Source organism: Camelus dromedarius, chromosome 14 (genome assembly GCF_036321535.1).
Source record: "Camelus dromedarius isolate mCamDro1 chromosome 14, mCamDro1.pat, whole genome shotgun sequence".
In the NCBI taxonomy this organism is placed as follows: domain Eukaryota; kingdom Metazoa; phylum Chordata; class Mammalia; order Artiodactyla; family Camelidae; genus Camelus; species Camelus dromedarius.
The window spans coordinates 37300986-37418576 of NC_087449.1; the positions used below are offsets into that span (position 1 = coordinate 37300986).

At 44.8% G+C, this 117591-nt stretch overlaps 3 protein-coding genes and 1 long non-coding RNA gene across 8 annotated transcripts; 2 read left to right on the forward strand and 2 right to left on the reverse strand.

Annotated features, from left to right (window-relative positions):
- Positions 1–748: 748 nt before the first annotated feature.
- Positions 749–42583, reverse strand: LOC105092931 (cytochrome P450 4X1). 4 transcript variants are annotated; one of them, XM_010984709.3, is made up of 13 exons: positions 42446–42583; positions 42254–42297; positions 19396–19537; positions 18191–18235; positions 16726–16853; positions 15390–15517; positions 15138–15292; positions 9801–9907; positions 8878–9068; positions 5180–5313; positions 3780–3844; positions 2290–2372; positions 749–1497 (listed from the first exon to the last, which is right to left on the reverse strand). In XM_010984709.3, exons 2-13 carry the CDS (start codon positions 42281–42283, stop codon positions 1329–1331), a joined length of 1377 nt encoding a protein of 458 aa, XP_010983011.1. In that variant the 5' UTR covers positions 42284–42297; positions 42446–42583; the 3' UTR covers positions 749–1328. The 4 variants fall into 4 exon arrangements, with proteins under 4 accessions (XP_010983011.1, XP_031320929.1, XP_010983012.1 ...); XM_031465069.2 differs by having other exon boundaries at positions 42460–42536; XM_010984710.3 differs by lacking the exons at positions 42254–42297; positions 42446–42583 and adding an exon at positions 27398–27924.
- On the forward strand, positions 27441–45376 carry LOC116156862 (uncharacterized). The gene is made up of 2 exons (XR_004140755.2): positions 27441–27529; positions 44377–45376. It is a non-coding gene; the product is annotated as an uncharacterized LOC116156862 (long non-coding RNA).
- Positions 45377–47923: 2547 nt separating this feature from the next.
- Positions 47924–58546, forward strand: LOC105092933 (cytochrome P450 4A6). Its single transcript, XM_010984711.3, has 12 exons — positions 47924–48170; positions 49966–50107; positions 50749–50793; positions 51275–51402; positions 52372–52496; positions 52871–53025; positions 53367–53473; positions 53558–53748; positions 53845–53978; positions 54856–54920; positions 55057–55133; positions 57547–58546. The coding sequence occupies exons 1-12, from the start codon at positions 47976–47978 to the stop codon at positions 57713–57715; spliced, it is 1533 nt and encodes a 510-aa protein (XP_010983013.2). The 5' UTR covers positions 47924–47975; the 3' UTR covers positions 57716–58546.
- Positions 58547–61023: 2477 nt separating this feature from the next.
- Positions 61024–79595, reverse strand: LOC105092930 (cytochrome P450 4B1). 2 transcript variants are annotated; one of them, XM_010984707.3, is made up of 12 exons: positions 79385–79595; positions 68496–68637; positions 68286–68330; positions 67590–67717; positions 66698–66822; positions 66264–66415; positions 66019–66125; positions 65035–65225; positions 62876–63009; positions 62017–62081; positions 61830–61912; positions 61024–61426 (listed from the first exon to the last, which is right to left on the reverse strand). In XM_010984707.3, exons 1-12 carry the CDS (start codon positions 79562–79564, stop codon positions 61243–61245), a joined length of 1536 nt encoding a protein of 511 aa, XP_010983009.1. In that variant the 5' UTR covers positions 79565–79595; the 3' UTR covers positions 61024–61242. The 2 variants fall into 2 exon arrangements, with proteins under 2 accessions (XP_010983009.1, XP_031320928.1); XM_031465068.2 differs by lacking the exons at positions 68286–68330; positions 68496–68637; positions 79385–79595 and adding an exon at positions 67916–68012.
- Between the last annotated feature and the right edge of the window lie 37996 nt (positions 79596–117591).

The window sequence follows — 117591 nt, forward strand, 5'->3', positions numbered from 1 at the left end:
TGTTGCATCATCAAGTGACGGTGGCTCCTGGGGCTCATGCACGTCCCTTCCCTTCCATGTTTGACTGTTCAAGCATTCTGTAGACTACATAAGCTGATAAGTTCTCTTTTTGTCTAGTTTGGTTTTCTCACTTATAATTGAAATAGTCATGGTTAAAATAAAATTTATGAGAGTTGCACTTTTAAAGATCACTGTGCAGACTCCCCTTCTGTGTCCTTTCAGCTCCAGCCTCCACTGTGATGATGAACTCTGTGTGAGCCAGCGCCACTTAGGCACAACTACACAGCCCTCACCAGGCTTCACAAGAATTGTCAGTACCAGGAAAGTATGTAGAATATCTTGATAATGTTCCAAATGAAGGCTTTCTTATCGAAGACTCAAAACCCAGAGATCACAAAGAAAAGTTTATATATTTTACTTCATGAAAGTTTATAAGTTCCATAAGGTAGCAGACACCATAAATACAGTTTTAAAAGAGTAAATGAATGGGGGAAAATTACAAAGAAAAGTTATAATCAAGGTTTGTTATCCACTCTCTATAAAGAACTCATATGAATCAATAATAAAAAGAGAAACAACTTCATAGAAAAATAAACATAGATGACATACAAATCACAGAGAACAACACAAAGATAAACATAAATGGCCAGTAAGCATGTTTTTAAAACTGAAAATAACTTAAGTACCCAATAATCGGAAAATAGTTAACTAAATCACACCCACATTACAGAATAGCATGAAGCCATGCTGAGGAGTGAGATATATTTTTATTAAGAGAAAAAAAGAATAACAATATGGGTATGATCACATGGATAAGAACATACACATCCATATGAAATGTACAGAAACAAGTCCAAAAGCATGCACACAAAACTGTTCTATTTTAGGAGAAGCAATAGGATTGGGCAGGGAGGTGTGCGCTGTGTGACATGGGACTTCACTGCTTCCTCTATATGCGTCTCTAGGCTTACAAATCTTTTTCAGTGAGCATACATTCATCCATTACTATGAAATTCTAAAAAAAAATTTAAAACAGAAAATCTGTGGAAGTCATCTAGCAAAATTCTTGATATTCGGCATTAGTGGTAGCCAGAATCGAACAGAAAAGATCTGCACATCTCCCAGTCATACAGAAACTGATCTAGGCGACAGATACCCTCTGGTACCTTGAGATGTTTTTGAATACTGGACAGCTCTCCAGAGACCCTCATCCCATCTACCCTTAACCCTACAACCATACTTTGATTCTTCTTCATTTTCTTGAACAATTAGTTGTGATTTAACTTTAAAACAAGAAGTATGTAATCATCATACTGTGGGCTCTAACATTAGGGGAGTTTCTTCAGGTGCAAGTAGACTCCATTCTTGGGTTTGAGGAAGCAATGAGGCATGGTGACAAGAGGCCTGGTGGGGTCTGGAGTCACCTTGAAGCTGAGCAGAATTAAAGCAATGGCCACCTTTATCTCAGCCATGGCAAAATTCTGCCCGATGCAATTCCTGCAGACACCAAGGGAAAGGAAGAAATACTTGAAGAAATGGTGTTTCTCTGACTCTTTAATAAGATACTGGAATAACATGTCTGATTTCACAGTAAGGAAACGTTCTCATACTAAGTGTCATACCAACCTTTGGACTTTGGACTTACATTGTTCTCTGCAAGAATATAAGCTGGAGGTTCAAGGTGGCGCCCTCCCTAAACAAAGCAGCACTTGGGGCTACTCACAGAACTGCTTCTCCTGTGAAGTTCTGATGGAAAGTGTGGCGACTATAGTTAATAACGCTGTATTATTGTAGAATCAAAATTTGCTAAGAAATCGGAACTGAAATGTTCTCACACACAAAAAAGGTAAATATGTGAGGTGAAGGATGTTAATTAACTCGATGGGGAGGAGTCTTTTCACAATGTATATATCAAATTATCATGGTGCACACATCAAATATCTTACAATTTAAGATTTTAATATGAAGATGAAATAGAAGATAAATTTTAAAAAAAGAATTGTTCCTTCTTTGTTGGGAGTGGACTTGCATCGAGCCCATGAGTAACAGCTTGTGTCACTGGATAACCTTTTGAGGCATGGCTGTGTGGGATGCCAAAGAGAAGGGTGTTGTCCTTCATGAAAGTAACTGGCCCTTTCAGGGGCTCAAACAAGCACCCAGATCTACCTCATAGTCAGGTGAGAAGATGAGGTTCCACAGAAAAATGTATAGACTTGAGAAGCTAAAGAGGGGAGGCTATTCCCAAGTAAACATTTTTGTGTCTTTTCAACAACTTCAGACTGTCCTCACCTTGGTCCAGCTGAGAATGGTAAGAAGGAGTAGGGGTGTCTCTGATCATTATTCTCTGGAGAGAACCTCAAGGGGTCAAAGACCTGAAATGAGAGGGCAACCCCATCACCATCTTCACGACACCATTAACATATTTCTGAAGCTACTTCTTAGCACTGATCAACAGAAATACAGTGGGAGCCACATATGTCATTTCAATGCTCTGGTAGCCACATTTTTAAAAGGTGGAATGAATTTCAGCGATAGAATTTATTTACTAGAGAATGTGATTATTCCAACATAGATTCCATATAAATAATTATTTAGAAAATAGCTCACATTTTTTTGTACTACAGCTTCAAAATTTTACATTTCCAGCACATCTCCGTTCTGACTAGCCACATTTCAAGTGCTCCACAGCCACACGTGCCTGAGGGCTGCCACACTGGACAGCACAACTCTGGACCCGCAGACCTCATCTGGCCCCCCAGCTGGTTTGTAAGGGGAAGTCAGAAACACGATGGCCAGTGGTGGTGTTTTCACTCGGGAGGTGCGAGTGCACCTACTTACAAGTCAAGCCAAAGTGATTATAGGATCACTTGTCCAACTGCCCATCACATGTTTGAAACTAGCGGCTTATGTAAAAGGAAGTATCTGTACACTTGTGTTTCAGTGTCAGTGTTTCTGTATACAGTGTGTGAGTTTCAAGGACATTTGGAGTTTCAAGAAATTCAGGTGGGCTACATGTCTTCTTTTTGCCTTTCCAGATCCTCTCTCCTCTTTTCCACCCTGCTCTGGGCTCCAAACTGGCCCATGTGGTTTCCTGTTGGGTCTGGCCAATAAAAGGCATTGATAGGAAGTCTGGAGGGTGGCGGAGAGAGTATTCAGGGTATTTATTCCTGGGCCCCTCCCAGCTGGGCTGCCTTAGGTTAACTGCTTGCTCTACTGATGGCCATGACTCCTGTCTGATGGCCTTTCCCAGAAGCAATCTTTCTTCAGGTTTTGTAATCTTCTCTCCCGTGTCCCTCAGGCCTAGAAGTGGGAAGCACTTCGGCAGTTATTTGCTCCATTTTGCTTCTCCTAAACCCTACTTAGAGAGTTCCTTATAAAACTCTCCTCAAGTAGCCCAACTTGACTGTGTCACTGATTTCCTGCCAGAATCCTGATGGCTACACCCGGCAAAGGGGAGTGTGAGTTACCTGAGTGACTGTGGGTAGTCCAAGTCTTGCAGGTGTCTAGGGAAGTGCTTGGGAGGGCTCGAGAAGTAAATGACTGAAACACAGACTGCGGCAATTTGCAGCAGATTTTGTGGGATTCTGCCAACCTGCTCTTTCAAACCCAGATGAAGTAGGGATAGAGGAAGAGGACTTCTTCTTTGAGTGGAAGTTTTACATTTTTGGTCATGTTTATTTTTGCTTAGTTGTGTTATTTGCTACTTCCATGCAGAGTTAACAAAAAGTAAATTGCACAGCATAAGTTCTTGGAACTATTTATGTGTAAGACAATCATACCTTTGGGTTTTCCCAGATGGCAGGATTGTGGTGGAGACCCCAAATACTGAGAACTAGGGTCATTCCTGAAAAAGGAAGGAAATAAAGGAGATTGCAGGAAAAAGAGCAAGTCATGAGCTCCTGTTATACTGTCCTTCAGTAAGACTTTTCTTCTTGAAGAGAAAGAGCTAGCTCCTGGCAGAGCCCTGTGGGCTGTAGCAGATGCCAGCAGTGAGGGACCCACGGGAAGATGGGGCTTGGTGGCACCTTAGTTTTCAAATCAATGACCTGTTTAATACTTGATTCTATCTTAAGGAGCTATTGGTGTCATGCCAAAATGATAACCTATGCTTATGTTTTCTACTACCTCTGGTAACTACTTATACACCTACTAACGGACTATAAAGTACCCAGAGGCAACAGTTTGGATATGTAAGAACAGAACCGTACTTCCATCTTGCAGATCCAATGATAAGTTTCTGTTGCTGCTGTTCATACATGAAAGGGAGGGAATTTTGGCAACTATCCGTGTGGTTTGGGGATTTTAAAAAAGACAGAGGAGAGAGAACTTGAGGATTATTTGGTCACCGGAAATAACTTTGGTAAATTAATTCTGGATCTGTCAACAAAGTGACAGTAAGCGACAGGCTGTTGGCATTGGTACAAGAAATCCTGTTGGCTTGTTTCTAAGGGCAAGAGCTCATAAAACACTGCAGCAGGCAAGTGAAGGGTGTCTGGCATGCCCTTTGGCTTTCACTCGCCCTGCTCAGAGACTTGCGCTGTTTGGAAGAGCACTGGGCTCTGGGCACGGGACCTCCCAGCATGTTCTAGCTCTGCTCATCCGTGCATTGGGGTCCCTCAGTGAGTTTTTGGCTGCACCAAAAGTACCTGAAAGTGCTTTGTAAACTGCAAAGCACATATAAGTGTCTGATGAGATCATGTTCCAAGGAAGAAAAATGAGATAATAATGTTTGAAGACTTTATGTAAACTATTAAGTGCTGCATCTTTATTAGAGAAATATTATGATGATGATGAAGACAAAGACCCTCCTTGGTCTTCAACTTAAAGATCACGGTGCACATCTCCCAGACGTCTTACCTGGGTCTCAGACTCAGCCAAACAAGGATTATTTTAGAAACAATGTCTCACAATGGAAGAAACCCTGGGTTGGGATCCTGGGTGACACAGATTCTAGGCACAGCTTTGCTGCAAATGGCTAGGTGCCGTTGGGAAAGCCTGTGAAACCCACATCTGGTCAAGGCATTACCACTGAGCAGTTAATAGGTGCCCAGCTCTAAACCAGCTGTCCTTAGGATTGTCTTTTGACTCTTCCAAGAGTTGAGAATCCCTCTGGTGTTTTCACTGTGGCCCCCAAGATCCCATGGTCTCTAGAAACTGCTTAGGAAAAGAATGCAAAGACCTGCAGGCAAGGAGCGTCCATCTGGGAAGGTAATGGGCTTGCTGAGCTCTCTGGATAGGGACAGGACTGGAGGCGCCAAGCGCAGTGACTCCTTAATGCACATTGTGGTGTAGGACATCTCACCCAGCTGGTCCCTGTGAGAACAAGAGAGGGAGGGAGGGGAACTCAAGACTCTATGTCCAGTTTGTAAATATCGGTATCTTTTTATAGTTGATGTTAGTTCCTGGTAAATATCATCCTCAGGCTAAAGCTATTTTGCCCATTGGCTTATGTAACAGAATGTTAACATGGGACTCTTTCTGCCTCAGGATCAGCTGAGGTCCCAGACGAAGAGGACCCAAACGGGTGCCAAATATCCTCATCATAAAGTGCGGCGCTAAACCATGGGTAAGGGATTTGCTAAGGAGATTTCTGAAAGCCAGTTTTGCAATTCTTAGCTTCTCATATAAATCAAGAATGTATAAGGAATGGCAAAGGAGTGAAGAAGACAGGCAACTTAAGAGTTTTGAGAGGGGGAAAAAAATAAATCCTTTCAAGGAATTGTTGGAATGCAGAGTGCCACGGAGAATGGAGAAAGGGCTCCCCCATGTTAAGCAAAGGAGAATTTCAAGAGGATCAGTTAGATCAACTGACACGTGCTCCTTGGAGTTTGGGGAGCATGGGACTGATAGGAAGGGTGGTGACTCAGAACATACAGAGAGGCAGGAGAGCAACAGGGACAAAGCGAGAATGCTCCAGTGTGTCCTACGGGCCAAGGAAACGGCAAGAGAGAGAGAGCTCTGGAACCAGCTTGAAAGGAACCCTGACAAAGGACAAGTTCTCTTGCCCCATGAGTCCCTATTGCAAAGTGCCAACGAGGGAATCTCCAAAAACCCACAGATGCACACTAGGAGTATAAGGGAACACTGAGTAGCCACCAAGTTCAGAGGACCAAGATTGCAGAAATACCAGCTGTTGTCTCCTCATTCTCTCCCCAACCCGGGACCATTTCTGGAATGGTCAGTAACAGCAGCTACTGGGCAGGGAAGGAGCTGGTCGGTGAGCAGACGCCAACCACAAGCCCCTCGCCCCGCTAGCCTCCAGACCCAGAGAGGTACTGAGCTGCAATGGATGGAGACGCTCTAAGTGGAAAAGAAGGTGAACTTTTTATGATTACACTGGACTAGATTAATTGTTGAAACAAGACTGCTCTTGTGATTTAAATGGATGGGAACTCTGTGAAATTCACTCAAGTTTTATCCTAGAGATGAAAAGTACTTGCCCCACACAGCAAGTTTGAAGTGTCAGTGGGAGAAGGACAAATTATTAATTTGCATCCGAGCTAGTAAGTTTGGTTCAATAAAACGACAGCATACATTTAGTCAGTTTGCTTTATTATATTTCTACTTGCTTTTTTGATGACTTCTTCTGAGTGCAGGCCCTGGCCATTCTGTAATGTGAAATTTTAATTTTGAACTCTTTTTTCCTCCAGCCCAAAATAAAAAGAGTAATTCCGCTTAGCCTAGCACTTTTCACACTTAAGAAAAACCAAGTTGCCCATCTCACCCCTGGTGCAAAAGGAAGAGAGGCATTTTAACCCAATGCAGGAATGGGTTTACAAGTAGCCAAATGGAGATGTCAAACAACTTTCCCGATTTCCCAGAAACTGTTCTTTGCAGTATGGTTTTATTATCTGTCTAAAAGAATTACAAATTTTCAGAAAGCTCTGTATGAATTTCATTAAATGTAACTATAAGGGCATATTATTGAATAAAAACATATTTTATTCACTATAATACTGTTACCATTTCTCTCATGAAAACCAATGGTAGTTAACAGATCCTCTGGACTTTGTTTTCTTACCTGACAAAGATTTCTTTATTGTTTTTCATTTCACATAGGTCAAACAAGAATAAGAAAGGTCACTATTTGAGTTTGTGAATAACAGATACTGCTGCCATATCAGTGAACAAAGGATGCTGCAGCCGTCAGCCATCAGCCACTCCCGCCGCCTCCCCCCGCTGACGGTGAGCTGGAGGCAAGTCAGGGTGGAGACAAGCAGGTGCCCGCTGGCAACTCCTGAGCCTCTGCAACCACCCCCAGTGGTGTCCCCGGAGCAGACTCAGGAGGAGAAGCCCAGGACACTGGCCCTAGATAGCTAAGCACATATCAAAGGAATGCTTTCAGTGAGCCCAGACTTTCGCATCTTCCCATACATAGAAAAGTGCTAAATTCCTTAACTCAAAATATCCGGCTTTCTTTAGTTACTGGTAATCTTTTGATGTTCCAACTACCTGGTCTTTGTTGCACAAACTCCTATATATCCTGTCTCCTCCCTCGCCTTTTCAGAGCAGCCTCTTAGAGCAATCTGAGAGGCCACATTTTGCGCTCAGAAATGTTTGCCGAATAAAACTAACTCTCAGCTTTTAGGTTGTACATTTTTTTTCAGTTGACAAGTTGTATATATCCATCCTAGTCAACCTTAAATTATCTAATCAATGTTGGGAGTATTTCCAAACTCAATGTATAACTTACTAAAACTTAACTAATCAACACTGCATTTTGTGCAATATAGATTAGACCTTTAAACTATGGTAGGAAATGACTAGTATTTCCCTACAAAAAGTGTGATCTCTACTATACCTATATAAATTCAGGTTTTCCTTTACACACATTTTAACTGTGCTAGCCTTTGCATTTGAAATATGACGTTTTCCCCCTAGTCGCTAGGCTTGGTTCCATTAGCATGTCTATTTTTCATGGAAAAGTTATCACATGAAATGGAGTGAAAAGAAAGACAAGCAATGACATGTGAAATATCTTGCTAGGGGAAAGAGCATGGCTTGTATGAGGGACATGTGTTTTCCTTGCAAATAGCATGTCCAAGGGGCAAATCTATAATCCGGGCTTCACTAACAGCAAGATATGCTTAAAGTCTAGCCAAATGGAGTTGAAGTTTTCCACCTCGCTGCTCTTACCCAACCTATAAGAGGCAGGTTAAGTGTCAGATCTCCCAGGAAGTCTCCTTGAGCCCCCACGCCAGGTTAGGTGCTGGTCTTCTAAATCTCTGTGGTACCTAACATGTATCTTTCTCATCACCCTTACCATATTTTATTGCAGTCATCTGTATGGGGGCTTGTCTCTTGTGCTAGAGTGTGAGCTTGTTGAGCGCAGGACCCTCACCAAATCTTGCATGGTTTTTAAGTGTCTTAGTACTGAAAATATACTCAGTCCACATTGGCTAAACTCAATTACAGTGTGTACCATTTAGTAATAGATTCAAAGTCGAAAGCCAATCCCGAAGTGTGAACAAGGGGATGGGAGAGAACGTCGACAATGAGGTTAAATGACCCAGGTGCTCACTCAGGTCTCTCAGAAGAGAAGATCCACTTGAACCCCAACATTCAAGCTCTAAATGCAAGTCTAGGGATCAAGTCCCCATTTCCAATGCACCAGGGCCTGGGTGAAAGAAAGAAATAGGACATTTTGCACACCATTGACTAGAAAAACAATGAAATAAGTAAGCTATGGATGAGTGAGTAGAAAAGACAATGGAATAATTTGGTGCCCTCTAGAAAAAGAGAAGAGTAGTAACCTGCCTCTCCTGCTTTCACATATACATATTTTAAGGAACTGTGGTCATCAAGTTACCAGAAGAAAGAATAAAGCAAAGCCAGGAGGAAAACTAGGATGAAATGTTTAGAAGATGCAGATCTTACCAGTTGATGGAAGACCCATCCCCCAGGATGCTCCTGATCTCCTCCCGGCATCTCTCCTGATGCTCAGGGTACAGAGCCAGGTGGTAGAGGAGCCAGGAAATGCCTCCTGCCACGGTTTCATGCCCTGCCAACATGAATGTGTTCACCTCGGACCATAGGTCAGTATCTGAGAAGCTGTTGGCAATTTCAGCCTAAAAAGGACAGTAGTAATATATTTATGCAATGTCAGTTTATAGATGTTTGGAACCCCAATCAAATTAATGGTTTTAGGGAAAAAATTGAGTTTCTCTCTCTCTCTTGCTTTCTTTCTTTCTTTCTTTCTTTCTTTCTTTCTTTCTTTCTTTCTTTCTCTTTCTCTCTTTCTTTCTCTCTCTCTTTCTCTCTCTCTTTTTTTCTTTCTCTCTTTCTTTTTTATTAAAGTATAGTCAGTTTACAATGTTGTATCAATTTCCGGTGTACAAATGACAGTTTTAATTTTAATTCAGTTCAACAAATATATACTATGAGCCACACTTTGCCCAGAGGGTAAAGGAGAACCAAATTTAGATAAGAAAAGTAAGCCTTGCAGAGTTCCTGCAATCATTCTGCCAGATTTATCCAGATTTTCCAGCGCCTCCTCCTCATCATTTTATCAGCTAACCCTGTGACTCATTTTCCTGTATTTTCCTGAACTACCTTGTATCTCTATGTTAATTACCAAATCTATTCAATGGGTAAAAAATTTAGTCTTATCTGCCTCCCTCTAGTGACAGAGTTGCAGAATTCAGTCCTTACCTCAAATGGTAGGGCATCAAACATCAATTTAAACATAATGTTAAATTTAGTTGATCAATTTTTCTTTTGTTTCCCCTCCTCTCTACTCATCCAACTACCCACACAATTAACTAGATCTATGAGCAGGCTCAGAAATTTGAAAGATTTACCTGGGCAGAAAAGACAGTATCCAGAAAATCCTGGTACCTCCTCTTCTGAACGTTCTCCTGCTTCTTCTCGTCCCTGAGGGAGTTCTTTCTCTCCTGGATTACCTTTTCTGGGGTAGAGTAATAATTCCTCAACACCAAAGTGACAACAAAGTCAACCAAAGTAGAATAAATTATAGAGCAAGCCAGGACCCATGAATAGTTTCAAATCCTGCCTCATTTCTTGAGGTCAGAATGGGTACATTACATTTAAATAGATTTAATTTTTGCTGCTGTTTATTTTCCCATCAAATGACCACCTTTGATCAAAGTTCCAAAGACACACAACAGACCAAAAATATACTTTATATAAACTAGGTAGGCAATAAAGATGATTTCAAATTTAGGTGCAAGTGACCAACATTCCTTTTTTCCTCAGTCTAATCTCTCATTTTCATGGGAAAGTTACCACGTGAAATGGAGTGAAAAGAAAGACAAGCAAAGAAGTGCCAAAATATGTATAACTGAAGGGGCTAAAAGAAAAAAAATATGGAACAGAATATTTAAAACCATAATCCAAGAAAACTTTCTGTACATAAGAGAAAAATTAAATCCACATATTAAAAGGCCCATGCTACACCTGGAAAAATTGGAACAGAACAACCAATTCCAATATATATCCTAGTAAAACAATTTGACATTAAAGACAGAGAAAACAAAATCCTCAGAGACTTAAGACAAAAAGACTAAATGACTTTTAAGGATGACAAATTAAGTTAGCATCATACTTCCCAAGAACAATAAAGAAATCAAGCAAGACTAGAGCATTTTCAAAAAACTCAAAGATATAAAGTGAGAGGCAAATCTTTTATAGCCAGCAAAATTGTCCTTCAGGTATCAAGTCTACCAAAAAAAAGTTATAAACTTGCATGCTATTTTCACCAACATGAATGACCTTGAAGCTATTATGCTAAGTGAAATAAGTCAAATGGAGAAAGACAAATACTATATGATTTCACTCACACGTGGACTATAAAAATAATGCACAATCAAACAAACCAAACAAAAACAAGCACATAGATATAGAGAACAGAGTAGTGGCGGGAAGGGGAGGAGGGGGAAGGGAGAAAAAAGTAAAGGGGATCAACTGTATGGTGATGAATGGAAACTAAACTTTTGGCGGTGAGCCACACTATAGTGTATACAGCAGTTGAAATATAATGTTGTTTACATGAAACTTACATAATATTATAAATGACTGTTACCTCAATTCAGAAAAAAGACAATGAATAGTAAGCAGTAACAATATGGTAGCTATTAATCCAACTATGTCAACAATCACTTTAAACATCAATGATTTAAATACACCAATTAAAAGACAGAGAATGGGTTAGGAAAACAAGACCCAGCTGTATGTTGTCTACAAGAAACCCACTTAAAATATATAAAGATGCATATAGATTAAAAGTATAGGGATAGAGAAAGATACACAAGGCTAACCAACCAAAAGAAAACTAGAATAGCTATATTAGTTTCAGACAGAAAAGATTTCAGAGAAAGAAAAATCAATAGGGATAAACAAGGGCATTACATAGTGATAAAGGGGTCAATTCTCCAAAAAGACAATGATCTTTCATGTGAATGTGTCTCACAACAGTCTCAAAATGCATGAGGCAAAAACTAACAGGAGAACAGGAAGAAATAGATAAATCTAACATTCAATATCTTGTAGTAACCTATAATGAAAAAGAATATGGAAAGGAATATATGTATGTATATATATGACTGAAACATTATGCTGTACACCAGAAATGGACCCAACATTGTAAACGGACTATACTTCAATAAAAAAAAGAAAGAAAGAAATCTACTATTACAGCTGGAGTACACCTTCAACACCCCTCTATCACTAATGGACAGATCCAACAGACAGAAAACCAGCAAGGACACAGCTGAACTGAACAACATCGTCAATCACTTGGATCTTTTTGACATTTATAGAATACCTCATCCACCAACAGCAGAATACTTACCTTCTCAAGCTCATACAGAACATTCACCAAAATAGACCATATTCTGGGCCATAAAACACACCCTAAATGCAAAATGTAAAATTATAAAACTCTTAGAAAATAACAAAGAGGAAAATCTACACGACCTTGAGTTTGGCAATGACTTTTTAGATACGATACCAAAAGCATGATCCATGAGAGAAAAAAATTGATAAGATGGATTTCATTAAAATTAAAAACTGCTGTTCAGGAAAATAAACAGGATAATATAAAGATGAAACACATACTGGGAGAAAATAGTTGCAAATGACTCTTCTGGTGAAGGACTGTTATCCAAAATATACAAAGAACTCTTAAAACTCAACAATAAGGGAAAAAACAACCTGATTTAAAAGTGGGCCAACGACCTTAACAGACACCTTACCAAAGACTATATGCAAATAGCAAACAAGCATATGAAAATGTGCTTCACGTTATATGCCATCAGGAAAATGCAAATTAAAACAGCAATAAGATACCACTATGCTATCAGAATGGCCAAAATCCAGAACACTGACAATATCAAATTCTGGCAAGGATGTGAGCAATAGAAACTCTCACTCATGGCAGGTGGGAATGCAAAATGTTACAGCCATTTTGGAAGAAAATTTGGCAGATTCTTACAAATAAACATTTTCTTGCCATACCATTCCCAATCACCCTCCTTGGTATTTACCCAAAGGAGTTGAAAACTTACGTCCACACAAAAACCTGCACACAAATGTTTATAGCAGCTTTATTCAAAACTGCCAAAACTTGGAAGCAATCAAGATGTCCTTCAATAGGTGAATGGGTAAACAAACTGTAGTATACTCATGCAATAGAGTATTATTTAACAATAAGAAGAAATGAGCTATCAAGCCATGAAAATACATGGAAGCACTTTAAATGCACATTGCTAAGTGAAAGAACGCAATCTGAAAAGGCTACATACAGTATTATTCCAACTAATAACATGGAAGAGGCAAAACTATAGAGACAGTAAGAAAAAAAAAAAATCAGTGGTTGCCAGAGGGAAAGAGGAACAATTAATGGAGCACAGGGGAGTTTTTAGGACAGTGAAACTATGCTGTATGATATTGTAATAGTGGATACATATCATTATATATTTGTCAAAACCCACAGAGTATGTAACATAAAGAGTGCACCCTAAACTACGGACTTCAGTTAATAATAATGTCTCATCAATTATAACCAACGTACCACACTCATGCAAGATGTTAATAAGAGAAACTGTGTATCTGTGTGTCTCTGTGTCAGGGACAGAGGTGAAGAAGTACAGGGGAACACTGTGCTTTCTGCTCAATTTTTCTGTAAACTTAAAACTCTCTGAAAAATACCTTATTAATTTTAAAATACCACAAAAAACTCTTTAAATAAGTCAGTGTGAGTATAGCACATGAATAGATAGACAGACCAACGGAATAGAAAAGAAAATTGAGAAATAGGTCCAAGTACATATGCCAATTTAGAAAATGAGAAAAGTGGTTGTCTCAAATCACTAGAAATGCTAAAGCTTTTAAATAAATGGTAATGGGATAACTGGATAACCGTTTGGAAAAATGAGATCAACTCTTCATATTATACATAAGAGTAAACTTTAAATGGATCAGAGGTCTAAATGCAAAAACAAACAAACAAACAAAAAAAAACAAAACCATACTAGAAACACTAGAAGAAAGCATGGATGAATTTCTTTACAATCTGGAAGGGCAGCTGTTCTCAACCAGAGACAATCTGGATCCCAAGGAATATTCAGCAATGTCTGGAGATGTTTTGATTGCCACAACTGTCAGAGTTCCAATAGTATCAAGTGTGTAGAAGTCAGGGATGCAGCTGAATGTCCTACCATGCACAGGGCAGCTCCTCACAGCAAAGATTTATCCAGACCCAAATATCATTAGTGCCACAGTTGAGATACCCTGGAATAGGGGAAGGCTTTTGACTATCACTCAAAATCCAGATGCAGTAAAAGAAAATGTTGATAAATTTAACTAAGTAAAAATTTGAAAATTTGAAAAGGTTTTATTTTGAACAAATTTGACATTTAATCTTTAACTAATACTCTGCATTTTGTTTTTCATCATAATTCTGTAATAGAAAGAAAATGTGAAGAATTTTTTTTACCAAGTCTTATGTAGATGCCCTCCAAATCCACTCCTGTTTACTCTAATGACCTGTACAAATATTAATATTTTCTATGTGACCATGATGCAAACAGGTTTGAGAACTACTGTTTTATATATATATATATATATATATATATATCCATTTGCGTCTTAAATTGTTTCTAACCTGCTTATCTGAGTGTCCTCCTATAATATCTATGTTCATGTGTGTATGGATGTGTGTGATCATGCATGTGCAGTGTGCCTTGCAAGTTTCCTGGGGTGCAAATATATTTTATATTTAACTTTTATTCGGTTCCAGGCACTGTCTCCAGTGCTTTACATACATTAACATATTTAATCATCACCACAAACCTACGAGATAGATCCTTTTTTATCTGCATTTTACAGATTGCTCTGAGACAAAGCAGTAACTCGCCCAAAGTCATACTGCTAGTTAGTGGCGGAGCTGAGGAAGGATTAATTAACTGCCTGATAAATATTCTCGATCATGGTGTTCACGGTGTTCACGAAAAGTAATGTTGAATTGCTTAAACAGCTTAATCGATTTCAACTTTTATGTTTTGCTAAAACTATTTATTTTTGAACCAAGCTTCTTTTCTTTTCTTTTTTTTAATGAACTAAGAACACTTAACCTGAGATCTACACACTTAAATTTTTAAGTGCACAATACGGTATTGTTAACCCTAAGCACTATGCTGTGCAACAGATCTCTAGAACTTTTTCATTATTCATCTATCGCAGCATACCAGAAACATTATACCCATTGAACAGCCCCCACTTCCCCTTTCTTTTGAGTGTATGCCCAAGTTTGCTCTGTTCCTCTATTCATTCCTATGTTGCATGAATGTTTGTAACTTATTACTGCAGTCACTGTGCAAAAAGCCATACGCCATGTATGCTTCGAAATATTAAATGCCCACTTGTTATGTTATATTCATAGTAATAAAAAATTCACATAATAAAAATAGTGCAATATATAGAAAACTTCTGATACGACTACTACTATGGATGTAGCAAACTCTGCTAAAGGACTTGTATTTCCTTTGAGCATTGTCCATATAAAAGCTCCATTAAGAACAAGAGTTCTCTCTCTTTTCACATTGAGACCTGTTCCCCTAGAGAGACACACTACAGGTACGACAGTCTGTGGACTTGGACAACCCAAACCCCCAAAATACCTGTGTGCTGATGCAGTATCTTGCTTATCTCCCACAGGCGGTGGCCCTGAGAGCTGAACTTGAAAATCATGTCATGGTGATACAAGAAATTGTACACACGGTAAAAGATGATAGTGGTGCCTTCCCTTATTGCTTTTATATAGTAATCAAAGTTGCTAGAAGAGAAAGTGGGGATAATATGTCAATAAATGACTTAGATAATGGCAAACAAATGTCTTTTTTTTTTTTTTTTTTGGCCCTCCTACAACTGACCTGTTTATCTGGCAGTTGGTTTCCTTGCTGAAAATACATTTCATAAGAACATCCAGGGTCATCAAGTCGATGTGCTCAGAGATATCCAGAAGTGTGTTCTGAGTGCCGCAAATCCTCTCCCACTTACCCTGGCACAAGAGGCCAAGATCAACAACATCACCATCATCAAACTGCCTTTATTTGGAAGTCCTCCTTGACACTGCCCTCAGGAAACGTCCACCAGGAAGCGCCCTCTGCGAGGTTGTCTATCCCCCTCTATGGGGACTCACAGAGCTTGTGAACAATGGGGACTTTGTAGCCAGGGGTTGCCCTGTAAGCTTGGGGTGAAGGCAGTTGCTAAACAGCATTGCTCTCCTCCCTTTGGAAAAGGGTGTCCATGGAGAGTTAATGGCTGAGTCACATTCTGTAGGAAGCCCTGTGCCCCTCCATTATTGCTTGCCAACAAGGCTTGGAGCCTTCTATGGTGGACCCAGGCTCTTTTGCACACACTCCCAATATCAGCCTGTCCCACACTCCAGCCCCCTGAGTCTGCCTCTGTGCAGTCAACCCTGGTCCCCTCCCTGGGTCTGTCCTCGGAAGCCTGAGCTCCAGCTCCCAGTCCTGGCATACACCAGCTAGCTTGCATCTCAGGCTAGGAATGGCACAGACCCTCTGTGCTGCTTTCTCCTCTGAACCTCTGAAGCTCCCCTTCCGTCCCTGCTACGCTCTCCTCTGGAGAGGGGGCTTTGCAGGGTGAGGGCACTTTCCCTCTTTCACTGCTCCCTCCCTGGCATTAAGTCCCATCCCGATTTCCTTTTTCTCTTTCTCCTACTCAGTTTCATGATGATATTCCTTGTAGTTCCACTTGTACGAGATCTTCTGCCAGAGCTCAGTAGGTACCTGTGACAATTGTTGCACGTGTAGACGTATTTTTGATGTTTTGTGGGAGAGGGTGAGCTCCGTGTCCTTCTATTTTGCCATCTTGAAGCCCCTTCCTCTCATATTTCATGGTAAATTTGAGTCTCCTCTGAATCTGAAGCTATTATAGCTGCTCCTGGTTTCCTTATTTGTCACCACAGCACTTTCTGTCTGAGTCTTATTACTTAATACTTAGTTTACTGTCATAGGATCTCAAAATATACCTATGACAGGCAATCAGATCTTCACCTTCTTTAATCACCTGAAGAGCCATAGCAAAGGCTTACATGAACACTCACTGCTCAGTGAGTACTTGCACATGGTTAATTTCTAGAAATCACCCTCTTTTGACTTTCACCATCCACTAAACAGATGTCTAATACATTCCCTCTTGGAAGCATTTTGCAACACACCAGAGCACCTTTGTCCCTTCACTTACCAGCATCGTGTTCACAGAATGGGCCATCATCTCGACATATGATTTCAAGGTATTCAAATGGAATCCAGGAGTTAGTAGGCGACGGTGCTGGAACCACTTGGGTCCATTCAGATTCACTAGTCCTTCTCCTTGAGAAACAAAAGGCACAAAATGTCCTGTCATTTTTACTAGATGAGGTGGGGAAGGAGAGGTGAGAAACACTAACAGAGAGTGACCGTGACGCACAGGTGGCCAGGACACAGCACAATAGCAAAGCAGTGAGTCTCGATGCTTACACCTTGGTGCACGTATGTGGCATTATGACAAAGACCCACGTTTTGAAGCCTGATGAGAGTGCTAATCCTGAACTCACCAGTTGCTACTTGTGTAGTAATTAAGACACTTAACCTTCCTGAGACTTGGCTTTCTTGGTGACAAAGTACAGTAATAAATATCTGCTTTACTGTGTTGCTGTGCAGCGGTATACATAAGGCACCTAGCCTGGTCTCTAGCTCACAGCGGCACAACAAATATTCACAACAAATACTCATCTCCTCTCCATTCCAAACCAATCCATAGACCGTACTGTGAAAAAATTCGCACGGAGTTAGATAAGCGTGTCCACTCTGTCCCAGATACCCTCTCCTTGAGTGCTAGTCTGTGAATGAGACAAAGTGAAAACACTCATCAAACCTAATGCCTCACAATCTTCTGTCACCAGGGAGGTCATTGAAAGATTTGGCTTTAAAAGGACCTTAAAGTTTATTAATATATAACTGCCATCATTTACCGAGTGCTTGCAACATGCCAGCCATTACATGAAGTGCTGAAAATAAGTGTTTCATTTAATCTTCACAACAGCCCGGAGGTGTAACTCATTCTTACTTTCAAAGATGAAGAAACAGAGGCTTACAGAAATTAGATGACTTCCACAAGATCACTCAACTAGTTAGTGGGGTTCAGGGAGCAGGACTCAAATCCAAGTAGCTCTGAATCCAAAACCTATAGTCTTTCATTTAATTCCTTCCTTGTCTGACATAAATGCCAATTATATGACTAAAAAGTTTAATTTATCTGCTCACAGAATATTTCCAAACTGTACTTTGAGGCAAAACTTTACTGATTTGCATATGGAAATAGAGGAACTCCAAAAAGAAAGGGAAGGATCCAAGAAAACAAGAAAGGAAAGCTAAAATAAAGAATAGCGATGGTAAGGCTGCAGTTTTAAAGACGCAGATGGGATAAATTTACACATATGCCATCTTGCAGATGAGACTTGGGGGAGAGAAAGGAACCCCCCAGGAGGGCTTCTAGGAGGTTGTGCTGCATTGACCTTAGCTCCCTCTTGACCTTCCTCCTAGAAAACCTGCAGTATAGATCTTACTCTCAAGGCCTCTGAATTCCGATTTGAGTTTCCTTGGAATGCTTGCCTATAGAAAGGAGACAGTGAGTGAGAGCGAGATCCTCTTTCATTCCACGTACGTACCAATGACTGGAGTCGTGAACTTGCACAGATACTTGGACTTGGGATCTGCAGAGTCAAGCAGAGGAAACAAAAGACAACATTAGAGGGATATTACTAAAGCTGATGAAGGTTCTCATCATTTGCCTACAACAACCACAAATAGTGAGCAAAAAGGGAGCCCGGCCTCATTCCCCGCAGCCCTTGGCCGACCCAGGAATGGTAAGTTTTGGTTCAGGAGGCAGACAACAGCAGCCCAAGGAGGCAGGCAGGTACACAAACCCAGAATCTCTCTTTGTTTGCACTTCTTCCAACAGAAGGAGATTGCCCGAGGTTTACCAAGTTTTCAGAACAGGAGTGGGGATAACATATCACATCCTTCTGGGAAAGCAAATTACCTATCCAAGCAGGGCAGCAGACCCAGAGAGTGAGAGCCCTCTTGGGGTTCTCGTGAACTTGAACATGAGAGTATTTTACAGCTCTTGTCCTTTACAAAGTGAACACGAGGTGAATCAGAGCTGGAGGACTGGGAGACACGGAGACTTTCAGGAAAAGGCTGCTCTGTCTCGCCAGGTTTTACTAAGAGTAATGGGGGTAACAGTACAGAGAAGGAAGACAAGCATGTCAGACCCTAGTTTTACAAAGTTGAGGGGGGAAAGCTGGGCATGTTAATTTTGTGCTATGAGATAATCTACCTTGGAAGCCTTGAGGAAGGACTGAATGGGGGAGCCAGATGCCTCATGGCCCCAAAGGGAACACAACAGACAAATATGCAGAAAACAAAAACAATTTGGATCACAATCAAGACGACAGAGTGGTAAGTGGGTGATGTACACTCAGGCTTATGGACCAAACCAGCAGAGGCAGTCCCACTTCTGAATTTCTCTGTAGACACTGTGCTCAAGCCAGGGGCTAAGGATGACAGGGATTGGTGATGCTGAAGTCACAAAACCAAAAGAGGCAAAGGAAGACGCTGGAGATGGTGCCAGGTGGGCTTTGCGATACAGTGACCTAAAAGGGCCCGCAGGAATCTGAGCTGGAGAAGGAACTGGGCGACCCAACCCAGGAATCTCCTCCAGGACTGATGGGAAACCTCTCCTCACTTTCCCCGGCGTCTCTTGAAGGCCCAGTGCTAATCTTTGCTTCAGAATTCCTTTAGACTCCTACCTGTGGGTTGTGCAGATCACTCCTAGGAGGGTTAGGATCCTGAGGTTCATCCCTTTTCTTACCTGTTCTGCTCAGAAATGTCTTTGCATACTCTGGGTCATAGATGTAGAAAAATGCCTGAAAGGGCCCAATCCAGAAAGGAAAGGCACAAGGGTACTTTTCTACAATCTCCTCAAGCTTTTTAATGTCACTCTGCCGAAATATCTGCAGCGAAAAAAGTGAAGCACATTAGAGAAGCTAGGCAATCTGGACTCATCCCTGCTACAGCCACAATTTGTGCTCGGGGCCTGGAGGGTCACACAGGTAGAAGGGCCTGGAAGTGACTGAACATGCTCTCGCAGGGATTCCTATGCTTGGGGTATAACTTTCTAAACAAAGTTACTATATTTGTCTCTTCAATATAAATAATATATGTTGTCCCCCAGACCAAGTCACCATCAAATGACATACTGTGAGCTGTTTTCCCAACTGAGATGGTGAAGGGAGCGGAGTCACATACTCTGCCTCACCTGCCAACATCACACATTCAGGTTAGGAGTTGAGTCTGGGAGATGAAAAAAATGGTTTTTACATGGGAAGCTAACTGTTAGTAGACGGAATAGGGCCCACCATTCCAACTCACCATTCCCTTTCCCCTCTCCTCTCTCTAATTACTGATGAGCGAGTCTCTCTCATGATGTAATAGTAACTTCTTTAAAAATCCACAGAAACTGATACATTGTAACTGACTAGACTTCAGTAAAAAATAAATTAAAGAAAAACCAACTCCATCTACAACGAAAACCCAATTCTTTTCCTTTACAATAGTAGGACGCTCATTTATACAGGCGTGTGAAGTTTGGAGCAAACTCAAATACAACACTTCCAACTCTAACATTTATAAATTAGAGTACAAATACCACTATCAGAGATAAACTTTCTGCCTTGATAAGCAGATTACTATGGCTCATTTAAATAGTTCTTCGAAATCACTGGCAATAAGACCCATTTACATCTGTTTCTGCGTAAAGTGGTAGGGTGGAGAGGCTGTGTGTGTCTGGATAGAAATAATTCTAAAACTGATGGTGGTTATGGTTGCATAACTCTGTGAATATACTTAAAACTATTTAATTCTACACTTTAAGTGAGTGAATTGTAAAGTATGTGACTTAACATCTCAGTAAAGCTTTCAAAAGCTACAATGAAGTAATTCATTTACCAGAAGACAAAATATAGTAATGGTGTCAGTGAAGAACGGGATTTGCTTTAACTATGGGCTTGTGCATATGTAATGGACAAGCCAAACCAAACAGCACAGAGAGAATAGGAGCAAGGAAGATGCAAGGTTCCAAGTGCTAAAGACACGGAGATCAGACAGGTTCCTGCCTGACCCTATAGCGGTCACAGCTGGTGGTGGATTTATGTTTCATTTAACACTCACATAGCATTTACTACATGCCAGGCACGATCTTAGTTCTTTTCAAATATCAAATAAGCTTATCCTTTGAACAAGTCAATAATATAATAGTAATTATATTCAATGTAAATAGGCTAATTATTTCAAGTAAAAGGCAAAAGGTATCAGGTTGTATCTTTAAAAAGCCTAACTATATACGACTGACAAAAGACACAAGGTTAACAGTCCAAAAGGTTAACAATAAAGGATTAAAAAAACCATTTAGACACTAACAAAAAAGCTTATGTAGTTACTAATATCGGATAAAGTAGAATTTAAGGCAAGAAGTCTTACTAGAGATAATAAGGAACGTTTCATATATAAAAAGGATTAGTCTACAAGGAAGATATAGTAATTCAAAATCTGTATGCATACTATACTATAGCTTGAAAATTGATAAAACAAAAGTGGACATTAGAGCTAAAAAAAAAAAAAAAGAAAGAAAGAAAGTAATTCAAGAGTGGAAAACTTTAACACAGTGCTACTCAAAGCATGGGCCACAGACCAGTCCAGGATGAGATACTTACAGAAACCAAGCATGATATTTAGAAATTTTTATAGTAACTTGACATTGCTGCAATTTCTTACTTTTTTTAAAAAATGAAAGTAAAAGTCTACAATAGATTGGGGAAAAACTGGTTTTCACCAGATAGTTTGAGAAGCACTGTGTTACATCATTCTCAATAGTTGGTAGAATGGATCTCTTGGGCCATTTTCAGTTTTCCCAACTTCTGATTGATGGCTCCTTTTCAATTCTAGTTTCTGGAAGGTGTGGAGGTGAAAATCAAACTCTAATGAGAAACAGAGTAAATGGAAGTTGAGGAGTGAGAAATTTAGAAAAGGTTAACCAGCTTAAATTAAAATTAAAATTAAAAAATAAAATATTAAATATAGAGCAGTAACTTAAAGGAGAAATATATTAAAGGAAGGGCTGGTTCAACTCCAGGTCTCTGCTCTCTCCCCACACAACACCCTCTTAGGTTCCACAACAGATCAGATGTTTTATTTTCTAGAAAAACTCAACCAGAGAGGCTCTAAGACCTGAAGGAATCAGGCATTGTGGAGGGCAGGGGTGAGTCACTAGACTGAAAATAGAGGGGTTAAGTGAAAGGCTTCATAACAAATGATTAGATACCTAACTCCCTTCCTTTCTTGCTCCCACAATGCCAGAAGTCATCTGGCAACCTCCTAAATAAAAGAAAGGCAGATTCATCTCTAAGAAACTGAAAAAAAAAAAAATACAGATACTGACAGTTTGCATCTCCAACAGGTTTGTGCTCAGGGAAAGTTCTCGCTGTGGACACAAGACTTCCAAACATCTTTAGTGCCTCACTTGAGAAAACGAAATGACAGCTGAAGACCACCTGACATTTGAGGACAGCCTCCAACATGAAAGACATAAAGCAAAACAAACAAACTGTGGTGTAGCCAGCCTCCAAAAAGACCTCCAATCACCCCCACCTTTTTATACGGTCGCCTCCCATACTGGTCAAGGATTTGTCAGTGTGACTAACTGCATACAGCAGAGTGATGGTATAAATGTTTCAAGATCAGGTTATGAAAGACTGCAGCTTCCATCTTAGGTTCTCTCCCACTCTCACTCTTGCTCTCTCATATCTGACTTGGAGGGGAACAAGCTGCCATGTTGAGGGTAGAGTGACTAACTCTTCCAGCTGGCCTGGACAGAAGGGGTTGCCAGGATACAAAACTTTCAGAACTAAAATCGGGAGACAATCAGGCAACCTGGGATGATGTGAGCAGGCCTATGGAAAGGTCCATGTGGGGGAAGAACGTAAGCCTCTGGCCAATAGCCAGTGAGGGCCTAAGTCCTGTCAAAATCCATGTAAGTGAACTCGAAAGTGGATTCCCCAGCCCCAGAGGAGCTGTGAGCTGACTGCAGCCCCAGTCAACCACAAGCAACCTTCTGAGAGACCCTGAGTCTCTCACAGAGATTCATCCAGCTAATTAATACCCCTTTCCCAAACTCTTGACCTTCACAAACTGTGTAAGACCTTCCCCTTGACCTTCACAAACAAACTGTTGTCTTAAATTGCTAAGTGCGGGGTTAATCTGTTAGATAGCAACAGATAACTAATACACAAACAGAAAAAAAAATGAAAAAGTTATTAATACTTCAGAAAAGATACAGCATTTCATGAAACAAAGTCAGGATTCTATAACAAAGAGGAATATGTTAAACTGACTGCAGTCATGGCCTTAATTTGTTAATGTCTCCCTGTATTCATACACTTCGATAGTGTGCTTCCACACAGACTTGGACTTGGCTATGTGTCTTGCTTTGGGATAGTAGTAAACATGACTCAGAGACTTAAAAAGCACTTGTACATTGAGGCTTGCCCTCTTGCTATTCGTAGGACCCTGATACCATGTGAGCAAGGCCAGGCTAACCAGCTGAAGGATAATAAACCAGATGGAAGAGAACCAAGGCACCCAAGCTGACAGCCAGCTTTTACCTGACCCAGTAGCTGACTGCAGATACATCAGTGAGCCAAACTAAAGTCAACTGAGCCTGGTACATGCGAGCAAGAATCTCATAGCCTAGACCAGCTCAGATTGTTGACCCACAGAATCATGAGCTAAATAGGTAACAGTTGTCTTAAGCCACTAAGTTTTAGGGTGTGTTTTTTTTAATGCATCATAAGGTAAATGATGCAAGAATAAATGAAGACTAAGACAGAGTTCTTGGAAATAAAAATTATGATAGCCAAAAAATTTTAAATGTTTTAGTAGAAATTCTAAGAAGATAAAGTCAAGAAGAAAAGATTTAAAAAAAAAATCCAGAAGGCCCATATCCAACCATTAGGAATTCCAGAAAGAGAGAAAAGAGAAATTGAGAGAGCTAGGGGAAGTATCAAAGAAATTGTAACATTCACTGTTAATGTCCTGTACCTAAATCTTTATCCTTACCACCTTAATGTATACCATAATCAGCACCTGCATTTATTAACTTAAGGGTTTTTTTTCTGGCCACTGGAGTCTGTTCTGCTGCTTACATATCAAAAAATAAATAAAACACGTAGGAGATGAGACCAAGCATTGGAAAACTACGTATTTTTAAACAACAAGGTGAAAGACTTGTTAAGTGAAAATTTAAAGACATTGCTGAAAAAAATTTAAAAAGACATAAGTAGGTGGAAACACATCCCATGTTTATGCACTTGTATTGTTAAGATGTGACTACTACCCAAAGTAGCCTACAGATTCAGTGTAATTCCTATCAGAACCCCAATGATGTTTTTTGCAGAAATAGAAAAATCCATTCTAAAATTAATGTGGAAAAGCAAAGGACCTTGAAGAGCCAAAACAATCTTCACTAAGAATAAATCTGGACGACTCACATTTCCTGATTTCAAAATTTACTATAAAACTACAGTTACCAAAACAGTATGGTTCTTCTAGAGAAAATTCCAATTTGAAAAGATACATGCACCCCAATGTCCATAGCAGCACTGTTTTCAATAGCCAAGACATGGAAGCAACCTAAATGTCCATCAACAGATGACTGGATAAAGAAGCTGTGGGGGGTGTGTGTGTGTGTGTGTGTGTGTGTGTGTGTGTGTAGGCCTATACAATTCTTAATAGAAAACATAGGACAAAAGCTTCACGACATTAGTTCTGGCAACAATTTCTTGGATATTGGCACAGGCAACAAAAGGAAAAAATAGACAAATTGGACTTCATGAAATTAAAAATTTTTTGTACATGAAAAGACAGTATCAACAAAGTAAAAAGACAACCCACAGACTGAAAGAAAATATTAGCAAATCATACACCGGGGATTAATATCCAGAATATACAGAGAACTCTTAAAACTCAACAACAAAAAACAAACAACCTGATTCAAAATGAAGGACTTAAACAAATATTTCTCCAAGTAAGATATACAAATGGCACTGAGTGCATAAAAAGATGCTCAACATCATTGATCATTAGGAAAATGCAAATCAGAATGATGAGCTACTACCTCACACCCATTAAGATGGCTATAATTAAAAAAAAAACAGGGAAAGACAAGTTTTGGCAAGGATGTAGAGAAATTGGAATTCCTGTGCACTTCTGGTGGAAATGAAAAATGGTATAGCCACTGTGGGAAAAAGTATCGTAGTTTCTTAAAAAATTAAAAATAGAATTAACATATGATCCAGCAATTCCATTTCTGGGTATATACCCAAAATAATTGAAAGCAGGATCTCAGAGATATTTGTACACCCATATTCACAACAGCTAAAATGTCGAAATAACTCAAGTCTCCATCAACAGATGAACAGATAAACAAAATGTGGTATGTACATATATGGCAGAATATTACCCAGCCTTAAAAAGGAAGGAAATTCTGATACATGCTACAATATGGATCAACGTTGAGGACACTATGCTAAGTGAAATAAACTAGTCACAAAAAGGTAAATACTAAATGATTCCACTTATGTGAGATACCTAGAGTAGTCAACATCATAGAGACAAAAATGGAATGGTGGTGGACAGGCACTGGGGAAATGCAGAAATGGGAGTTATTGCTGTTTTGTTTGCTTTTTGTTTTCATGGGAGTTATTGTTTAATGGGCACAGAGTTTCAGTTTTACAAGGTGAAAAGTGTTACAGAGATGGATGGTTTGATAGTTGCACAACATTATGAATGTTTTTAAAATCAATGAACTGTACACTTTAAAAATGGTTAGGATGGGGGGAGGGTATATCTTAGCGGTAGAGTGCCTGCTTAGCATGCAGAGGTCCTGGGTTCAATCTCCAGCACCTCCATTAGAAATAAATAAATACATAAACCTAATTACCTATCTCCCTTAAAATAAAATAAAAACATTAAAAAAATTTTAATGCTTAAGATGGTAAGTTTTATGTTAGGTATATCTGACCACAATAAAAAAGTTGGAAAAAATAAGAAATTTTCAAGTCATCCTGAATGCTAGAAGACAATGGAGTGATGTCTTCAAAATTCTGAGAGGAATTTATTTCCAAAGTACCATTCTATAACCAGCTAAACTATCACTCAAGTTCAAAATTATAATACAGACATTCACAGAGATTCAAGAGCCCCCCAAAATTCACCTGACATTCTTTCACTCACCCTCAAGAAGCAACCCATAAACATGATTAAATTAATCAGGAACAAAAAGATACAGTGTCCAGGAGACAGGAGATAAGACACAGGACACCACGATATCCACGTACAAGGCCTAGAGAGCCATCAGTCCAGGTTGGAACAGGAGAAGTCTGTGGGAGAAATGCCTCCAGAAAAGCATATGGACTGATAGATTGTTTGGTATGTTTCAAAATTTGGCAATATTATTGAGATGTGTTTGACATCTATAAATAGCATTTGCAGAAAAAAGTAGCAATCGGTATTGAAAAACTAAGCATATGAGAGAAGGAGGAAGTTAACACCCTAAGGGAAAAAAAGCTCTATGAGAAAAGGAACAAAATCAACCATTAGGTCAGTGGTAAATGTATATAATCGAAATAATATAAATGCTAATTTTTCTATTTAATCTAAAAATACAATATAACTCAACTGGGATAGTCAAAGTGAGGTGTAAGAGCTAAGGTAGTTAATAGACGGATATTTAAAATTATTAAATTAAGAAATGCAACATAGTAATATTATTTCACAAATAAGGATTTAAATGAACAGATAAAATAACTGAAAATGGCTGCTTTCAGGAAGAGGGACTAGCAGCTGGGGAGCCAAGAGATCACGCAGTAGCTCTGTTGGGAACACCCTCCCTACCCACTCATCTTTTAAGATTCTGCTTAGCCTTTCACAGACTCTTTCCTCCCGTAGGTAGAGATAGGTACTTCCCTCCAAGATTCCCTGGTCCCTATGCCTCTGTCCAAGCACTCGTTACTCTGTATTTTCATTTTCCACCTGCCGTCTAAGTATGCATCTGACTTGGGGCCCTTGAGGACAGCCCCTCCCCGCCTCGTGTCTTCTCTTTGTAATCCTAGTACCTATCACACAACTGCCACTCAAAGTTGGTTGCAGGAATAAAACAAGGAATGGTGTGGGGAGTGGATTTAAAGAACAGGAGAGACCAAAAGGTAACGGGTCTCCCTCTATTTCACAAATTCCAATTAGTCATTATTTTCTATGTGATTGGCTGGAGCTGTTCCTACTTCACAAGAATCTCCGTTGGAAAGGCTAAGGATGGCAACTACTGTGTCTAATTTTGCCTATCTTCTGCACTTAATAAGTGTTACTTAGGATAACAGTCTATTTTTTAGCAATGTATGTGGAAGGCTTTTTAAAACACAGTACAAAAACGCAAGAGATTGGTGAAGCAATTAGAGACAGACCTGAGTTATACCACAGCTTTCTTTTGCTATATTCAGTCTCTTTGAATAGACCACTCCCAGCCCCCCAAACTTCCTTTCTAGTGGCTCTAGGGTGTTTCCATTCCCCTGGAGGGCAGTGAGGGAACATGTTTAGAATAAAGAAAGCACCGAGAGCCACAGGCTGGGTAGGAGAGCTCTGTGGAGGACGAGGGATGGGAGGGATGGGAGGAAGTAAAGGAAGCAGCTGCTTCTCCGCCCGCCGGGTTTCCAGGTTTCCAGGTTTCCAGCATCCTCCGCCACCCCTCCCTTCCGTCTCTCTACCTTCTGGTGCCCGTAGAGCCAGTGGGTGGGAGGCGTGGGGAAGGGGCGCAGGTCTCGAAGCAGCCGGTGCCTCTGCAGCAAAAGCCTGATGACCTGCAGCAGCCCCAAGGCCAAGCAGAACGCCAACGCCAGGTAAAAGGGCCTTGCCCAGTGCCTCTCGAGCCAGGAGGACTCCATCGCTCTGCGCCGCGCGGATTGCTGGCAGTCTCCGGGCCGCGGAGAGGGTGCGCTTTCTAGAGCCCCGCTCTTGGGAGGATCCACCCGCCCCCTCTTTGGGAGAGCCAGCCCACCTCGTCTCCGTGCCCTTCGGCAAGATAATCGCTTCCCCGGAAAGAGAAGGAGCGGTGGGAGGGGCAGCTGAGGCTTGGCGGGAGGAGGCAGGCTCGAGTGGCCAGAGGATTTCCAGCCCTTTAGCAATTGATGCAAACCTGCGTTCAGGGCAACTTCTTATCATGGAGCGTCATAATTCAAGTGTGACAGTTTTCAGTCACAGAAGGTCTGAACTTAGGTTTTGAAATTATGCCAAGGCTGAGGTCATTGTTTTTGTTCTTTGCCACAAATCAATAGTAAACTGCTATACAAAAAGACCTTTCTTTCCCACTCTGAAACTGTACCAAATCCCACAAGGATCTGGGGGCTGATGGTGGGTGTGTATGATCATTAGACGGTATATGGTGTGGCCTCAGTAGTGTGCTGGTAAATATTTTACAACTGGTCCTTACTCTGATTTCTTGTGCTTGCCAACGGCCATCATGTCCTATGTCAAGCTGCCAGCAGAGGACCCTGACTGAACATGGAATTGGGAAAAGATGCAGAGCAGATGCCATCTTATAGTATTTCCACCACACAGATACAAACAGGGCCTGCTGCATGATTTGTGGATCCTAGGGAAACATGAAAATGTGGGACTCCTTGTTAAAATTTTATTAACAATGTCAAGATGATGGCCGAAGAGCATTAAACTAGGCATGCACCCTTCCAAGTGCCCATGAAGCCAGCCCTGGATGCAAGAGATGCTCTTAATCTCAAGATCATAGAAAATAGTAAAATATTTAGAAAGTAATGGTTTGTATTATTTATTACTTATCAGGCGGTGAACTGCTGTCCCCCACACCCAGCCTTCTTTTTACACATTACCCACTATTCTTTAATTTGTTCATTTATTTATGCTAAAACAGGCACATGTTAGTTGTTGGATTTGCAGCCCTAAACAATAAACCCAATCTCTGCTGCAACTCCCTATTCTCCTCCCATCATGCCTCCCACTCCACAGGTCCCCTCCGCAGTCTCTGGAACCAAATTCTACTTGGCAGGTTAATGGTTAAGACAGACTCCAGTGAAGATTTCTTCATGTGGACCAAGTACTGGCCCCTCGAATGTTCCAGTATGCACCACACATGAAGTGTTTCAGCTCCCTCTTCCCCAAACCTTCCCACCTCCCACCTACCTCCATCCCTCAACTAGAAGTTGTTATTTGAATATTCTGATGTATACAGTCTCTTCTGGAGAACTCATGGCATTTTAATTTTTCAGATTCTTCTTCTGTGCCCTGCTCCTTCCCCAAATTGTGATGAGTGTATGGTGGCCCTCTTAGGGCTGCATCATAGTGAGCAGACTGAAGACATCAGGTCCGTGCCTTAGGGTCCTGGCTAGTCTCAGCTTCGTGAGAGGTAGTCCGCCAGTCTGGTCCCTGGGTCCTTTGTGCTGGCTGACAAGGAGTAGGGTGTAGTTGGTGAACTTCTAGTTAGTTCTCCCCACAGGGTCAGGGCCTGGGCACACCTCAGCTGACACACTCCAACCCAGGCTCTTGCTGGAGGAGTTAATCCCTCCAAGACCTGGCCAGGCCATCAGCTGCATCCCATGTCCTTCCTTGGAAAACAAAGGAAATTTGAGGCTTTTTGCAATAGACCCAGGAGCCTAAGAGAGGCTCAAGGCTGCTTGCTCAGGCTCCTTCTCTGCTTCACTGCCATTTTCACTCTGGTTCTTCCCCAAAAGACGACTCTCAAATTTACCTCAATCTGTGCAAACCCCCCTTCCAGGATTGTAGCCTAGACTGGAGGAAATCAGTTACTGTCCTGACTGCTGGCTTCCCAACCTCTGCCAGTACTTGCCCCAGCCTACCAGGCTGGAAAAGGTGGGGTTTTTCCCCAACGTCTCTTTCATGTAATAGAAACTTTCCTTGTGATATTGCCTGTGTTCCCTCCAGCCCTGATTGAGAGTGAAGATCTATAACCCAACAAGACATGCGAAGGGGAGATACAGGAACTTTGAAAATTATTTATTCTGGCCAGAGACTGGCTTTCAATGTTTATTGAGACTCAAAAGTCCCATTTTGGAGACCAAAAGCAGAGCAGCAATCCCTTCCTTCTCTCAGCATTCCTGTGCAATGGCCATTGAATTGAAGTTCCTTGGCTGCAGTACAGGAGATAGAGGACACCCTCCAGCAACACAGATAATGATGCTTGGCAGGCCCAGGTAAGGATTTCAGACTTTACTTAGGCTATGAGGATCCACTGAAGGGATTTAAGATGGAAAGTTCCATGGTTAGTTAGTAGAGCATTCTGATGCTTATTTGGATAATCATACCTTGTAAACATCTATTGCATGCTTACAGTGCCAAGTACTATCCTAAAGTGATTTACATGTAGTGACTTATTTAATTCTCATAGTACAAATCTGAGGTTGGTATTACCATTATCCCTATTTTACATACAGGGAAGCTGAGACACAGAGAGATTGTGCAATTTGCCCATGGACATCAGAGGGTAAGAAGTGAGTTCAGGACTTGAATCCAGACAGTTTCAGGAGTCCAGGACCCAGGATCTTAACATTTATTGGAGCAAATTTTGTGTGTATAGAGAGTGCAAGACTGGACCAAGGAGACTAGTTCTAATACTGCTGTCATATTCAGATAAGACTTGGTGATGGCCTGGACTCGGGGAGCACCATGGGACAGAGAGGCAGGATGAGTGGGAGAAATACTGGAGTGTATTTTTGATGGAAATCGGTAACTGACTAGATTTGGGCACAGTAGGGAAGAAATCTAGGATGAGCCCTGTGTTTTTATTCATTGAGGTAGAAAACGTGAGAAGAATCAATATTCTCTAATCCGTTCCTTGGCACCTGCAGTTCTTGGCCTGTGTATCTTGTGCTCCTCTCAAACCCATTTTGAAGACTTACCTCCTCTATGAATGTTTCTCTAACCACCCTCAGCCCATGGGAATCTGTCCTGTGAACAACTAAAAATACTCATTTTTATGGCTCTCATTTGATACTTTGTTCATGTTTTCACTTATTTTTCACGCCACAATCAGCAATCCTATGCAGCCTCATTATGTACCTCTTTGTACATAGAGCTTGTCTTCCTAATTAGGTCTTAAAACTCTATGATGGTTTAAACATTTTTTTTCATCTTTTGGACTGCCTTGGAGCCCAGCTTTAGGCTAGACACACAGTAGATGTTTTATAAATAGTTATTGTTGTGGTACACAATGGTGGCTGGTCGGTGACATGGTGACACATGGGTTGGTAAAACAATTTAAGACAGATAAAGTATAGGAATAGAAAAGGAATTTATTAGAGGTACAATACCATAGACAACAGAGGGCCGCAGACGAGAGGTGCCTGTGTGAGCACTGAGGGCCGGTTGTTGAGGGTCTTTTATACAGTAGGGTCACAAAGTACCTGATCAGCTTGTGCACAATTCTCTGGTTGTAGGTGAGGTCAGAGGTTAAGGGTCTGTGAAGGGGTGATGGGGTTTATAACTCTGATAAGGCGGGCTGAAACAGGCCAGCCTGAGCATTACCTAGGGCTATTTGTTAGGGGAAATATGCCCAGTAAAGAATCTACTTTAACCCAGGAATGAGGGTCATTGGACTTTGACGTCAGTTGGCCCAACAAGATGTGGTCCCTCAGCCACAAAAAACAATAAGATAATGCCATTTGCAGCAACGTGGATAGATCTGGAGAGCATCATACTAAGTGAAGTAAGCCAGAAAGAGAAAGAAAAATACCATATGATATCACTTACATGTGCAATCTTAAGAAAGGGCACAAATGAAGTTATTTACAAAACAGAAACAGACTCAAAGACATAGAAAACTAACTTGTGATACCAGGGGTGGGGGTGGGGAAGGAGGTAGGAAGGGGTAAATTGGGAATTTAAGATTTGCAGATACTAAACTCCTTTTCTATTCTATACTTTATCTCTGGTAAATTCTTTTACCAACCTGCGTGTCACTGGCTCACTGACTAGCCGCCCCAATGTGTCCCACAACACATCTTCTTTATCCAGTCATCTGTCAGTGGACATTTATGTTGTTTCGACATCTTGACTATTGTAAATAGTGCTGCTGTAAACATTGGGGTACATGTATCTCAACAAACTTCCACGACATTTTTATGAAAGTATTGAGACTGGGTATAAATCACTTTGTTCTACTCTTAATTTAACACAGTAGTTAAAGTTTTTGAAGGGGTTCGACTGGGAAGACCAACATGTTTGAAGTATAAGAGGCAGGATAGGGGGAGGGAGTGGGCAGATTAGATCTCTGATGCCAAATAACCTCAATTTTCTTAGAGGAGTCTGAGGCATCTTCTGCCCTGGCAGGGACAAGGACGACTGAGTGCCTGAGCAGAGTGGGGACTTGGACAAGCTGCTGTGGTTAATACCTGGGGACATTGGCAAGCAAGTTGTTCAAAGACAGTGGGATTTACATAGCAGTTCCATGCTGAGGGCCAAGGACACATAGTTGCTTTATTTCCTCCTGCAACAGCCTGGAGGTTAAGAGCATGGAAATGTTCAGGAAGGAGGCATAGAGCCAGACCCCACACTTGCTGCAGCCTCCTGTATAGCAGCCAGTGCCAGGCAATGTCAGGATACAAAGATTTCCCCGGGGCATCTCCGCATTTGGTGGAGGGGACAGGTTGATAAGCAAAGAGCTGTAGTACAATGGATAAGTGTTACAACTAGAAGGGCCCATATGGATTATCTAGACCTCGTCCTGTTTTACAAATAAAGAAATTAAATCCAAAAAAAGGAAAGGGGCTTGCCCTAAGACCCTTCTTTCCAGATTGAGAATTCCAAGTCCTTTCTCCTTTCTTCCTTGTCACCTGTGTGACACAGCAGTTGCACTGGTCTCCCCAGTTCCTCTGGATGACACAACAAGTGAATCAGGGAAAACTTTGAATGTGTTGAATCGCGTGGCTCTGTTACTTTGAAAATCATTCCAATATTTTAAAAACTGGGTAGAGAAGTGTGAGTCTCCAGAGGAGGAAAAGGATCTAGCAGAGATGTATGAGGGAAACCAGGAGCACCAAGTGTTGTGGAATACAAGGAGAGATTCTTTTTTTTTTAAATTTTTTGATTGAAATATAGTCAGTTTACAATGTTGTGTAAATTTCTGGTGTATAGCATAATGCTTTAGTCATACATGTACATACATATATTCATTTTCATCATCTTTTTCATTATAGATTACTACAAGATATTGAATATAGTTCCCTGTGCTATACAGTATGAACTTGTTATTTATCTATTTTATATACCATGGTTAGTATCTGCAAATCTCAAACTTCCAATTTATCCCTTCCCACTCCTTCCTCCAGGTAACCATGAGTTTGTTTTCTATGTCTGTGAGTTCATTTCTGTTTTGTTTTGTTTTGTTTTGTTTTTTCAGATTCCACATGTAAGTGATATCATATGGTATTTTTCTTTCTCTTTCTGGCTTACTTAGAATGACAATCTCCAGGTCCATCCATGTTGCTGCAAATGGCATTTTTCTTTTTTATGGCTGAGTAGTATTGCATTGTATAAATATACCACAACTTCTTTATCCAGTCATCTCTCGATGGACATTAGGGTTGCTTCCATGTCTTGGTTATTGTAAATAGTGCTGCTATGAACATTGGGGTGCATGTATCTTTTTGAATTAAAATTCTCTCTGGATATATACCCAGGAGTGGAATTGCTGGATCATATGGCAATTTTTAGTCAAGGAGAGATTCTTGAAACACTTGAAATGCAAGATGGATGCCCAGTACTCCTGAGACAACAAGGACCAAGTGTAAAATGTGTTTATTGGAATTAGTGTCATGGAAGTCAGTTGTAACCGTAGGAAGAGTTGTTGAAATGATAGATGTAGAAACCCAAAGACAGTGGGTTGAGAATTGAATATGATGGCAATTAATGGAGACTGGAGAAAGTATTAACCACTCTGAAAAAGTTTGGCTCTGAGAGAGAATTAAGATGTTAGCCAGATGGGGATTTGAGAGTGGAAGTTAAGGTCTCCCTCCCAACCCTGATTCCTAGAAGAGAGAGAGGTTGGAATCCTTAGCACAGTCACTAGCCTTAAACTAGAAGGAAGAAGGAAAAGTTGGGGCAGATTCAAAGTTTCACATTTTGTGGTGTTTCAAACCACAACAGAGAATAGCACAAAATTTTAATCCCATAAAAATCCCATAAAAAAATCTCTAGATCATGTCTAGTTTTTGAATTATATTAATATCACTCAATTTTACAACTTCAAAACCCACTAGTCTCTTATCTTCCTTTTTTTAAATATAAATGTTAAAATAGTTTCAAAACTATTTTAAATTCAAAATAGTTACGTTTAAGAACACATTGAAGTCATCTGATCAAGAGTACACTTGCATGGCACTGAGTTAAATAGATGGCTATTCTCAACAATAATTTAAACAAATGCCTTCAGAAAACCCTCACATGTGTTTGAATTGGATGGAATTCCAAAAATAATCATTTCACTTGAGCAATCACATAAATAATATAACAACATGGCATAACAGCCTTGGCCAAGCTAGCCTTTCATCTGGAAGTCTGGAATAATTAGATAAAAATAATATTGACCTCTTACTAGCCTGGTGCTTTACATGAACCATCTCCGTTCAATAATATTGACCTCTTACTAGCCTGGTGCTTTACATGCACCATCTCCGTTCTCTTAGGTACGCCTTACCATGCCCACAAATTGAAGGCTAGAGAAAGCTAAGTAACTTGACTGAGCTCTGTCTTTTTTTTTTTTTTTTTTTTTTGAGTGAAGATAGATTTATTCAGAGAGATACATTGAAAGGCAAGAGAAAGGCCATGAGGTATAGGGGTTGGGTGCTCAGATTAAAAGTAGGTACACACTCCATAGACAGAATGTGGGCCATCTCCAAAGAGGGAGAGAGAGAGGCCCAACTGAGCTCTGTCTTTTGTATCACATGGTACCTCCAAGGTACCCTAAGACCCCCTCCCCTGCACATATAGTGAGCTATAAATTGACCCAAATGTTCTAATATCAACCTGTACTCATTATTGACTAAATATTGACATTTCACTCTTATAAGAAACAAAAAAGGAAAATGAGCATGAATTACACATTTTGAAGTATTTAGTATTACCAAATTCAGATGATCTATTTCTAAGGATTTTCCCACATGACCACTATTCATATTTCCTTAAATTACTCAAATTCCTGAAGTTTGGAGCAGTTACCTACTCCAACTAAAATGAACTCTGGACCTTAACTTAAAATTAGAAAAATACATCTCCCCAAAATGTATATATTTTCCTACATTCTTAAAACAGGACCCAAACTTTCTAAAGACAACAAAAAGAGCTCATTTTTCTAATGTAAGTATCACATAACTTTACTCATAAAATGGTACCCATTTTGATGAACCAAAACACTGTATAAACAAATGTGGAATCTTCAAAATTTAAAGAAAATTTAACAAAGCCTAAAGTAAAGGTAATGCTTTGTTTTTATAAGCACATTTTAAAATTTTAATGAAGCTAAAATATTGTTCTTTGTAATCTGACAGCAAAATTATAAATAAGTGTTACTACTTCCATTTCTTTCAATTGCTTAAGCTTCCATGGTTAATAACCCTAGCTCTATTAATAATGGTTATCCCATTGTGTTATCTAAATGGCTTTTAATTTTTAATATGGAGAAAGACATTCTAGTATAGAGACAAAGATGGGAATTGTCAAAATAAAATTAATGAAGAACCTATTCTTCAAAACTTTCATGTATATTGTATTTATGATAATGATCTCAGCAGATTTGCAGAAGTATTAATTTTTTAAATTCCATTTTTAATGATTTTATTCAAAGCCTTCATTGTATTGGTAATAGCACTGATGGGTCACTAGTTTTGGGGTTTTGGGGTTTTTTTTTTTTTGCAATCTTTCTATTTTTTACAATAGACTTTCCTCCACTTGAAATAATTGGGTTGGAGGAAGAAACACAAGCATGTCAGCATCTGTAAGTTAGTTCTTAAAATGTTAAAATTGCTAAGTACCTACCCTATCGATTGCATAACAAAAATGATATTTTATAACCCTTTTGCCTAAAATGCCACTCAAAATTGGGAACGTATCATCTGGATCTAAGCCAATGGGAAACAAAGCAAAAGAAGAAACCTGCCTTTCTGTCCTGCCTGCCCTGCATTAAACCTCCCCTGTGACTAGAAATCACCGAGCCAGTAAATGGGAGCAGGAAAGAAGGAAATGCGGAGTACTGTCTCCAAAAATTCTCCTGCTTTGTGTCGAATCTGCTTACAGATCAAATCGCTAACCAGCTTCCTGCAATGTGCTATTCTGTGGACAGAACCTAAATTCTGGACTCATGTTGTACTTAAGTAAGGGCAACCTCTCTAAGCCCCAGTTTTCCCAACTCTAAAAAAATGGGAATGACAATTGCACCTACCACCCTCAGTTACTGTCAGAATTAAACACGTAGCACTGAGCCCGTGCTGGGGCAGTGAGTGCACATGTGTATTTTAATATAATTATCAGAGAAACCAGGGCTCCAGCCAGGGATACCTAAGGAAGTGAAATAAGGGGTATGCCATTCTTCTATTTACCCATTGAACAAATATAAATTCAACAAATAATATGTATACCAAACAAATATATCCCATCAATAAACAAATATGTGAAGACTTAAAGACACTGTCATACCATTTACCATCTACCCCATATTTCCCACTAAGCCAATGATTATTAAGTGAATTAATCATGGTTCAAACTTCTTCAATGCTTTCATCCCTTCATTTTCAAAAATTCTGAATGAACCAGCTACAACAGTCCACTACTGAGGAAGTGTTGGGGTGGCCTTGCCCTAGAATGAAGCTGAAAACTGGAAATTACTTTAGGTGCCACTAAAGAACTGAAAAACAGCCCAAACCTTTTTAACAGAAAAATATTGAAATATACAGGAGTGAGTTAAGTAACAAGATTAAGTAAAGGACTTTAATTTTTTTGTTGTTGTTACAGATGAAGGGATTTACATTGGAGACAAATGGACTTTTAGACTCTTGTAATTAAAAAAAAATCCATACCTACAAGGAAGTGGAAATAATAAGAGCTTACAGAAATACGTCACTTTCAGAAACATTCCCTTGCTTGATCCTCCTGTGAAAGGTAGGGTAATATAATTTGGTTTCACAGATAAGGACCCAGAAACACAGAGCACTCCTAGGGTGAGACAGATGTAACAGTGGGACTAAACCTAGGTCTCTGGTCCCAGCTTGGGCGCTCAGCTGCTGTTGCAAAGGGATTGGCATGTATATTGTTTCACATTCGTGCCAGCTCATTCTGGCCAGGGTTTTCCAGAACTGGTTGGAGGGCATGCATGAACTGCCAAGGAAGGAGGATGTAGGAAAGGGGAGACTGGTGGTCAACCATCCAGTCTTGAATGGGCTGAGCTGAGGAATCAGAAAAAAAGCAATGTCTGGGGAGAGGCTAAGTTACGTAAGAATCCTCAAGGGATATTAATATCTGGGCCCAGAGGACATAAGTCATAGGCAGGGTGTTAATCAAGACCCAATGCAGAGACTTAGTAAACAATCTTATGGTTACCAGGGAAAGAGGGTGGGAAGGGATAAATTTGGGAGTTTGAAATTTACAAATGTTAGCCACTATATATAAAAATAGACTTTTTAAAATTTTCTTCTGTATAGCACAGGGAACTATGTCAATATCTTATGATAACCTTTAAGGAAGAAAAAATATGAAAATCAATATATGTATGTATATGCATGACTGGGACATTGTGCTGTACACCACAAATTGCCACCTTGTAATTGACTATACTTCAATTAAAAAAAAAAAAAGACCCAGTGCAGAAAGTTGGGGTGTAGTCATGAGGATAGATCCAAATCCCCCAGATCCTAGGGTAGAATACATACCCTACCCCATGTTCCAAAGGCCCTTCTTTAGCCCACATACATATTTTTATAAATCTACATCAGCTTTATTATTTTTTCATTTGATTGGTTATTTTATTTATTAAGATTTTTTTTATACAATTTTTAAAACTTGCTTTCCATTTATAGCTGTTACAAAATATTGGCTCTAGTCCCCATGTTGTGCAGTACCTCCTTGAGCCTATCTTATACCCAATTTTTTGTGCCTCCCACCTCCCCACCCCTATTTTGCCCCTCCCCCCTTCCTTTTCCCCACTGGTAACCACTAGTTTGTTCTCTAAATCTGTGAGTCTGTTTCTTTTTTGTTATAGTCACTAGTTGTATTTTTTAGATTCCACATATAAGTGATACCATACAGTATTTGTCTTTCTGTCTGACTTATTTCACTTAGCACAATGCCCTCCAACTCCACCCATGCTACTGCAAATGGCAAAATTTTGTTCTTTTTTATGGCTGAGTAGTATTCTATTGTATATATGTATATCACATCTTCTTTATTCATTCATCTGTCGATGGAAGCTTAGATTGCTTCCATAGTTGGCAATTGTAAATAGTACTTGTAGCCCATATTTTGAGAGTCAAGATGGAAGTCCCTAAGTCAGTTCTCCTTTTTCTGGGAGCTCAGGAGGCCTTTGCCCTCCCTCTGCCCCACCTCAGAATGGATGCTTCTTGTATGTGCTTGGCATTTTTTAAAAACCTTAGGCTCTGCACAGGGCCCAACTCAGACTACTTAATGAGCCTAGCTGGGGCTCGGTGGGGTTAACTAACACTCTGGTCCCTGAGGGGTGAATGGGGGCTTCTCTGAAGTGTTGAAAGATCCTTTCTTTTCCTGTCTTGCCTCACAAACTGCTGACTTTTCCTTTTCAACATATTTCAAATCTGATCTGTCTCCTTAAGTCATACTGCTGCCATGGGTATAGGTAAGGTCTTCTAGCTAGGGTCTCTGCCACCAGGTAATCTATCACCCAGTGGCCTGTGGGATAAGCCAATGCCTTGTTACAAAATCATCATGGGTTTTGACAAAAGTCCTCTTTCTGGTTACAGTGTGCAATGCCCACCACAATTTACACCCCCACCCTTCCATCTTCATCTTCCACTGCCATTTTTACCCCTCAGCCACACTGACTTCATCGTTCTCTAAAAGCACCATGCCTCCAGGCCTTTGCTTTTGCTGTTACTTCCTTTGGATTCCTTCTTAATTCATCTCCTCCCCAATTAGATGGACTCTGACGATCCCAGCAGAAAATTCACAGCCAGAAGAAGATTATGGAAGATGAGGCAAGGGATTCACTTTATACCAGGAATGTCAGCAGGCATGGAGTTTCAGCCAGGTCCCTCTGGACGCCTTGCTTCCCACACAGCCCCACCCCTGCGGGCTTACTTCCAGTCCCAAAGGCAGTAGTCAAATCCATACGCGAGTCGGAGTCTACTCACCTGGCCGCTGTCATTGTTCTCATTGCCACGAGGTCACCCTCTTCCAGGCTTCCTACTTGTCTTTCGGTTCCCTTTCTCCTACTCGGCTGTGTCTGACTGTCCACCTAACTTCTCACCACCCACCTGTCCTCCAGCCTGTCTACTCTCTCCCTGCCTTTTCCCTTTCTGCCTGCTTGTCTCTCCTGTGTTAGTTTCCTCTTCCTGCTACAAGTTGCCTGCACCTTAGTGGCATACAACAACACAAATGTATGACAGTAACACTTTAGGAGAAATCTGAAATGGATTTAACTGGGCTGCAACCAAGGTGTTTCAGAAGCTCTAAGGGAGAATCTGCTTTCTTGCTTTTCCCGGCTTCTAGAACTTTGCTCTTAAGGCCTTTCAGTGAGTGGATTAGGCCCTCCCTAATTATCAAGGAAATATCCTTCTCTTATATCAACTGATTGTAGATGTTAACCATATCTACAAAATCTTCACAGCAGCACTAGACTTCTGGTTAATTGGTTAACTGGGTACTATAGCCTCTCCAAGGTAACATGTAAAACTCAGCTTCACAGTCCACCCTTTCAACTTGGCATCCATACACATCCCATGAAACCATACTGAATCGGCAAACAAATCCTATAATAAAGTCATACTTCTGCCAACTCTCTGGCATATAATTCAAAGATGCTAATCCTTTTCCCTGAAGATAATGCAACGTCATTGGATGGTGCTCACTCTTCTCCCTGATAGCCTGAAACTTTAATGCTGTGATGTAATACATTATTAATAATCTTATGGTATATGTGAAGGGAATTAGAGAAGGAAGAAAAATCTGATACACACAAACGTGCACACACAATCATATTCATAACAAAATAAGGAAGAAATACAAAAAGTAGTTACAGTTCTTATCTCCGCACCTGGTCATGTGGTCATAACAGGCTATTATGACTACCTTCTTCCACCACCTATTCCGTATTCTCTTTGCCCACAGAAAGCACCTCAGCTAGTCCTGGGTCTTAGCCTGGTGGGATGATGCAAACCTTCATTCCTGAAGGATCTGGGCCATTACTAGGCTGCCTGAATTGGGTTGTGGCATTTTTCCACCTACTTTAATGACCGGGCATGGTGGTTCTAAGAGATGCCCAAGGTATCTCCTGTATTCCAGACCTTTACCATCATTGGTAAGGCATCTACCAATTTGACTTTGGTATCCAGGATCAATCCAACCCAGCAACTGCTTTTGATGCAGAAAGGTGAAGAACCTAAAGTGGCCAGGTAGCAATCTTAACTTCCAGTCAGTGTACTCATTGCTGTGTCTCCAAGTGGAAGCATTCCTCCCTTTGGGACTAAGACTTCTAGGCTAACAGAGCATAAGTTTGCCTGGACAAGAAGCAAAAGCATTTTGCTGATAGGATTGCTAATTGTAATAAATAATGAGCAGTGCCCCTCCTGTTTCCATGCCTTGATTCCTGGACATGAAAATCTTGGCAACGAAAGAAACAATACCTTGTTTATAGCAGCGCTATCTTCAATAGCCAAGACATGGAAGCAACCTAAGTGTTCAACAACAGAGGGATGGGTAAAAACATATGTGTGTATATATAAATATATAATGGAATAGCACTCAGCAATAAAAAAGAATGGCCATTTGCAGCAACATGGATGGACCTAGAGATTATCATACTAAGTGGAGTAAGCCAGAGAAAGACAAACATTATATGTTACCACTTTTATGTGGAACCAAAAAAAAATACAAATGAACTTGTTTACAAAACAGAAACAGACTCACAGACATAGAAAACAAATGTATGGTGACCAATGAGAAAGATGGGGGGAGGGATAAATTAGGAGTATGGGATTTATAGATGCACACTACTATATATAAAACAAATGTATGGTGACCAACGAGAAAGATGGGGGGAGGGATAAATTAGGAGTATGGGATTTATAGATGCACACTACTATATATAAAACAACAAGGGTTTACTGTATAGCACCTAGAACTATAATCAATATCTTGGAATAAAAAAGAATCTGAAAAAGAATATATATATAAATTCATTTACTGTACACCTGAAATGAACACAATATTGTAAATCAACTATACTTTAATTTAAAAAAGAAACAGCTGCATATATTGGGCATTGATTTATAGCAAATACAGCCTCCTGAAGAACCTTTCCGCAAACCATATTGCCACCGAGCTGGTTCTACGTACTCAAACCTCTCCTAAGGTGATTTTTCCATTTCTGGAACGCATAATTGGGTTAGATATATTCAGAAATTATTAAAGAAGACTCAGCTGAATTAAGGGGTGTGATGTCTCCAGCTTCACTATGATCTTCCCATATGGCCAGATTCCAATCCTCAGGCGCCACTTACTTCTCTATCACGGCTCTTATTTTGACAGAAGATTGAGAATTCAACTTAATTCATAATTCAGACATTGACAGGTTGAGACTCTGGGTTTTGTTTTCAGAAATTTTAGCCCTGGTTGAGGCCTGTGGCTACAGGATGCAAGAATTTCTTTCAGGTCAGACAGAGAAGCATTCTGGTCATTTACATAGAGTTTGGGCCGGGACTTTGATTCCCAGCTTCATCTGTTTCTTTCCCCCTCTTTCTCCAGTTCAGTTAAGAGCAACCAGCCAAGCTTATTATGTACTTTAGTTTGATGAAAATGTTCTAAGGTATGTTCTAAATTGTGGTCATCAGAACTGAGTTAGCAGTATCCAGTGATGATGTTTTGTGTATTTCTGTTGGTACTTCATGGCCCAGACTACCTGTGTCCTCTTTACTACTGGCCCTTCAGGTATTGGTGCCTTTCCAACTCAGTGTATGAGAGACCAAATTCCAGAAAACCCAGAACCAATTCAGAAAACTCTTCCCTAATATTTTGTTCTTCTAGAACCATTCTGGGCACCAAAATCTGTCTTAGTCAGAGATCTAACAGAGAAACAGACCAGTAGATTAGGTGTCTATCCAGGAACAAGGACAGACCCAGCAGGGGAAGAAGCCTGATCCCAACTTCCCTGGCCAGGCAGGAGCTCTCCTGCGACCTTCCCTGTCATCTCACTGAACAGCTGAGCTTAGGAGGGGAACATGGGGACCAGGCAGTCTGGTGGATGGGATAACTGACTGACTGGGATCAGGGCAGAGAGAGATAGGCCAGAGAAGGATCCTGCTCACCCAGCACCAAGGACAGGGAGGCAGGTGCCCACTCACCAATCCACTGGAGGAAGAAGTCGTACACATCTGGGGCCTTAGGTCTGCAGGAGAAAGAGATTAGGTCAAGAAAGAGACTTAAGGATTCCCAGAGGAGTCTTGGAGACCTAAACTGCCCAGACTTAACCTCCCCACACGATGCCCTGAATCCTTTGCTCTCAGGAAGCCCCACCCTCTCCCGGGAGCCTTCACCTCCATGGCCGTACACTGCTTTGGCATAGTCAGGCTCGTAGATGTTCAGGAAGCCAAGGAACGGTCCCACCCAGAGTTGGTGGGCGTAGGGGAACTGATGGGTCCAGGATACCACCTTGTCCAGGCTCCCCGTCTGCTGGATCTGAAATGACAACAGAAGGCCAGGCCACTCAAGAAAACAGTGTCACCAGCCAGGCCCTATGTCCCTGGGCAGGGAAGACAGAGGGCTGCCCAGGAAGGAGTGTCCCTGCCTCCTCCTGCACCCCCCTCCCAGCCAGACACCCCGCCCTACACATCTCTGGGCTCAGTCCCCTCGCCAGCCCCATAGCCACTGCTCTAAGTCCAAGCCGTCCTCTTATTGCGCCTGACTCAGCTCAGCAGCCCCACACTGGCCAGCCGACTTCCATCTGGTACCTGCCACCAACCCTCAAAGGCTGCAGCTTCTATGCTTTCCCTTGCATGGAGAAAGCAAGCAAATATTTAGATTTAAAATTTAGGTTTGCCTGAGAGTTACAGTCTCTATAAGAGAGCAAAAGTAAATAAGATATAATAAATTTCACTAGCATCAGACCCAACTTCATCAAAGGCAGAGAGCAAGAAGTGCCTGGGGTGATCTACCCGCAGCAGTCACGGCTTCAAGCCACTGCCTTGGGGATTAACCACCTCCCCGCCTCTGCCTTTCTGTTGCCTATAATCTGAACCAAGAAGCATCCAGGAATAAAAAATATTAATTTCCTTCCTAAAAAAATGGCACCCTAAACTGAACCTTGTCTGTTCAAGATGAGGATCTAACCAATTCTATGTTTTCCTCGATCCCTCATTCATTCATTCATTCGTTAAAATCGGTAAGTATTTACTGGGCATCATCAGTAGGCACAGACTTTTGGTCCTGTGGAAAGTATAAGGACATAAAATGCCTACTGACAGCCCTCAAGGAGTCCCTGGTTGGAGTGTCTGGAGAACAAATTAGTAGAAAAAATATTTACTGGTTAATTAACATTGACCACGTCAAACATAGTTTTCCAAGAGTTAAACTCGTAGTCTGCAGACCATCAGTTTGATCACTTTGTTATAAGCTTTTCTCAGATCACTGAAAATTCTCATAAACATGCTTTCCAATGACTACTACATTCAGCCACATGGTTTGCCCACCACTTTTTCACAACAGCTGCCCTGGATACTGAGGTTTTCTTGCATTTACCCCAGTACCTAAAGTTGATTACCTAAAACACTCTTCTGCTACTCAGAAACACCGGATAAAACAGATCAAACATGAAAGGCTCTTGGAAATATTAGGGGCTACCATGTATGGACTGGTTGCTCAACCCAAGAATCATCTCTTTACATTCGCGGTTAACACACAGTCTCTGGACCAGACTGGGTTTGAATTCAGACTACATCTTATTAGCAGAATGACCCTGGGCAAGCGGCTAACCTCTTTGTGCCTTACTTGGTTCACTAGATTATGGAGATTTTTAAAAAATCTTTGTAGGGTTGTTGGAGGAGAAAACTTATAAAGTTCTTTGCTCAGACCCTAAAGCATACCAGGTGTTGAGTAAATATTAGCTATTACCAAGCATTATGAGCCCAACTAAGCAGAAGCAGCAGAGGACTCAGAAGGAGAAAGATAGTTACGACCAGAATTTTCAAACCGAGGCTCTCCCCGGTCAAAATTCTTTTCATGACTACCCCTAATGCTGTGGATAAAAATCTAGTGCTGAGCCAAGTGAGGGAAACGGTGAGGGTCCAAAGGTCCCTGTGGTGGGGGCGCCAAGGGAGTGAACGGCAAACACAGAACTGGGGGAAAGTGGAAAGGAATGGATGTAAGGGCTACATGCTCTGGTGTTTGGCCAGGGCTCAGGGGCCAAAGCCTTCTCTGCTCAGAACAGGGTTTCAGACCCCTTCTCCCTTCCTTTTCTCTCCCCAACCAGGAACTGCATCTGGAAGCAATTTGCCATGAATGAGATGAAGGTGGCCGTGGCTCTGACCCTGTTCCACTTAGAGCTGCTGCCGGATCCCTCCAGGGTCCCCATTCCCACTCCCAGAATTGTGTTGAAGTCCAAGAACGGGATCCACCTGCATCTTCGGAAGCTCCCCTAATCCTCGTGGGGATGAGATCCAGCTCCGAGGGCCTCCCGCCTCCCATCCTGTCTTCCTGTCACAGTCTGCTGTCCTTTGCTTCACCGCCCACGCCCTGTTCTATTTGCCCACCTGCCAGCCTCCCTCGTCTCCTGCTCCCACCCGTCACGCTGTCTGTCCTCCTCTCCCTCTCACCTTCTCCAGGCTCGCCATCTGTTCATCTGTCCACCTGTCTCTGTGCACCTAAATCCTGACCGCCTGCCCGTCCTCTCGTCTGTCTGGACTCTCCCTGTCTTCCTTCCTTTCTGCCTGTCTGTCTGTGCCTGTATTCGGCTCCTGCTGCTGCTGTGATGATCGACCACAGCCTTAGTGACTTAGAACAACACGAAGTTACTCCCTAAGGGTTCTGGGGTCGCAAGTCTGAAGGGGGTTTTTCTGGACCACATCCAAGGTGTCAGCAGGGCCTCCTGCCTCCAGGGCTCTAGGAGAGGATCCGTCTCTTCACCTTTTCCCTCAACTAGAGCTGCAGTCCCTGCCTTCCGTGCCTCCTGGGCCTCCTCCACACTCACATCCAGCAGCATCTTCAAATGCCTCTCTGCTTCTGTCTTCACATCACCTTCTCCTTCACAAGGACCTTTGTGATGGCATGGGTTCACTCAGATAAAACCGGCTGCTTCTCGGGTTCCAGGGATGAAAGCGTGGACCCCCTGGGCAGCCATCACTCAGCCGACTACATCCTGTGTGAACCCATCCCTCTGGGTCTCCAATGTCTCCCACGTGCTATGGGTCCACCCATCTGTCCCTCACATGCCTCCCTTCTTCCCCACTCCCTGGATAAAGTTCACAATGTCACATGGAGTGTGCGTCTTCCTTTGAGAGGACATGGACAGAATGGAAGAGAGACAAGGGGAGGGAACACAGAGGGGACGAGGAGGGGGCATAACACCTGCTCTGTGGCCAGGACCCAGCAGGGCGAGCATGACCCAGTGCCCCTGCAGCCTCACACTGTGGGGTCCCTGATACCCCAGCCCCTGCCAAGGGCCTGAGGCTCCCATGGCGGCTGAGTTAGGAGAAAGGGCTCATCTCCAAAGGCCCAGAGGGAAGGAGCTCACACCTGTCACCTGTCGGGGAAGGAGCGCATGCCTCCCTGCTATTCCCTGGAAGCTTCCTCACACTACATTCTTCAGCGCAGGGCCCAGCCAGAGCCCATCCTGTGCTGAGCAAGGAAACCTTACAGGCCTAGTCCAGCATGAGGGTCTCAGGGACCCAATGCTTCACCTCAGATGAGATCTAAGAAGAGCCCATCCTGGCCATGTCACCAGTCCCCTGTGAGTCCTTCCTCACATAGAGGGCCTCCAGGCTCCTCGAGGCCACCAGTGGCAGTTATCCAGGAGGGACTGGGAGGAACCAGAAGGGCACAAGACTTGGTCGGTGGGAGGGCGTTTAAGACATCGAGCAGGGTCCAGCCGGTGGCACCTCCGCTTCAGGAAAGCCCCATGCAGTCCCCTGCATGTCTCCTCGGCCACCCTATAGTAGCAGGGCTTCTTCAACCCTGCCCCTCTTGGAGACTGCATGGGGTCGGTCCTCCTGACCCGGGGCCCCGACCAGCCCCAGGCCCTCTGCACTCCTCCACCAGCCTCTGTCCACCCAGCCCTGCTCTCTTGCTGGTTCTGCACTCAGGTTCTCCTGCTGCCCCACCCCTTCCTAGCCCATGGCCCTGGATGCCACAGGACACCTCCTTGCAGCCCTCTACTGTGGGGTGATGCCACCACGTGCCTCCTTGAAGGGGCACCTCCCCCAGCCCGTACCAGCAACCGGGACCTTCGGCCTCATCCCTGGCCTCCAAAGTCCAGGGCTACTTCCTTTTGCTCTGACAAGGGTCAGATGGACACTCTGTTCATGACCAGGGGGTGGAATAGGAGAGTTAGCCGGGAGGGTCCTGGACAGGAAGCCTGGCAGGTTCTCTGCATCAGGTGGTGCAGGGGTCAGAATGATCCCATCGGAGCACGGGACAATGGTTGCTCACTCTCTTTACTATTCCCGGTGCTGAACAAAGTTGCTGAACCACAAAAGGAATATCTAGTCATTGAAATTCTCCAGGGAAGGGGAGGCAGAGACCTGAGAGTGACCAGAGAGAGCGGGAACATTGGGCTGGGAGGGGGCTGTGTGTAGGTGGTGGTTACTGACCCCTGACCTTTACTTTGGACAGACGCCCAGAATGAGGCCCCAGACTCTGTGAATCATGAGCTCGGGCAAAGAACATGTTGTTGGAGTGGACTGAGCCGGGTGGGGGAGTGGATCAGGAGTTGGCTTCCAAGTAGTTCTTTGTGAACATATTTTGTGTTTTACTCTGAATTATGAACGTTGGATTTGATTTTGGGGAAAAGAGTCATGAAACAGTGATGTCTGAGACTTGAACGTGGCAGTTTCCCCATCCCTTGCTCTTTCACGTACGATCCCCATGACTCTTCCAGTGTCCGTCCTCCAGAAGCACTCGCCCTGGTGAACTCCGATCACCCCTCAAGACTCCATTCTTTTTTTAAGTTTTTTTCTTTCTTCTCCTTCTTTGCTTGCCCAGTCCACTATTTATTCCACCAGTATAGGCCTTATCATATTTTCTTGTGCTAATGTAGTTTTCTGAGTTTACCTAGGAGACTTGAACTCCAACCTATTTGCTGAGTGAATAAATGACTGAACATTCCTAGGAGATACAGAGGAAAGGAATTATTATCCCAACTTTTAAAGGAAATACTGAGGCTCCGAGACTGCAAGGTGCCGGCTTCACGTGTAGTGAGCCTGCCCTGGGACCGGGCCTCCTGACTCCAAGGCCAGTGCTCCAGCACAGGCACAGTGACCTGGGACACACCTGCAGAGGGGCCTGGGGCAAGCCCTGAGGACCATTTCAGAGGCAGGCAAGGCAGGCAGTTTTGAGGTCCAAAAGAGAAAGAGTTCTGTTTCAAATGGGACTCCCAAAGACTGTCTTCCTCTGGCCGCCTCACTTGTCCTCTGCAAATTAGTTTGCACCTCAGAAATGGGAATAAAAACAGAAACTAAAACTAAAACCCAACCGCACCCACTGAGCATTTGGGAAACTAGACTGTGAATGTCTTGAAGTCAAGCAAGGGTCGAGTCTGTTTTGCTCGCAGCTGTGTCCCAGCACCCAGCAGACTGCCTGGCACATTGTAGGGGCTCGTTCAATATCTGGTGAGTAATATGGAGAAGGGAAAGTGCGGGTGTGCATGGCCACTGTCAATGTCAGCTGAGAAAGCTTTTCTCCCACTGTTCCCCAAGGTGGATCCCCCAGTTAATCAACCCTGGAGGCCCAGGTCTAAGCTCTGCCCTCCCCCTTCCCCTCCCACAGAGGGTGGGGCACCCGCCCCTGCCTAGGCTGGGTGCTCAGGGGAGCTCAGACACAGTCAGGGACAGTCAGCGATCCAGAAGCCTCTGCAGCATGAGTGTCTCTGTGCTGAGCCCCACCAGAGACCTGGGTGGCATCTCTGGGCTCCTGCAGGTGGCCTCCCTGCTCAGCCTGCTTCTGCTTCTGCTCAAGGCAGCACAGCTCTACATGCACAGGCAGTGGCTGCTCAGAGCCTTCCAGCAGTTCCCGTCCCCTCCTTCCCACTGGCTCTACGGACACTACTGGGAGGTAGGCAGGAGCGCGGCTTGGGGTGGGAGGGCAGGGTGGGGCCGGGGCTCTCAGAGCGGGCTCTGGTCCACCAGCCCAAGGTACAAGGTCTCGGTGTGTGAGGAACACACTGAAACCAAGAGAGAACCCAGCTCACCTCTCAGGTCTTGGCTCCTCATCCCAGTCCAGGGAGCTCACTCCCTCACGGGACCCAGGGCCGGGGTCCTCAGGTCTGTCAGAAACTCCTTCCTCCAGGGTATCTGCATGTGGTCCTGGCTGCCCTGCATTTTGAGGTCAGTGGCTGTTCCTTCCCGAGTTTCCCCCTCTCCAGCCTGAGCAGCTTCAGCTCTTCTCACAGAACAGGCTTCTAGATGCTTCCCTGCCCCAGTCACCCAAGGATCCTACCCTGTGAGAGGTGAAGTCAGGCGTAGGGAACCAATCATTGTGATTGCCCAAGACTGAGGAATTTTCCAGACTGGCGCTTTCAGTGCCTAAAATCTGACGAGTTGCCAACACAGCTGACTGAGGTTTCCAGGATGGTGCCAGGTAAGGAGGACTGACTCTGGAGTTGCCATCAACAAGGTGAGGTTGCCTGCCTGCTCTCCTCCCTCGCTGGACTTGGAGCTCTGGGAACTGAGCCTCTAATCCCCTCTTCACCCCCAGTTCCCGGTGCAGAACCTGGCTCAGAGGGACAGGAGTCCACTGTGTGGGGTGACAGAGGAGGGAGGGGACGAGGCAGCTCGCAGGCTGCAGAGGGATGGCACCAATCCACCCAGCTCTGGCAGTGATAGCGTAGGATAGAGGGGCTTAGAGGAAAGGAAGGGGGCCACATGGCGAGGGGCTCACGCACCAAGGGTTTGTGGCTTGAACACATGTGAGGAGAAATAAGGAGTTGCAGAGAGTTGAGCAGCCTTTTCCCTGCAACGTGATCAGAGTTGGGTGGAGTCAAAGACGGGAACTTAAAACAGCCGGAGACCCATAGGGGCAGGGGATGGAGCCATGGGCCCCAGGGAACTGCCAGCATGCCAGGAGGCCAGTATGCGTACACATTTAATATGTAAAATAATATTATATGCACACAGCTCAGTAATTAATGGTTTTTACTTAGCTATATACACCCCAAACACTATTTCACTTTAACAAACGTTTATGTTGGGATATTACTGAAAATATAGGGGGGAGGTTATAGCTCAGTGGTAGCGGCATGCCTAGAAGCATAAGATCCTGGATTCAATGTTCAGTACCGCTATTTAAATAAATAAATAAATAAATAAATAAATAAATAAATAAATAAATAAATAAATAAATAAATAAGCAAACAGACCTTATCACCTCCCCGCAGTGAGAAAAAAAAAACTTCAAAAAAAGAGAAATATATGAAAACAAGTATGGCAAAATAAAATTAATATTTAAATTTTAAAATGTAATCCATTTTATTCTCTCAATAAATGAAATTACAGACAAAACTGCTTATCCTGTGATGCAAATGGTCATAAATTGTTCACGCAAATGTTGCAGGAATGACTCCCAGAAGGTTTGTACACCAGGGAGGCAATCCCAGGTGTAAGTTTCTGTAGGCAGTTCGCAGTGGTGGCCCGTAGCTACACCCAATGATGGGACAGTATCTGGTCTTAGGACAAAGTTGGACAGCCAGCAAGGTCTGGATCAGAGCCCCCGGTCATAAGAAATAGTTCTCAACTCGTAGTTTTGCTGGTAGATCCAGAGCTATCTCCTATACCCATCCTGCCCTTTACCTCCACTCCAGCACTGGCACTAGAGGATGGCGTTTATTGACTTATTTTTCCTTTGGTGATAGTTCCAGAATGGCATAGAGCTGCAACCGCTACTAAAAAGGGTAGAGAAATACACAAGCGCCTGTCCTCGCTGGCTGTGGGGGACAAAAGCCCATGTGTTGGTCTACGACCCGGACTACATAAGGGTGGTCCTCGGGAGATCAGGTGAGAGTGAAACCTACATCCCAGCAGAGGAAAATCTTCCCTCCTGAGTACATGCCACTGGGTCTGTGGAATTCCAGAAGAGACTGGCAATTCAGCCATCAATGCCTGAATGCTACCAAACATTCTCCCAGCCCATAAGCCAGCTGAGGACAATATTATTTACTTACAGTGAATGCTTAAACAGCTGGGTGGGGCTGATTTCTTTCTCCGTCTTACTTTTTTTTCAAAACCAAGTTGAGATGATCCCAGATTTGAAAGGCAGACCCTGTCCACATGAATTTGGGTTTGGCACCTCACATTGTTGCCTATCCACAGTGATCAGCAGGCTAAGGCACCACAAAGCATAGGAAAACCACAACCTTCTGTCTTATTCAGCAGCACTGAACAGAGCTTATGTTCCTTACTGAGTCACCATCTTAGTCCTGTGGCTGCTCTGCTGCTGGGACACTGGGTCTGCCTTCCTGAGCCCACAGTGACCTGCAGAACGAATAGAGGGATGGGAGGCCAGTGGGAGGTGTCTGGAGACAGACTGCCAGCTGACAGTCATCAGGAAGGGCTGGCAGCCCATGACCTGGACCACAGCTACTCTGGGGGCTGCCTGCTTTGGTTGGACCCCTCCACTTTCCTTCCTTACCTTTCAGATCCAAAGAACCCTAGTTCCTACAGATTATTGGCTCCCTGGATTGGTAAGTACGTCTAAATACAATTGCAGTTCACCCACCATTAGGTTTACCACGGGATAAACCACTTTGACCGACAGAAAACAACACGGGCCTGGCACAAGGACACCACCCTCATCTCTGAATCAAACCTCATTGCTCTTATTCGAATAAAACCCTCGCCCCTTCCTAGTGGTGCTGAGAGCCCCCCTGAAGCTCAGCCTCTTCCACATCACGTCTCAGTCCTCTCCAGTGTTCTCAGCCTGACTTGTACTTACGTCCTTCTATCACCTGCCCCCTACTCTTTTTGAAACTTTATCTCACATCTGTTACACTCATATATCTGCACCAGCCATTTAGGAAATTTCCCCGAAATGTACTCGCCTTTCCTGCCTTTGCCCAAGATGTGCCTTCTCCTGACACCCTTGGTTCTTCCCAAGTTGTCCCCAGTCATCCCTCTGATCCAGTCTTCCTGACTCACACACACACATACTTATCTGTGGCCCAGGGTACGGTTTGCTCCTGTTGAATGGGCAGACATGGTTCCAGCACCGACGGCTACTGACTCCTGCCTTCCACTATGACATCCTGAAGCCCTATGTGGGTCTCATGGCAAACTCTGTCCGAGTGATGCTGGTAAGTCCATCCCTATCTAACCTGAACACACACCCAGGACAGCTCACAAAGTCCTCTCTCAGACACTTGTGTCCCTCAGACATCCATCAGACACAACCACCCAGCATTCTGTACTCAGAACTTACTATGAGACAGGGCTCCCCAAAAGTGGATGGGACAAAAGAGTACCCAGGCACCAGCTTGGATCCACAATTTGCTCCGAGCCAAGGGAAAGGAGGGCCATGTCGGACAGAGAGTCTGCTCTGCCTGCAGCTTCACGTCTTCCACACGGTGGACTAAAGCAAGGTTCATTCCCCTGGGCAGCAGGACAAGCTGCCCCTGGCTGGCCTGGGAAATGGCAGCTTCAGAGGCACAGTGGACATCCCAGGATGTCACTCTGGTAGGCTCTGGCCTAAGGCCAGGGCTTCTGCATGGAACTCAGCCACTCCATGGGGGGAAACAGAGACCAGGTCTAAAATCTGTGTAGAGTTTGGTCCTGACACAGCATGACCTCTGACCTGTACCACCTGGTCTCAGCTAACATTGGATGAATGAAGGAAACTGAAATCCCGGAGGTCCCTACCTAGGAGCCCCAGTGGAGTTTCTTATGCTTTTCCTTGTCTTGACAAAACTGGTTTACCAGGGTTCAACCCCACCTGTGCATCTCGGCTCTCAGGACACAAAAGATTCCCCATTTATGTCCTAAGAAACTGTGCTTTCTGATCTGCCGAAACATGGTTATCATCATAAAAAGGTCCTAAAGTTCAGAAGTAATTCAGGATACTATGAGAGAATGTGATTATAGAACAAAAGTTCCTGAGAAAGTAGGCATCACAGGACACTTGCTTTACAGGCTAGCTTGCTAAAACATACCTGCTTAGACAGTGAGGAGGTCTCGTCAGAATACGTAGAGAGACGCGGAGGGCCTGGCCTCGTCAGCACAGGACTTCTGGGGAAGCAGAGCAGGGTCAGTGTCCCCTCCCAACACAGGACAAGTGGGAGGAGCTCGTCAGCCAGGACTCGCAGCTGGAGATCTTTGAACACGTCTCCTTGATGACCCTGGACACCGTCATGAAGTGCGCCTTCAGCCACCAGGGCAGCAACCAGACAGACAGGTCAGTGACAGCCCTTCCACAGCAAGGTCCTTGTTCTCACCAGCTGGGGGGGTCTTACCTGACAGGCAGTGACATCAGCTTGGTTGTTCATCGGCACAAAAAGTGACATTCTGCAGAGAACCGCAAACCACGGTCAAATTCCAACACACACCAAACCCTCAGTCAGTCACAGATCCCTGATTCCTGCACAGGGAGAAGCCTGGCTGCTCAGGCCACTAGTAAAGACTGAGGGTCTGGAGGGCTGTAAGGCAGAAATGCTGAATGTCACAGTGCTGCCTGCCCCCAGGATTGAGGAGACCCCTCCCAGAGCCCCACTCCACCTGCAGGTCACAGGCTCCCTCCACTCCAGTCTCTGGTGCATCTTCTCCCTTCAGGAACTCTCAGTCCTACATCCAGGCCGTCGGGGACCTCAACAATCTGTTTTTTTCCCGCCTGAGAAATTTCTTCCACCAGAGTGACATTATCTACAGGCTGACCCCTGAAGGCCGCAGGAGCCACCAGCTCTGCCAGCTCGCCCACCAACACACAGGTTGGACTTCAACTTCTGGGCCGCTCCCCTGCATCATCAGGGACACCTGAAAGGGACAGGACGTTTAGTGTGTAAAGTGTTATATGGGGGGGGCGACATGTATCCCTATTGGTGAAGGTTGACTGAGAGCCCCTCCCAGCATGGCCTGTCCTGTTGAGGGGACTCCTGACCTGTACTGGATGAACCTAGAGCTCTCAGCCCTGACATGCACACCCCTCCCCACCCTCACCCTGATCCACCTGGCCCCTCGACTGGGCTTCGTCAGATGGGGCTACCATGGGTTGTTGTAACTGGGCCCCCAGAGTGCTCAGCTTTGCCTGGGAACCACTGTTCTGGGACAGATAAAGTGATCAAGCTGAGGAAGGCTCACCTGCAGGAGGAGGGAGAGATGGAGAAGTTGAGCCAGAAGAGGCACTTGGATCTCCTGGACATCCTCCTCTTTGCCAGAGTGAGTGCCGGTAGGAGAGGCCTGAGGTTTGGCCCAGAAGCACAGACAAGGGGCAAACCCTACACTCACTTTCTGTCTCTGCAGAGGAAGAATGGGAGCAGCTTGTCTGACACAGACCTCCGTGCCGAAGTGGACACGTTCATGTTCGAGGGTCACGACACCACAGCCAGTGGCATCTCCTGGATCCTCTATGCACTGGCCTCCCACCCTGAGCATCAGCAGAGGTGCCGGGAAGAGATCCAGAGCCTCCTGGGGGATGGCGCCTCCATCACCTGGTGAGTGCCCAAGACAGGGGAGAGCCCTGTGTCCTCAGCTAGTGGAGACTCCTGGTTGCCCAGCCCTGCCCACCCTCAGGATGGGCTTCCCTTCAGGGACCACCTGGACCAGATGCCCTACACCACCATGTGCATCAAGGAGGTACTGCGACTCTACCCACCAGTACCAGCCATCAGCAGGGAGCTCAGCAAGCCCATAACCTTCCCTGACGGACGCTCCTTACCTGCAGGTGCGATCTTCACCATATGCACTAACTTCAGCATTCTGCAAGAGCACCTTGTGCATGTCTGCCCAGTCCTGGGATGTCTGACTCTTGCTTCTTGCTCAAGATAATTAATATTGTCACTAGGATGTCACTGTCACTAGGATGAGGTGTGTGAAATGCCTGACACAGAGCTTGAACCCCGGAAGGCCTCAATAAACAAATGAGCCCCTGAACATGGTCTTGTAATGTAGCTCCAAAATTCTAATTCCTGAGACATGAAGGCTTGAGAGAGATGCAGACAGAAGCAGGGGGAGATGTGGTTCTTTCCATATGGGGTCTAAGTAAATGAGGGTGTCAGACGGTCCAAGCTCTGTGAAGCAGTCAGGTGGATGCAGGGAGCAGCTGATGACCAGATCTGAGAGCCCTGCTGTGGTTGGAGGCCACTTGCTGGCTCCCCTCCCATTGGGGTGATTCCCAGGCCTGCCACCTCTTAGCTGTGATCATAGACAAGTCGCTTGTCCTCTCTGAGGCTCAGGTGCCTCATCTGAACCATGGGGATATGAGTGCCCTCCTTAAGGGTTGCTGTGAGGAGTGAATGACTTAATGCAAGTTCCCCAAGGGTTCATGGATGGAATTTGATAAATGGGAGCTGTCACTTGAGTTGCTCCTAAAAGGAAGGGTCCAAGTCTTTCTTGCTTCTCCATCCTGGGTCATGGTTACCTACTTCTACCCTGTGCTCATGTGCTCTGTCACGTCCAGCCCACCTCTCCTGCAACAGCATCATTTCATTCAGAGTGAAGGGGAGTGGCTCTCATGATGGCTCCCAAGCCTTTGTGCAGGCACGCCCGCTCTACAGCAGCCATGGGTGTGAGCGGGCTTCTCTCTTCTCCCTGCCCCACAGGAATCACTGTATTGCTCTCCTTTTATGCCCTTCACCACAACCCGAAGGTGTGGCCGAACCCAGAGGTATGAGTACCATGGGAGGAGGGGATGGGACGATTTGTCCTGAGCAACACCTCCTCCTTCTCCACCTTTGAGACTGTTGTCCCCCCTGGGTTGGGTTTTGACCCCACCTGTCCTGGCCCCTGTGCTCTCTCTGTAGGTGTTTGACCCATCCCGCTTTGCACCAGCTTCTGCTCAACACAGCCATGCTTTCCTGCCCTTCTCAGGGGGATCCAGGTAAGTCTTCGGTCCTGGGTGGGGGGTGTCACTGGGTGCTACTCAACGTCGGTGACCTCCTACCATCATACGTGGTGCACGCAGTTATGCCCTTGATGTTGGTGTGTAGGGAAGGAGGCCTGTGTCTCTATGTGTAAAAAGGTCTTCCAGGGTCGCCCCCGAGACTCTGACCTCCTGACTTTCCCAATGGCTGGTCACATTTTGGTGGCAGTGGCCGTTCCAATGGATTCCAGTGTTTTCCTCACATTAAGAGTATGACTTTTTAGTATTAGAATTTTTCACAAAAATTAAACTTCATATGTTTGCTTTCCACAATTATCAGTCATCTTTAAAGGTGGTTTTCTCTCTTCCCATGTTTTTAGCCCAGCCCACTGCATTTTTGACTTCCTCATCCATCCACCTCTCACTGTATCAACCATGTTCCCATGTGCTTGGATTTCTAGCTGCCTTCCTTATCCTGTCTGTTCAAGCATATATCTGAGGGGTTACTGTCGCTGTTTGAAGAAAGTTACACACCAATGTGTGTGTTCTGTGTGTGTGTGTGTGTGTGTGTGTGTGTGTGTGTGTGTTGTAGTCTATTCCAATTGAGTTTTGGCTGCATATTAATATTCACATAACCATGACAACTGTCCCAGTTGGCAAAACTCTTCATGTATAGGTGGACTTATATATCGTAGTTCCAGAATCTGCCTAGTCTGATGTGGGCCAAAAAGCCTGAAATTGAGAACAAACAAGTGCTTTTGACAGGAAATCCGCTCTTGTGTAGATGACGCATGCATTTGCAAGCTTTCTGGCATGGAGAACATGAGGCACACTGGAAGCAACTCTTGAGCGCGTGACGCTCTCCAACAGGACTGCTCTGAAAACCTTCCAAGTCTGCAGATCCTCCGGGGAGAGAGTGACTTTGTGATTCCTCAGTAGAAACTAGTCTCTTTCTGAATCCGTATTTCTGTGAACTTTTCAAGTGAATCAACTTTCACAGAACCGGTTTGAGGAAAATGTCCTTCCAAAATTGGCCTTAGGATTTGGTTTGTCCCAGGGTTGAATCCTTTCTCTTAGATATTGGCCACCTGTCATCTGACTGCCCTAGCAGACAGCAGGTCCTAGGCAGCTCAAGTCTCCCAGGTCAGAATTAATATTCACTTTTATTCCACCCTAGTTTTTTTTTCCCACTAAATTAGCTTTGCTTGAATATAAAATTATTTATTAAACCGCTCTATGTGTGCCAAGTCCTGTGCTTGGAGACGGGAACACAGAGAAAAAAGATACTGTCCCAGTCTCCAAAGTTCACAGTCAAGAAACAACACCTCTGCTCAAGACAGACCTCATTCATTCTCTCTTTCCTTCACTCACTCATTCATTCACTGAGCAGATTGTTGGAAGTGCCATGTTCCTGGGACTGTGCTGGGCACTGGAGGGTGATGTGTCCTTGAGTAAAACAGTGATCATGCCTCGGGTGTCCAGGGAGGAAGGGGTGCAGCCAGCAGAGGGGGAGGGTGGGCTGTCATTGGACTTAGCCCTGAGCAAGTGGCCGGCAGAGGTGGAGGGAGGGCACTCTTGGTGGTCTCAATGTGAGCTGAGCGAGGAAGTGGGCTGGACAGATAAGAGCTGAGTGAGGAACAACCTAGAGAGGGCTCTGCTGCCAGCTGAGGCATTTGGACGTGTCCTCCCTGTGATGGGGGCACAGCAGGGCTGGAGCAGCAGGGGCTTCAGTAGAGGAGGTGAGACAGAGACAGAAAAGGCCGGGTGAGGAGACCGAGGGATGGTGAGGAGGGACATTTCTGCAGTAGAATGGGAAGGTTCCAGAAGCGGGTTGACTGAGGGTTGAGGGGAGGCAAGAGGCCAGACCACTAATTGGGAGGCAAATGGTCCAGCAGGTTGAGGGGCCTTAACCCCTGGCCCCTCCAGGAAGTTTATCTGTTGTTGTTCTGACTTCTGTACACAACTGTGTCTTGTTCTGTCTGGGTATCAGGGTCTCTGTGTCCTGTAGACAGTGAGGATCTGAGAGTGTGGAACACACTGCCCCCTCCAGTGCCCTGGCTTTCCCTGAAGCCAGACACTTCCTGTGGACCAGTGAACAAAGTACTAATTACCACTCAGTAATTCACTTGACTTGACTCCGTGGTCTAGAGCACTGACCCTCCCCTAACAGGACTTCCTCCTGCTAAGAGCAGAAGAAGGGGTGAGGAGCTGGGTGTGGAGAGAGGTAGGCTTTGTCAAAGGTCACAGGGAGGGTGTCAACCAAGGATTGAGTGTGGAGGTGAGTGGGACCTGAAAGGGAGGGGTGGGGGCTGGGCCACAGGAACGAGAGCCCTGAAAGTGCTGTTCTCAGCCCGGGCTCAGTGACCAAGGCCTATCCTGCTCAGAACAGGGTTTCAGACCCCTTCTCCCTTCCTTTTCCCTCCCCAACCAGGAACTGCATCGGGAAGCAATTTGCCATGAATGAGATGAAGGTGGCCGTGGCTCTGACCCTGCTCCGCTTCGAGCTGGCACCGGATCCCTCCAGGGTCCCTATTCCCACTCCCAGAATTGTGTTGAAGTCCAAGAACGGGATCCACCTGCATCTTCGGAAGCTCCCCTAATCCTCGTGGGGATGAGATCCAGCTCCGAGGGCCTCCCGCCTCCCATCCTGTCTTCCTGTCACAGTCTGCTGTCCTTTGCTTCACCGCCCACGCCCTGTTCTATTTGCCCACCTGCCAGCCTCCCTCGTCTCCTGCTCCCACCCGTCACACTGTCTGTCCTCCTCTCCCTCTCACCTTCTCCAGGCTCGCCATCTGTTCATCTGTCCACCTGTCTCTGTGCACCTAAATCCTGACCGCCTGCCCGTCCTCTCGTCTGTCTGGACTCTCCCTGTCTTCCTTCCTTTCTGCCTGTCTGTCTGTGCCTGTATTCGGCTCCTGCTGCTGCTGTGATGATCGACCACAGCCTTAGTGACTTAGAACAACACGAAGTTACTCCCTAAGGGTTCTGGGGTCACAAGTCTGAAGGGGGTTTTTCTGGACCACATCCAAGGTGTCAGCAGGGCCTCCTGCCTCCAGGGCTCTAGGAGAGGATCCGTCTCTTCACCTTTTCCCTCAACTAGAGCTGCAGTCCCTGCCTTCCGTGCCTCCTGGGCCTCCTCCACACTCACATCCAGCAGCATCTTCAAATGCCTCTCTGCTTCTGTCTTCACATCACCTTCTCCTTCACAAGGACCTTTGTGATGGCATGGGTTCACTCAGATAAAACCGGCTGCTTCTCGGGTTCCAGGGATGAAAGCGTGGACCCCCTGGGCAGCCATCACTCAGCCGACTACATCCTGTGTGAACCCATCCCTCTGGGTCTCCAATGTCTCCCACGTGCTATGGGTCCACCCATCTGTCCCTCACATGCCTCCCTTCTTCCCCACTCCCTGGATAAAGTTCACAATGTCACATGGAGTGTGCGTCTTCCTTTGAGAGGACATGGACAGAATGGAAGAGAGACAAGGGGAGGGAACACAGAGGGGACGAGGAGGGGGCATAACACCTGCTCTGTGGCCAGGACCCAGCAGGGCGAGCATGACCCAGTGCCCCTGCAGCCTCACACTGTGGGGTCCCTGATACCCCAGCCCCTGCCAAGGGCCTGAGGCTCCCATGGAGGCTGAGTTAGGAGAAAGGGCTCATCTCCAAAGGCCCAGAGGGAAGGAGCTCACACCTGTCACCTGTCGGGGAAGGAGCGCATGCCTCCCTGCTATTCCCTGGAAGCTTCCTCACACTACATTCTTCAGCGCAGGGCCCAGCCAGAGCCCATCCTGTGCTGAGCAAGGAAACCTTACAGGCCTAGTCCAGCATGAGGGTCTCAGGGACCCAATGCTTCACCTCAGATGAGATCTAAGAAGAGCCCATCCTGGCCATGTCACCAGTCCCCTGTGAGTCCTTCCTCACATAGAGGGCCTCCAGGCTCCTCGAGGCCACCAGTGGCAGTTATCCAGGAGGGACTGGGAGGAACCAGAAGGGCACAAGACTTGGTCGGTGGGAGGGCGTTTAAGACATCGAGCAGGGTCCAGCCGGTGGCACCTCCGCTTCAGGAAAGCCCCATGCAGTCCCCTGCATGTCTCCTCGGCCACCCTATAGTAGCAGGGCTTCTTCAACCCTGCCCCTCTTGGAGACTGCATGGGGTCGGTCCTCCTGACCCGGGGCCCCGACCAGCCCCAGGCCCTCTGCACTCCTCCACCAGCCTCTGTCCACCCAGCCCTGCTCTCTTGCTGGTTCTGCACTCAGGTTCTCCTGCTGCCCCACCCCTTCCTAGCCCATGGCCCTGGATGCCACAGGACACCTCCTTGCAGCCCTCTACTGTGGGGTGATGCCACCACGTGCCTCCTTGAAGGGGCACCTCCCCCAGCCCGTACCAGCAACCGGGACCTTCGGCCTCATCCCTGGCCTCCAAAGTCCAGGGCTACTTCCTTTTGCTCTGACAAGGGTCAGATGGACATTCAGTGTGTGACCAGGGTGGAAGGCAGGAGAGTTAGCCAGGAAAGTCCTGGACAGAAAACCTGACAGGTCCCCTGCATCAGGTGGTACAGAAGGGCTCAGCTTGTCATGCTCATTGCATGAGAGAATGGGAAGTTAACATTCTGAGTGGCCAGCCAGGGATGTGTGCTCTTAACACAAGATTTTACAGGGGTGAAGAGAGTGACTAAGAAGTGAATCCTGCTGGCTCCAGGCAATGGAAAAGCCCTGGGCCGTGTTCATGCTCATATGCACACTGCCAACGACACATACGTAGACGGTCACCACTGTGCACTGACAATGGCAGGAGTGCCACAGGGACCTGTCTCAGGTGAGACAAAAGATACACCTGAGAAACCATACTCTATATTCCTTGACCTCAGCTGTGGTTACCTGGGAGTTTGCTTTAGAAATTCATTGTCTTGTACATTTTTGGCTCCAGAGCTCTCAGCTCTGGTTCCCACTGACATGGCCCCAGAAAGAGACGCACTTCTACCCGTGCGTCTTAGTCATAAGGGGCCAGAGTCACAAGGCCTCAGCTCAAGCTCCTCCCTGATGAGCGCCTTGGCAGGTTCCTTCTCTTACTATTGACGAGGGGTAATGGCCTCCTCCAGTCCTGCTTCACAGGCCTCTGGACAATCCAGAGATGAGACGAGTAGACACATCTCAGACTTGGGTGACAAGTCTGTGGGCCAGAGATAGCTATGATTTTGGACTCTGCTCCCTGGTGATGCTCATTGAAAACATTTCTTCCCTTGTGCAGAGAAAGGTCTGTTCAGAGCCAGGACAGAGGGGAAAGTTGGTGGCATGGGGGACACTCTGGCAGAGGCCTGTGCATCCCAACCTCAGGTGGGCAAGGAGATCTAGGTCTTGACAGGGCTTTGCAGGAATGAGCACGTGGCCCATGGCCAACCTTCCAGGGCTGGGACCTTCTTCCGAGAGGGAAGCGTCAATAGCAGGAAGAATGTGTCTCCTGATGGCCCATCTCCAGGGCAACATAAAGCCATCCCCAAGTCCCAGGGCTAGAGTTCCTCTCTCTTGCCCCTCCCCTCAGGGTTCAGTGCCCTCCCTTCCACATCTGTCTAATTCCTGGATTGGAGCCCACTAATGGCCTTCAACTTGAACCCTGGTGTATGTTTCCCCAGACATCAGGCAGTTGCCGCAGTGACTACTGGGGAAGGATCACTTGTTCACCATGTGGCCCCAGCCTGAGGCCCTCTCCAAAAGTCCTTCTTTGCACCTTCCTACTCAGCGTGCCTCAAGGCCTGATTCAAGCACCATCTCTTCCGGGAAGCCTCCCTCTGATGAACTCTGCCACCTTCCCCAGCCAAAGCCTACGTGCCTAGTGCACCAAGTGACTGTGACACAGACTCTGACAATGGAAAATTATGGGGGATAAATGAAGATTCTAGCAGCAAGGAGGTATTCACCATATGTTTGTTGAATGAATGAATGAGTGAGCTCTGGAATATATGCATAATAAGCATGTACAGACACACATGTTTTCATGGCACTCCCCTACTAATCTGCAAGCCTGGGGAAGACAGGGGAGCACAGTTACTCTACAACCCAGCTTGGAGAGGGTAGGGCCCAGGGAGAAGTTCCAGCCTGGGCAGTCTGGGGCCCTACTCTCTGCAGAGCTACTTCCCAGAGCCCGGGCGCAGCGGCTTCAGGTGGAGGTGAATACCATTCTTGGAACGCAGGACTAGCTGGGGCAGCTTGATGGGCACCTTCGAGGGGTCCAGGGCAAATTCAAAACGGAGCAAGCAGAGGGCCGTGACCACCTTCATCTCGTTCATGGCAAACTGCTGCCCAATGCAGTTCCTGCAGTGAGCAGCACAAAATGACATCAGGCTGTGGAGTGCCCAGAGTGATGAAATCCCATGCTGTCAATAGCCAACAGAAATCAGTAACTATTTTTGGATGAATAATTGACTGATTGAGATTGACCTGGGCTTAGGAAACAGATCTTGGGAGCATGGTGAGGGTCCCAAACCAGGTAGACTCACACTGTGAGCTGTGGCTTAGGGGTCTGTCTTGGAATGACTCACCCACCCCACTGGCCAGGGACATCAATGTGCTAATGGCAAGGAGAAGGTCCCTAGAACTTCCCCTACATCAGGATCACCACACACCCCGCAAGGTCCCCCTCATGATGCCTGCCCCGCAACATCCTCCATCCTCACCTCCCTGGTCCAGAGGACCAGGGATGTCGGGCTCTCCTTACCTGGGCCCAGCAGAGAAGGGAATGAAGGCAAAGGGGTGGCGTCCAGCTATATTCTCAGGAGAAAAGCGCAGGGGGTCGAAGACCTGAGGGGACAAGCCTTGCTTAAATACCTGCCAAGTCCAGGGCTGGTGGTGCTCACCCCACAGCCACCCACCCCATCTGACCTCTGGGCCCTGGGATGGCATACCTCAGGGTCGGGCCACACTGTACTGTTCCTATGGAGGGCATAGATGTGCAGAGAGATCAGGCTGCCTGTGGACAGAGCAGAGGCCTGGTGACCAGATGGTCTTGGGACAGCCAAGCCAGCCTCCTAACAGAGCGAGAATCCTCCAGTGTCCCCCTAACTCAGCCCAAGCCCCTGCCTGAGCACTGCCAGTGACAAAGTTCATCGCCACTCTCAACACAGCAAAGTGCTTTTGATCATCTCACACCCACTTCTCATAGACCCAGCACTGGGCACAGCACCCAACACAGACATCTATAAAATGGAAAGAAAGGAAAAAAAAAAAAAGAGAGAGAGAGAGCTGAATCCATCTACCACGAGGAAGGACAGGCAAAGACTATTACATACTTTGTATTTTCCAGTAACTGATTCTCAAGGGACGTCTTTATTCACGATGTTATGCTAGCAATAGTAACAGCTACCACTCGTTGGGTGCTTACTATGTGCCAGATCCAGAGTTAAACACTCCTTACAAAGCTACCACATACAGTTGTACAGGTTGTACACTGCACAGCATCACAGTCGAATGGAATGATGCCTCCTGAAGTTGTTCAGGGCACAACCTTCAGGGTGGTACATGACAGCCCTGAAGAATGTTGTCTCTTTAATCCTGACAGCAACCCTGTAAGGCAGGAACACTTCTCACCCTCCTTTGACAGGAGAGAGAGCAGAGACTTAGAGGTAGAGGGATTCACCCACACACTGTGGCGCTAGGATATGGACGCAGGCCAAACACAGAGCCTGGGCTTCTCCCCACCAATGCAAAAGTACAGAGAGCATCCACAAGGACTCCGGTTCCACCCCCAGATCCACCCAATCCCACCTGCGGGGAGAGAGCGGCCATCCACAAAGCTGACAGGCTTGCTGAGCTGACGGTACACCTGCGGCACAGGCGGGTAGAGGCGGAAGGTCTCCTTCATGAACATGGTCAGGTAGGTCATCTTCCCCAGATCATCCCTGCCGGCAACACAACCAGGCCTTTCTGGGATGGGGAGCAACAGGGTCCTGCAGGAGGGCAGGCCCAGCCCCGACACCCCCTTCACCACCACCACACACCCGAGAGTCAGAGGGATGTGCGAGCTCCCAGAGTCCAGGCCAGACTGGACGTGGGGTGGCCACTCAGACCCAGGGGTTCTGGCTCTGCTTTTCTCCACCCCTCCCTCATCTTCACTGCTGGGAAGGGAAAGCACATGACCTTGAAGGTGTATGTGCAGCTGGCCATCAAGGTCACTCCTGGGTCTCTCAGGGCCCCCCAGAAACCCCACAAGGGATAGATCTTTAGGTTCTGCTTGATTTCCCCTGCGGAGCGGGAATGGAAAGCAACAGGGGCTGATAGACACTGGTCGAATGAAGTAATAAATGCATAAACGGTGACAAGCTTGGGCGGGGTTGTGGGGTGGAAATGCATCTGTATCAGCATCGTCGTCTGTCTGAATGATGCCTCCTGAAGTGGTTGTATCTTCTCCATTTTGCCGCTAGGAAGCTCAGACCCAAAAGCGGCCCAACTACAACTACTGTGCAACACCTTGTTTCAGAGCCCTAAACTCTAGGGTTTTCCCCCATCCTCATTTTTTCTATTATTTTATTGCATAAGTATCCTTTAAGTTGCTTCAAGTTCGAGATGGAAAGATGCGGAGATAAAATCAATAAATGTTTCAACTCCCTGCTCCTGGGCAGTGTTCACATTGTCACTCAAAGTGGAGTTCGCAGCTCACCCTTTGCTGATCTGAGCTTCCCGCCCCCTTAGAAAGCCAGCTCAAGCCCCGGCCCTTTTGATTCCTCTGCCCTTGACATGAGGCCACTCAATCTTACCCCATTCTGTGGTTTTCTCTAGATATCTGGTTATGTCAGTTTGCTTTTCTAAAAATTCCCCGAGGCCAACAACTTGGCTCCTCCCTCTCCTCACCTCACCCTCCTCACCTCACCCACACCCCTAACAGCACCTGGCACATGGTCGGACACCCTAGGAGGTTTCCAACGTCCAACCAATAAAACCACATCCTTCAAATCCCAGATTCTGGAATTATAGGTCAGTCTCCCTCAGCGAATCTAAAATTTCTCCCCTCATTAAGAGGTATAAACTGTTAGGTATAAAATAAGCTACAAGGATATATTGCACAACACAGGGAATATAGCCAATGTTTTATAATACCTATAAATGGAGTATAATCTTTAAAAATTGTGAGTCACTATGTTGTACACTTGTAACTTACATAATTTTGTACAGCAACTATACTTCAATAAAAAATAGAGTTTCTCCCCTCAACTGAGCATTTTCTGTGCCCCTGCTGTGTGCACCCTAACCCCGGGCTGGAGGTAGCACAGGACCCCAGAGAAACAGCTGACAGGACCCGAAGTCTTGAGGGGAGGAGGCAGGAAGAGAAGGCATGAGGGTGGGAGAGGAGCCTGTGGGAGACTGCCAAAGGTCATTCTGCAGAGAGAGGTTAGCATCAATCAGTGTCATATTAATGAGTTCACATTTGAACCAAGAAACAAAAAACAATCAAAAATTTTTAAGTGATGGAGTTTGGGAAACAGCCTTTTCTTCTTCATCAGAGGAGTCTCGAGGCTGCACATGGCCATCCAAAGACTATGTGGGAGGGAATCAACTCCCCGGGCTACCCTAGCTCTGTTCATCCCCAGTTTCCAAATCTTTCTCTCCCAACGCTCCCTGCTCTATCCAGGAACCCAGAAAGGTAGTCAGGTTCTGCCATCAGAGGAAGTCAGCACATGAGAAATCAGCCTTCTCTACATGACTCACATCTGAAAAGGATCCGTTGTGGGAGACTGGGCTCAGGGGTGTGTCAACGCACAGCTCCCCTAAAAGCTACAGCATTGGAGAGAAAAGGACAAGGGCCTCTGCCCTTACCTGGTTTCTAGGATGGCCCTGTGTCATCACAGATGACACCAGACATCATAAGCACAGCCTTGCCCTGTCTTTGGGGAGCAGAACAGACTGGGCTCACCTACAGCCTCACTCACCACTGGATGGAGTCTCGGTCCCCAAGAATCTCACGGATCTCCTCCCGACAACGATGCTGGTGCTCAGGGTACTGAGCCATGCAGTAGAGAATCCAGGAGATGCCACTGGTGGTGGTGTCATGGCCTTCGAACATGAATGTGTCCACCTCGGCCCGGAGGTCTGCATCTGACAGTTTGATCCCATCTTCATCCTGGGTCGGGAGGCAAAATGGGACAGCCCAAGGCATCTGAGGTAGGTACCAGCAAGGACTCATAATGGTAGTTGTCAAATGAAGGTCCGAGGGAGGGAGGGAAAGCTTCTTTTCAGACTGGGGTCAGGATCTTCCCCCAGATTCTTATCTGTTCTCTCAGGCCCAGCCTGGATGCCTCCTACTCCAGGAAGCCTTCTTTGATCCTTGTGGCCAAGTGACCTATGACTTTACCCAGCCTTGTAAGCCCTGCTCATTTGACACACAGAATGCCACCTGGAGGGGGAAGAGATCTTTGTCAATGTCCACCTCCTGTCTCCTCTACTAGACTGTGAGCATCCAGAAGGCAGGGCCAGGGCTTTCTCATCTTCTGTGTTGGGAACTAACCCAGGGTAGGACTCAATGAGTTTGTGGAGTGAGTAAAGGACCAACTGAATAAGTGAATGAATGAATGAATGAATGAATGAATGAGTAAATGTATAACTAAGATACTAAGGTGCTAAGTTTCTTCAGCATTTCAGAAGCCTGAATTGGTCTTCAGTCTTTCTGGCATCTGACCCCGCCTCCCTGCTACTACATCTCTCTCCAGTGCCAGAGCCAGCCACACCCTGCACCTTCCCACCTCTGAGCCTTTGCTGACAGGTATCGTGGGACAAGGAACAGGTCATATTTGCTAGGGAAAGAGGAAGAAAATGCTTAACAGCCCCTGCTGCTGTTTGGTGAGCCCTGTCCCAGAAGGATGGTCTGAAGACCTCTTGGGCAGTCCTCAAGTAGGGGTAGGCAACATTGCACTCACCCGAGCCCCCAGGAGGATGTCCAGGAAGTCCAGGTGCCTCCGGTTCTGGATCTTCTTCCACTCTTTCTCATCCTGCAGGGCTGCCTTCCGTTCCCTGATGACCTGGTCTAGGCCAGGAGCACAGGATGTCACTGCCTGGGGACCCACCCTCTGTCTGATGGGGAATTGAGAGCCTGTGATGGGAGGGGCCCCCCAGGGACCAGAACCTTGGCTTCCTGTGTGTGGGCTGTGCAGGAAAAGCCTACCTGTGTGGTCGTGGGCCACCTGGCAGGCCCGCAGGAACCTGCGGCCGTGCGGGGTGAGCCAGTAGATGAAGTCGTTATGGTACTGGAATGAATCGATGCGCTGCTGCATCAGCAGAGTGAGATCGCTCACCGCCAGGTAATAGCTATTGTCACTGCACAGCAGAGGGAGGAGGAATGCTCGGACGCTGACCCACGGCAGAGCCCCGGAGTGGCTCTGTTTCAGAGTCCAGCCTCAACCACAGTACTTTCTGCCCATCCTCTCCATGCCATTTAAGCCTCCCACTAAAGCCATGGAAAAGGCCTGGCTCCATCTGAGTGGGGCTCCCCAGGGTAGGACCTTATCTCCTCTCAGACCAGGGGCCTAGAGTCCTGCCGCCTCTCCCCTCTGAGCTGGCCTGGGTAGAGACCGCGGTCAGCCATAAGGGCCCCCTGACCTGTGGCTCAGGCCGACGTTCCCTTTGCCAAAGGTGCACTTCATGAGTGAGTCCAGCGCCATGTGGCCCACATCGCTGAAGATGTCAAAGCTCTTATTCTTAAGAGCCTTTTCTTCCCACTTGTCCTGGAGCCCAGAGATGGAAGGTAATATGGGGGGTGGGGCAGCTGGGCTGGGTGCATGGGGAGAGGACCCACAGCCTGTCCTCCCTCCCTCGTCTCTGGTGTGGCTTCCATCCTGCTGGAATGGGGTGGGGGTGTGGGAAAGGGCCTCAGGGTCCAAGGGCAGAACCAGGAGGCAGGCCTCCCACAGCCCACACAGACGCTTTCCCCCAGGAAGAGGAGGGTCGAGGAGTGCTGAGCTCCCCTGCACAGTCTGTGAGTCAGGCCCGCAGTGATGCTGGGGAGAAGTCTCCTGCAAGGGGAAACACTGGCCTGGGTAGCCTCTGGAGATTATCCAGCCCTGAGACTCTGAGCCTGACCCCTGACCCCAGCATCCCTTTTAGAGATGAGTTGCTGATGATGCTATTTTAGGCAGTTGTGCTAAGCTAAGAATGAGGAGAATCTCTTTAGATTTGAAAGATCTTCCTAATATTCTCTAATAGAGGCTGCCCTCAGATTTGCTACAGTAAGAGATTTATTGGAGTCTCACAGAAGCCCTTCGATCTGGGAAGAGGGAGGACTGGGTCTCTTAGTGGAGACTAGAGCCAGGGCTCTCTGGCCACTTGGAGCCTCAGCCCCTTGTCAGCCCCCAGCATGCAGCAGGTGTCAGGCAGAGCAAGGCTGCTGGCAGAGCGGGGCCTCAGGGCCTCAACGATTCTCCTCACTGCCCTCCCCCAGGGAAAATTGGGGGTGGGGAGGGGCTGGCCCTGCAGCACAGCACAGGGAGCTCACCAGCATGACGTGTGTGGACTCAGCGAACAGGGCCACATAGGGCTTCAGCACATCATAGTGGAAGCCAGGTGTGAGCAGCTTGCGGTGCTGATACCACTTGGGCCCGTGGAGGACCAGCAAGCCTTTCCCTGGGGAAGGGGTGGGAGAGAAAGGAGCCAGTCAGTTCACATAATCTTGCCCCACCCCTGGCAGCCTGGAGCCAAGCACACGCCGCCCCACCCAATCCCGCCCCTATCCTACCTGCCCAGCCTCGTAACAACACGACCCAGCTCTGCCTTCCAGCCACCCATCCTCACAGCCTCTGGTGACACGAGCCTCCGTCTTACCACCACTCCTTTCCTCAGGCCCTTGTCCTAGTTAGCACCACCAGTAAAATCTCCTGGGATCACCTCAAGTGCCGTCTCCTCCAGAAAGCTCTTTCTCACACTGACACAATGTCCAGAGCCTCTGCCCTGCCTGACCAGGGAAGAAGACACCCTTAACAGGAGAAGGTGCCAGAGCCTCACCTCCCCAGGAGCCCGGAGCACCCCCTACCCCTATCTCCCACTGAGCAGCTGAGATTAGAATGTGCAGTTGGGGGCCAGGTGGTCCAGTGAATGGAATAACTATCTGCATGGGGACTGGGCAGGGAGAGATGGAGCAGGGAAGGATCCTGCTCACCCAGCACCAAGGACAGGGAGGCAGGCACCCACTCACCAATCCACTGGAGGAAGAAGTCGTACACATCTGGGGCCTTAGGGTCTGCAGGAGAAAGAGAAGTTCAGATCAAGAGGAGACTGAAGGATTCCCAGAGGAGTCTTAGTGATAAAGAGGGTGGAGACCTAAACTGCCCAGACTTAACCTCCCCACACGATGCCCTGAATCCTTTGCTCTCAGGAAGCCCCACCCTCTCCCGGGAGCCTTCACCTCCACGGCCGTACACTGCTTTGGCATAGTCAGGCTCGTAGATGTTCAGGAAGCCAAGGAACGGTCCCACCCAGAGTTGGTGGGCGTAGGGGAACTGGTGGGTCCAGGATACCACCTTGTCCAGGCTCCCCGTCTGCTGGATCTGAAATGACAACAGAAGGCCAGGCCACTCAAGAAAACAGTGTCACCAGCCAGGCCCTATGTCCCTGGGCAGGGAAGACAGAGGGCTGCCCAGGAAGGAGTGTCCCTGCCTCCTCCTGCACCCCCCTCCCAGCCAGACACCCCGCCCTACACATCTCTGGGCTCAGTCCCCTCGCCAGCCCCATAGCCACTGCTCTAAGTCCAAGCCGTCCTCTTATTGCGCCTGACTCAGCTCAGCAGCCCCACACTGGCCAGCCGACTTCCATCTGGTACCTGCCACCAACCCTCAAAGGCTGCAGCTGGAACAACATTTCTTTTCAGCGTTAAAGGTTTTCATTAGAAAGGTAGTACCAGCTTGTTGTGCACTAGAGAAGCCACCCCAATTCCACCCCTGTTAAGTCATGCAACACATTTCTATTAAGGACCTACTGTGTGCACGGCACTGTCTAGCTGTCTCAAGGGAATGAGATAAACATGGTCTGGCCCTTTCATTCTTTGAGAGGAAAACTGATGATAAACAGGTGCACAGCAAAGTAAAATGACTACGGACAGTAGTGAGTAAGCACTAAGCAGGAAATAATCAGTCCTGCGAGAGAGACCGACAGGGAGGACCTGCTTAGACAGAGGGGTCCAGGATGACCTCTTGTTGGAGAGGACATTCCAGGTCAAAGTGGAAGGATGGTCAGGAGCGGACCGTGTGAAGAGTAAGGGAAGAGCCTTCCAGTCAGTGGGAACAGCAAGTACAGAGTCTCTTGAGTAGGTAAAAGCCTGGTGTCTCCCAGGAGCGGCCACGTGGTGGACAGTGGCCTGAGAGGAGGTTGGAGAGACCATCTAGAGGGTAGTGTGTGCTCTTCAGAGGTTTTTCTGGCCACATCTACTCACCCAGAGGTGTTTTGTGTAAATAGAGTATATGATAAATATTTTTCCAAAACCTGCCGTTTTTCATTTAATGTATCTTGTCCTTCCTTTCAAACTAGTGCCATTAACTAGTGCCTCAGTATTTTTAACAACTGCCTAGTATGCCAGTGTGGGGATATACCATTACATATTTATCCATTTTTCCCTATCTGGAGAGAGTGTTTCTGAGATACACTTAAAACCCTTCAGTGGCCTGCCCATGGGCCTCAGAATAAAATCTGAGCTCCAGTTTGGGGAGATATAGAAAGAGCTAGTCGTCATTAAGCACCCTCTGTGTGCCAGGCCTTCTTCTAAGCATCTTACATCTTGACCCATCAAATCTTTACAACAACTCTATGAGGTCTTATTTTTCAGAAGAGGAGACTCAGGTACAGAGACCTGAAGTTGTTTCCCGAGGACTCACAGCTTGTAAGGAAGCTGGGCTGTGAACCAAAGAAAGCTGACCCCGTGGCCCACAATCTTTGGAGTTGGACAAGCCTGGGTTTGAATATTGATCTCCCCCATTTTTCAGATGGTGAACTTTTAGGTTCTCTGAATCTTCCTCTCCTCATTTGTAAAGTAGGGGTGATAATATCTACCTCCTGGGATCACTGTGATGTTAATGAGATCATGCGGAGTGCGTGTAATATTAGTTTAGGTCATGTGTGGCATTCAAGGCCCTTAACTGATATAATGTCTTTAAGGACCTAGCATTGGATTCTGCATAAGGTAAGCTCTCAACTAGAAGTCTCCTCCCCTTCAAGCCTACTGTCCCTGACATCTTCCTCCAAACCTTGTCCCTGCATCTCCTGCCACATCTTCTTTCAAAATGCTCACAAATTGCACTAAAGAATGTGCTCTGAACATGCCCTGAGATACTTCCACCTGTGAGTAAAGGATTAGCTAAACCTTGTCCCCTGTCATATGGGAACTGACCTTGGGTTACACTCTCCAACTCTGTTCCCCTGGAAAATTTGACAATGGTAGAATGTCAGTTCTGTTGCCAGGCAATGTGGCTATGGCCAAAATGAACCCTGGTTGGTAAATAACATCTGGACTGGGAAGAACCATGAACATCCAATGGGGACACCACACCTTGGGCTTCCCTGAGTGTGGTGACTCTTGTAATGTGCATGACCCTTGTAGGGACCCTGGGACTGTTAGTGAATATGGGGATTCTGTAGGACTGGGGGATTCTAAAACAAGGTGGACCCGCACTCATGATGGGAATCCCAGCTTCTTGTCCCTGGCCAGCCCCTGAGGAGCAGGTGGATCACTGATGTCTGTGTGGATGTTGTGAGGGATGTCTGACACTGCCTTGCTGGCCAGCTGCCCATATCCTTGGAGTAGATGCTAACTGTGCCTCTGGTAGCCTTGTGAGTCTGAATGTTTAAAAGTAAGACAGCCCTCTGGGTTGTGGCATCACCTCTGTGCCTTTGCTTATACCATTCCTTGCTCCTAAGCTACCCTGTACTCCAAAACGCCTGTGGACATTCTGCTTGTTCCTCAACACCAAGCCTGAACGCCCTTCTCCAGGAACTTCTCTAACCTTCCACCAACAGACATCTCTGCCTCTTCTGGGCCTCTCTGGCACTGTTAGAACCTTACTCACATTTCTATCCATGACAAAAAAAAAATTAATGAAACTAACATTGACATTCACTGAGCATTTGATGTGTTCAGACACTGAGCTAATCCTGCTACACAAATTCTCTCATTGAACCCTCAGAAAATTCTATAAGATAGGCACTATCGTCATAATTCCCACTTCACAGATGAGGACCAGAAGCTCAGTCACATGGCTAGTTCGCAATGGAGCTGGGGTTCACACCCAAGACCCCCAACTCCACTCCTGGGCTGTGAGTTTCCCAAGTGCACAGATCACATGTGTGGCATTCCCAGGTCACCACAGAGCTCAGCAGGGGGACACAGTATGTGCTTGATAAACCATGTGCTGAATGAATGGAATGAATAAAGGACATGACAAAGAAGGAAGACACAAAAGGAGGGGAAAAACATACAAAGCATCTGGCTAATCTAGATGCTGGCCAGAGACAGTCCCATGAGGAACCAGCCAAAGGTCTCGCTCAATCTGTGGAGTCAAAGAAAGGTCACCACCAGCACTCCCTGTGTGGTAAACAACACTGCAGATTTCTTTTTGTTTTTCCCAGTGAGCCCTAGCCTGCCGGCTCTGGCCAATGTCCAGATTCACTGCTCGTTTCTATATTTTTTTCTCTTGACATGGGGAATGGAAGGAAACAGATGTGAACTGAGTATCTCCTCTACTCAGGTACGTGTGAGTGAATTCCTAGATTGCCTCCTGTGTCTGATACAGAGCAGACAATTACTCTCTTTCTACAGATGAGAAAACTGAGGCTCAGAGATGTGAACTGACTTGCCCATTGTTTGTAGTTAGCGGTGCTCTGACTTGGGTTGGATCCCCACCCTCTCTTCCGCACACTGAAGCCTCTCGAGGTTGCTGTGTTCAGCTGCACATGCTGTGCACTGCACCATCCTAGGTGTGCCATTCACGATGAGGTCTGTGCAAGGACTGGCCCTGCTTTCCCTCCCCATAAAGTTCCCTTTCGTAGCCACTCAAGGAATCTGTGTGGTATCTTCCAGGAAACAGCTTTGAAGAAGGACACAGGGCATGTGAAAATGTAGCCCCCAGGTATCCTCGTCTGCCCCAAGTCACTTCCCCCAAGGGCCCTGGGGACTGGACCTGGCTTCTTTGGTCTCCAGCCACCCTTCTCTACCTTCTCCGGGGTTCCTCCCCTTCCAGGCTGTAGAGTCCATTATAATCTCCCCAGAGAGCCCCTCCCTCATTGACTCTGAACTCATTATCTTGAGTTCAACATCAAGAATTTTCACTGCCTTTGTGAACGCAATGTCCAGATGGTTACAATTGCTCAGCATCGTCTCCACCCATAGGTAAAAGGGAACCTTCTTTCTGGCAACCCTGACTCCTTTCCTGCCTCCTTCCTGGTTAGTGTCCGTGGAAGAGCCCCCTTCCCCCTGCATTTCTCTTATTTTTCCAGGTGACTTCCTGGGTTTTCCTTACCAACTTTCTGATCACCATGGTTGTTCCCCTTCTCTCCATCCCTCCCTGGTCCAGGGAGCCTCACTGACAGGCTATGGGGAAAAGCTTAAGTCACCAAGAATCCAGACTCACAGGATCTCAGGGTGGGAAGGAACCCTTGGCTGCTCTGGTTCATCTGAGCCCCCACCTGCCTTCTCATCAGCCATGAACATGCCCCCCTGCAACATTTCCACCTCTGACAGGAGACCTTGACCTCTTGCTAACACATTCACAGCTTGAGCTGCCCGGCCTCCCCATGCCCAGCCTTCTCCTGCATGCCCTGGATCACCCCAGGAACCTGGTAGGCGTGAGGATAGCTCTCAGCACCCAGCCTCACCAGTGGAGCTGCAGCCCATCAAAAGGACTGGGGCATCCTCTCTCGGGGGGGGGGGGGTTGGTTGGGGGTGGTCACATGGATGTCTGGCTGGCTTCACTGGGTTACACAACTGGATGCCTCAAATCCGTCCTCAGATTACCCAAGCTGGGACACCTACAGAACTCTGAGGTCTGGGACAGCTTGTTTTTCTGCAGAAGGAAGGAAGCAGGGAAGGAGCAAGTTGTGGAAATAATTCACTTATCCTGGCCCCACAGCCACAAGCCCTCATCCTCACATTCACACATTGTGTCAACCTCACCAGGAATAAACAACGGAAGGGAGTAGGAAGAGCGAGCACAGGCAGCACTCTCTTCTCTGCTCCCCCAGAATCGGAGAAGTTTTGCTCCGAGGAACAGACCTGAAAGGGACTGCAGCATCACCTCATCACCCACAGCCCCCACTTACAGGTGGGAACAGCGCACCCCACAGACCAAAGAGAACCGTCTGGAGTGAAACGGACAGACTGGGATCCTGACTGAGGCACTTTCTGCTGCATCCCCGGTTAACAAGCCTGCCCAAGCCATCAGCCCGCTGAACTGAAGCTCCATGGGTGAATGGAGCTTAGCCCATCTGCTGCAGCCACAGCTCTCACAGCAGGCAGCAGCGCGGGGCTGGGCGGGGGTGGTTGAGAAAACATAAAGCTGCCTACAAAATGGGGATAGAAGAACAACCCGTTAGGGAGGGGAGAGGGAAGGGCTTTCCTCTTCCTCAGCATTTTGGAGCTCCCTTGAGGCCAGGTCATGCTGATCTCCAATTCCCAGGACCCAGAGTTGCCTGGCCAGCTCCTTCACCGTGTGTGAGTCCCTGCCCTGAGAGCTCAAGCATCTCTAGCGACAAGAAACTTACTACTTTTCAAAACTGCCAAACCATCTTTGGACTGTCTTAATTCCTTAAGGACTTCTTAGTCACCTCACTGAAAGCTGTCTGCCCATGGCCTTCCCCATGGATCCCTGCTCCACTCCCCGAGGCCACACAGGCTACCACTGCCCACTGGGAGCTGGGGGCCAGATCCTCCTGGGTCTGCTCATCTCCAGGATGGCCGTCCCTACGTGCTCGTGGGTGCCCTAGTCTCAGCCTCTCCCACCCTATGGGCACTGCCCCAACACACACCAAATTGGTTAGCACTCAGCATGTGCGTGAGCCCTAGTCAGTATCAAGGACAGCAAAGCTGTGTGTTCAAAGCTAAAGGGTTAGGAGTGCCTGCTGAGAAGACCCAACTAAAGTTGTGAAGGTGGGGCATCTCTGAAAGAACTATAAAAATCAGTTGGGGGAAAATGGGCTCAAGCTACACAAACTCTTTAGAGATTCAACAATGATGTTGAGCAGAGAGCCATGGGGAGCCTCGGAGGAAAGGCATCTATGTGTAATGTCCCAAATGATTTTCCCCCAACTCTAGTGACAAATAGGTGATTTCACCCTCATTACTTCCTTTCAGGGACCAGTGTACTACTACACAGGTATATGTGAACACAGGTGAAACACACAACACCCAGAAGGAACTCCTGGCTCAAAGAAGGAGCAGAGAAACTTTGGGCGAGAATGACATGGGTCACCACGACTCTTCTAGCCACCAAGTATTGGCTAGGAAGTATGGTGGGCCTTGCCCAAGGTCATACGACTTTCACGCCCAAGTCTTTCTGTTCCAGAGGCCAGGTTTTGCCCCCTGAACACCTCCTTGTCTTCTACACAAAAGATGAACTACAGCTCCAGGAATAACCAGGTTGGAGGAGAGCACAGGGAAACATCCAAACACCTAAGAAGACAGGAGGGCATGGGCCCAAGAAGTGCCCGAGAGTCCAAGGGTTTGCCGACATTGGTCTTCACCCTGCGCTTTGCTGCACTGAGTTGGGTCATGCAGTCAACAAATGGGCATGAAGCAATAACTCTAAGTGCCAGGCATGGTGCTAGTTCCTGGGGACACAGTGTGAATAAGACAGAGCCCTGCCTTCCTCAAACTTACATTCCAAATGGAAAGAAAGGAAATTAACAAGAGTCAAACACATCAGTCACACAGTCCCAGACAGTGATAACTCTAGGAAGTTCTGGCAGCTGCTGGGACATGGTCGACTTCCCCCTGTTTTTTGAACTCTCTCCTGGATGTCCTCCCACCTCTCCTGATAGCCCCTCTCAGCTGCTCCTCACTCATCATTTGTTAATCAAAGACTGCGGCTCCTCACAATCTGGCCCTTGGCCTCCTCCCATGTGGCACCTCCTTCCTGTAAGCTCTCACCCTCTCCCATGGTTTCCTTTACCATCTACCTGACACTGGTTCCTAAATTGATAGCATGTCCCAGCTGACCTTTACCCTGAGCTCCAGACCAGCCACCCCCTGGACATCTCTGCATGACATCTTCCAGGCCCTTCAGACCCAGCCTTTCCAAAAGTGAACACAGCATGTCTGCCCCCCAAATCTGCCCATCCGCCTATACCTAGGAATAGAACCACCATCCTTGCTGATAACAGCCAGAAACAAGGAATGGTGTTTTCCACACGATTCATAGTGATACTAAGTGAGGTGCCCTGGGGAGGCTGACCTTCTACCCTGCACAACGACCAAGTGACTTACATCGGAATCAGCAAACCAGAACTAAGAGAGCCAAATGTAGCAGTTCTGGCAGGTGGTGGGCAGGCCAGAGGCAGGGGGTGGGAAGGGAAGGTCCTGCCAGGAAACACTGCGAGTCCAGAACCAGACACTGACAGGTGCCTTCTGTCGGAGCACCTAAGCCTCCTCTTTCTGGGTCTCAGATCCCCGCCTGTTTACACTTAGACATAAAAACTCATTCCTCCTAGTTACAACTCAGTCTTGTGGTTCAAGGAGTCCTTTCTCCCTTTAGATGACTTTGCCAGATTCCGCTCTGAGCCAGCTATGTCGATGCCACAGTCTAACAAAGCTCCCAGGGCGATCCTGTGCCCCCTTTTCCTAGTGCATGAAGGGGGATTCACTGACATCGTCACATCTGGCTACAGTGGAGGCCTTAATGCCTCCCTCCCCCACCACCCACGACTCCAAGACAGCCTGCTCCGCCTCCCACTGCTCTACGTCCCACCAGCTCACTCCATCAACATCTGCCTAGACTGTGGCCTTGGTCTCTGCCTGCTCTCCCTGCCTCCTACTAGTCTCTGCCAATCTAGTCTTTTGCCCCAATGCCAAAGTGATCTTTCTACCACACAAATCTGAGCCTGTCACTCCCTTGAGTGAATCCCCTCCATGGTCCCCCATTGCACTCAGAACCAAGTAAAGCCTTTTGACTTAGCCTGCAAGATCCCATGTGACCACCGCTACCCACTCCCAGCTCCCTCCCTCTCACCCCTCCAGAAGCACAGAGCTACTAACACAGGCACATATTAGACCTAGAAACAAATATCTGTTGAGCGAATTCATTTCTTAGATATTCAATGTTCTTTCCAGACTCTCCCTTTGCATCGGTAGTCTCCTGCCCTCCTTCCGCACTTCCTCAAGCTGCTACATCCAGATCTTCTAGGACTCACCCTGGGCCCAAGGATCCAGAGCAGTCTCTCCCACAGACTGGGTTCCTCTACAGCTGCTCTAGTCTTGTTTCTTCCTCCTCTGGCCTCAGCAGAGGGAGTAATTGATCAGACAATGCTAGTTGCATGGGGAAAGAGGGAACTTATCTAGCTCCCAAAGACTGAATTGATTTGGAAGGAAGGAAGAGGATAAAGAAAGTGAATCCCTCTACAATGACCTAACACCTGACATCTATCTTCCCAGCAGTTTGCAAAGTACCTGTACTTTAACTCTTTTGGTCTTCTTCTAACCCGGCAAGGTAAAAATGCTTTTCTCCATATAACTGACAAAGAAAGGGAAGCACAGTGAAGGCCCATGATCAATGTCTGCTGAGTGAAAATGAGCCAGAGCCCCAGACCAGGGCTCCTTACTACAAGGTCAAGGGAACTGCCCCAGCAATGCGCAGGGTCAATGAAGAGGACTACAGCCTCAGGGCATCACCTTTCCTGAGCTTGGAGTTGGCTTTCTCCCTTTCTCCCCTCCAACACAGGTCAGATTCGTGGGCCCCTCCTGGGGGCCCCAACCTCAGGCCAACAATATGTCTGAGCACTTACTATGTGCAAGGTCCTCCCTGGGCCCCAGAGTGGAATGAAGGGGACCTGGAAGAATAAGATGTGACCCCGCCTGAAGGCAACACATTCTAAGAATTGAGGAGGATGACAGGTAGAGGACAGACTATAATTAGAGAGCAAGAAGGGAGAAGTTCATCCTGATGGACAGCTCTTCCTCTCCCCTAGGCCCTTCCTTCCACCCCCGGTCCTCCTCCCTCCTTTCCTCCTTCCATCACCACTTGGCCTGGGAATCAAACTTGCAGTTATTCTGCATGGACTGATCATGTCCTGAATGGAAAGGCACAAGTCCTGAGCCCAGCTTTGACTCAGTTCTTGAGCTACAGTATGGACATAGGCATGTGCCTGGCCCTTTTTGAACCTCAATTTCCTCATCCTTACATTAGGAAAGATAATCCCTACCACACCTTCTTCATTTGTCAGGTTCAGGTATGGATACAAATAAGAGCAGAGGTGCCAAGCCCAGGAGGAATGCAGAGGCATAAAGGACCTGCCATGGTTCCCCAGGAAACCTTTGTTGTACACAAGAGCCCTTGCCTGGCCTTCCTGGTGCCAAGGCCCTTCAGATACTTGTGTTAGAGCCAAGAAGCCAGAGCTCGACTGTGTTCCAAATCCTCTACACACTCTCTAGTGGCAGGAGCACTTAGGGGAAAGAGGGCAGCTAGCTCTGATGTGAGGGTGGGGGAGCAAGTTCTCTGTCCTAGGGAAGCCCACCAGCTGAGGGTAAACCCAGCTTTGATGGAAGCAAGGAGATGTGGGGGGTACACAAGAGGAAAGGGATTGAAGGTCTCCCTAAATGCCTCTCATACCCACATTAGGGTCAGACCTCAACCTTCCCAGGAAGGAAGCCTTTCCTGTACTTAGCAAAGCCTCCCCAAACACCTCCTCGTCCCTCCACTTGTCTTCTCCGTCGCTGTCTCCTCAATCTATACCATGACCTATTCTCCAGCGTTCAGTGTTTGTTCATCCAGTGATACCTACTCTGTGCAGGCTTTGAGCTGGACCCTGAGGGGACAGGGAAGAGTCAGACCAGATCTCCATCCTCCAGGGGTCATGGTCAAGTGGAGAAGATGAACAAGTAAACGGAAGATGCCACCCTTATGGGACAAGTGCTGAGATACAAAGCCTGGGGCTGATGCAAAATCCTGATTAGTCATCCCACCAACCTGGGGGCAGGGAAGGCTCTGGTGTCTGTTTTCCCCTCTAGAAAGTAAGCTTTTTAAGAGAAGAATCTGGGCCTGATTCATCTCCCTGACCCATCCTGTCCTTTCCTGGGTGTCTCCTGGATACAGGTAGGTCACTAGGCCATCCTGGGAGGGTAGTTATTTGTAGGGGTGAAAATAAGCCTGGGCAGTTCTCACCCCGACATAAAGCTCACCCCCAGTGTCAACCATGGAGGAAAGGCAATTCCCTAGAAATGGGAAAAGTGTACTCAAGACGTAGTAAAAGTAACCATTCCTCTCTCAAAGCCTTAATCTTTGGCAGCTATACCTGAGTTCCCAAACCTGGTTGCAGATCAAAACACTCCGGGGTGTTTTTTAATTGACTCCTAGTTCCAATATGTTAATTAGGATCTCCAGGGTTTGGGACTCAAGGAATCTGCTTCTCCCAGTTGATTCCAATGCAGCTACCCCTTGCCTCGTGTTCAGAAACCTCTGGCCTAGATCCCCATGAATGTAGGGAGCTAAGAGGTGTTCCTGACAATGGGTGTTAAGGTGGCCCCACCATCCTGACATAACTGGGAGGATTATTCAGAATCTGAACTCAGGAAGATGCCTGGCTCCCTATGGTCATGGCAGGGAGAACCTTGCCTTTGGGGTCACCAACAGTTTAAATGGTCTGGGAGGTCTTTCAGGTGAGAGCACGCGTCTTTGCCTTCACTTTTATTTTCTGCCCTAAAAAAGGGAATCTTTATACTATATGGAACAAGAGGATGCTGATTAAGCTCTAAAAGAGATTGCCTAGTCATATGGGACTATCTAGCAGGGTTTCCCCAGATTATTGCTGAGCACTTAGCAGAGCTCTGTCTTAACCTTGGACCTCAGAATGACGGGACAGAGTCTGTGGCCCTCTTGGGCCCCAACTTCAAAATGCGCCCCACTCCTGACCCCCACCTGAGGACAGCTTGGAAGGTGGGAGTGAGGGGGAGATCCAGTGGAAAGCTGAATGGAAGCCACGGCTCCCAGGACCTCATTCCCCTGCCGAAGCATAGTCTCCCTCCACAGCCCCCAGGGGGTTAGGCTAGATTCCCTGAAGGAAAGGAGGCCATTTTCTTCCTCTGTCCCCCTCCAGGCCACTTACCTCGAGGGCATGCCCGAAAAGCCAGTGGGTGGGAGGACCTGGGAAGCTGTCTATAGCCCGGGCCAGCATCTGCCTCCGTAGCAGCAGACGAATGAGCTTGAGGAAGCCTAAAACCAAGATCAGTCCAAAAGCCCACAGGCCCAGGCGGGAAATGCTCAGGGGGAGCAGAGCAGTCACCATGGTTGGAGTCAAAGCGACCCAGGTTCCTGCCTGCCTCCTGCTTCCCTCAAGTTCCCTTATACTGTGAATCCAGGCACCCTGCCAGCTCCCGCTCCGGCCACGCCCTGCAATCAGCAGCAGGTGGCTGTGGGCTGAGCGCCACGGGGCAGGGACAACAGCCCCCGAATTCACAGACAACAGAGGAGACAGCCTGGCTGACTTCTCCCAAAACTCAACTGAAGAGGCAGTGGGCTTCAAAGAAACTAGGCAATGCGTAGCCCTCTTTGGTTCCTTTGAGGAACAAACCATGGGAGTGCAAACTTGGGTTAACAAACTTTGATACTGAAATGATTGCTTTTATCAAATCATATTCTCACCTTTATGTAAGCACATAAGAAATGTATAATCAAAACCAATGCTTTCTACATTTGTCTTTATCCTGCTACTTCAAAGCAAAATGTCTAAGAGCACAAAAGGCTGAATTCTGAACACCAGTCACCACCTTATCTATGGAACTTAGTTGCCTTAAAGCTGCTTTGCTAGCAGGAACCTGCTACAATCTGTCTCCTTGCCATAAAAAGCAGAGACAGGCTTTGCTTGCTTTGCTTAGCTCAAGGTCATAGTTTCAGGGCTGCTTGTGCTTATGGAAAACCATAACTCGTCCCTTGCCTTAAAGGTCCCTTGCTTTGCTTATCAGGCATAGGCAGATAGAGTAAGCTCCTGAAGCTCACAGAATACTGTGACTAAGTCCTTAGCTGGGAACAGCTGGGCTGCTTCACACACTAAGACAATTTTTGACCATTGTATGGAGACTTTCTGGTGGTCTGGTTTTCATTATCAATTGTTCAGAACATTGTAACCTTGCTCATGATTGAGGTTTAAAATAACTGTATGTACTATCAACTATATACTTCCTGTCTCCTGGAATAGTGTAACCTTCTCCTTAAGTATAAATTAATACTATAATGTTTCTGTATTTCCACAAACTGAAACTGCTGACCTGCATCCCTGTATGTACACCATGCCCCTTACTCATTCCTATGATTCTTTGTTTGAGTATTCGCAATAAATATGAGAGCTCTGGAGGAGCTCAGGGAGTTGGTCTCCGGTGCCCTCTCACTCTCTTGACTTAATAAAGTCTTGAGTAATTTCATTCTTCCGGTTGGGAGTTTTGCTGGACAAAACCTACAATGGACAAAACCTGCAACAAACAGAAGGCAATTCTTGGTGTAATCGTCAGCATGATGATGACTACCTTCTCATATAAGACACCTGGGATGTTTCAGGCATTTTCTACACACTATTTCATTTAACCCCAAGCAAGAAGTTCATAGGTATGAGACAGGATGGAAGGGGGCAGGGCACAGCCGCACAAAGAATGACAATTTAACACCAAAATGGTGGAAGATTCAACTCCCAGTTGGCCTTAAGGATTAAGAGGTTTAACTTCTAGTAGACCTTGAGCTTCATCATATGCTCATTGTAACAGCGTAATAAATAACATGCGTACAGGTGCAATGACAGTCCCAAGGATAACCGCAAAAGGCCAAAGAATGGGCAGTGGCCCAATTCCTGGTAATCTCAGCCCCTTCCCCAGGGCAGTTGGAATGGTCCCACCTATAGGCCTGTGAAGCTACTGAGACCATAAAAACTCACACCACCATGCCTAGTGGCCTTTTTCATTCCCTCCTCTTTGGAGATGGCCCACACTCTGTCTGTGGAGTGTGTACCTACTTTTACTTTAACCTGAGCACCCAGTTCCCACACCTCTTTCCTTGCCTTTCTCTTGCCTTACACTCTATGCAGTGTGTATCTCTCTAAATAAATCTACCTATACTCAATGGTGGCTCGCACTTGAATTCTTTCCTGTGCAAAGCCAAGGACCCACACTTGGTGGAGCACGTTCCAGGGGCTCAGTCGAGACCTGGGACATCGCCCTCCTCATGCCCCACATCCGTTTTCCTGCATCGGGTACTCATTCTTTACACCCATTTTCTAGATAATGAAACTGAGGCTCAGCTTGCCTGTGCTTTCTTACAAGAAAGCTTTTATTGTCTCCTTCAACATGGACCACTGGGAGGGCTTGCGTTTATGCCAGGCTACTGAAACTTTGAGTTCTTTTTTGTGAAGCACCTTCAGAGGCAAAGTTCTAGTCCCAGAAGGGAGATTCTGGGTTAGAAAAAGGCCAACTCCACCCCCAAGATTACAGTACAAACTTGAACCTGGAAGCACGATTTTCAGGGTGATAAAGAGAGATCATCCAATTCAATCCCTCCCAGACTGATGGGGTGAGCCACAGGGGCCCAGAGTGTCACAGGAAGGCAGTGGCAGCTCTCAGTTCCCCAGGCCAGGGCTCATGGAGGAATTCTAAGTGATATCCCCATAAGAGGGACAAAGAAACTGTTTGGCTTGGAGGAGAAGCAAACATCTGAGGTATTGTGGAGCAGAAACCACAAGAAGGAGCATATCAGGAAAATGGAATGTCAAGAGCAGGGTTACCATGGAGCCTGGGACAAAGGAGGAAGGATACTGAACTTTGTGATCTATGCTGCGAGCCATAGAGGGGGTGAGGAGAAAGGGTGTTCAGAGGTGAATTTCAAGAAGAACTCCCCTGTCCGTGTGTGTGTGTGTGTGTGTGTGTGTGTGTGTGTGTGTGTGTGTGCGCGCGCGTATGGTGGCTCTGAGCTAGTCCAGTGTGGAAGGGACTTGGAGCCTGGGTTGCAATCAGGAAGAGGAAGTCCGAGGGAGGACCAGCAGGACAGGATGTTGATTATGGTCTTAGAGGAGCTGCATATCTTCTCCTGCCAAAGGCAAGACCCAGCACTCACGGTCTGTTTGTCACATATCCTGTTGTCCATGCCCTGGCTGAAATCTGGCAGCTATCTACACTTCTAGAGCCAAAGATAGGTCACCATGTTGCCAGAATCAGAGACTGGAAAACAGTCAATTCTCAGGTCCTGATCCTATCAGCTACCCCTCAGGGCTACCTTGGCTGTGTGATTCTTGGGAGCCAAGATGTGCCCCCACCCTGAGCTCCCACTGGTTCTGCCCTCAAGGGCACAGTAGAAAAGGTCAATTGTAAAGAAAAGTGTAGTATGCGCAGTAAGGAGATGGAGACAACGAGACTCTGCCTTTATCCAAATGCTTTCCAATATCTCTTCTCCTCCAGAAGGCTTTCCTCCACTTCAGAAACACAAATGAGAGCCAGTCTTCTCGCTTACTCTACAATTCTTCCTGGGTTTGTTCACATTTTCCCTTGCAGCAGTTATCTTGTCTTATCTAGAATGCTTGCCTTAGCATCAAATCTCCCTATTCTGCTACAAGTCGGAGTCTTAGCTTGTCTTTTCTCTCATTTGCAGAGCTGAGCTAGGACAGACAGGACACAAGCACTCAGTGAACCCATGAGCAGGTGGATAAATGAAAGAATGGACACCCTGGAGGGTTCTGCAGGCACCAGGTTTTGCAGGGGTTGACAGAATATTGGTAAGTGTGCACCCACTACACTGCCTTGCTCTTACTCACAGTTCCATAAACCTTCAAGGAAAGCTGTGTGTCAGGGTCCTCTTTGCTTCCCCAGCACCCAGCACACAGTAGGCACTTACTAAATAATTGTGTGTTGAATGGACTTGAAGGGATTGGCTATTATAGTAGGGGATGTGTGGAAAAGAAAGTGAGAAAAGGTTGATTAGCCAACGCAAATTACGTTGGTGCCCTTCTGGACCGTGAATTTGGCACCTCCTGTGGCTGAACCTCAGTGGTTGCTGCCCAGTGGGGAGCCCAGAACTCACCACTGTCCTCAACCTGATGCTTACCTCAATTTCCCAGAGATGTCAGGCAAAGAGAGTGAGTGGTAAGTATGAATTCTTGGATTCTTGATTGATTCTTTGATTTAGGTACTGGGGATTGAACCCAAGACCTTGTGCATGCTAAGCACGCACTCTACTACTAAGCTATACCCTCCCCATTTTTTAAACTTTTTATTTTTTAGGGGGTGTAATTATCTATTTATTTGTAAGTGTGAATTCTTGATAGGGGAGAGGAGGGCTCAGATTACATTCAGGGGAAGAGAAGTTGTGTCTAGAATAAAAGTCCTCCATCTTGACTGCACATTGGAATCAACTAGAGAGCTTTAGAAACATTTGATGCCCTGGACACATCCCTGTCCTGTGAGCTTGCCCACATCTGTCTCCCCTGTTCATGTGGCCCTCTTCAAGCAGTTATGGTGAGGATCCTGAGAGCATGGAAATGCTCTGAGCTCGTCAGCCAGCAAACTGGGGTCCCCCTGCTCCAGCAGCATTTATGCCCCATCCCACTTCCTCTCTGCTCACCATTTTTTCCCCAAGGGGAAACTGGCTTTTTTAAAAATGGAACTATAGTCAATTACAATGTGTCAATCTCTGGTGTACACACAATGTTCCAGTCATGCATATACATATATATATTTAGTTTCATGGTTTTTTTTCCATTAAAGGTTATTGCAAGATATTGAACATAGTTCCCTGTGCTATACAAAAGATACTTTTATTTAAATCTATTTTCATATATAGTGGCTAACATTTGTAAATCTCAAACTCCCAAATTTATCCCTTCCCATCCCTTTTCCCAGTAACCATAAGACTGTTTACTGTGTCTGTGAGTCTGTTTCTGTTTTGTAGATGAGTTCATAGCACTTTTTTTTTTTAAGATTCCACATATGAAGGATATCATATGGTATTTTTATTTCTCTTTCTGGCTTACTTCACTTAGAATGACGATCTCTAGGTCCATCCATGTTGCTACAAATGGCATTATTTTATTCTTTTTTAAGGCAGAGTAGTATTCCATTGTATACATATACACTGCTTCTTTATCCAGTCATCTGTCAATGGACATTTAGGTTGCTTCCATGTCTTGGCTGTTGCATACAGTGCTGCTATGAACATTGGGGTGCATGTATCTTTTTGAAAAAATGTTCCCTCTGGATATATGCCCAGAAGTGGGATTGCTGGATCATAGGGTAAGTCTATTTTTAGTGTTTTGAAGAATCTCCATACTGTTTTCCATAATGGCTTCACCAAACTACATTCCCACCAACAGTATAGGAGGGTTCTCTTTTCTCCACACCCTCTCCAACATTTATAGTTTGTGGGCTTCTGAATGATGGTCATTCTGACTGTAGTCATTGTAGTTTTAATTTGCATTTCTCTGATAATTAGCTACATTGAGCATTTTTTCACTTGCCTATTGGCCATTCATATGTCTTCATTGGAGAATTGCTTGTTTAGATCTTCTACCCATTTTTGGATTGGGTTGTTTGTTTTTTTCTTATTAAGTTATATGACCTGTTTATATATTCTGGAGATTAAGCCCTTGTCAGTCTCATCTTTTGCAAATATTTTCTCCCATTCTGTAGGTTGTCTTTTTGTTTTGCTTATGGTTTCCTTTGCTGTGCAAAAGCTTATAAGTTTAATTAGGTCCCATTTGTTTATTTTTGCTTTTATATCTATTGCTTGGGTAGACTGCCTTAGGAGAACATTGCTAAGATTTATGTCGGATAATGTTTTGCTTAAGTTTTCTTCAAAGAGGTTTAAAGTGTCTTATCTTATGTTTAAGTCTTCAAGGCATTTTGAGTTTAATTTTGTATATGGTGTGAGGGAGTATTCTAACTTCATTGACTTACATGCAGCTGTCCAGTTCTCCCAACACCATTTGCTGAAGAGACTGTCTTTACTCCATTGTATGTTCTTGCCTCCTTTGTCAAAGATTAATTGACCCAAAGGTTGTGGATTTATTTCTGGGCTCTCTATTCTTTTCCATTGATCCATATGTCTGTTTTTGTACCAATACCATGCTGTTTTGATTACTGTAGCCCTGTAATATTGTCTGAAGTCTGGGAGGCTTATTCCTCCAGCTTCTTTCTTTTTCTTCAGTAATGCTTTGGCAATTCTGGGTCTTTCGTGATTCCATATAAATTTTATCATTATTTATTTTAATCCTGTGAAAAATATGATGGATAATTTAATAGGGATTGCATTAAATCTGTAGATTGCTTTGGGTAAGATGGCCATTTCAACAATATTAATTCTTCCAATCCAAGAACATGGGATATCTTTCCATTTCTTTATGTCATCTTTAATTTCCTTAGTGGATGTTTTGTAGTTCTTCTCAGGAAAGTCTTTCATTTCTTTGGTGAGATTTAGTCCTAAATATTTTATTGTTTTGGGTGTAATTTTAAGAGGGATTGTTTCTTTACTTTCCTTTTCTGATATTTCATTGTTAGTGTAAAGAAGTGTCACTGATTTCTGTATGTTAATCTTGTATCCTGCAACCTTGGCAAATTCTCTTATTAGCTCTAGTAGTTTTTGTGCGGAGCCTTTAGGGCTTTCTATATATAGTATCATGTCATCTGCATATAATGACAATTTTACCTCTTCTCTTCCAATTTGGATCCCTCTTATTTCTTCTTGTTGTCTAATTGCTATGGCTAGGAATTCCAATACTATATTGAGTAGAAGTGGTGAGAGTGGGCATCCTTATCTTGTTCCAGATTTTAGTAGAAAGGCTATCAGCTTTTCCCCATTACGAATTATGCTGGCTGTAGGTTTGTCATAAATAGCTTTTATTATGTTGAGATATGTTCCCTCTATACTCACTTTGGTAAGAGTTTTTATCATAAATGAGTGTTAAATTTTATCAAATGCTTTTTCTGCATCTATTGAGATGATCATGTGATTTTTGTCTCCTCTCTTGTGATGTGGTGTATCACGTTGATTGATCTGCGTATGTTGAACCATCCTTTTGTCCCTAGGATGAATCCAACTTGATCATGGTGTATAATCTTCTTTATGTGTTGTTGGATTCTGTTTGTTGAGGATTTTTGCATCTATGTTCATCAACAATATTGGCCTATAGCTTTCTTTTTTGGTAGTGTCTTTGTCTGGCTTTGGTCTTAAGGTGGCAGTGGTGTCATAGAATGAGTTTGGGAGTATTCTCTCCTCTTCAGTCTTTTGGAAGAGTTTTAGAAGGATTGGTATGAGCACTTCTTTGTATGTTTGATAGAATTCCCCAGTGAAGCCATCTGGTCCTGGACTTTTGTTTGCAGGGAGGTTTTTTATTGCTGATTCTATTTCACTTCTAGTGATTGGTCTGTTCAAGTGGTCAGTTTCTTCTTGATTCAGTCTTGGTGGGCTGTCTGTTTTAAGAAACTTGTCCATTTCTTCTAAGTTGTCCAATTTATTGCCATATAGTTGTTCATAGTATTCTCTTATGATCTTTTTGTACTTCATTGGTGTTGATTGTAATCTCTCCATTTTCATTTCTTATTTTGTTTATGTGTGTGCTCTCTCTTTTCTTCTTGGTGAGCCTGGCCAGAGGTTTGTCAATTTTGTTTACTCTTTCAAAATGCCAGCTCTTGGTTTGATTGATTTTTTTCTATTTTTTTTAAACTGTATTTTATTTTTTTCTTCCCTGACCTTTATTATTTCCTTTCTTCTGCTGATTTTTGGGTTTTTTGTTCTTCTTTTTCTAATTCTTTTATGTGGTAGGTTAGGTTGTTTACTTGAGATTGCTCTTCTTTTTTGAAGGCCTGTCTTGCTATGATCTTCCCTCCTAAGACTGCTTTTCCTGCATCCCATAGATTTTGTGTGGTTGTGCTTTCATTGTCATTTGTCTCAAGATATTTTTTCATTTCTTCTTTGATTTCATCATTGACCCATTGATTTTTTAGTAGCATGATTTTAGTCTCCATGCTGTTGTTTTTTTCTCATTTGTTTTCTGTGGTTGATTTCTAGTTGCATGCCATTGTTGTCAGAGAAGATGCTTGGAATAATTTCTATCCTCTTAAATCTGTTGAGGCTTCTTTTGGGCCCTAGTATGTGGTCTATCCTAGAGAATGTTCCATGTGTACTTGAAAAGAATGTATATTCTGTTTTTTGGGGATGTAATGTCATAAAAATATCAACCAAGTCAACTGTTCTATTGTGTCATTTAGTATCTCCATTGGCTTATTGATTTTCTGTCTGGAAGATTTGTCCAATGATGTTAGTAGGGTGGTCACGTCTCCTACTATTATCATATTCTCAACAATTTCTCCCTTTATGTCTGTTAGTATTTGTTTTATATATTTAGGTGCTTCTATATTGGGTGCATATAAGTTAATAAGTGTAATATCTTTACCTTGTATTGCTCCTTTGATCATTAGATAGTGTCCTTCTTCATCTCTATGGCCTTTGTTTTAAAGACTATTTTGTCTGATATGATAATAGTATCCACCTAATAAGATTGTTTGAAGGATTAAATGAGATAATATGTATAAAGCACTCACCTCCCACATTGAGTGTTCAGTCCATTTAAGCTTAATGTCTTGTAGTTACTTTTGGGTGGTGGTGAGCAATAAAAGGAAAATGGGTAAGACAACCTCTCACCTGGATTATGGGGTTTCTTTGTCTCCCAGACAGCTTACCCTGCTGAAACAGACTTGCCTCAGAGTAATTCCAGCTGACCTTGGTTGGTGTCCAAGCTTGGGTATGTGCAAGGTAGAGAGAGATGCCTCGAGCTGTAGGATGTGGGCAAGCCAGGGCAGGATCAGGAGGCCTGCCTGCTGGCTATGCTCCATTCAGGCACTAGCAAGGCAAGATTCTACCTCTGAACTGAGGGTCCAGAATCAGGTCCCTGGAATAAATGGTTTGGGCTGTGCTGGGCAGCCTATTGGGCTGGGAAGCTGAATTCCAGGACAACCTCTGCCATGGACTAGCTGTGTGATCCCAGGTAAGAAGTTTCCCTCTCAGGTCTTCAGTCTGCCTATCTGTTCAACAGGAGAGTTGGACAAGGTCCCAACTCATCTAATACATTCTATTTGAAAGAATCTGGCAGCTGGAAAGAGAGCAGAGTTAGGCCAAAACTATGGGTGAGAGTCTGGAGGCAGCTGGGAGAAAAACAAAACTGGCTTTTTTTTTTTCTCTCCTATAACCCCTAACCTTGCCTACCTAATTCCATGCACTCTGTATGCAATGCACTTCCTCCAGGAAGCCCTCCTGGAGCCCATCACCACCCACTACTGTGCTTGGCTGTTTGTGATTCCTTTCTTGCGCTTAGAATGTTGCATTTAAGTATGTTTATTCACAAGTCTCCCTACTCTCATCCTCCATCCCTCCCCTTCCTCAAAGGCAGAGATTCATCCAATTCACTTCTCTGATGGTCTGTGGCTCAGCACAGAACCTGGTGACCAATCATGCTGGTGTGCCCAGGACTGAGAGCTTTCCCAAGGAATGGAAATTTCCATGATAAAGTCAAGAAACTCTTGGGCACACCACAGTGGTTTGTCACTGTTGCTCCACAGTTGGATAGATAAGTGCTTATTGACTTAAATTAAAGGGGTAAGGAGAAAGGTACAGAAAATTTATCAGCAATAGGGGTGATCCATTTCTATGAATTTTAATCGCACAGAGATAGGGGCCAGAAGTTGGTTGGTCTTAATAATATGCCAAGTCTTCAACAAACACAGTCAGAACTGCAGACTTTGGAAAGATTTTCTTGAGCATAATCTCCATTGATTCTCACAAAACCAGTGTTTTATGGTGGGAATCACACAGGTGCCTTCTCATTAAAGAAGGAAACTTAATATCCATCCCACTAGTCACTGAGGTAGAGAGGTAATGCATGGAGAAATATACCAAATCCATGGATGAGAAAACAATATCACAAAATGGCACTTCTTCATAAAGCAATCTGTAACTCCAATTCCAAACAAATCCCAAAAGGAATTTTCATAGTACTTAATGCTGAAGTTCTTATGGAAGAATAAAGGGCTAAGTATAGCCAGAGGAATTTGAAAAAGAATAAGAGTAGATTTACCCCCATAGGATATCAAGAACTTTAAAGCTACTGTAATATTTTTTTTTAAATATGGTACTGATACAATGGAACAGAAAGACAAAGAATGATACTGAAATATCATCTATGACAAAAGCAGCATTACGGATCAGTAGGGATAAATGAAATACTCAGTAGATGGTGTTGTGACTACTGACTGTCCCCATGGAAATGGGAAAATTAGACCTTTATCTTACGTCTTACCAAAAAAATCCAAATAGATCAAAGACCTGAGCATTAAATCTTTTGAAACTCTTTAAAACTTTTAGAAGAATATCGAATCATAAGGGTTTTATAAATAGTAAATTTGGCCACATTAAAATTTGAAATTTGGGCATAATAAAAGATATAATAAGCTAAATTAAAAGACAAATCACAGACTGAATCAGATATTTATGAAACATGTAACTGGCAAAAAAAATTAGTTTCCCAAACATATAAATATCTAAAAATAACAAGTAAAAGACAAACATCGCAATAGGAAAATGGACAAAAGCTACAAAAAGGCATGTCACAGAAGAAGAAACATCCATGGCCAAAAGCACGGGGACGTGTTTAACCTAACTAGAAATCAGGGAAATGAAAACTTAATCTACAGTGAGGTTCCATTTCAGCCAACAAATTAGCAAAAATCTTCAAGTTTGATAATACCATATATCAGTTAGGATGTGGAGAAATGGAAACCCTCATATATTTATAGGAAGAGTATAAATTTGAGAGCAATGTGACAATGCTTGGCAAAGTTGCAGAAGTGCAAACCTCACCACCGAGCAATTTCCACAGCTGTACCCAGAGACCACACAAGAATGTTCCTTGTAGTTCTGCTTATAATTGTTAAAAAAAAAGAAAAGGAAAGACATCCCAGTTTTCCCTAGTAGGAAAATGGATATGTAAACTGAGTAATTCACAAAATGCACACCATACAGAGTTAAAATGAATCAACCAGGTCTACATATATAGAGAAAGCTCAAAAACAGAGCTGGGGGTGGGGAGGACATTGCCAAGGCAGGTAGCCATTTATGTAAAATTTTAGAACACAGAAGGCAATACTGTATATCACACACATATCATGTTAAAAAGTATAAAACGTGTATGGAAGCTTGCTTAAATTTCCAGTTAGACTCTGTGGAGAGAGGGAGAGAAGAGGGATGATCAGGGTAAAATTTTAGCCACATCTGGCATTTAATTGCTCTTAAAAGAGAGAGAAGCATCAGAAGCAATTATGGCAAAATATTCACATCTGTTAAATCTGGGAGGCAGGTTCATAGGTTTCTGCTATATTATTGTTTCTATTTTCAGTGTGTTTGAAATCTTGTCTCATGATTTAAAAGTTAAATTTAAAACATCTCCTCGGTAGGAGCGATGTACGCGCTAGCTCGGTGGAGGGGACTGGGGTTGTGTGGCAGCAGCCTCAGACAGAACACGGTGTGGTGACAAGTGTCAGTAGCAGCCATGGCAGTGCAGTGAGGAGGTTGTCTTTTGAGCCTCTGGTGGTAGTAATGGTGTCCTCTTGGTTCCAGGCGGACCAGTGTGAGCTAAACATAACCAGAAGTAGTCTTTTGACCTGAGCAAGCTCGTGGAGATTTCCTGAGATGGTCACAGAAGCAGAAACCCCAGGGAGGAGCAAAAGGCATTCCCAGGGACTGAGGAGATGGGAAATTCAGCCATTTCCCTGGAATATTAAAAAGGAATGTAAAGAAATAGTGCCGCTTCCATTTTGTATTCAGAACGGAAGTTGCTTGAAGATCCCATTCCCGGCTTCAGGGCCTCAGACTGAGAAGCACTGAGTTCTGGGTGGTTCTGACTGAGATGACCCAGTGGGTCCTGGCAGAGCTGGGAGTAGAGCTCAGAGTCCTGACTCCCAGCTGACCCACTGCTGCTGGCTCAGCCAATGCCCAGCATCCCATGGTCCCCAGCATCATGGAAGGTTCCAGTTTGGCAGTGAGGTGGGATTGTTGCCTACAGTTATCGGGAACAGCGCTGAGGAATGAAGACAGCTCTCTCTGCCATGAAGTCCCTGACAGTCCTTCAGAATCTGAGATCCCTCCATGAAATTTGCTCTGTCTTCAGGAACACACAAGAAAACCTCCCTGTCCTTACCCCCGGCTCTTTGGCCACTGGTCAATTTATCAGCTTCCAGCCATTAGAACTACAGAGCTCAGAGCTGGGAACCTCTGAGGTAAGTCCTTCAGTGTATGGATGAGTCCTAGAGAAGGGAGGGGAAAGAGCTCTGAAAGAGCTGGAAAGACAACCTCAGCCTCTAGACTTGTGTCATCTCTGAGACTGAAAGTCTCTGACAGAGCCGGAAGCCCCAAGGGAGAATTCCCAGGGAAGGGAGAAGTCTGGCTAGTCAGGGGATAGGGTCCAGGGTCAGGAAAGAGTTCGCTGGCCAATGTGCCTGGCAACTGGGATAGCCAGAGGGTCCTGGGCTCTGTGGCCCAGAAGGTGGGGGTCCTAGAGACCAACTCCAGGACCTTCTCTAACCTGGGTCCAGAAGGGAAAAGTAAGCCTTCAGCTTCAACAAAGCAATGGCGAGGCAAGGACAGTGCAAAGGTGAGGACAGGGCCTGAACCAGCAAGCGTTCACATGGCCAACTCCACAAGCTGCTAAGAGGCTGTCACAGCAGAGAGTCTGGTAGGAATGCTCACAGTGGCTAGCCACTCCCTTGGCTTTATCTTTTTTTCCAGCACTAACCACATCACCCTGATGTGACGGCAGAGATACACTTTGTATAGAGTTCCCCAGAGAGAACTCGTCTACGGCTTCTAAGTCTGGAATGCAGCCCTCCGGGAACTGCCAATCCAGCTCCTGCTCCCCCAACCAAGCTTCACTCTCTGTCTGCATCCTCCTTCCCATGCACCTGCCACCAACCTCCCTGAGGTCTCCCAGGGCACTCTGCTCCCCCTTGTCTTCAGACATTCACACGTGCTCTTCCCTCGGGCAAAAATTCTCTTTCCCCTCTCTCTGCTAAATCTTAATCATCTTTCAGCTTAAACATCACTGCCCCCAGGAATCCTTCTATGAACTTCTGCACAAAGTTGGGTGTAGCCATTCTATATATGTCCACGGGGCCTTCCACTTGTTTCTCCTAACTCTCAGCACATTTTCACTTGCCTGTTCATTGTGTGTCTTCCCAAGTGGAATTTAAGCTTCACAAAGGGAGGAACCATGAACTGCCTTCTCCCACTGGTATCTCCCCTCACTTAGTCAATAGTAGTTGAATGGAAGAGGAAACGAAGGAGAGAACTGAGTCCAGAGCCACCAAGAAATCTACCAGGATGAGAAGTAGCCTCTCTATGAAGTCAATGGTATCCAGTCCAAATTAGAGCCCCTCTTCTGGACAGAGAAGATGGAAGGAAGTCAGGGAAGATCTTCTGCCTTCATCCCTCTGCTTTGTGAAGCCATTGCTCTTACCATCCTTCACTCGGGACCTGTTCCACCCAGTTCTTCCTGATGCAAACATCACCTCAAAGCCCCTCACCCCTCTCAGACCTTATTAGCCTTCTTGAGCCCACTCTGCTCCATCCCACTGTTACCTCTGTAAATGGACCTTGCTCACTCCATCAGGACTGTGCTCTGGGGCCCACTCTTCCTTGGCCTGCTCCCCTCATGCTCATCTTTCCTGATTCCTCCATCTTCGCATTTTGGTTTCTATGCCTCTTTGATGGGCCATTATTTGGATTTAGCATCCCTTCCAGGACACAACTTGAAGACTCTGACTTCCAATTCCACTTGCAACAGCTCAGGTGTAAGGGCAGCTGCCCCCACCTCAGGCCATCTGCCTCTACCAGGAATTTAATTAATTCTAAGTGTGACAAATGAAAAGGAAATTTACATCTCAGCACATCATACTGAGTCTGCAGAACAGCAGAGACAAAGGACACTCACCAATAAAGGAAGAAAATTAGATCAATGATTGCCTTATCAACAGCAAAAAATGAAACCAGAAGATAGAATAGTATCTTCAAAGTCTAAGACAAAATAACTATCAACCTAAATTTGTATACACAGAGAAATTATCTTTCAACAATGAGGAGGAAATAAAGACATTTTCAGACAAACAAAAGCTGAAAGTTTGTCACCCACAGACTTTAACTGAAGAAAAGTCTAAGGAATATACTTCAAAACTAAGGAAAGTAGATCCTGGAAGTGAAGGTCTGAGTTGAAATAGAGAGTAGAGAAAGGGGCAAATACACGCATGACTGTAAACAAACATTGACTGTATAAAACAACAGTAATAATATCTGTGGGATGTTAAATATATATATATAGAGAGAGAGAGGCTGACAGTAACAATTTATAGGCAAAAGGAAGGGAAGATGAGCGTTAAAGTGCCCAAGGGTCCTTGAATTATTCAGGAGGGCATAAGTATTCATTTTACTCTAACTTTAAACTTTGAAATGCAAAGTACGCATGTTAGAATTTCTAGGTAGCCATTTAAGAATATAATATGTAAAACAGAATGAGAGAAAATGTTCAATCAATCCAAAAGAAAGCAAGAAAAGAGAGAATGAGAAATACAGAGAAGAAGGGGGAAGCTGCCTTTTATGGAAATAGAAAATAGCACAAAATAAAATGGAAGGAAGATGATATGACTCCATGGGGGAAGGCAGGGGGAGGGGGCAATGTTGCACCTGCTGAGACAGGGGAGAGTAGGGAAGTCTTACAGGTGCACACTGAGTGCACTTCCAGTGACCAGTGCCCGGGCGACCATGCCCCAGAAGCAATTTGGGTGTCTTAGCCCATCCCCAGCCCTCCCCCTATAATCTCCAAGAGTCTCCCACCAATATGTCCCCCAGAAATACAATTTAAGTAAAAGCAAAGCGCTTGTTAGGGAAATGCAGAAAGCAAGTGCTCTAGGTGTTTCCCACTCCACTCCCCAAACATACCACCCATTCCAACCAGGGTTCTTGTGACGATTAGATGTTAAGATTTAATTTGCGCATGCGTAGAAAGAAGGGACTCCCCATATGTTAGCAGAAAGCTTTCACTGGATTTCTCCTGAGCCACAAAGCAGGGCTGAGCCAATTGTAGGGACTCATAAAAAATATGACAGGCTTTGTATCAGGCCCAATGAGGCAAAAACTCTTCAACATGTAGCACTGCCTGGAGACAGGGAAAAGACAAGCGGGCAGGAACCCAGTTACAGAACCCCTACCTTGGAAGACCTGGTCACATAACCAGCCCCAGCCAGGCAGGTACCTCTGAGCTATGAGACGGTGAGCTCCCTATTACTGGAAGTGAGCAAGCAGGCCTGGGGTTTAGTCAATGGGGGAAAGGAAGAGGGGCTGAATCAGTGTCCTCAGAAACTCCTTCCTCTCTAGCTCAGGGAACAGACTCCAGTCCTGCCAAAGTGGCCCGATGGTAGCCCAGCCTCCAGCAAGGACAACCAAGGATCACTGGGGCAAGTGCAGGTCAGGCAAGGGACCAAGTTACCTGGCTCAGGTTACAGTTAATACCATCCTGCAGGTCCTACCCCTGCCCTGCGGCAGCTCAGGCAATTAAACAGTACTTAATCTTAGGACAGTTTTCAAAACCTCCAAGAGAGCTCGCTAAGTACCATTGTCTCCAGCCCTGCCCTGGGAACGGCTCCCTTCAAGTGGTCAGCAAACACTGCCTGACCCTCAGCCCCGCTGATGGGGGCTGAGAGGGTTTAGAAAAAGGGCAGTGCTTAGAGAAAGAGCTGGTGGATGGAGTGCAGAGGGGATGGGGGCATTGATGGCCCAGGCCAGAGTCACATCGGGGGAACAACTCTGGACCAGAAATCAGAATGCAATGGATGGAGGAGTGAGTGGAAGGGAAAGAACATAGACAGTGAGGGTCCACAATAAACTTCTGAGCCTGACTTTAAAGAGGGTAAGCTGTTGGGGAGACTTGAGTGTTATTTAATGCTGAAGGAAAGATGCTGGTGGAGAACGCAGGACAGATGGGGGAATAAGAGATGATCCAGCTCCCAAGCAGGCAGGAGACCTAAGGACTCCGGGGCAGCATGGACTATCCCCAGGGGGTGAAGGGCATGAGACTGAGGTGGGGTGAAGGCTGGGTTCTAAGGGGACCTAGGAGGTGGCTGGATACTTCTCAGAGCCGGGAGAGCCAGGTTTCAGGCAGGGAGGCTGCCCTGAGGAAAAGGGAAGCGTAGGAAATGGCGGGCAGCCAGAAGGTCAGGAGCAGAGGAGAGACACAGACAGAGCAGGAGCTGAAGGAGGGCAGACCCACCCTGAGCAGGGTGAGCAGAGCTTGTGAGCACAGTGCTGTGACCGGGGAGGGTGGGCTCTGAGGACCTGCCCACAGGCTCGAGCTGGCTCCTCCCCAGGGGCAGCTCCTCACCCTTCAAAGCCCAGCTTGGGGACCTTCTCCGGTCCACCTCCACCCCTTCCCTCCTGAGAGCCCCCACAGGTCTCTCTTGACAATTGCAATCCCTGAAATAATGCCTGAATCACCAAGTTCTTTAGACACGTTCATTTTTTTTTTCATTTAACACCCCATCTGCAGGAATTATCATCCTCCTTTTACCAAAGGGGACACTGAAGCTCAGAAAGGTAAAGATACTTGCCCAAGACAACTCAGCCAGGACTTGCTCAAGTCAGTATGACCACAAAGCCCATCCTTTCCATTTTGCCACTGCGTGAGAACAGACCCTGCATCACCAGCAGACCCCGCGTGGTACTTGAGAATATTTATTGAGAAGACAGCTCCAGATAGATCATCTGGTCTGACCCTTTCATTTTATAGAGGAGGAGAAGGGACTCACCAGGATCACACAGCAAATCGGGACTGGTGCTGGGTTAGGACACAGGTTTTCTGACTTTGAAACCAGAGCAAGGCCTGCAGAACCCAGTGTGAGGTCTGGTTCCCCTCTCTGGGGCCACATCCTCCCTTGTAGCTGCCTGATTATTTACCCACAAATCCTATTATATACTATGTGCCCTGAAACTTAAGATCTGGGGCCTGGTAACCCTGCCCATGCCACCTTCCTGCTTCTGCTGCCAAAGGAGTTCACCAGGAAACAACTCAGCCCCCTACCTGGGCAGGTCTAGGTAGGGGCTGAGCATACAGGCCAAGGGATGGGCTGGGGCTAACTTTGGGACAGTAGAGAAGACGCAGATCAGAAACATTTATGGTAAAGGGCCTGGATATGATTTGGGGAGGCAGCTACAAAGCCAAGACCTAAAGGATGAGTAAGAGGTAGCCAGACAGAGACAGGGATGGGAAGGGTATTTTAGGCGTAGGGAACTTCAAGAGCAAAGGCCTGGAGGCAGAAGAGTAAAGAGGATATTCACAGATTGCAAGTTCAGGGTCACTGTACTGAAGGTGCCATGAGATGCAGAGTTCGATGGAGAGGAAGTAAATAGGGTGCAGGGCTGAGCCAGGCCAGGAATCCTTCCCATACAAGGAAGGGAATGGCACTGAGGACCTCAAGGAGGGATAGTGGAATGAGGAAATTCCAAGAGAGAGAGCAGAGAGGAAACTATTTGAATCATGGCACTGCCCTGTCTAGAAGCTGCTTATGAGATTATACCTCTTATCCCCAGATGGAAGCCAAGTATTTTGCCACCCAGGCCTGGCACAAGTTGATTCCTGCAGGTCACCCTGGTGTCCCTTCCCCACATGCACCCTGAATCTCCCTCCTCACCTCCTGCTCACCATGCCCAGACGAGCATCTCTGCTTGTGCTGTTAACCCACTTGGAATGCTTTTGCTAGCTCAAATGCCACTTCCTCCAGGAAGTCTTCCATGTCCCACTCTTGTAACTCATCTCTCACTACTCTCTGTCTCAAGATCCCCAGTGTTGGCCTCCACTATTGCTCTGGTGACACAGTTTTATAATTATATAACAGGAAGGGGGAAAGTGTTACTTTAAAAAATCACCTGTAGTCTGATCAATTGGCTTAAACAGAAGGTAGAATTGTTCTTAGGAAAAGAATTTTCTCTTGTTTGGAGAAATATCATAAGAAGTAAATTTTAATGAAGCTCCCCTGGCCGCAGGTTAGATGTGAGCTAAAGGGAAAAAGAGATTCTAAAACACTGTGTAGGATGTTTACTTCCCGGTACTCTGCTGTCTCTATGTGCTGCTCTCCCCATCCCCTTCCCAGTGCCCACCCAGGAAGCTAGGCCTGAAGTTCTTTGTAATAGAACAAAATTCTTTTTTTTTAATTGAAATATAGTTGACTTACAATGTTGTGTTAGTTTCCGGTGTACAGCATAGTGATTCAGTCATACATAAATATATTCATTTTCATTATAGGTTATTACAAGATATTGAATATTGTTCCCTATGCTATACAGTAGAACTTTGTTGCTTATCTATTTTGTATACAGTAATTTGTGTCTGCTAATCCCAAACTCCTAATTTATCCTTCCCCCACTGGTAACCATAAATTTGTTTCCTATGTCTGTGAGTCTATTTCTATTTTGTAAATAAGTTCATTTGTATCATTTTTTAGATTCCACATATAGGTGATATCATATGTTTGTCTTTCTCTTTCTTACTTCACTCAGTGTAATAATCTCTAGGTCCATCCATGTTGCTGCAAATGGTATTTCATTCTTTTTTATTGCTGAGTAGTCATTGTGTGTGTATGTATATATATATACACACCTCATTTTTTTTATCCATTCATCTGTCAGTGGACATTTAGGTTACTTCCTTGTCTTGGCTATTGTAAGTGGTGCTGCTATGAACATCAGGGTACATGTGTCTTTTAGAATTAGAATTTTCTGCAGATATACGCCCAGAAGCAGGTTTGCTGGATCATGTAGTAACTACAATAGTATGAAATTCTTGATTTGGGGATTCAAAAGCCAAGACATGGAGTTGCAAAACCCCAGGCTTTCTAACTTCAAAAGCCTAAGCCCTGAAGGATTTGGACATAAGTAATAGATTTACAGGAATACATGGCCAATCAGGGCCACCTTCCCACAGCTGAGACCACAACCAAACTGAATGTGGGCGGCAGGGAGAGAGAGGCAGGAGTGAAGAAGAGATGAGACACTAGTGATTCCCTGAGAAAGTCCTTGTGTTACATATGTGGGAACTCGGTGAGCAAAAAGAAGACAGGTCAAGCCCAGGGAAGCAGCAAAGCGCAGGTGGCTCTGGAAAGGTGCTGAGGGAGGGGCTGTATGGTGCTTCAAGGCTGATGGGTCTTAACAGCCTCACAGCCCAGAGCAGATGAATGTTCTGTACATCCAGGGTGGGTTCAGGGGCAGCTGGGAGGGAGCTGGACCTGGAGAGTCCTTGTGGTTGGACATGAGAAAAGACACAGTGGCCACCCTTGCAAATTAACAATAAGGGTAAGACAGAACCGTGTACACTCAGGGCATGCGCCCGGGAACAGACAGGCCACATCCCAGGCTCACCACTGTTGCCACGACTCCTAGAACTTGACACACACCTGGCAGAGGAGTGAGGAGACCCGGAAGTGACTGAGATATGTTCCTGCCACCTGCAGGAAAGGCACTGGAAAAAGAAATTAAGTTTAAATGTGGAGAAATAATCTTTCATTTCTTGCAGCCCTCTACTCATGGACTAAGACTCTAATGGGTGGATGGCTCTGCATATGAAAACAAGAATTAATGAAAATAAAGAGGGAGAGGAGGATTGAGGGTGGAGGGAGAAAGAGAGACCCAAGATGATGGCAGAAAGCCTTGACCCAGGGTGGACAGGACCAGCAAAAATCCCCCATGGAATGGAGAGCTTGTGAATTTTCCCTAAAGGGAGGCTAATACCGAAATTCAAGTTCTCATTTGCCCTGGTCGTTGCTGCAGCTCCCTTCTGCAACCCCAAATCTTCAGGGTCATCCACTGCACACTTCAGCCTTGCATGAGTGATGCTCAGAGAGGATGAAGGAGGAGGGGCAATGGTGTATGTGGACCCAAGCGGCAAAGAAAGAAGATAGTACTGCCAGGATAGAGTGGTGGCAGTCAGACAGTGACAGGGGCTGGAGTCCCCTTAAAGGCTTCCTTGCTCACATTCTACTCACATGTCATCTGGAACCTCTGCTGAGGCTGTGGACCAGAACACCTGCACATGCCTCTCCATGTGGTCTGGGCTTCCTCACAGCATGGTGGCTGCGTTCCAAAAGCAAATATCCAGATAGAGAGCCTGACAGAAGCTCTATCATCTTGTACAACCTAGTCTGAGGAATCAAGCATCATCACCTTCACCTGTTTATATTTATGAGCTGCAGATCACGGCGGTCAGCCCGTAGTCGAGAGGAAGGGAATTAGACTCCTCCTCTCAGTTGGAAGAATTTGTAGCTGAGTTTAAGACCACCACAAAGTGAGGGTATAGCTCACTGGTAGATTGCATGCTTAGCATGCACCAGGTCCCAGGTTTAATCCCCAGTACCTCCATTAAAATAAATAAATAAACAAATTTAATTACCACTCCCCTACCACCACCACCCCCCCAAAAAAAGACCACCAGAAAGACCAAGAAATCACTGGGAGAAACACAAGCCCCTGAGAATCTCTGAAAATATTGATTGTGACTCATGCTGGTTTTCCCCCATCTGGAAATGCACCCCAGATGATTCTATTTGAGTAGCAAAGGGTGGCGTGACCCCAGAGGCTAGAGGATTCTGGGAAACCCATGGCAGTGCTACCAGTTTGCCTGGCTTCCCCCAGTAGACAGTAATCTCATTACCCGCTGCCCTGGGCGTTGGACTGCATTGGTGAGTGAATAACCCAGAATAGCCGAAACTATTCAGGGTTTCTGTTTTCATAAAATGCATGTGCTTGCTTAGAACTTGACAACTGTGTAAAGTTTGTGGCACTCACTGCAAGCATTGCTACCAGAGACGACTTTTGCAGACTTGGGAATGAGTATCTGGAATTGACTTTGGGGCTGCCCAGGACTCCCAGGACACAACCAGAGGTGGGTGATAGTTCCTCCAGTGATCAAAACTCATGCACTAAACCAGACAGTTAAAATCATCACAGAGGGGTTGAAAAAATGAAACCCTCCACAACATGGTTAGTGTCTAATAATAGATTAAGCAGACCATCTGTATTGCAAACATGTCTGGGAGTGGGAGAGGACAAGATCAGGATAGAAAATGTGGATCAGGTTCTACCAAAAGAAGACAAGGGAGAAAAAAAGCCTCTGAGGACCTTCCCTGGGGAGGATCCTGGGGCTCCTGACATTAAATCATTCATCCTCTTCCCTGCAGCAAGTGGAATTATTTGAAGAGGAGGAATTAATTCTGCTTAATCAGTGCTGCCCCTTCACTGAAAAGATAAAAGCTCTAGAATATCAAGGTATAACTCACCCTCTCCAACTTCATTCTCTCCTATCTCCAACTCCACCTGCTCCCTCTCCCTCTCTCCTAATAAAAGACAACAAGGGATGAGTAACGCCAGAAGGCAACAGGGGAGGCCAGGTGCTGCATAGAGATTTTATAGACAGTGGGCAGACTTTCAGAGAGGGAAGTGGTTGGGGGAGAAGGGAGGAGGGAATGTGCCTCAAAGCTTGCGCCAGGGCAGGTCTCCAGGACAGGATCTCCCTCTGGCCTTGGCGGGATGTGGTGGGGATGCTCCCTAACTGTGGGAGGATGTCCGGAGGAGGGGAGAGCCTGACTAGCTGAGACACTGAGGCCAGCTCTCTCTTCACAAAACTTTGCACAGTTTTTCCATAACTTCAGAGGAGATTGGAACAGCGGGAGCCTGAAGCCATGGGCCTGAGCAGTGAAGCCATCCAAGGTCAAGTTCATGCATTCAGCAAACACTCACAAAGCTACTATTATGTCCTAGGCCCAGTACTGAGGGCCAGGGACACAGAGCCATCTCAGACATGGAGGAGCTCACAGAAGAGAGGTAGAGAAAGACATAGAACAAATTAGGGCAGACATGTTTTCTGTGCTGGAATCATAGGGAGAGGAGAGGAGGAGGAATTGGTTCCAGCTGGGGTTGAAAAAGAAGTCCAGCCTTCCCAGAACGGGGGTCACTAGAACTGAGTCTGTAAAGACAAGCAAGCATTCTCTAGCAGAGGAAGTAATGTGAATGGCCCAGGCCCCAGAAGCAGGGGACAGCCAGTCAGTTGTTGGATAACACTGGGGCGCTGGGCATGAGGCTGGGGCAGACAGAGGGAAGAGGCTGAAGAGGCAGGTCAGACCCAGATCGTGCCCAGCCTTGCATGGCGGGCGGAGGAGTTGGGGCTTTACCCTAGAGGCCATGGGGAGTGCTGAAGGTTTGAAGGGAACTGAGGCAATGCCAGCAAGGCCTCTCTGGCTATGATGTGGGGATTAATGCAGGGAGGTGGGAAGTCCTGGAGGGTCGGAGAGCAGTAAGAAGAGCGGACCAGAGACGGCAGAGGCTTCTACCAGGAGCGCAGTGGCCATTGAGGACCACCTGGATGTAACACCAGCAGCAGCAAGACCAGGACAACAGCAAGACCAGAGGCCAGAGGTCCAGTCCAGTCCAGTGTCCCAGACTCTAGTCCCAAGCTCCTGTTCCCTGTCCCAGCTTTGGATGGAAAAGAAGTATTAGAGGCAGCTTCAGAAAGAAAAGAGACAGAGGAAGACATCATGTGAGACTTTGGGCAGTGACAGAGTCGGGAGGGATACGGTAGGGAGCAGGATGAGATCCTCTGCTCCCGGGGCCACACAAGAAGTAGGATGTCTGGGAGGAGGAGGGTGTCTGCGAGGGAGGAGGACCCTGCCTTGACTTTACTCAACAAGTTTGTTCAACAGACATTTGTCCTGGGCTTGCGGAGGGAGACACACCAATCATTTGGAACCAGCAGACCTGGTTCATATCCCAGGTATACATCTTACCAATTCCATGGCCGCAGGCAAGTGACAATTTCTGAGCCAGTTTCTCTATCCAGAAAATGAAGACGGTCATCCCTTCTACACAGTTGTTTTAAGGATTAGAAATAGTATCTATAATAACAATAGTGGTACATAGTAGGTGTTCAGTAAATAGCAGTCATTATTATTTGCCTAGCACTCTGCTGAGGCTCTGACAGTTCAAAGTGAAGGTGAACCCAAACCAGTCCTGGGCTTTAGAAAGTTCTGTGTTTCAGTGCTTCCCTCTGCTGGCCGAAAGGGCAGATTCCACTGAGGAGAGAATCACAGGAAGCTAAGGCCAGAGCTCCCCATCTCCCCACCCAGAGTAGAAATCCCCCAACATTGAACATTCCCCGCTGGGAGGGCACCAGCCTCCCTCCAGATGTGGGTCCTTCCAGAAGCAGCAGTTGTGAAGCAGCATAAAGACCACCAGCCACTTATCAGCAGTGTGAAGTTGGCTGCATCAGTTCGCCTCTCTGAGCCTGTTTCCTTGGCTATAAAATGGGGGGATTATCCCTCCCATGTTTCATTGTTGTGACTTTTAGAAGAAGAGATTATATCTGTGTAAAGTCTGTGGACAGATAGAATCTGAGCTACCCCACAAATTTTAATGATGAAGCACTTTCTGATGTCCCTTCCTGACTGTGCTGGGCGCTAGGGACCCCAGAAAGATGTAAAAAGCTGGATCTACCCTTGAGGACCTCCAGTCTAATGGGACAGACAGCCATGCTTCAGGCAGGTATTGATGGGGTGGGATGGGGACTGTGTGTGTCTGGAGGAGTCAAGGAAATCCCTGCTGTTCTGTGAGCCCATTCCAAGGACCCAGTTGTTCAGCCCTGAAAAGGCAGAGGATAAAGCCAAGCCCAGGATGACCTGTAGGTCTCCAATCACTGCATCTCTTGGCATAATCCTTTTTTCTGCTCCTCAAGCCCCTCTCCCCCAAAGCAATGAACAGGGAAATGTGGTAGGAGGACATCAGAGTCAACTGGCTAAAACTACGGCTGTTTCTCTGAGTAGAAACCCACCCCGTATAAAGATAAGGCTCTCAAGATCTTGCTACACTTCCCTCTCCCTGAAATTCCTGGACAAACCCTGAGGGAGTTGTCCTCACCTCCAAAGCTTTGTTTTGATGTCACCTCGTTAATCTTGTGAGATCACCATAGGTGATTTATCCTGGTTTCCACAACCTGTAGAAATTTCTGAGGACATACATATTGACAAAGAATCACAGGGACAGGGAGAGGTTCAGACAGACAGACAGGGACAAACTGTCACTGAAACATCTATTTGGCTCTTCCTTAGAATTTAGCTTCAGGAGAAAAAAAAAATTTGAAAGACAAGGAAGCACAAGGGCTGGGAGAATACAAAAGATAAATTTCAGCCCTAATAAGTGAAAAAGACTTTCAGACATAAATGGTTGGAAAAGGAGAAATAAAGCTGTCATTATGTACAGATAGTATGATTGTCCACATAAAATGAAACAAAACAAAAATCCACAAATTATTAGGAAAGCAAGGCAATTGGACATAAGGGAAATATACAAAGGACATTGCACTTCTACACATCATCAGCAAATGGTTGCCATAGAAAATATGATATTTAAAAGATTCTATCTATAATAGCAACAAAACTACAAAGCACTTAGGCGTAATTGTAACTAAAAATTAAGTAAGATCAATATGCAAATAATTATACTTTACTGAGAGATACTTCCCCAACCAAATGATCAAATCTATGTCACCAGTAATTACACAAATGACATTGTGTACCCTCAGATGTGCTACACTGAGGTGAGCATCTCGGTGATATAGTATTCCTGCCAAAAATGTTTAAACTGAAACTAATCTTGAAGAAACAATCATCCAACAATTGCTGGTGGGAGTGTATATTGGCACAACCATTTCAAATCTAAGTTGAAGGATATTTTTGCAAAACAACTAGCCTGTACTTTTAAAAATATCATAAAAGACAAAAATTCATATAGGTCAGCGACAGGCTGGAAACTGTTCTAGATTAAAGGAGAGAAGAGACAAGGCAATTAAATATGGTATGAGATCTTTGATTGGATCCTGAGTTTTTAAAATCAGCTATGAAGGACATTAAGGGAACAACTGGAGAATTTTTAATAAGAACTTTATATTAGAAAATAATAATACATTGGTGTTAAATTTCCTGTGTACTTGGGAGTTATATTCAGAAATATTTGGGAGTACAACTTCATAATTTGAAAGGCACTGTCAAATTGTTCAGAATAAAAGGACATATTAATACTTCTATAAATATAGAGAGCTATAGGTAAACAAGCTCATACTGTATAGCACAGGGAACTATATTCGATAGCTTGTAGTAGCTTATGGTGAAAAAGAATATGAAAATGAATAAATGTATATTCACGTATGACTGAAGCATTATGCTGTACACCAAAAATTGGCACAACATTGTAAACTGACTATACTTCAACTTAAAAAAGTAAATAAATAAATAAAGCTAAAGCAAATGTTACAAGGGTATATGGGTGTTTCTTTACTATTTTTGTGGTTATTCTATACATCCCTGAAATTGTTCCAAAATTAAAAGTTGGGGGAGAAATCTTACTGAAAAATATGAAAGAAGATCTAAATAAATAGAGACAATATCTATCCCATGTCTCTAAATAGAAATACTTAATATGGTTAATTTTAGATTCAATGCAACCCCAGTCAGAATCCCCATAGAATTTTTAATTAAACCTGACAAGTTGGTTGTAAATTAATATGGAAGTAGAAGGAGCCAAGAATATCCTATGTATTTCTGAAGAAGAAAAGAGAGGAAGGACTTGCCTACCAGTTATCAGAATGTATTATGAAATCGTGGTAATTGACAGTGTGATGGTACAAACTGGCCAAGAAGAATTAGAATAGACTATCCCCAAACTGACCTATTATGCATATGACAGAAATGAAAAATGTGAAATTGGACCTATACTTTGCCCCATATACAAAAAATCTGTTCAAAGTGGACTTAGGACCAAAAAAAATGAAAAATATAAACCTTTAAAGTATTTGGTATAAAATACAGGTTGATATCTTTCTAAATTTGACTGGGAAATAATTTTGTAAACAATTTACCAAAAAAACAGCTAACTCTAAAAGAAAAGGAGTAATAACTTGAACAATATTAAAATAATTATTTCTGTTCATTAAAAGACTTTTTTACAAAGATAAGCCTTAGTTTACAAACTGTGGGGGAAAAAAACATTTGCAACAGATAACCAGCAAAGGGTTTATATCAAGAACCGATAAAATATCTCAAATCATTCAGAGTAAGAAAAACAATGGAAAAATGAACTAAACTCACAGTTAGGAATTTCACAGAAAAGGAAACCATGTCTTTAATAAACATTTGCTCAATCTCATTAGTAATCAGGTAAAATAAAGACTACAATGAAGTCTCAGTTGCCCCCATTCAATTTACAAAGATTAAGAAGTCTAACAATAACAAGTGTTAGAGAGAATGTTGGTCAACTATTCTACTATACATTTGTGGGAATGTAAATTGACACAACCATTTTGAAAAGCAATTTAACATTACCTTATAAATTTAAATTCTCAGATACTCTACAACCCAGAAATTCCACTTCAAGATATGTAAGAGTATGTGTAAGCATGAGTATGTACAAGGACAGATGCACCAGGATACATGTGCAATAATATTTTTAGCAATACTGTTTGTAATAGCAAAATGGAAACAATATCATTATTATCCACTGATTGGAAAATGGAATAATAAACTGTGACATATTTGCATAAAAGAACATTTTCTATATAGCAGCAAAATTGAATGAACTATAGCCCATATTAGAATTTAGATGAATATTTATAATATTTATATTGAAAGAAAAAAGTGAGCTTCCAAAGACTGCATATAGCATGATACTCTTTTTGTAAATTTCAAAAACAACTAAAACTTTAAAAAAAAAGTATGTGTTGTGTGTGTGTGTTGAAAATCAAAGAAATGACAAATACAATTTCAGGATGGTGTCTACCTGGGGATAGGGAAAGGGGGTGGACACTTAAATATAATTATTGTTTATGTTGCTTCTTGGGTTGGATTGTGTGTTCATGTGTGTGTGTTCGTGTGGAGGGGGAGTGAGGGAGGGAGGAGGGATAGGGAGAGGTAAAGGAAAGAGAAAGAAAGGGAGAAAGGAAGGGAAAAGGGAAGGAAGAAAGAAAAGAGGTCTGTGTAAGGACTAATGATGACAGTGTCATGAGCCAAGATTACAGATAAGCCAATTTGTGCAACTGGTGTCAATTAAGAAGGAGAGGAGGAAGAGGAGGAGGAGAAGGAGACACCTCCGCAACCTGAAGATCTGGGGAGGTTTTCTGAAATCAGGTATCCCTAAGCTAAACATTGAAGAGCACATAGGATTTATCCAGATGAAGGAGGCATAAAAGGGCTCTTCAGGAAAAGTTAATATGCAAAGACAAAAGGCCAGAAATTTGGGCCTACATGCTGCTAAGGATAACTACAGGGGAAAATGGGAACTAAGCCAGTATGAGAAATAAGACTAAGGAACTGTGTGGGTCCAACAACCTCAACCATAGGGGTGGGGTGGGATGTAGGAAAGTGACTGGGTCAGGGCCCTCTGTCCCCTAGATATGAAACCTTTCTCAATCTGTCTAGCCAGCAAGACTCTATGAAAGTAGCTATAACCTGGGAGATCTGAACAGAGGTGGAACCAGACACACAGCCTCAAAAACATCTTTTAACAGAACTCAAGGCTCTGAACCTCTGGCCATAAGTGGTTGATTCTGTGCCAGCCCTGAGAGCTGAAGTGGGAACACAGATAAGTGCCTTCAAGAGGTGGAGACAGGAACTTACAAATCAGCACCACGGACAGAGGCATCAGCATTTCATTTCTTCTCAGGGTTCACCTCAAGCCAGGAAGACTCCGCTGGAATCGTTGGCAGATAAATCCCTGGAGACTTTGACACTCCAGGTTTGAGGAGCCCAAGGACAGGGAAATCTCAGATCAGGACACCATCAGCCCTGATCTAGCCTGACTGGATGACCTCATGACTGTTCTTGCCTCCTCCCTGGTCTTCCTGCCTGCAGTCTCAACCCACCCTAACCTCTGCTTCATCCCCTCAGTGCCATCAAAGCAATCTTTCCACTTCTTGAATTTGACCATGACTCTATCTTTTTAGAAACCCTTCAGTGAGCCCACTATCTTGGCATTCAAAGTCTTTCATGACTCCCCCGCCCATATATCTGACATTATCCATCTCCTCTGTTCCTACACACCTCTGCTCCTAACAAAATTTTCCCTCTTTCTTCTCTAATGATCCCCTCTATCCCCCCAAGCTCTAAATACTGGAGGATCCACAGGATTACGTCCTTGGAATTCTTCTATTTCTACTAATCCCATTAGTAATCTCATCCAGTCCCATAGCTTCAAATATATCTCTAACCTAGACCTCTACCCTGGACTTCAGATCCACATCTTTACCTACTTGATAGCTCCATTTGGATATCTAATAGATATCTCAAACTTGCCATACCACTAACAAAATTGTTGGGAGGCAGGGATAGTGAATAATATCCTCTGAACTGAGAAGGAATTTTAAGACAAAAAAAAAATGCAGTAGACAATTCCATAAAAGGCAATAATGATGTTTATTGTGGGTAACTTACATATTCAGGTAGGATCGGGCAGACTACAACCCAGAGACATTCATAGCTGCATTCCACACTGTGCCTAAAAGGGTACAGGGGGATTTAAATGAGACAAAGCTAAAAATAGAATCTGACTACCAAGTGAGAAGCAAGTCAGCACCAAAGAGAACTGAGTTTTTTTCCTCTCCTCTCGGGGTCTCATGACCATTCACCATCTGTATCAGCAAAAGGCATTCTTCTAGTTTTCATACGAGATGAAGGCAAGGATAAAAGTTGGTAGAGAACTTACCTGGTTTGGGTGCATTTCTTGTGAGCAGGCTAAATAAAGCTCAGTCATGCAGGAAAGGGAGAGGGTACAACTGTGGACCTAAGATGGAGCTGACAAAATGGAGTCAGTGTGGTTCAGGCACACAAAACACTTAATCTCATCCTTCTACCAGCTTCCCCATCTCAGTAATTGGCCGCTCTGTCATCCAGTTGCTCAGGCCTTAACTTCTCTCTTTCTTTCCTTCATTTCCCATATCCAATTCATCAGGAGATTCAGTCAGCTCTTAGATTCAAAATGTGTCCATAAACCAACCACTTCTTACCACCTCCACCTTGGTCCAAATCGCCATCACCTCTGTATTGTTGCAGTGGCCTCAAAACTGACATCCTGCTTCTGCCCTTGACCCTTTGATTCTATTCTGAACATGGCAGCCAGGGTGATCCTGTTAAAACATATAATTCCTCTTATCAAAATCCTCTAATAGCTTAACTCAGGATAAAATCCATATTCTCTTTGCATCAATCATTCTGCTGCAGCCATACTAGTATCCTCACTTTTCCTCAAATGTGCAAATGTGCTCACACCTTGGGGCAAGTCCTAGAATCAAACAGTGTAAATCTTCCAACTCTGTTCTTCTTTTTCAAAAATTTTTTACTATTCTAGGTTCTTTGCATTTTCATATGTATTTTAGGATCAGCTTGTCTGATCCTAATCTTTTATCCAAATTTTTATCCAAATAATAAAAAAGTCTGTTTGCTTTTTTCTTAAGGCTGCATTGAATCTATAGATCAATTTAGGGATAATTGATATCATAACAATATTGTCTTCCAATCCATGAACATGGTACATGTCTTCATTTATTTAGGTCTTTGGTCTTTCAGCAATATTTTATAGTTTCAGTGCACTGATTTTACACATTACTTGTTAAACTTAACTATAAATATTCCATGTTTTTAAGTCATTGTAAACAGTGCTTTCTAAATTTTATTTTCCACTTGTTTATTCTCAGTATATAAAAATTCAACTGGTTTTTGTACATTGACCTTTTATCTTGTGACTTTACTAAATTAATATACTAGTTCTAATAGCTCTTTTGTAAATTCCTTAGGACTTTTTATTTATGTGATCATGCCATTTGATCTGCATATAAAAACAATTTACTTCTTCATATCTATGTGCCTTTTTTTTTTTTTTGGGGGGCTATAGCAGTGACTAGGAGCTCAGTATAATGTTGAATAGAAATCTTTGCCTTGTTCCTAATCTAAGAACAAATGTATTCTATCCTTCAGCATTAAGTGTGCTATTAACATAGAATTTTCACAGATGCTCTTTGTCATGTTGTACTCTTAATTTTCTTAGCGCTTTTCTTATGAATAGATGGTGAATGTTACCAGTGCTTTTATTTTTGCATGTGTTATGATAAATATGTTGTTTTCCTCCTTTATTTTATAATATGATGATTTTCAAATTTTAAAACAATCCTGCATTTCTAAGATAAACACTGCATTTCTAAGGCCATGATATATGCTTTTTATATGTAGCTGGTTAAAATTTGGTAACATTTGTTAAATATTTTTGCATCTATTTTCATAAGAGAGAATGACTAATTTTCTTTGTAATGTCTTTGTTTGGTATTAATATCTATTAGGATAATGTTCATCTCAAAAAATAAGTTGGAGAAACAAAGACAAAGATAACAAAGATAAGTTGGAGAGATTTCCCTCTCCTCATATTTTTTAATGAGTTAATGTTGAATTAGTATTATTTCTTCCTTAAGTGTTTAATAAAACTCACCAGTAAAGCTATTTAGTCCTGGATTTTCTTCTCTTTAATTATTTCTTGGGAGGAGTGGGGAGAGATTTTAATTATAAATTTAATTTATTTAATAGATATAGGGTTATTCAAGACATCATTTTTTTCTTGAGTAAGCATTGGCAGTTTGTACTTTTCAAGGGATTTGTTCTTTTCATGTAAGTTGTCGAGTTTATTGGCATAAAGTTTTTCAAAATATTACCTTATTATCCTTTTCACATCTAAAGGATATGTAGTGATGTTCCTTCTTCTATTTCTGATATTGATAATTTGTATCTTCTCTCTTTTCTCTTGATCAGTCAAACTAGAGAGGTATTAATTTATTAATATTTTCAGAGAACCAGGCTTTGGTTTAATTTTTTTCTAAGTGTTTGTTATTTACTTAACTGATTTCCACTCATATCTTTATTATTTCCTTCCTTTTTCAGTTGAAAAACACTGGTTTGAACTGCCTGGGTCTACTTATATGTGGATACTTCTCAGCAGCGAATACCATGGAACTATACAGTTCATGGTTGGTTGAATCTGTGGATGCAGAGAAACCGTGGATATGGAGGGCCAGTATTAGTTATTCACAGGTTGACCCTCACATTGTTCAAGGGTCAACTGTGTTTGTTTTTAACTTAATTTGCTCTTTTTTCCTATTATGTTAAGGTAAATATTTATAATTACTTTTTAACCTTTGGTTTTCTTCCAACACAGGAATTTAAAATTACAGATTTCCTTTTAAGTAATTCTAGCCACTACTCTCAAATTGTGATGTCCTTTGTTCTCTTTTTTCTGTCTTCTTTTGGATAGAGTTTTTCTGTTGTTTATTTATTTGCTTGTTTTACTATTTTATATCCACCATTAGCTTATTATTAGTTGTGCATCTTTTATTCTTATTGGTTTCTCTAGGGTTCAAAACATGCATCTGTAACTTAACCACAATCTGCCTTCAAACAATATTATACCACTTCACATATATTGAAGGAAATAATAACATGCTTCCATTTCTTCTTCCTATCTTTTGTTGTCATATGTTTTACTTCTACATACATTATAAACACCACAGTATCTTATCATTACTTTGCATTAAATAGTTCATTTAAATTCTTTTTAACTGAGATGAAAGGACTCTGTATTTAACATTCCCAGTGCCTGTCGTTCCTTTGTATATGTCCAAATTTTCACCTGGTATCACTTTCGTTCAGCTTAAAAGTTTACCTTTAGCATTTCTTTTAGTGCAAAACAGTTTGTGTAAATTCCCCCCAGCTTTTGTTTGTCTGAAAATGTCTTTTCTTCCTTTGATTTTGAAGAGTATTTTAACTGCTGTATAATTCTAGTTTGATACCTCTCTCTTTCTTTCTCCCTCTCTCATTCAGCTCTTTAAAAAGTTTATTCCATTTTCTCTGGGCTTGCATTGTTCTTAGTGAGAAATCAATAATAATTCTTATTTTTATTCCCCTCTGTATAATACATAGCTTCTGTTCCATCTGCCGTGAATATTTTCTATTTATTTAGTAAATTTGTTACCATGTGCTTTGGTATTTTTTAATGTGTTTATTGTGCTAGGATTTGTTGAGCTTCATGGATCTGTTGTTTATAGTCTTCAAGTTTGGGAAAGAGAGGCTATTATTTTTTCAAATATTTTTCCACCCCTATCCTTTCTGGGACCCCAGTTACAAACATGTTAGATCACTTGTAGTGTTCCACAGGTAATGAGACTCTATTCATTTTTTTATTTTTTAAAGTCTTTTCTTTCTGTGCTACAGTTTGACTATTTTCTATTACTATGTTTTCAAATTCACTGGTGTCTTCTTCAGTATCTAATCTGCTATGAAGATATACAACATACTCTTTAGTTCAGATATTGTATTTTTAGACTCTTGAAGTTGCGTTTGGCAACTTTGACTTCTTTCCTCATTATGTTCATGTTTCCATTTAAATCTCTTAATGTGTATTTAGAATAGCTGCTTTAAAGTCTATGTCTGCTAATTCCATCACCTCTATCATTTCTGGGCCTATTTCTATGGAATAATGTTTCTTCTGGTAAGAGATGATATTTTCCTGATTCTTTTCATGTCTATTCTTTTACTTGTTTTGTTTGTTTTATTAAGGGGCGGTAATTAGGTTTATTTGTTTATTTGTGTTTGGAGGAGGTGCTGGGGATTGAATCCAGGACCTTGTGCGTGCTAAGCATGCGCTCTACCACTTGAGCTATACCCTCCCCCGCATGTCTAATCTTTTTATTGGATGTTGGACATTGTGACTGATTCACTGTTGATAGTCTGAATTTTGTTTCCTCCCTTTAAAGAATGTTGAAGTTTGTTTTGTTTGGGCAGGTAATTAAGTTACTTGTGGACCAGTTCTATCATCTTTTAAGCTTTATTAAGGTAGCTCTAGAGTAGCTTTTACACTTTAATGCTACTACTGTGACCCTTTTGAGGTCTCTATTGAATGTTCCCAGTGTTCAGCAAGTTCTCTCCACTCTAGTCAGCTGGAATGTGAATGTCTCCCAGCCCAGTCTGAATTCTGGAAAGTACAACTCTCCAGTAGTTATTTGCCCAACTCATGGAGTTTCATCCTGTGCATGCACAACTTTGATTTTAGACAAGGACTCAAGGGAGACCCTTGTACAGATATCTTGAGCTCTTTTGTGAGTAGCTATCTCCTCTCTGGTACTCTTTCTCTGCAAATTCTAAGTGTCAGCCTGTCCAAACACCAATATCCTTCTCCTCAGCACAAAAAATACCGCTGTGTTCTGCCTGGGTTTCCTCTCCATGCTCTGCCAGAAAATGCCTTCAGGCATAAAACTTGGGGTAATCATTGGGCTCACCTTATTTGTATTCCTTCTCTCAGGGACCATAGTTTTATGATAACTGTTGTCTAATGTCTGAAAAGTTGTATCATATATTTGTCCAGTATTCAAGTTATTTATGCAGGAGAGAAAGTCCAATAAAATGTACCCAATCAGGTTCAGAAGCTAAAATTTCTCTCCCTTGGGTCTTTTTCAAATTTCACTTCAAAAGTTGTAATCTCTCCAACAATACTCTCTGTCCTCCTTTCCTGCTTCATTTTTCTCCTTAGTACTCATCATCCAACACTATATATATTTACCATCTTTCTTATGAATTGTTTCCCTTCATTAGAATGTAAGTTCCATGCAGACAAGGATTTCTGTGTATTTTGTTCCCCATTACAGCTCTAGCACAAAGATTTGGGCTTGGAATACATGAAATGCTCAATAAATATATGATGGATGGATGGATGAAAGCTTAACTCCTTTCACAGTCTTTCCTTAATGCCATCCCTACCCTTTCTGCATCTTGTATCATGGTACTGATCACATTTTTATTGTTCATGTGTCTGTTTCCTTCTGTCTCTCTCTCTCTCTCTCTCTCTCTCTCTCTCTCTCTCTCTCACACACACACACACACACACACACACACACACACACACACACACACACGTCAGGAGTTCTTAAATAGCAGTAGTGTGATTTTGTCTCTATCTGTGTGTCCCATTCTCCCTACACAGGGCTGGACACAGGAGAATTACCATTTGTATTGAATGGAAATTGTCCTCATCCAAGAGCTGCAATTCTCCAAGACACCAGCAGAGGGCAGCATGAGGCCATGTATGTCTTTATTGTCTTCCTAGTGCCAGTCTTCTCAGGTAAGTAGGGACTGGAGCTGGAGCTGCAGTCTCAGCCTGACTTAGACACACAGAGCTGGTGCTATTCCCTCAGTAAAGGACTCAGGAGGGTCCAGGCAGCCTCCCCTGGTTCGTTCTCTCTCTCTCTCTCTCTCTCTTTCTCTCTCACACACACACACACACACAAACACGGCCCTTCTTCAGTTACAAGAGCCCTCCCTTCACGATCCCATCACCTTCTCTCCTAGCCTGTGCTGTTTTAAGTTCCCTGCTCTAAATAGGATTTCTCAGAGGTCTGTTTCCTGGCCTCCCTGTCCACCCAAAACACTTGGCAGTTCCCCTGAAGCCCTTTAATGCCCACCATTTAAAGTTAATCCTTACTACAGGCACTGCCAAAAGGTGTGCATTGTTAGTTCCAATTTACAAATAAGGAAACAGACTCAGAGAGGGAACAGAACTCACCTGAGATCATACAGCTTAGTGGGTGAAAAAGCTGACTCAAACCCAGACTGTACTGGTCCAGGGCTCCTTCTGGTCCATCTGCAATCCCCTCTCCAGCTCAAGCCCCTGGGGAAACAGGAAGTAGCAGGGACAGGTGGGCTGGAGGCCATAGTGCATGTTCTTTCCTCCCAGGATTATTGTTCTCATCCTAAAATAAACCCACTCACTCCACACTTGCTTCTTCTTCTTCTTCTTCTTTTTTTTTTTCTCAATATAAACCCTGGGGACCACTGTCTGCTTCCAGGGAACTCTTTCAGGGCAGAGCCTGGATGTTATTGGTAGATTCCAGGGTCATACACAGGAACTTGCACGTGGTAGGGGCTCCCTTAGGGCAGGATTGTTGTATGGATGGATGGATGAATGGATAGGGTCACCAAGATGAAGAAAAATGCCTGGAAACTCTTTAGAGTCTCCTCTGCTCTTCCAATAATTTAATTCAGCAAACAGTCCCTAAGGTTCCTCCAGCACTGGACCCTGTTCTGGGTGCTAAGACACTGTCAATAGATGGGGAAACTGAGGCTACCGCACAGTCAAGGGACAAAAGCTTGCAGCAACTCAGAGGAGGCTATGCCTGGAATAGAAGAATCCCAGTGGGGGCAGCCCTCACTCCTGCCCACAATAATGCTGGGAACCAGTGCTGCTTCCTGCTGCCTGGGACCCACTGGGAGAGAAACCATTGTTTAGCTTGGAGCTTGGCCCCTTTCCTACCACCCCCTCCCATTGTCTTTAGGCTTCTCATCAAGGTACAGGATGCAGCTGCCAGCACAGCAGCCAGAAGAATGGGGAAGGGGCTGGGGGAAGCAGATGAGGCCATCCCAGGAGAGGTAAGACACCTCCTCAGCTGATGGTTCTCTTCTCAGATGAGCTGCAGACAAAGGCCCCAGGCAGCAGACTCCACTCACATGGCTTGGGCACCAGTACAGAACTCAGGCTTCAGAGGTTCAGATCCAGATTCAAGCCCCAATATCTGCCACTGATGGGCTGTGTGTCCGTGGGCAAGCCTACTGCAATCTCTGAGCATCAATTTCCTTCTCAGTTAGAGCAGAGATAAGATGCTTGCCTAGCAATGATTAGTTTATTGCAGTGATGATTAACACAAAAATGCCTAATGTCTAAATATTTTTTATCCCCATTTTACAGGCAGGACAGTTGAAGCACCAGGGCTGCCAGGTGACTTACTCAAGGTCATACCACATTTCAGGCAAGTTTTGAACAGGTAATAGGGCTACAGACACAGAGTCATAATAGAAACATCCCCAAATGAAAAGATGGGTCACAACCTTCAGGAGTCCTAGAGTGAGAGGGCACTGTGGGCTTCTCAGTGCAGGAGCCCTCAGTCAGAGAGGGTTGGCTTAATCTCTGGCCTTGAGGGTCCTAGGTCCAAGGGAGGAAGCCAGAGAGGTACCAAGAATTCCTGAGAGAAGAGAAACATCTGGCCAGCAGTTTTCAAAGGATGACTCAGCATCTCATAGGCTGTTTACTTAACACAGGAAAGGGTGTTATCTACAGATCAGTAGACAAACAGGCAGACAGAGGGATCAAATGACAGATCCAGCAGAAATATCCCCTTAGCTGTCAATTCCACTCCTCCAACCCCCCAACCCATGATCCGTCTGCTGACAGTCCTGGGGGAAGTCTCCACCTGCAGAGAGGTCAAAGTCTGGTTGATCAGACATTATTACAACTGGGTGATGCATCCTTGGTCCTGCTTCAATCTCCTGGGTTTCCTCAGCCCCTAATCCCTTGGTGAGCATGCAGCCTCTATAACACAGAAGGGCGGTGAGAACGGCCATCCTGGGCCAGGCTCCCGTCTTGTCTGAGGCTTCTCAGGACCACAGGATGTGTTTGTGAAAAGATTCCTGAAGTCAAGACCTTTTCCTATTCATCCCAGACCTTCGGTGGGGGTTCTAGTGCAGGGTTGTCCAATAAAACTTTCTATAATGATGGACATGTTCTGTTCTGTCCTGCCCAATAGCCACTGGCCCCATATGGTTATGGCCAGTAAGACTGGAGAACTAACTTAAACTTTTAATTTGATTTTAATTAAACTAAATGTAAATTTAAATTGCCATATGTGGCTAGTGGCTACCATATTGGGTAGCACAGCTCTAGAAACAAAAGGAGACAAAAACCAAAGTAAGTGCATCATGTTTAGGGCTTCAGAAGCACTTTCCCAAGCATCTTCTCATTTGTCTGTCCTGTGAAATAGATGTTAATACTCATTTTGCAGAGGGGAAAACTGAAGCTCAGAGAATTTAAATAGTTTTCATGCTCACAAAGCTAGTAAATATTAGAAACATGATTTAATCCCAGATTTCTTGATTCCAAAACTCCACTCATTCTTCTATATAACTCTGCCCACTTATGTGTGCAATATATATAATCATTTATCTCTGGGCTAGTCACATGAAAATAAATAAGAGATGGGCCCAGACTTTGGGTGGGTATCCCTATCTATACAAAGACAGCATGGTTGCCACAATAAGAATGTGGGTATAGTTCAAAGCACTTTGCTTTAAATACCATCTACATCTGCTGACTCTCAGATGTCTATTTCAGGCCTCAACCTCTACTCAGAACTCCAAACAGATATAACCAGACAGCCCATTTAAATATTGAATTGGCTTCTCAAGCTTACCCCGAACCTGGGCTCTTCCCCATCTCAGTGTCAACAATTCCTTTTCTCCCGGCTGTTCCACACTAAGAACCTGGAGTCATCTATTATTCGTCTTTTTTTTTTTTTTTTGCACTCCTTCTATGTAAACCATCAGCAAATATTGTTAGCTCTATCTTCAAGAAGTATCCAGAATGCTCACCATCCCCACTACTGCCATCATCTTTATTCGTCCCTCACTCTCCCCCAATTCTCTTTTCCACACAGTAGCCAGAGTGATCTTTTAAAAATCTAAGCCAGAGCTTAAAGCACCAATGGTTTCTGAGTCCACACAGTGGTCTGTAGGCCCTACAAGATCTGGGCCCTGAGGCTCGTCTGACCTGGTTTCCTACCCTCTCCTCTTGCTCGTCAGGTCCAGCCACACCAGGTCTTCTGAGTCCTTCCTCGTAGCCATTGCACAACTCGTGCCCTCGCTGCCTCCCAGTCTCTAATCAAAGGTCCCCTTGTCACAGAGGCACTCCTTGTTCCCTTATCATGTTTCATTTTTCCTCATAATATTTATCACCTCCTGACATTTAATATATTGTTGCTCTCCTCCCACTCGAGTATAAGCTGCAGGAATAGGGTTGGCAGATGAAACACTGGACACCCAGTTAAATTTGAAATTCAGATTAAAAAGGATTAACTTTTCACTATGAAGATGTCGCAGATGCTGCATGGGATATACTTACCCAAAAAAAATCCTTCTTTATCTGAAATTCAAACTTTACTAGGTGTCTTGTATTTTTATTTGCTAAATCTGGCAACCCTACACAGGGAGGCGGGGACAATGATTATTTTGTTCATTGCATTTTCAGCGGTAGAACTGCTCCTGACAAGTAGTAAGTTCTCAGTAAATATTTATCGAATGAATGAACGAATAGATC

Coding starts and splice junctions, on each gene's coding strand:
- LOC105092931 (XM_010984710.3), bottom strand. CDS start 27,574: ATGGAGTCCTCCTGGCTCGAGAGGCACTGGGCAAGGCCCTTTTACCTG. Junction 16,854..18,190: donor GTTCACGACTCCAGTCATTG/GTACGTACGTGG, acceptor TTGTTTCTCAAG/GAGAAGGACTAGTGAATCTG. Junction 9,069..9,800: donor ATACTGTCTTTTCTGCCCAG/GTAAATCTTTCA, acceptor TGTCCTTTTTAG/GCTGAAATTGCCAACAGCTT.
- LOC105092930 (XM_010984707.3), bottom strand. CDS start 79,564: ATGGTGACTGCTCTGCTCCCCCTGAGCATTTCCCGCCTGGGCCTGTGG. Junction 66,823..67,589: donor AGTCCACACACGTCATGCTG/GTGAGCTCCCTG, acceptor TCTGGGCTCCAG/GACAAGTGGGAAGAAAAGGC. Junction 66,416..66,697: donor AACGTCGGCCTGAGCCACAG/GTCAGGGGGCCC, acceptor TCTGCTGTGCAG/TGACAATAGCTATTACCTGG.
- LOC105092933 (XM_010984711.3), top strand. CDS start 47,976: ATGAGTGTCTCTGTGCTGAGCCCCACCAGAGACCTGGGTGGCATCTCT. Junction 53,749..53,844: donor GATGGCGCCTCCATCACCTG/GTGAGTGCCCAA, acceptor GCTTCCCTTCAG/GGACCACCTGGACCAGATGC. Junction 53,979..54,855: donor CGGACGCTCCTTACCTGCAG/GTGCGATCTTCA, acceptor CCTGCCCCACAG/GAATCACTGTATTGCTCTCC.